The sequence below is a fragment of the Sceloporus undulatus genome, chromosome 3 (assembly GCF_019175285.1).
Source record: "Sceloporus undulatus isolate JIND9_A2432 ecotype Alabama chromosome 3, SceUnd_v1.1, whole genome shotgun sequence".
NCBI lineage: Eukaryota > Metazoa > Chordata > Lepidosauria > Squamata > Phrynosomatidae > Sceloporus > Sceloporus undulatus.
Genome location: NC_056524.1, coordinates 160,747,726 through 160,891,904, shown reverse-complemented (window position 1 = coordinate 160,891,904; position 144,179 = coordinate 160,747,726). Strand labels below are relative to the sequence as shown.

Sequence of the window (144,179 nt, the reverse complement as noted above, 5' to 3'; positions counted from 1 at the left end):
TGTTGGAGAGATGGAGACACGTACAAACTTTTAGGGAACAGCATATGACCCCAGGGCCATACCTTGCTGTTTTATATCAACCTTTGAGAGGGTAGCAGAATCCTTCCATTTTATGGCTACTTCCAGCCAGGTGGTCATTGATAAAAAGACAATTAAGCCATTGTAATGAATACTTTTATCTGACTCTGTGAAAACCACACATAGGGTTCTCTTTTATTCCAGGGATATAGGAAGAAAAAAGTTACAATGTTGGTCTACAATTCACAGATTTCTTTGGACATTCTGGGAATTGTAGTCCAACATAGTACAGTGGTGCCTCGGGTTACGAAATTAATTCGTTCCGCCGCCGCTTTCGTAACCCGAAAAGCATTCGCAAGCCAAAATGCCATAGGCGCTAATGGGGAAAAGCCGCGATTTCGTGCGAAAAAGCCGAAAAAAGCACCAAAAATTTTTTCGTAACCCGAAAAAACATTCGTAACCCGGAACAATTATTTCCTATGGGATTTTTTCGTATCCCGGAAATTTCGTAACCTGGGTATTTCGTATCCCGGGGTACCACTGTATTTTCTTTTCCAGGCTCTGCTTGTAGATCAGCTAATGACTACTATTTGTATTTGAGTTGACTGCCAGAATTGATACACCAAAGGGGGAAAATACTGCATGTGAATAAAAAGGAATAGGAAGAAAGTCTGCAGTGTGCTCTATGGTTGTCTAAATCAGTATTCCCTAAACTATCTGGGTGTGGTGGATCAGAAGTCCCCCCCTTTTCCCGGTGTACCAGAGATTTGTGCTATATTTGTGACCATTGGCTACAACTGGTTCTTTCTTTCTCTAAAAGTCTGCAGGAACTGGCAGCTAGTGGTTCTTGGACTGGCAGTTTGAGTAGCCCTGTTCTAAATCAAGCCACTTATTCTCATTATGAACAAGTGAGCAGAAACATAGGGAATTGTACATCCAGGGGTAGTCGTGTTGGCCATATAGCAAAGTACAGTAATCCAAAATCAATAAAACAGTGATAGCTTTATTGGGCCAACCAAAATGCACATGACACATGTTGCAAGCTTCCAAAGCGCCACTGACTTCTTTATCAGGCAAAGGTGTTAAAAATCATACAGGAAGGGAAAAATTGATAATTTTAGTCATAGTCCTGCATTTGGTTAAGACGATGTGGCTGTTGCCCTCAGTTCGGGTCGTATGGAAGGGTATTCATGCAGGTGGGCCCCTCTTCCTTCTGGCCATGTGGGTACTGGGAGATTCAGTCCAGGAAATAAAATTTAAGTTCCATTAGCAAAACAAAAAAAGCTACTGCTTTTGGGATCGAGTTTGCCACAAGCCCCTTTGTTAGGAAAAGAACACTGAATTTCTCAGGAAGCCTCCATGGTTTTGCATCAGGAAAACCTTTAGGTGTTAAGGTAAACCATGCCAATACAGTTAGGGTTGCCATAACCCAGTTGCAACTGGGTTTTTCCCAGTTTTGGCTGCACCTGCCCGATCACGGCACGGGTGCAGCCAAAAACCAGGAAAAGCCCGGTTGCAGCGGACCTTGCTGCCCTCCTCCTCCTCCCCCGCGCATGGCCGCGCGGAGGAAAAGGATGGCAGCGAGGCCTGAGGCGGAGGAGGCTGCAGGGAGGCGGCGCCTCTTGGGTGCAGCCGCGCCAACCTCCCCGCCTCCCTGCAGACTAATCCAAGCAGATGTAGAAGCGAGGAGAAAGAAGGAGGAGCAGGACAAAGGAGATAAGTCAGCCAGCGAATAACGACCAAGAAGGTAAGGGACACAGAGGGGCAAGGATAGAGGAGGAGGCAAAGGCCCCGAGCGGACGCCAGGACGAAGAACGAAGGCCCCCCCCCCCAAGGGTCACACAGCGAGGCTCAAGAAGGAGGGTGAGGACCGAGATCGCCGGGCAGGCCATCCTCCCCACAGCAGCCTGGCAGGGGGCAGCAGGCCAACGAGGAGAGGACAGGCGATGGCAGGAGCCCTCCCTCTTCCGGTCCCGAGGGGGCCAGGAACGAGGAGAGGCACGCCGGCGCAGCCGTAGCCTCCTCCTCTTCCTGGTCCCAGCGAGGGCCAGGAAGGAGGAGAGGCCCCGGCGATCTGCCGCAGGCCTCCTCCCCTCCTTCCTGGTCCCAGCGGGGGCCAGGAAGGAGGGGAGGCCCCGGCGATTGCCACAGGCCCCCTCCGTCCTTCCTGGTCCCCGCGGGGGCGGGGACGAGGAGAGGCCCCGGCGATCGCCGCAGGCCTCCCCTCCCTCCTTCCTGGTCCATCGGGGGCCAGGGAACGAGGAGAGGCCCGATCCTGGCCTCCGATCGTGGTGAGCCGGGGCCAGGCGGGGAAGGAAAGCCTCCTAAGTGGAGGCTTCCCGCCGCTTGGCCTCCCTCCCCGCCGCGATCGCCAGGGAAAATGTAGGACATAATTTTCCATGTAGGACAACATTTTTGTGTGTCCTATTTGAAAATTTTGTCCTACATTTTCCGGTTTTGAGGTCGGCGCTATGGCAACCCTAAATACAGTCCATTTTTTAAAAAAAGTTTTATCTTTGTCAAGGTAGAAGAAACTCAAATAGTAAAAGTCCCAGTTCGTTGACTTTCTCTTTAGGATGGCTCAAATGTGGTATCTTCACATCCAAGAAACAACTATGTAGAGGCAGCATGTTGCCATACAGTGCGGCCCGCACCATATGTGGCTTTCAGATTATGCTGAAGCTGCACTGTAACTAAAAGAGTGGTGCATATGCCCCTGGTGTGCACGCTGTGCCACACCACGAGCCCAAGCCCCATTATATTCAATTGGCTCAAATATACACGTTTTTTGCCTTACACCAGGAGGAGGGAAAACCGATCAGCTACATAAGGTAAGGACTCACTATATACACAAGTACAGTATCATCTAAAATCCACAAAACAGTGATACCTTTATTGGGCCAACTCGTGGAAGAATTACCGCCAGTCATGTTCTTGATGACTTTCTGAGTAATTGCAAACAAATTTATTATATATTAATAGAAGAGAAAACTTTCTCCCCTGTTTCCCTTCTCTAAAACAGTAAAAAACAACCATTCAAACTTAATCTTGTCCTCTTGATAGTGCTTGAAATCTATATATTCTGCCTCTTTTCTGGTCAGTGTTGTGGACTATTAAACCTCAGTTTTCCCAATTTGCTTGATTTCCAAAGCATTCCCCACCTGTGGTGTTCCCCATCTTTATTTAGAACATGTATTTCTCCCTTCCTTTTCTCTTTTTTTGTTGCTTTTTGATTAGGGAGAAACATCCAAAGGCATCAATTACAATTATTTGTTTTGTATACATTTGCCCTTCAGTTTTCCACAGAGGATCCATTCCGGACACCCACCACCCCCGTTAAAATGGAAAATCACTAATATCAAGCCCCCATTGGCTTAAATGCGACAAAACATCCATGGGTGTGCACCCCATTTTGCCTCCTCCATTTGCCTCGCGTGAACGGACGAGGAACACAGACTCCAAGTCCATGAACATTTGTTTGTGTTGCAAAATACATGTGTACAACTAAATTTTGTCTCTTTGTGTCCTCAGCTATTTTCTTCTGTTATGTAGCACAGGTACCATCCCACGATGCATACATCTATCTCTGCCAAAGATTTGGTACCGCCATGACATTCACTGCTGTTAGGAAACCTGACATATCCCGTGTTGTATATGGGGCTCCATATTTTCCTAGTTCCTTTTGGAGGCAGGCATGTCCTAAGAGGTCATGTGACCTTTGGACACCAGGAAGCTTCACCATGGAAGGACATATAGACCCAAGACATGTCAAGGGCTAGGTAATACCAAGATAAGAGCTAAATGGGTTTGGTGATATCTCCATCCTCCCCCTCAGGCTTTCTGCAATATCTTCTTTATATAACAAAACGCAAACGAGGAAAGCTAACACTCCCTTCTTACTCACTGCTGTGCTCCCAGCCAACTTCCCTATCCATCTATAATGGTGGAATAAGGGCAGGGACCTCACTTTCTTTGTTTTGCATCCATTTCCTCCCTACAATTATCTCTTGAATATGCATCAAACTATTACTCATTTCCTGCTTTCAGCATCCCGGACTTAGGTTTCTTGGGGCACCAAGAACAACAAGGTTAGGTAGGTGTTATTTTGAAAAGCCAAATTCACATACATTTTAGGGAGACATGGAACAACTTTCTTTAATGTCTCCTCACTGGGGTGAAGGCAGCAGTGCTGGATTGACAATCAACTTATGGCTTTAAAAGGTTACTATTACTTTTTTTATCCCTTTGCATGCAACGGAGGCCAGCACATGCAGGAGCTTCATCATTCTTGTGATACGATATCCAGTCTTTGCACACGTCATTTCATGGTTTTACCCCATCTTTTCTTTTAAAATAATTGGCTTTTATTTGCTTGTGAAAGGAGGCAGCCTGACATTGTTTTTAACATTCTCATTCCTGCCTACTACTACAGACACATACAGGCACACAGACACATACACAGATATGTTTTAATATCATCATCAATCTCATCATCTCATCATCACATCATCATTCATCTCTCATCATCGGGGCAGGGACAACCACACATCAAGAGTGGGACATTTATTTTCCCTTCCTGATGAACTGCCATTTCCTCAGATCGCTCATCACTTCATTCACAGCTTGGCATATCGTAAAATGCCAAAAGGACCCGTGACAACGTAGGCATCTTGAAAATCACCATCTCATCAAAGCATCTCTGACACTGTTCTTCCCCCTCTCTCTATTGGGCTAACATAAGGAAAGAGGTACAACTGTATTACACCATCCAGAAGTTGTCACCCTTCTGCTATCAAGGATTTCTTGCCACTTCTCAACGACTACTGAGGATTCCCTATTGTCATGGCCCTCTGTGTGGTGCAGAAAACTCCTGGGTCCAATATTCAGAAGTGGTTCAGTGAGGCAAGCCATGAGACCGGGTTTGAAGGCCTCATTTTTGCCTTCTCTTCAATACAAACGAGGGGGCGTCGAGGGTGGACAGGCCCACGAGGACCAGAGCAAGAACAAGCAAGGATGATGGTACGTCTGGAATGCAAGTCCACAAATATCTGGAGACCCAAGATCAGAACCCAGCCTGGCGTGGAACTAAATACACAAAGGCAAGCAAGGGGCCTACTGTAGGGGGCGCAGTGGGGGATCTTCGAGTAGGTTGCCAGGATCCTAAGCTCCATAACACAGTTTGAACATCATGGACACGCACATAGAATTATTTGGGATTCTTTCTAATAATTGTAAATCAAGAGGGGTCTGGGATGCCACCCACTCCCCCACTTTTACCTTATCTTCTGCATGCGTAGGGATGGGAACCATCAAATGGGGAGGGATTTCTGGCAGGGCAGAGGGAGGGGCAGAGGGTGAACATGCCTCCTTGTTGCAGGCAGCTCTCTCTCTCTCTTCTCTCTCTTTGTAATTTTTTTGCACCAGATTATGCGATGCTTGTTCTACAAGTTGATACCTATTGAGATCTGTCTGCTTGGGCTATATTCCCTTTCATTTGCTTGCTGCTGGCATGGCACATCACTTGCCATGGCCTTTTAACTTTTGTGTGTGTGTGTGTGTGTGGGTGTGTGTGTGTGTGGACAACGAATATGCGATGCTTGTGGTTTCCTTTAAATTGGCAAATTGATAAATGCATGAAAGGCTTTTGTCACTTATGTTTGTGTCTGTATGTAAGGCATTCTGGGGTGGCAATCGCCGAGAAGAAAGCAAAGAAGAGGTGCAGAGATGCATTCTGAGGTGAGGGATTATTATTTTGTGACAGAATTATGTGCGCTTGGGCTGGAGGGAAGGGGGGAAGAGGCTGGCCTGGGGGAGAGAGGCAAGGGCTTCGGAGGTGGGGTGATGGGCTTGAAGGGAGAGGGTTCCCAAGAGGAGGAAATGCTGGGCTGGAGTGAAGGAAAGAGTAGAGGCTGGCTCAGGGACGTGCCAGGGGGGGGGGTGTTCTTTGGGGTCCAGACCCCCCCTTCCATTAGAAAAATGAATGGTGTGTGCGCGGCGCCGCCACACCCAAGCCCAGTAGAATGGGTGGCATTAGCCCCCTTCCTAAAATCCTAGCTACATCCCTGCTGGCATTCAGAGGGAAGGCTGTGGAAACCCATGACTTTGGGGGAGTTACACTCTCTCAGCCTCAGGGGAAAGACAATGACAAATCTCCTCGGAACCAATCTTGCCAAGAAAACCCCAGGATGGCGTCGTTTTAGGGTTGCCATAATTTGTAATCACCCAAATACACACAACACACACACGCACCTGGAGGTTTTTAAATTTGACAAGTTGATAGAATATGCACACAATACCACCAGTTTTTTTTAAAAAGGAGGGGGGAGAGCACCCATTCGGTTGGCCAGTGGTTGTAGGATATATCACCTATGACGAAAGCAGAAGTGAATTTGATTGACAACAAAGGAGGCTCCATTTTAAAGCCGTACTGCAAATGTGAACTTCAGAGGGGCAAATTGCATTGATCGAGGTAAAGGGTAGTCGGAACTTCTTTCCGATCAGATTTGGTATGGGGGCAACCGGATCTGCCCAGTTCTATCCAGAGCAAATGAGCGAGTGGGAATGAGGCCTCAAAATGCATTTCTCACCCATCTGGCATGGAATTTTCCAGTCACCACTGACTGCAATAGTAATGAAACTTTGTGGGGGTGCAGGTAGGTGGGATCCATTATCACACAATTTGAAAGTGGTCCCCAGCAAAACAACCAAGTGACATTGGCTTTGCTATTCCTGGGTTTCAAATGTTTCTTGCTGTTCTCTTGGAAAAGTTTCCTTTTGGACAACAGTGCCCAAAACCACCTGGCCAACATGGCTAGGGATTCCAGGAGTTGTAGTAAAAAAGAGGTAGCTTTTCTAGACTCTGGTTGCTTATGTACTAATATAGCCAAAAATCTCTGGCGGGTCTTCACATTAAAGTTTAGAAATGTGCATAAAGGAGAAAGCACAGTCTCAATATTACTCATTCAGTAGTATAAAATAAATGGGTCACAATTCCCATGAAAGTTGCAAGTGGGTGAAAACTGAATCTACCAAATGCAGTTGTAGGTTGGCATAGTATTAGTGACTTACATCCATGTAAATGCAGCTTATGCTCATATACATCTGCACAGGGTGCAAAGGGCTATTTGCTCACTCTTATGCTCCAACCAAAAGCCTCCCAGTGCTCAACACCTGCCAGTTTCTAGGAGAGGCTCCTGCTGCGCTCACGTAAGGAAGGGAGGGAGGTTATTCACACTATGAATATCCAGTTGCTTTGAGCTCCTGGAGAAAGAAAAAGGCACTGGAGAGTGCGCTCTCATTTCCCTCCCCCACTGATCCAAGACCAGCTACTTCGTCATGGACTAAATTGCCCTCCCACTCCCTCTCTTCCCCAATAAGTGACAGCAGCAGGAGGTGTGCTTGTGGCTTCTGGACAGTTTCTGGACAGTGGGACAACACAGATCTGCATGTGTGGAGCTAGACATGTATGTAGGATTTACCGTATATACTCGTGTATAAGTCAACCTCTTGTATAAGTTGAGGGAAGGTTGCAGGGTCAAAATTCTGGATTTTGATATGATCCATGGATAAGTCGAGGGTAAAACTTAGGGGGGCATAAGGAAGGGTGGAAAGGGGGAAATACCACTTCTGTCCCTCGGTCTCCTTCTCTAGCCCACTAGAAAGCAAGTGGATTTAAATGAAGAGTTGTTTCCATAGGAAGCAAGGTCTTGCAAAAGGGACTGGAGAGATGGTTTTAAATGGAGAGTTTCCCCCATAGGAAGCAAAGACTTGCAAAACAAACCAAGCAAGTGCTTTTCAATGGGGACTTTTTCCCCATAGGAAGCAAAGGCTTGCAAAACAAACCAAGCAAGTGCTTTTCAATGGGGACATTTTCCCCATAGGAAGCAAAGGCTTGCAAACGGACTAGGCAAGTGCTTTTCAATGGGGAGTTTTCCCCATAGGAAGTAAAGGCTTGCAAACAGACCAGGGAAGCAAAGGCTTGCAAATGAACTAGGCAAGTGCTTTTTAATGGGGAGTTTTCCCCATTGGAAGCAAAGGCTTACAAAACAGACCAGAGAAGCAAGGGCTTGCAAATGGACCAGGCAAGAGCTTTTCAATGGGGAGTTTTCCCCATAGGAAGCAAAGGCTTGCAAACGGACCAGGCAAGTGCTTTTCAATGGGGAGTTTTCCCCATAGGAAGTAAAGGCTTGCAAATGGACCAGGGAAGCAAAGGCTTGCAAATGGACTGGGCAAGTGCTTTTCAATGGGGAGTTTTCCCCATTGGAAGCAAAGGCTTGCAAAGGGACCAGGGAAGCAAAGGCTTGCAAACGGACCAGGCAAGTGATTTTCGAAGGGGAGTTTTCTCATAGGATATGAAACAAAGGCTTGCAAATGGACTGAAAGGGGAAGAAATTCAGTGGAGATTGGGCATTGGGCGTGCTTGCTATAGGACCTTTCTAAACACTACTGGTGCTTTGACCCTTCTATAAGTCTACCCAAGATTTTAGGGGCAATTTTGGGGCATACATTTCTCGACGTATAGTCAAGTATATATGGTAAGCCACAGGCTGCAGCCCCCCAGCCCCCAACTCTACAGACTCAACAGGTGAATGTAGCTTTACACAATTCCAAAATCGGCCGCCAGAGCACTGCTGGAGGATGGGTGATGGTCAGGTGGCAGCACAGCAGCAATTTTGCATATGGTAAAATCAGTTTTGACCCGTTCCAGCCCAATCCCGTCCCATGCTCAGATCGGTGTGAAAATTACAATCGATAAACTCCTATGATTCTATGATACTATTGCTTGCACTGCATAGGCACTCGCTTTTCCCTCTCTCACTCTCAGACATAATAATAGACACTTCACTAGCCATCATTCATAAAGTCTGCCAGGATGTATTTTTATAGAACAGAAAAGCAGCTTCAGCTGAAACCACCCTTAGTTAACTCTCATTCTACTGCATTGGGCTACACTGACACCTAATGGGAAACAGAGAGCATAGCAGTCATTTTGGGAAAATGTTGGGACACTTAACTCACATCACTGTCCTTTGGTTCATTAACAAAGAGATTGTGGTAATTCAAGGTGAAAATCATGTTAGACGCCTGAATTATAGTTAAGGCAAAGCCGCAAACTTATTATTCAAAAGAGGATTTGGGTTGTACCTTGAGAGCATTTTTATCATGGTCTTCAAAAGGAGCACATTTAAATTATAAATCAGGAAGCAGGTCTTTGGCAGATGTAAATGCGCAGAACCAAAGACCGCGTTAAAAATTGGAGTTAAATGAAATGAAATGAAATTGTAATTGAATCAGAAATTAAACTACAGTAGGTGCAAGCAATAAAAAGCTGAGTACACATAGTTATGATTTTGCCCATGTGTGGTCCACCACAAACAATAATAATTGATTTAATTTCTTCAAAGAAGTTATTCTTTGGGATTATTAAGAAAATATCAACACTGTAAAGCATTTTGTAAAAGAAAAAAACCTAAAACAAAATACCAAGACTAGGAAAGGCCGAAAAGGCCTTGGGTGCTTCCTCTTTAATGGGTACATGGCATGGCTTCTGAACACATCTGATGTAGTTATATCACTAAATCTAAACAGGTATAGATATGGTTAGTGGCCAAATTGATTGCTTTTGTTTTCCTTTCTCATACCCTTTACCATGGGCTCTTCTGAGTGGGAATGATGAGATCTGTGGTCCTCATTGCTTTAGGCTTGCTTGGGAATATTCCCACAAGCTCAGTAATAGAAGAAAGATATAGTATATTCATATCAAATATATAGCTTGATTACTGTGAAGAACCATAAGACCACTATTTTTTGTTGTCCTTCAACTGGTCCAGATTACAACTATTCTACACTGTCATAGTGTTCATAATTACATGTGTCTGATTCATCACTTGAGGCCCAGCCACACTGCAAAATTACAGTGTGATTATTCTGCTTTAACTACTATGGTTGCATCATATGGAATCTGGGGATCGGCACTTTAGGAAAAGGGGCATTTAAAATTCTCAGCTAAAGTGATCTAGAGTATCACCCGACTACAAAGTCCCATGAATCCATGGAATGGAAGGATCACAATAAAAGTGGAATAACAGTATTATAATTGTGTATGGTGAATGGGCCCTTGGTGCCCACCGTTTGGCGATTAACCTCTTTCAGCACTACAGATCTTATTATTATTCTAAATTAGAGAGGGCTACAGACATGTGGTGGCTTTTGTAATATCTGTTTATATATAAATAGATTTTATTAGGTCGAGGAAGGAAAGACACACATACAGAAAATCCAGGGTGCTTCCTGACAGCTTCATTAGACAGGCATTGTACACCTATTATATTTTTCTTTCCTTAATATAGTGTGGCAGGGGGGAAGGAGAGAGAGGAAAAAAGGTAGAAAAAGCAGTAAGGAAGAACAGTCTCATGACAAAGAGAAGGCAGTGCCATCTGGCCATTATAAAATTCTATGTTTGAAACAGGGTGACTTCAAAATAAAAATTTTAAAAATCTGGAAGAAAATTTGAAAAGCTTTTTTAATTACAAATTTCAGAATCGCTCAGACAACATGGAGATTCTAGTCCAAAAAGTCTCGTTCCAAGCTCTTATCAGGAAACATCCCTGGTCACTAAGGCAGCACCAGTTTTTCCCAAGCATGGCCTGGACTGGTCAAACCATTCCCATTTCGCATGCTGCCATTGCCCCTGCCAACTGATTTTCTCTCCCCTCTTCTCCCCATTAACACATGTTTGGAATGCTTAATCTCAGACTGCTCCCTTACAGGTAGATTGCCCAGTAAGGAAACATCTCTTTGCTGATTAAGCAATCCTTAACCAACAAAAGACTAAGTAATGTCTTTTATAGATGTTGGGAGAGCAGGGAGGAGTTTAGCTCATCTGATATGATCAGAATCCAGTCTTACAGTCCACCAGGTTCACGGGATACTGTGTCAGGATCTGATCGGTTAAGGTCCTGCCATGAAATGTTAGGGTTGATTTTCCCTTACAATGGTATGTTAGGTCTTGTTATGCTATATATTGGATTTAAGATTATTGTAGTTTTTGACTATAGTTATGTTCAAGTAGTATAATGATATTCATGCAATGCAATACCACAAATAGTCTCTGTCAAAAGACACTTTCTCGTGATTACTGGTGGGGATTGCCTTACATTGATAACTTGGCATCTCCTGCCAATGTGAAGTGTCTCAGTTTCTGTGCCAGAGTGAGGAAAGGACGAGGGTCTCTTGGGGATGCTTTTCTACTAAGATCGTCCAGCTATCTGGTGTTTTTATTTTCTCTCATTCATTACTCTTAAAAGTGGTAGTCAAAATCACCAGAGACAGATCCAATGCCATTCTGATTGCACCTTATTGGGCCAGACAACCATGGTTCACCCTGTGTCAGGACCTGATCTGTTACGGTCCTGCCATGAAATGTTATTGTTCACTTCCCCTTTCAATGTTATGTTAGGTTTTATTAAGCTAGATATTGGGTTTACGATTATTGGGTTTAAAATTATTGCTGTTTTTGAGTATGGTTATGTTCAAGTAGTATTATAGTGATATTCATACATAATAAAGGGATATGTATTAGTGTATGATGGGATATGTTGTACTTGTAGACGGTGGGGAGAGAAAAAATGCTTGGCTGGTTAAAGCACAGACGTATGTGGGCTAGTGCCAATGTCAGTCTCACAGGAAGGAATGGCAGGAATCTGAGAAAAGGGGGCATGAATGGGCAAGAGTGGATGTGTGAATGTTTTGAGGGATGGGCCAATAGGAGGAAGGCCCACAAAAATCTTGAGGGGCATATCACTTTCTATATGCTTTTAACAGGAGTTTGTGGTAGTCCTGTCTGCAGAAATCAAGCTGTTAACTTTGTTTTGGTTGCTGAATAAAAGTATTTCATGGAAGATTGGTTTACTGAATTGAAGGAAGTGGGCAGCACCTGACACACTCACTGTAAGATGCTTCACTGATGTGGGCCATCTGGAGGGCTCCACACCCACCAAGAACTCCCATACCTGCAGTGATGCCAAGAAAGAAGAGGAAGGATATAGAGGTGTGGAGAGTTGCCTATGGATCCATACAAGATGAGAAGATACTTTCTCAAGCATTGGCGGTTGGTGGGCTTCCATGATGATGGAAACAACTCTGCTCTGGGTTTAAGTGCAAACTTTAAAGGCGCTCTCCATGGTATTGGGTATCGGAGTCAGCAGCTGTAGTGGCAGCTTTAAATTTGGACTAAAATCTGGAGTAGCCACTAACATGGACCCACTACTGCTTGAGCAGTTGGGGAAACAAATTGTTTTCTCTTATCGCAACTCCCTTACTTACCACTCTAAAGGAAACCCAGTATTGGAAGCATGCTGAAGTTTAAGTTGGCCTCTTTCCCTGTACTATAATGGACTTCTCCAAAATGCACAGCACTTGTGAGACCACTTTCCCATACAATTTTTCTTTGTTTAATTTCTAATCTCCTGGAACCATATGGCAATACCAGCATCTGGCAATGCCAGGAGAAAACAGCCACTTTCAAATGCTGCAAAATTCAGTCTTCTACTTGTGATCCTCCCTGCCAGTAACATAACAAGAACCTACATGTTTTGAGAGGTCATATGCAGTACAATCCCACACCTGTTTATACTGAAGTGTGATTCTGACTGCGTTTTACAGAACCTACTCTAACTGAAATTTTCAAATATGTTTTAGGAGCACCAGTCAGAAGAAAACAGCAGCATGATGTTCTGTTTCATTACAGCTTTCTCCACAACAATCCCAACATCCTGTTACCTTTAGCAGCAAGTTATTCTAACCATTAAACTATCCGATTCTGCACACAGGCATCCCGTGTTATGTTGTTTCATGGAAGAAGAAATCAAAAAGAAGTAAAAGTGAATGGGAGGCCTTTAAATATCTGCAGCTAAACGTCTGCAGACATCAAATCTTTTGTACATAATGGCAAGAATGGAAACTCTGGCTGTGATGGCAATGGTACAGGGCTTAGTTCTAATAAAACTGCAGGCACCGGCATACTGTTCCAAGATGTGTTTTCTTGCTTGTTTGCTTTGTTTAATATCTTGCCAACATGGTACCCAAGGCAGCTTACAAGGGTAAAATAAGACAGAGTTAAAACCCTGATGATTAAAAGGTAAAAACAAAATTACAGCTATCATATTAAATGCCTTGTATTTTAAAAAGTATGAAATAATTTAGGAACATAATAAAACAGATAAATAAACAGCATGTACACTCCATAAGACAAGACTCTTCCATAACCAATTAATGATGCCTGTTTAAGTAAAAAAGTCTTTACCTACTAGGAAAAGAAGAGTAGTGAGATAGCCATCTTAGCCTCCTGTAGAAGAGATTTCCAAAACCTGGGAACAACCATGAAGAAAACCTTCTCCTACATCCTCACTGGTGAAGTCTGGAATGGTGCTGGGATTAAGAGAAAGTCCTCTGAGAATTTAAGACTTTGGTAGATTTATTTAGGGAGATATGGTCTTTCAGATAGTCTAGATCTCACTTGTAATACAGTGTGCCCACTGCTGCCTTTTACGTGACTTTCAGCTTATGCTGAAAGCTGCACAATGGAAACCAAATGGTGTGCGCCCATGGTGCGCACACTGCGCTGCACCATATGCACAAGCCCCATTATTGTCAATGGGGCTCGAGCATATGTGCTATTTGCTTTATGCAGGGGGATCCGGAACAGATCCCCGTGTAAAGCAAGGGCGTACTGTACTAATGTTTATTGTTATTGTTCCTGACAGTTCCTGATAATTCAAGGTGGCTGCCAATAATAGCATCATGCCTGTCTTAAGATATGCTGTGGCTCTTAACCAGGGCAATTATACCACTTGCTAGGTGTTACTGGACTGTAACTACCAACATTCATCCCATTTGGATATGCCAGCTAGGGCTACATGATTGCTACTCCTGCCCCACACTACGCTAAGGTTTAAAAGTCCGCAAGACATTGCTGTCCCAAATATCTTTTAAACTTAGAGGCTCCTCATAATATGAAAGTCTAAACTCTACCTTGCTTAACTTGTGCGTAAATCTAGTACTATACAGAATTTGTTGTTGTGTGCCTTCGAGTCATTTCTGACTTATGGCAACCATAAGGTGAGCCCATCATGGGATTTTATTTACAAGATTTGATCAGAAGCGGTTTGTGTTGAACTATGACTCTGGCGATCAGAGTTCAAATCTCTGCTGGGCCATGGAAATACCTTGGGCAAGTCACCCTCAGCCTCAGAAGAAGGACTCTGAAGAATATAAACTCTTGACAATTAAAGAAAAGACTATTAACTCAAAACTATGAAAATTGCTAAAAAAAAGGATGGATCTCAAGTAAATCACTCCTGGGTGCTGTCTGCTTTTCCTATCCGTTCAAAGGGGAGTCCAGCATGGCCCCAAAACCTCACATCTTGTACAAGCAGTCTGGACTATATCCAGTCCATTCAGTGCCAAACCAGGGGTACAAATCTCTCGAAATGCATTTTAAAATCTCCCTGTTTATGCCAGATCTTCCCAGAAGATCTGGAGCCCTCTGTTCTGATTCTGGGTGGCTGTTTGAAAAGTATCCACCTGGCACAGCCACCGAGGCAGTGGGTCACTCACTCTGAAGCCAGAATGAGATGCCCAGCCATGTGATTAAGGCTGGGTTCTAACCACAAGGATGAGTGACTTGCCACCACCGCCATGGATATGTGCAAAAAAGAATTGTGCTATTCTTTGGGTTTTATGTTTCCTAATTACATGAAAGTGTGAGTGTGCAAAATTATTGAGCACTATAGCGTTACTGTTGCTTTTTGTTTTCATTACCACGATTATTGCTGAATTGGCTCTAGTGTGATAATTTCATTTGTTACAGAGGGCAGTTTTCTGCTTGACAAGCTGCCCAGTCCCAGTCTAATTTAAAGATTTTAAAAAATTAGAAGGGGAGAACAGAAGCCCTGGAGTTACTCACCAATACTGCCCTCATCCTCACAACAACACTGTTAAGTAGATTAGCTAAGAGATGGCCAAGATCATTTGGGGAATTTAACAGCTAAGCAAGGTCTTGAACTCAGTTCTTCCCTCTAGTTCAGCATACCAACCACTATGTCACATTGGTTTGCCCTCTTGTGTAATTCACTGTATACCTACATTTTAAAAACTCTCCCTTCCAAGAGGTCTATGTTCAAGTCTATTATTTAAAAAAGTAAAAATAAAACAGAAAGCAGCTGGAACGGCACACTGAAGACAATTACAACACAATAATGTAATTTATAACACAAAAGCCGTCAGCACATGAATTAGTACTTTGCTTAATTAGCCATAATAGGGAATCTCAAGATTTTCTGTTGGCCCTGTCAGTTAATATTAACTACCGACTTCAGAAAACAATATAATAATGGAATAGAAGCTGAATCCTGCGGAGACAACAGCAGTACTTGACAAAGAATGTAAATATGCCTCCGCTTCTGGGCAAGGTTTGAGCGCCATCTCTAGCTCATATCTCTGCAGGGCTGGTGAATACTCTAAAGCAGTGGTTCCCAAACCCAGTTCCTCATGTTGTGGTGACCCAAACCCATGAAATTATTTTTGTTGGTACTTCATAACTGTAATTAAATAGGTGTTTTCCAATGGTCTTAGGCGACCCCCATAAAAGGGTCATTCAACCCCCAAAGGGGTCCCGACCCACAGGTTGCGAACCACTGCTCTAAAGTGAGTAGGAGAAATGGCATACAACACTCCTTATTTTCATGACCACCTTGATGATAGGAGCTAAAGCGGCAGGAAGGTGGAGGTTATAAAAAAAATGCACAAGCACTGATCCGGACCAGCCCTACCATTAGGTGGAGTGGAGTGACTGCCATTAGGTGGAACAGGAGATACCTGGTGGAGGAATGGTGTGGGGAGCAGGACCAGCAAAAGCAACTCCTTGCAGATTGCTCCCCTCTTTTGGAGGAGTCCTTTCCTATCCCTGCTACAACCTGCATTTCTTTAGGAGAAAGACAGTGGAAATCAGTGACACTGGGCCTCTGAGTCCCATCAGAAATAGCCAACATGACCAGTAGTCAGGCATGAAAGGAGCTGCAGTCCAACCACATAACTTGGACTGCATCCCCCCCTCCCCCAGCTTGATTTAAGATTAAATCAGAGCTCAGGAATGCTACCTTTTCAATAATCATTCCAAGTCAGCAACTAAGCTAGCTAGGGGATTCTGGGACTTTTCACAGAAAAAAAGTAAGTTTCCTAAGCTCTGTGTTAAATGATAAGGGCTGAATCTAGGACCTTTGCTTGTAGAGCTTGTTCTTCTCTACTTAGTTACAAGATCTTTTATACTTTGCCTAAGGTAGTTCCTTCTTCTCAGGGGGAAGGCAGGATTCAAATGGACAACTTCGTGTGCACAAGCTTGCTGTGAGTGATTACCTATCCCGAGCCCTGCTCTAGATTCCAGAGGCCACACTGCCACTGGCTTTACACAACATCCCTTACGTGGTGGGGAATACTGTACTGTATATTGAACCTTTGATCAGGAGGAAAGGATATCACACAAAGGACACTGATTAGACAAATGACCACCTTCACAACATGAATAAAACATATGTGCCATGGCTCTCTAACGGAGATTCATTTTAAATGTCTCTGTTGAACATTTGTCATTTATATGAGGTGGTGATCCTGCTCATTAGGATTCAGGAATAGGTACTGGAGGGAAAATGCTTCAAAGCAGACAATGTGAAAGGAAGCAGCAGTTGCTGACTTTTCCCGACAGCAAAGAGCAGCAAGTTATGATGTTCCTCTTCAAAACAGTCCCTTGCCTATTTGTGCAAACCCACAAGACTAAGATATGTCTAATATTGGCCTGTTTTGACCTTTGCACTGTAAATGTTTTCTAGCCTCTTATTCAAGAAATTATAGTTAAAAAGAAGAAAGAAAAGAAACCCAGTGGATGAGGCTTATCCAGTACAACATCCTGTTTTACAAAGGCCACCCAGATACCAACATGGAGTCTGTAAGAAGGATATGGGAGCCACAGCCTTTTTCTGTTGTGCTTCACATGCAGCTGGTACTGAGAGGCATCATGGCTGCAGCTTGGAAAGGTTCCTGTTTTTTGGCGTCCAATTCCACAAAGAGTTTGGATTACGAAATGCCAAAGTATAAGAGACAACTACCACAAAATGGAGCATAGATGGCATCTTACTCTGGTAAAACTTGCAAAAATTGACAAGCAACAGTCATCAATATGCTGGAAATGTCAAAAAAGAAACATAGGATCCTGGTTCCATATGTGGTGGACATGCCCACAACTAGATCTTTCTGGAATAAGCTTCATAAAGTCATTTGTAAAATGTTTAACATATCATTTAATTCCTGAGTTATATCTACTTAATATGGTCAATAAGATTAAAACATATGATAAAAACAAACATTGGAAAAACATCCTGTATATGATTTCACTGGCGAGAATCCTTATAGGCCAGAAATGGAAGTTCACAGAAACCCCAACCATTGAAGATTGGCTGATTAAGATGTCTGAAGCTAAGGAAATGGACCAACTGACATTAGCACTAGATGGAATCTACAATGATGGGAAAGAGTGGAACTATCTTTTGAAATATTGCAAAGAAAATGGAGTCGTTTAAGAAAGAAAGAAAACTGGAACAAATTTCAACTAACTGCCTAAATAGGCGAAACTTAGATAAAATAAAGGAAAACACTGAAGTAATGTAAATACTATAATTATATGAAGTATCAAGAATCAAAAGAAAATCACACTGAATGATCATTCCAAAGGAAGGTAAATTAGATCTTCATTATGAGAAACTATTAACGTAGGTGGTGGGGTAGGTGATAAGGGTTGGGAAAGGGTGAATGAAAGTTAAAATAAGCTTTAATATTTTACTGTATATATATTACTGTCAATCTATTTCTTTTTAATAAAAAATGCTTCTAAGATACTCTTAGAAATAACTTTAAAAGCATTTACTTATTAAACCACAGTGGGCCTTTGTTATCTGCTGGGGTTTGATTCCAGGAACCCCCGTGAATAACGAAATCTGTGGATACTCAACTCCCTTTACATACAATGTCATAACAAAATGGTGTCCCTTATATAAAATGGCAAAATCAAGGTTTGATACTTGGAATATATACTTTTTTTGAATGTTTTCAACCCATGGATGCTTGAATCCATGGATAAAAAATCTGTGGATAAGGAGGGCCAACTTTAGTAAGGGAACATTGCTCCCACTCATTATGTTTTTCTAAATGTAATTGCATTATGTCACGATTATGAAAAACCAACAACTCATTATAGGCTGCTTTGTTACCTGTAATCCATTACTTCCAGCTTTGCATGACTGGAAGCCACCAGTTACAGGTCCCTCCATCTAGGTAGGGCTTGACTTCAGTTAGTTAGTCCCAAACAGAGTAGCTTCATTGGATCAATTACTGATTGGTAAGTGAACTCATAGGGAAACCTACCAGTTCAATGGGTGTCTTATAACTGGCACTAATAATAGTATTCTGGCCCCAAACCCAGCTAACATAATGTGATTGGGGGTATCCATTGGTCCTAACCTTTTCTTTATACTTTAGCTTGCTTTTGGCATTTTAAAATTGCGATATTTGTGTTTATCCATTCCTGTCCCACTAGTGTGTAAAAGCCAAAATATACCTCCCCAACTGCCCTGATTTTGTAGGGGCAGTCCTAATTAATCCTCAGTTACCCCACTTTTTCACCTGTTTTTAAAATGTCCTAGTTTCTCTTTCTCTCCCTCCTCCCTACATTTTTCCTCTTTGTCCCTGGCTTACTTCAATTGGTGCAATTGAATTTTCAGCACTGTTCAGCACTTAAGGTTTGTAGTAGGTTGTTGTGTGCCACACATTGCTCCATCCTTCAACAAAAATTAATGGCCCGAGGATTCAAGGGAAATAATCTGTCGGGGATACTTTGATTGAGAGTTCCAGCATGGCAGGGGGTTGGACTGGATGGCCCTTGTGGTCTCTTCCAACTCTATAATTCTAATCAGGTACTTTCTGCTAACATCTTCCAGCATTAGCTACCTCACTCAGCTTAACAGTAGGGTGAGTTCTGTAAATCAAATGTTCCAACACCATCCGCATCTCCACTTCCAAACCAAGAAAGGCTAGAAGGCAGGCTAGGGCAGCCATCAGACAGTCCCATCTTTCTGCATAGCTGACAAAACTTTCCAAACACACACAGTCATTTCTGTGTCTTGTGTCTCTGTGCTATATTCTGTATGCATAGCTGTGAATTCTTTTTTTTGATGAACCGACTCCAGGGATTAGAAGTATGCCTCATAGTGCTTTTTGCAGTGAGAGCTCTTCAACGGCTCATATATACACCCCTCACGATTTCCTTGGTTTTGCATTCTATGGCCTGGAAAATGTCCAAGCCGGCTCAATGTGATAAACCATAACTGCTCCAAATGTCAGCAGAAATTGCATCCCCTTTAATAGACTACAGTGGCTCCATTCATGGCCCCAGTGTGCCTAAGAATAATTCTTAAAATTGGCCTTGACAGTGACATGCTAGACTAGAGCATCTTAGTATATTATTGTGATAAATGTCTGCATTCCTCCAAAGTTTTTAGCAACACTGCATTACCTACACACTGGTGAGTAGAGGCATCCATAAGGAATGTTTGGAATGAATTTAAATCATTTCTTCTTCCATGGCACGAAAAGGGAAATATTTCTCAACATAATGGCACCGCTCAGTGACTTCTTGATAAAACAACAGTATTGACTACCGTACCTGAGCCACAGAAGTACTACTGTCCAGCTGAAGATCTGTCACTGGAGAGCAAGAGAGAGTAGTCCCCACTGAGGAAACATTTTAAACCATTGACCCCATTCCTAAATTCCAAATGCTATAGTTCATATTATTTGAAACTGCTGGTTGTATGTCTGAGAGCAAGAATGGGAATTATGCAACTGAACAGCATTTTTTCCCTGTTGGCTATACTAGCTGGGAAGCCAGCATGGTGTAGTGGTTTCAGCATTGGACTATGGCTCTGGAGACCAGAGTTCAAATCTGAGCTTAACCGTGTAAATACACTGGGCAAGTCACACTCTCTCACCTTCAGGGGACAGCAATGGCAAACCCCTCTCTGAATAAACTTGCCAAGAAAACCCCATAATAGGTTTGTCTTAGGGTCATCATAAGTTGGAAATGACTTGAAAGCACACAGCAACAATACATACTGGCTGGGAGTCTATATTACATGAAACAGCTATATTACATGAAACCATGGTCTGAGATCATGGATGTGAATTATGCAGCTGAAAAGTATTTTTAACTGTTGGCCATACTATCTGGGAGTTATGTATGCATGTATGTCTGTATGTATATGCTATACAATTAAAACAATATGAACAATAATAACAGAAAAAATTGAAAAAATTGAAATAGGATGAAAGCATATTAAACAGATATGTTTGTTTAGCTTTGGTGAATTTAAAAATGCAGCCTAGCTAAATCAGGTGGGCCATACAATTCCCAGTTAGAGCAAGGGTAGGTAATTTTTTGTTGTTGTTTTTTCGAGCTATGTGGCCGTGGTCTGGAAGGGTGGGTAACCTTGGAAGACTGGAAGGATTTTCTGCCCCCAGGATAGACCTTGGGCTGCACCAGTTTGTAAAAATGAACAAACATCACAATAATGTGCAAAAAACAAAACACCAAACCAGAAATAGAAATGACTTGATGTCAATTTCCAGTTCTGATCTTGGGATTTGGGAAGACTTTTGAGGTGCTGATGGGGATTTGTTATGTTAACCACTGCTTCAGAAGGCTGCTTCTAAGAGTAGAAAAATAATGTTTACAGTGGAAGAATAACTAGAGGTGGGGAAAATGGTGGACCATTAGCACACTGTGGAGTTGGCCCATGGCACAGAATTTATTCAGTGCACTAAATAAGTCTGAACTGGAGACAGCTGGGTTGAAAAGCCTGCTGATCCTCAAAGCTGACTGGATTGTTCTAGATTGTCACAATATATCAGACTTCCCTACCCTCCAGGTTTGTTGTGAGGACAAATTGCCTTGCGTGATGGACCCCTTTTTCAGGTTGGCCCTCAGTTCCAACCCTTGGGGTACTATCACTTACTTTGCCCTTTTACCCTCAAGACCCCATCCTGGCTCTAGGAAGCAGGTTTTAAGGTGACTGCTATTCTGGAGAAGGGTCTGGGTTGATCACTATGGTAAAGCATGGCCAGTTCTCACTTTCACATCTTAAACAAAAAAAGTCAGGCGTGTTTGTAGAAAATAAAAGCACTAAAAATTTGTTATGTAACAAAAAAAATAAAATCTAGTCATTTGCCCATTCCACACAGTGCACAATAACCCTTCTATTTCAAATCACAAGTAACACTTCCTCCTGAACTGTCACTACATTCTCAGTAGCCCCAAACCCAGTTCAGGTCTTCTCCATTCTATTTCTCCTAACTAGACCTCACTCTGTTGCTGACTCCCTAACTCTCTTTCATCCTTCCCCTATCTGACCTTTACAGACAACCCTCTCATTTTATATTTGTCCACCCACAGCCCCCTCCGCCACAGCATATTTGAGGCTGTGAATGGCTGTCTGTAACCAAAGTTGCCCATTTTTTCACTTCATGTCTGGCTTTTATTATAAATTTGGGTTGCACCATTACTGTGCATGGGGAAAACACTAGAGATGCTGTTTTGAAGGAAGACAATATAAATATGTGTTGGGGAAAATAAGTATTAATCAGACAATGAGGGAATGCTGGGGCTGAAATATAGAAGCATCAAGACCAATTAAATGCTTTGGCACAAACACTTCTTCAAGCCATCTTGCTCAGACTCAGCATTTCTATTGTTAATATACAATACTCTTTGGAAATGCAGCAGCTTCCATGGTCATGAAGGTAAATTTGCAAGTAAATTGGAAGCTATTCTTTCTTTGAAGAGCCTGCATTACAAAAGTGACTGCATGATGAAGCAATGATCATCTATCTGAAGTTGTAGACACTTTCAGAATGTCATTACCAAACAAGCAAGCAAGCAAGCAAATAAACACCAACCAAAGCTCGGCTAGAATGGAGTAAAATCTCTGGAAGTATCAAGAGTTTCTAGTCCTTGTTTTGATTTTACCTGCATAGTCCCAAGATTGCATCCAAAGCCTTTCTTGAAATATCACAGTTTTCCTTGCACATCCCCCCCCCCATAACATCACACCTAGCCTCATGCAACATATCAGAAACTGATTTTCACCAATATCCACTGAGGCTCCTTTACTGATATTTGGTAGTTACCATAATAATCAAAGTATGAGAGCCAGTGTGGTGCAATGGTATGAGTGTTGGACGACAATTCTGGAGACCAGGGTTCTTCTATTCCCTGCTCAGCCATGGAAACGTACAGGATGACCTTGCTGAGCCATACACTCCCAATGCCAGAAAACCCTGTGATAGGGTCACCTTAGAACTGTCATAAGGCAAAAATGACTTGAAGGCATACAACAGCAACATAGACCTGAAACAGATAGGCCATTGCCTTTTGACCAATCTGGGGTTGTGGCATTCAGATGATGCACACCCCCAGATCTGGCTGAAGCTGCACCCCGGCAGCCTAAGGCAACCCAAACCCAGCCAGAAATGGAGCACAAGAAAGTGCTCCTTGCCAGTCGTCTGTTGCAGGCTGCGGTGGTGAATGGCCTTGGGACCGTGGTGTCTAGTCACCACAGTCCCATGCTGAACAGGGAGCAATCGGTGATGGAGGGGCTGGAGGCTACTCCAAGCTGCCGGTCTGCTTGACCTCTCAGTCAAAATACTGAAAGGATTTAGCAATATTACGTACATTAACTAATCATGAGGATTTTTTTTTAATGCTAGCGTTCCTCTTTCCCTTGATTGAATTCTGTTTAATATGTATCCTGGAAACAATAGCTGTGTTTACTGGCAGCAGCCATCTTAGCTAGTTCTGGGATAACAGAAATCCAAGCAATAGCATTCCTGTGGTTGCTGTCAAGGAAGTAGCTGCTCCAACCCCAAACGAAAGGCACCTCCCAGCGTTGTGGCCTCCTCATGGTCATTTGGGATCAGACCCCAAAGAAAAGCCATCCCCCAGCAGTGCCTGCTGCTGGGGACGGGGTGTTGCTTTCTCCAGAGGACCATTTGGGATCCAGCACAGCTGCTTGGAGAAGCAGCCATGACACACCACCCCAGCAGTGTCTGCTTTATGGGGAGGCAGTACTTCAGCCTCCAGTCAGCTATTTGGAGTCTTGTGTGGGTGCTCAGCAAGTGAGAGAGAGATGTGATACCCTTACTCACTAACCCAGCAGTTGTACCAGTCCTACTGGGTGTAGACCCTCGCTCTGGAGTATCACTTGGTGCGGTCTGTACTTCTATACCCTCCTAATGATACCACTGCAGCCAAGTAGAGTTGCAGTTCATTTCTAGAGGGGCTTAAATGCCCTAAAGGGACCAAATCCCATCTGATCTTGGAAGCTAAGCCTGATCAACCCTGGCTGGTACTTGGATTGCCAATAAATATTTGGTGTTGTAGGTATATTTGAGAGGAAAGAACTGGCAAAACCACCTCTGAGTATTCCTTGTCTAATCAGAAAATAGTTTGGGATAAAGAAAACATAATGCTGAGCTCCAAAATAAAACCTGTTTGTACAGTAATAAAACCCGAAGCTTTCAGAGACATTTTTTCTCACCTGAAGGGGCTCAACAACAAGATCCCTGCCAAAAAAGGGGAAGAAGAGAAGTGTGCTCCGTTCAGTAGAAAGTGAGTCCATACAAAAGTACAGTTTAAAGCTGAGCATACAGTGGACAAATCACTTTAATCAGCTGTGAAGCCTACTAGATCCCACTTATTACCTTAGCATTCCAGCACTGCCCCTCTTTGAAGCCCGTGAGAGCCTGAAAAACAGTTATGTTTTTAGTCTACAACTCCTGGAAATCATAATCTAAAAAGTAACTTTTCCAAGCTCTGGATAATGGCATCATAAACTAGAGACATGCTGGTTGCTCAAACAATGTGATTACTCCCAACAAACATCACCAAGGTGATAGGTGATCTAAATACATAGCTATGAACATGATCCTCTCCGCCAGCACACAGATACTCCAAACCCTTTAGTGGATATTGTTGTGAATGAATTTTGTTATCATGAGTCACTTGACAGATAACTTGTGCTATGGAGGCATACTTCAGTGATTTGTCGATTAATGAAAAGTCACTAGCAAGCAAATTGTTGTTAATATTTGCCACTGAGCTGGCTTCAACTTATGGACACCCTATGAATGAGAGACCTCCAAATGCCCCAGAACCACAACCACCCTCATAACTCATTCAAACTCAGCACCATGGCTTCCTTTGTTGAATCAATCCACATGTAAGAAGGTCTTCCTCTTTTCTAACTACCTTCTACTTTGCCAAACATTATTGTCTTCCCCATGGCAAAATAATAATCCCACTCCTGTTCCCAGTTGAATATATTCTCAGTATTCACAACTTTGGGGCAGCAGTACTGTTCAAAAATTCTCCTCTGTATGCAACCAGCAAGGATTTCACAAGTTATCCTGTGAAAGCACCCAACAGCTTTATAATGTTGCTGTAAACTGAAATCTGGCAGAGTCATTCGTGTGATGGAAATGTGCTTTATACAGCTCAAGTTCATGAAGATCCTATGGATTTTATGTGGTTCTACCAATGATGATGATGATGATGATGATGATGATGATGATGATGTTTCTATTGGTGATGGTGGTGAATAATAACACCACATGATGGGGAGATTGGTCATTATCTGTTTATAGGATGCAACTTTGATTTCCCACTTTACCTCCAATGAGCTCAAGATGGTAAACATGTCTCTCTCATTCTGACTTTATCCTCACAGTAACATCTGTAGTAAGTCAGGTTGGAAGAGAGTGACTGGCCCAAGAACATCCAGTAAGTTTCATGGCTTGGTGCAGATCTAAATCCACATCTCCCAAGCTGCAGGCCAACATGACATAACATTGATTAAAATGCTCTTACTGATTATGATTCTAATTGTCTCCAGTGGTATTCTTCAGTCAATGGACTGGACATTGCTGGTGGATTAACATACTTCTCTTTGCAGGGGCTTCCCATAAACTCATCAAATCTGTGTTGGGAACCTTCTCGATAGATTTGTGAGCCATGTGGGGTGAGGTGAGGAGAGAAGAGAAGAGGAAGGTAATTCATGCCACAAACAGAGGTCTGCTCACATAAAATTGGATTTTGCCCACTTGGCAATTCTATGAGTTTCCAAGAGTCCTACATTTCCTTTTTTCATCATTCCTTGATAATGTTCAAAGTGGAAATTCTACATCAATTGCATTTTGCTCATTCCTGAAGACACATCAGGGGCTTTATTTTTTCACACTACATAAATCACTATGACTCTACTTTAATACTCATGGTTCCATCACATGGGATGCTGGGGTTGGCTGTTTAGGAAGGAATATTTTAAATTTCTAGCCAGCGATCTCCTTTAGTGCCTCTGATCAAACTGCAAACTCCAGGATACCATAAGATGCAGCCATGACAGTTAAAGTGGAATCAGTGTGATACAACTGTGTAGTGTGAAAAGGCTCCAGAATAAAAGTGGACTCAGAAAGGAAACATATTTAAGTTGTAGGCCCACTAATTAAAACTTGCCTTCACAAACTAATACTTTTCCTTCCCTGTCCCTAGTTATCAACTAAAGTGTGCTTTTGGGGGAAGAAAAAGCCACCTTTGGCACTCATGTTCGCCTTGAGCCTAAACATTGGCTGCTGTTCCTTTTAGGGTGGCTAGAACAGCATTTGTGAGACAAAGGGGAGTGAAATTAGCATCTCTGTGAACTTCTTTCAGTCCCATAAATTTTAGGTTGACCTCAGGGCTAAACTAAATTGCATTTGGGAGCTGACAAGTGTACGAATCTGAGAGAGAATGTTTTACAAAAACTCAGTATTAAGGAGCGAGAGTTATGTGAAAGGGATCATAAATAACTTTATTGTAACGAACTGGGAAGCAGAAAAACAGGGCAAATAGTTCCAAAGATAACTAGCCAAAGAGTACCACTTTGATTGTACAATTCATTCTCTTTAGCTGCAAGTTAAGGAAGGCAAGAAGCCTTTCACAGTGGCTGTAATTTCACTGCAGGCAAATAGTGTATTTATAATGTCAAAAGGGATGTGTTTGGGGGACTTTTTACACAAGTGTCCCTCCAGATGTTGGATACCATGATGCACCAACCCTCATTTTGAGTTTAGCATCTAGAAGCCACATGCTCCTGTGCCCTGCGTGAAGGGATTTGCCATTGCCATGTGGAGTACCTATTTGTTCAGGGGGAGATTGCGATTGTTTTCCTCTGAGTATGACTTGCCCAAGATCCTTGGGTTCAGAGGAGCCCTGGTGGTGCAGTGGTTAAATGCCTGTACATTCACTCACAAACCACAAGGTTGAGTTCAATACCAGCCAGGGGCTTAGGGTCGACTCAGCCTGGCATCTTTCTGAGGTCCCTAAAACGAGTATCCAACTTGTTGGAGGCAATTTGCTTACACATTGTAAACAGCTTAGGGCAGTGGTTCTCAACCTTCCTAATGCCACGATCCTTTAATACAATTCCTCTTGTTGTGGTGACCCCCAACCATAAAATTATTTTCATTGGTACCGTCAGAAATATGTGTTTTCCGATGGTCTTAGGTGACACCTGTGAAAGGGTTGTTTGACACACACCCAAAAGAGTCACAACCCAGAGGCTGAGAATCATTGGCTTAGGGAGTGCTTAAGTGCACTGATAAGTAGTACAGAAATGTACTTGCTATTGTTTTTGCTATTGCTTTTGCTATTGCATTTTCATAGCTAAGAGAGGAATCAAACCCTGCTCTCCTAGAATCCTGCTCCAATACTCAAACCATTACACCCTTCTGGCTTCTTCAAGAGAACTAGGAAATGATTATGTCTGGAAATTTCCTATGACTATCTAACAGGTATTGCTAATATGTTTCCTGGCCATCCATGCAATCCTTGCTTACTTCTCCCCCCAGCTTATTTATGTTTTGCACAGCAAGGAGAGAAAAATCTTCTTTTGCCAACTTACCCTACTTCTGTTACAAACCATTTTGTGTTTGGAAATTGGCAGAAACCTCAACATGTCTGTCCATTTTGGTACCTGTTAAATTTCAAATTATGGAGGACAAAAGGAAAGTTGGAACCCAGTTTATCCATCTGCAGGAACAGTTGTATGGCCCTGAATGGAACAAAAGATCCATTTAGGAATATAATTTATTTTTCTGAAAGTACTTTGACAACACTGCCATGACAGTGGAAACTGTTAAAGACAGCATTTTTTTCCTCATTTTGAGGTAAAGGTAATATGACATCACCCATCAGATACTGAAATAATTGTTTTACAGAGATCTTGGTGATTGCTACATTTATCAATAATTAATGATTAATCGAGAGCCAGAATGGTGCAGTGGTTTGAGCGCTGGACTGTGACTCTGGAGGCCAGGGTTCAAATCCCCACGCAGACACAGAAACCGTCTGGTTGACCTTTGGCAAGTCACACTCCCTTGGCCTCAGAGGAAAACAAAGGCAAACAAACTGGAACAAACCTTGATAAGAAAACCCCATGGTTGGTTCACCTTAGCTTAGAAATGATTGCAAGACCCAGAACGACAGCAAAGCATCATTTACTATTTATGTTATCTGGCTTTTTAAAAAAAGTATATTGTGCACGATATGCAAAGCTATAATTAAGACTAACCACTAGAATGCATAAACACATTGTGCTTATATAAATATATACTGATTAGGGGGGAATGGGTGCTGCTGCCACTTGGTAGCCCCTTCTGGGTCTGGCAAAGCTGCTGCCTGGCTGAGAAAGGGAGGCAGTGGTGGCAGGGAAAGGAAAGGGGTCCATGGCCACTGTTGCACCCCATTAGTGAACTTTGTGGATTGCCTTGCCTTTATGCCTATTCACTGCCCTGCTCTGTGCTCCATGCTCCAGAAGGAAGTACAGGGCAGATAGAAGGAGACAAAGTAGGCAGCAGCGCCACATATCTTGGAAAAGTGTTACTGCTGCCCAGCAGCTACTTCTAGGCCTGGCAGAACTGCGGGCTGGTAAGGAGCAATGGAGGCAGGAAGAGGAGGAATCCATAGCTGCTCTTGTCACCAACATCACCTCCCTTTCCCAGCCTGGCCAACAGCTCCCCACCTTCACCAGCAATTGCAATTGCAGTGGGTGGAGGGCAAAGACTCCCTGCCTGGTGGAAGGGGTTGGTTGGTGGGTGTGCCAGGCAGCTTGGCCAGAAAAGAGAAGGTGGCGTGGCAGTCACAAGGGGAGAGAAGATGGCAAGTGCCCCTCCCTGCCCACTGCTCCTTCTTCCTCAGCCCCCTCCTCTCCCACTCTTTCCCTATGTGGTCTTTCTTGGCATGGCTGCCTGCCTGGGGGTGACAACATGAGTTACTGCACTGGGGTGACACCAACCCTAGTAAAGCCACTGTCATAGGGTCTCCATAAATCAAAGCTATCTTGATGGAAGATACCAACAACAAAAGGAGCATTTGCTTGTATTTTTTCACTGGCAGAAGAATTGCAGTAGGAGTAAATGGTTAGTAATGAGTAACAGATAACAATACCAAAATAGCACTTAACGGCTATGCAGAGTATTGAGTCAAGTGATAAGTGCCTTTTAAAAAGTAACATTCCAAGAACGGATTCCTCCCGATTGCTGGGAGTCTGACTCATCTCTTTCTTGCTACAAATCACTTAATTTTTTTTCTTTTTAATGTATTGGGGCCATTTTATTTTATTTTAAACAATATTTTTTACAATTCTATTCAAGCTGATGGAAGTGATCTTAACTGGGTTGGTCTTAGTAGCTGCCTTTCCCTCTCCCTTTTGAAAAATTGTGCTGCTTTTTAGTGTTTTCCTTATTTTTATTTGTCTCTGTATTGATGCTTTAATGCTATTACTGTTAGCAGCTGAGAAAAGGTAAGGTAGAAATGTTTTGAACAAACATAGACTGCCCCGTCCTGAAAAAAATAGGACAATTGTTCTATGAAGCCCAAAGACTGAAGACTTGATCAAAATATATTTTTTATCTCCCTGTATCCAGTTGTTACAAAAAATAAGCATATTCAATATTCTTTCTAAGGATGTTGTTTTCATTAGGAAGAGTGAACTGGCAGCAGATTTGGGATGCCACAGAGAAAGTTATTAGTTATTTGACTTACCATTATTAAATTTTTATTGCAGGATGCACTGTGGGATGTACCAAATAATATGGCTAGTTGGGGGGTATTATGTACCTTGATATGGATGGGAAAGCACCATGTGCTGCTATGCTTATGGACTCATGTCCATTTTTTTCCATCTTTGATATACAGTACTAACAGCACCAGCTTGTTGTTGTTGTTGTTGTTGTGTGCCTTCTAGTTGTTTCTGTTGATGCAAATGTGAGCGCGCAGAGTAAACTTGGAAGCCTTTGTGTGAAGATAATCAACCAGCAAGCTCTGGAGCATGCCAGGAAAACAGCTGCCAGATAAAAGGCACACCAATGCCTGGTTTATCTCCGAAGAGGCACTTTGTTTATTTGTTGCAAAGACACATGCGAAAACAATTACCAACACCATCCACCAACTACAAACACCACAAACTGTACAAACGGACATCTGGGTTTATATACACATTTACCATGCGTCCCCCTTGTCCAGCCTCTTCCTGTACAAGTTCCTGTGCATCTTGGAATATCTTCCTCCTTGCAAAGATGACACAGTATATTTACACAATACTACGTGCTTCTGGCACACATTATGACCTTGGACATCACTTGCTGGTTTGAGTCTCAGCTGCAGCCAATTCCAGGCTTCTGCAAAGTGAATAACCATTTCCATTATGTTACATCTGAACATTTTTCATACACTCTATACTTTCACAGTTTCCAGCTTATGGCAACTTTACGGAAAACCTACCATGGGGATTTCTTGGTAAGATTTATTCAGAGGAGGTTTGCCATTGCCTTCCCCTCAGGCTGCAAGAGTGTGATTTGTCCAGGGTCACCCAGTGGGTTTCATGGCTGAGCTGGGAATCGAACTCTGGTCTCCAGAGTTGTAGTCCAGTACTCAAACCAGTACACCATACTGGATCTTTAACAGCACCAGTACTATATCAGATTCCAACAGGATTTACTCTTGGTGTCTGAATACAGGACTGATCTTGAGGTGATGATCCCTGCTACTACATCCATTTTCCTCCCTGCCCTGGATGCAGTTCTAAAGGTAAGCTGAACTCGAGCCACTACCCCACTATCAGCTGCCCTACTTATGAAGTTGCAGGAGGGCTGAGTGAACACCTAATGATGTATCTATGTCGAATCGGAGGGCTCTTTCATGCTGCACAATTTTAGTACTATGATTCCACATTAAGTGTCATGGCAACATCATACCTTCCAGCATTTCATAGATGAAAACCAGGACAAGTGTGGCATGCGCTTAAGTTATTAATGAAGAAAAACAGACAAGCCATGAGAAGCTGCAATAGTTTGTTTTTGCTCTTCTTCCCCCTCCTAAGTGAGTACAAAACATTCTGAAATCAGTTTGCAGTAACTGAAGCAAGCAAGGACAAAGAGGGAAAGTGTTTGTTTGTTACCCACTTTGATCCTCAATTGGAAGAGGCGGGATAATAATAATAATAATAATAATAATAATAATAATAATAATAGTTATTATTATTATTATTATTATTATTATTATTATTATTATTATTATTATTATTAATTATTACTAAAGTGGGAGGTGGAAAATAGAGAAACCAAACATTTCAAAAGCAGCTGAGGGGGGAAAATTGAGATAACAGAGGAGTAATCTGGGACTGTCCCTGCAAATCCCAGACAGTTGGAGAGTATGCAACATGCTATACAATTATGAGTTTTGTAGTTTGGTGAGACACTAGAAGAGCTCTCTGAAAGAGAATTCTGCATACTGCATTCTAGGGAAAGCTCAGATTTCCATACAATGTTGCCACAGCAGTTAAAATGGAATTATAACACTATACTGTGTAGTGTGAAAGATCCTGACAGAGTGAGCAATATAATTTGAATGCCTGCCCATAGCATGTTTGAAATTATGCCCAAATGGATTAGATATTATGCCTTGGTGGGGAAGGAGAGGTGTGTGACAAATAGGAGGGCAGCTTCAGCTATATAAGCAGAGCAGAGCAGGTAGAGTACCAGTGAGCACAACTGCCTCAAGGCTTGTTGCTGTCTGAGGCAAAGGTGCTAATGACACCCACATATGCACCCAGTTCAAGGCACACAGCACAGCATACTACCACTTTACAAAACCAGCCCAGAAGGTATCAGTGCTAGCAGGTTTCAGTCTTGAATGGCTTACATAATCATCTCCAGAAGGACTAGAAAAATCTTGGACTTATATATATGTACTAGCAACCAAGGAAGATGTTATATTTCTTTGAAGTTAGATGTTGTTCTATGTTGCACATGATATTGCTCTGTATTCTTGAGACCCTAAAGCTATTACCTGAGGAGTTGATGTCAGTCTGATTAATGGCAGAGCCAACAATGAAGAAGGAAGAAGACTGAGGCCCAAGATTACTAGTAAAAAAGAAGGATGCTCAGATTGTTTAGTTGTTTTTCAGGAGGGAAGCAGGAACAGCCTACAGACCTCTGCTACTGTGAGCTTGGCCTTTTAGGTCCAAGAACTGGGACCTGCACTGGTTCTATGACACCTTGACCTCTGGTGTAACAGGAGTCAGAAGATGCTTAGGCTCAGAGTTTGGAAATATTCTTGCCTTTTTATTTCACTCATTGCAATAATTTGCTGTTGATTTTGCAGCAACATGAAAGCATCATGTTCCTCAATGTGTTACACACAGAAATCACTGAACAATAGCGACAACATTATTCTTCTCTGACTTAACAGGATTCTGAACAGCAAACAACAAAAGTAAAGAAAACTAAAAAATTAACCCCAGTGAAACCAGCAAGTTTGACACTGTGAGGATTTACCTCTACACACTCTAAAACCCAAGTCAATTGCTGCCATTCAAAAGTCTGTTTGCTGCTGCATCCTAGGAATTGAGTGTAATTGGCTCCCTGGCATTTACTATGTTGCAGAAATCACCATCAGTTTAATCCCGGAAGCAACAGTGGAGAAAAAGATAGGGCTTAATTTGTGCTTGGAATGAATTCTGGAATCTGTTCTGAAGGGCAATGTGCTCCTGCCTGAGCATATAGACAAATATCAGAGATGTAAAAGGTACCTCTGAATGCCTTTCTCTTATCGCTAGGTAAACATCAGAGCCAATAATGTGAATGAGCTGATAATAACTGGGGTGTCCCAGTTAGAGGATGTGTTCTCCTGGCATATTTTTATTTATTTATATACCATACATACATACATATCTGCCTGCCTGCCTGCCCATCTGTGTATCTGAAGTTTCTAGCAGAATCTTTTACCAGATGCTTATGCTAAAATTTAAATCTGATCAGAATAGTCAGATCTTTTCTGGGTCAACAGAATGATTGAAAAATACTTTGAAGCCAATAAAAAGTCATCTTTAAAACCAATTATGAAAACTAACAAAAAGGAAACTGTTCAACAGATCGGAATCGATTTAAATGTGCCCTTCAACTGGTTGGAGTGGGTCCATTTTGAATCAATTCATTTGTGAATGTGAACCACAAGTGGGTTATTGTAGAGGGAAAAATGCAGTCGGGGCAAATGTAGTGGGAACCATGCCCCACTGTCGAATCGATCCATCAGTTCGGATTGCAAACCAATTTATTTGTAAGAGGGAATGAAGTCACAGAAGAAAGGGACTATTACCCCTGCCTCCTGAGAAGAACATCTTGGCAAGGGAGAGGTCAGCCTCATCTTGACTATCAGCTGGAGGAGAAGTGGCTGCAGGAAGCTCTTTGCTGCTTGAGAGAGATCTTTTAAGAGCTTTAGAAATTTTTAACTCAGATCTAGTGTCCTCCTACCCATCCCTTTTCCTTTTATATCATGTATTTTAGATTGCATGCCTGGGGGGCAGGGAGTATCATTTTATAAATCATTATAAGCTGTTCAGTGAGCCCCCTTTTTGGCTGGAAAGCAAGATAAAAACCTTGAAATAAAAAAATGTATTTCAAGCATGTAGATCACACACACACACACACACACACACACCGTTCAGTCAGAAAGTTAGAAAAATGGAAAGTTGGAAAATCCAGGCAACAGTTCTTAATGTAACACAAATTTTATGCTAGGCAATGCATTGAAAATGAGATGCTTTCACAGTTCAGAAATAGTCCCTGGCAAGTATTAAAAAAACAACCTGCTGACCAAACCTTCCTGAAATGGCTGTAACACAGTTACATAATGTTGGTCTAGTAGTATAGGGGGAACATTGAGAAGCTTCTGGGGCCTACTAAGAATCTTCCAGCTTCTTGTCACTTCTGCAATGGGGGGGGGGTAAGGCTGAAAGGGCCAAGAAGATACAGTCCTTGCAAGCATTTAGTCTGCCTCCTAGATCTCTCAGGCTATTTGGTTCCAGTAACATGGAGTAGGGTGAGGTGAAGAGGCAATGGTCAAAGTAGAGATGGCAGGGATTTTTGGTGCCCACTGCTTCTTCTGTGTGCTAAATTTTCTTTACCAAAAGGTAGTGGCACCTGTGGCCCTCTAGACATCCTTGAGTTCCCAGCATGCATCACTATAGGCCAGGCTGGCTGGGGCTCATAGAAACCTGAGTCCAGCCAAGCAGGGAGGGCCACAGATTCAGCAGCTTAACTTTATTATGACCAAACAAAATGCCATATTGGTATAAGTGCTTTGATTTTTGCCACTAAAAAGTTCTGAGGCCGAAATACACTAAAGGCACCAGATCCAGTCTGATCTTGGAAGCTAAGTAGCATCAGTTTTGGTATATAGTTCTCTCCCTGTGTGTGTGCGCGCATGCATGCGCACATGCCTCTTCAAGTCACCTGTTGACTTATGGTGACCCCATCAATTTCATACGGTTTTCTTAGGCAAGGAACACTCAGTGATGGTTTTGCCAGTTCCTTCTTCTGAAATATAGCCTACAGCACCTGTTTTATATGTATTGGTGGTCTCCCATCTAAGTAATATCCAGAGCTGGGCCTGACAGGATCAGGTGCCTTTAGGGTATTTAGACCCATCAGTAATTGGATGGAAGACTGCCAATAAACACCAGTTACCGTAGGCTGTACTTCAGAGGAAGGAACTGACAAAACCATATCTGAGTATTCCTTGCCTAGGAACATCCTATGAAATTCATGGGGTCACCATAGGTTGACAGGTGATTTGAAGGAAGAGAAAGAGAGAGTTCTGGAGAATTTGACTGCTCAAACCTTTTTGTGGCATTTGGACTGTTATTTTGTGACATTTTGCATTATTGGCCAGCTATGACAATAGAATTTTGGATTCCTTCCTTCATGGACCAGCATGTATCTTTTTGCTAGCTGTTAGCTTTTGTACCAATATACTCACGTATTTAATTTTTTCCTGCTGGGGCTCTGTCTGTATCTGACTTACATAATCTTTGAGCACAGTGGATCACATGCAGCAAAACGCATTTCTTGAAATGTTCTGCACTCGTAATTAACACTGCAACATGTTCCGTGAGCATCTATTAAATAAATTATATCAAGAACTGGATAAAATGCATTTGAATTGATCCTGAGAGAGAAAAGAGAAAAAGCAAACAGTGCTTGGTCTTGTGAGGCAGAGGAACTCTATCAGGAGAAAAAGCTAGTAGGAAATAAAAGCAAATAGAAAAGAATTGATCTATTGTGTGACTCATAGGTTATCGAGCTGTGGTATAATAAAAAGATTCAGAGCCTGCCAAGTGAGTAATAATTTGTTCTATTAAATCATTTTAAGCAACCTTTCACAGATCATTTTTAAAAAATAGTACATTGAGGCACAAAATTTGCTCGGCTTCCACATGGAATTCATATTGTCTTGATTTTTATCCTTTTAGCAGCCTCTTAAAGCCTACGTATTTTTGGTAAATAAATACTAATTAACTTTAGAGTTTAAAAAAAATCACATTTTGGAGTACAAAATTCTGTTCATTATCCATTATTGTTTAAAGCAACATCCCCATCAATTCTCTTGTTAGGAAATGTGAGAGGTATAGTTTGAGCTTTCAAGCAGAATAATCAGTTGGAAAGACAGAAGCTGAACAACAACCCCTCCTATGCCTATAGAGTATCACACCACCAATTCGCTTGCAGGATAGAGATGGGATTTAAGAGTCATAAGCCGGATTTTATCGCACTGCTCCATAGCCAGGCAGTATGCAACCCATATGCAATCCATGCTTCTCTAGGCTTCTTGCACAGGTTTTCTAACATAGGATTTCCCCGTGTTTGAAAAACTGCACAAGAAGCTCAGAGAAGCATGGATTGCATACAGGCTGCATACAGCTCAGCTATGGGACAATGGGATAAAGTCCATCTTTGACTTTTAAATCACGCATCTATCCCACAGGCGAATTGCAGTACCATAATCTCCACAGAAAGACAATAAATTAACTTAGGGAGCGGTTGGGGTCAAAATATATAAAAGTAGCTTTACTTACGAATTACTTGTGCATAATCAAATATATAGTCTAATAGAAGAAAGAGAGGGATGACAAAATGGCTGCAGGTTAGGCTGATGCAGAAAGAAAGAGGGTGTGGAAAAGCAAGGAAACACAAAGTCTCCATAGATATATCCTGTGTTAAAACTCTTCAAGATTAACGTGGAAGTTATCATTTAGTGAGTACAGGCATGTAATGGTTACAGACTATACCATCTCCAGCACCACTTTCATTTATATACCCATTTGTAGAACTGCAGGAGAACCCAGAGAGTGTACTTTGCATGTATTATCCCACTGATGCTTAAGGTGATCAAAACAGTACGAAGAATGCAAGGAAGCATGACACAATAGAAACAGCAATTGACCTTCATGACTGATAGGATTGTCTGCAAGAAAGCAAATGTTTTGTAGGCCAGTCTGTCATTGCTGCAAGCTCTTGATCAAAGGGCATTTGCCAATGCAGGGGTGTGCAGCAATAGTGCAGATGCAAGAGAAGGAAAATGCTAGGATGAATTGCTCTATTTTTCCTGTTAAAGAGAAACACTTCTTCACCCTTCCCTAATGTTTGACTACAGAAAAGCATTGCTATAGTAATATTTTAGGACTGAGGTGGAGCCACTGTTTCAAATTAAGAGGTTAAGAGGTGATATGATCGCCCTGTTTAAATATTTGAAGGGATGTCATATTGAAGAGGGAGCAAGCTTGTTTTCTGCTGCTCCAGAGAACAGGACCCGGAACAATGGATGCAAGCTGCAGGAAAAGAGATTCCACCTGAACATTAGGAGGAACTTCTTGACAGTAAGGGCTGTTCGACAGTGGAATGCACTCCCTCGGAGGGTGATAGAGTCTCCTTCCTTGGAGGTCTTTAAACAGAGGCTGGATGGCCATCTGTCAGGGATGCTTTGATTTGGATTTCCTGCATGGCATGGGGTTGGACTGGATGGCTCTAGTGGTCTCTTCCAACTCTATGATTCTATGATTCTATGAAATTGTAGTTGATGGGATTTGTGTGTGCAATCTATTAATATTTCCCTTTGTTTGAATAAGTATCTTTAAAACTTCAGCCCCCCTGAATAGACATGAGAACCATTGAATTTAAAGTGACCGCTCTCTGAAAAGACACATTTCTTTAAAATTGCCTTTTAAAACTCTTTGGATGTTGAATTATTATTAATTTTATGGTTTTATTCGTTAGTGATGTTGTTGGGCCTCATAGAGTACTATCTTTCCCCTGTAAAGGCATGATAAAAATGCAATTAATAGCTAAATGAATATATGAGATACACTATAGATGGTATAACAAAGGTCTCTTCCTTTGTAGTCATTCATAATTGTGGAAAGTGTCTAGTGTGTGCAGAATGAGCTGGAATAGCAGATACAGTCAGCACCTAAGGCAGGAGCCTTAAATTTACTAGTGTAGCTCAGTTGAACAAAGCATACCTTATTTGTGAGTAAACATGCATTGCATTGCACCAGGAAAATCTATGGTAAGAGCTAAAAAGAGGAAAGAATTGGCATATGATTCAGGTGCAGAGCAATATCAGTGCTAAATGCACACAACAACAACAACAACAATAACAATTCCAGAGAGATAATGTCAAAAAGAACTTTACCTTTTCACTCTGTGCTAGATTTATTAAAGCAAATGATAGATGCTATCAACCTACATGTGAGATTAATTAAATGCTCCCTTTACAAATAATTGCAATAGAATTGCAATGCTTAAGTTAGCTTTCCTCTTCAGTTTGGGTCAGTGTACAATATTATTCAAAGGAGGTGGAGCTTGTTTTCTACTACTCCAGAGAACAGGACCTGGAACAATGGATGCAAGCTACAGGAAAAGAGATTCCACCTTAACATTAGGAGGAATTTCCTGACAGTAAGGGCTGTTCGACAGTGGAACATATTTCCTCAGAGTGTAGTGGAGTCTCCTTCTTTGGAGGTTTTTATATAGAGGCTGGATGGCCATTTGCCAGCGATGCTTTGATTTTGAGTTCCTGCATGGCAGGGGGTTGGACTAGATGGCCCTTGTGGTCTCTTACAACTCTACAATTCTATGATTCTAGGAGGTGTTTAAATCCTTCCTTCTAGTTGCACTGTGGTGTTGCAAACAAGGCTTCTTTTACAAGGCTTCTTCCAAGAATAGAAGGAAAAAGGGAACAGGACTGGCTTCAATGATCCTGAACCTGCTGTGCCTTTTTAGCTGGAGGAGCTCTGTTGTTCATGCACACTCCATTTCTTACAATGTTTCCCTTGTTCATTTCTATGGATAACCAACTCTAAGGCGGCAGTAAATCAGCTCCCTGTGGGCCAGATGGGGAATATCCATGGGCTAAAATATGTTCATAGGCTGGAGGTATGTCTCTCATTCTGTAAAGTCCAGAACTCAACTTCGGATGGGCAGCATATTCTAAAAGGAGCTCTGAGCCAGATCTCAGTTCTCTTTGATCAGCACCTCATCATGGGTCACACAATCCTCTGAAGTCCTGAACCTTTTAAGGATGGCAGTTGCTGATGGGCAATGTTGGACCTTCTGAAGTCTAGTTGCGCCTTCAGTAGCCGGATGTTCATTGCTGAGACAACAGATTCTTTCTAGTAGATCTGCTCCAGCTTCATAGTGTCTGCTGAGTGCTGTCCAGGGTCCTAAATGGTCATTTTGCTGTGCTCTTGCAAGCCCAAGGAAGGATTGACTTCACCTGTTCAGTTGTCCACTGTCCTTACCTTGCAGAAATGAACTTCTCATCTCACCCAGACATTGCACAGCTCTGCCTGAGCTCTAGTGTATGTCCATGAACTGGCTGTTTCTCACGATTCTGTCCTCCCTAACAACCAGGGCAGAGATGGATGATGTGGTTGTAAAAGCCTATTGGGTGGTTGGATTTCAAAGGAGGCAGATGCAGAATCAAGACTTGGTCAAAGATGTCAGATTCCGGAGGAGGTTTTTTGGATAAGATGAGAGCAAGACACAACACTCTGTGTGTCTACTCAATGCAATGAGCAAACTAGAGCGAGGCTCTCAGTTTTTAAAAGCTGTACCCAAGTGTGTCATGACTGATCTGTGAGGTCAACTGAAATTACAGTACTGAGGATAGAACATTGGTTCTTTCTCTGTGATTGGGAAATGCATCCTTAAAGCACACAGATCTTGTACACAGATCTACACGTTTTGTTTTGTTTTTAATTTTCCCTAACTAGAAGGCTATGGTTATATGGCTGCCTCATGCAGGACTTTTGACTAGCTTTTTATTAGCTATCACAAGGCTCATTATTCATGTGACTGAGCCCCAAGTACAGAAAGAAATAAAATTGGATACAATCTATTATTTACCTATGGTAAATTTGCTGGAACTGGGTGACTGACTATTTTATAGCATAAGAACTGGCAAGATGCAACATTTAACAGGCTTTCCCCCTCTTACTTTGCTGGAGACATTTATGTCAAAAACACATCCATAATTTAACTGAGATAAACTCTCTCATCTGAATATTCTGACAGTCCTGGGAAAGGTAAGAAAAATAAAATAGGGCATGGAGGTGGAGACAATTCTTTCCATCTGTCTCTTCAAAGCTATGAAAGTGTTCCTGTTTCCTTTGATTTAATACATTTCATTTGTCCAGTCAGTTCTGTTTATTTTACAGAAATGAAATTTAATGGCGTTCCAGAAAGTATATTATTATCCTGGCTTGATGAGAAATTGTGCCACTATTTAGTCTGTCTTTTTCTGAATTTGTATTTTCTCTCTTTCTGTCTCTGTGGACTTGTTTTTCCAACAAAAGGGACAGGGCCTTTCTCCTTCATAGACAACATTCAGTTGAAATGTTTAGTTGTGGGGAAAGAAGAGATTGACATTATAAATGAGGCACAATGTTCATTTCCCCCTCCCTCCTTCTCTCCTTTTTTTTTTGTTGGTATAAAGACCAGACTTTGAAGAAAACCTTTTATTTATCTGTGCCTGGGGTTTTGGCGATAACAACTGATGGATGTTACCAAAAAAGCTAAAGAACTGTACAGATCCCCTGTAAAACATGAGAAGCAAGGTAAACAAAATATTTGTAAAATAATCACTAATCCAATCCAAAGGTAAATCCACTCTGCTTCTGTAACTGTTAATTTCCAAGCAAGTACGCAAAGTGTGTAAGCTGGGAAGGAGCAACACACCTACTTTTAAAACAAAAGAGAATATGGGTTTTTGTTTTCCACAAAGTGCACAAAATGTTTGAAAAGGCTGAGCAAAGAAAAATAGAATAGTTCTACAATAAACAAGAGAATTAGTTTTCTCGATTATTATGCTCATCACATTCCAGAATTACAGTTTCTTCTTCGGGGGTTTTCTGTTCCCACAGATCTGCAACAATGTGCTTTTTCATTTCTTGCTCTGCGATATCACACATATAATAAATAATTTAGACACTTTGAGAACTGTTTCTCCATTTTTCTTTTTCTCTTTCCTCATGGCTACCAAGTGCCTTCCCTTTCTAAAGAACCAGGCAAAATTTCTAGGAATAAGCCTGGTTGGATACTAGTAAGAAGACAGCTGAACCTTGGGAAATTGAGATGAATCTATATTCACATCTTAGCCAAAGGGGTTTTCCCCTTAAAAACCATCACATGCCTCTTTCCTCCACAAGATCTGCCAGCTCCTCGGTTTGTTCATGTTTTCACTAAGGCTGTCAATTAAAAAAGTCTGGAAAATACTTAAAACCAGTGTTTCTTAAATTATCTGATATGGCGGTCCTGGTAGGCTCCTTCTCCCAAGGTGCCTTAGCACCATTTTTGTGTCTATCAGTTATAACAGTTTCTTTATTCCCTGGAAACTTTCTGCTCATGAGTTGCAGGTGGGTACCAGTCCAGTAAATGTCATGAAATTTTGTTCAATATTGGTGCTTTGCTTTCTTGCTTGGCTGCCCCCTGAAAGGTGGCAGGGCTAGCCAGATAACGGTTACACACATTAGAATCCATGTCTCTTGCTTCATCAGTATGGCAACTTATGAAAAGGAAGAAACTGAGATTTCCCCCTTGACTGGGCTTCAGTGAGATCACTGCAGACAGTCAAAGGGTGGTGCAACATTTCTGTAGAGATCAAGGGTTCTATCTGGTCCTGTCAAGACACTAACAGATGTAGTTAGTCTAAGTCTATGGTCCCTAAACTGTGCTCTTTATGGGATTTTGGATTTCAGTTCTCAGAAGCCTCAGCCATGTTGGTCAATAGTCTGGGATACTGGGAGCTGAAGTCCAAAATCCCAAAGAGCACAGTTTGGGGACCACTGGTCTAGGTGATCCCTACTGAGATGCAGAATGAATTGCTTTTGGATGCTCTGTCCATTAATTTGATTCCTGATCACTCTCAACTCCTTGTGCATTGGGCAGAGCAAACCCTCGTAAACCTACATGGAGGTCAGATTGGAAAGATGGCTGTTCTTGCTTATGGCGATGATGGATAATTTTTATGAAAACAGCATTTTTGCACCTTCTGTGATTTTTAAAGAAAAAAGCTCAGTAAAATACAAAGTCCTATGGCTTGATATGAAACAAAAACACACAAAAAAGAGGAAAGCATAGATGTGAGCAAGACAATCTCAACAGAACTAAGGGCCAAAACACACTGTAGAAATAATCCAGTTTTAGAATGTTTTAACTGTCCTGGCTCAGTGCTGGGGAATTCTGGGAACTGTAGTTTGTTTTGGCACTAGAGCTCTCTGGCAGAGAAGGCTAAATGTCTCATAAAACTACAATTTTCAGAATTCCCTAGTATTGAGCCAGAGCAGTTAAAGTGGCCTCAGACTGGATTATTTCTGCAGTATGTTTTGGCCCTAAGGCAGAGAGATCTGTACATCCTTATTTTAGGTTTAGGATTTTCCCCTGAGCCTTAAAAAAATATTTTCTAAATCCTGGGACTTCGCCAAGCCTCCCTTTTGTGCATGGATGGTGCCACATTGCTATATAGCAATGTCTGGCATTTGGAGCATTGATTTATTAGTACTACTGCTAGTGGTACTACTAGCAGTATGTCTGTATGGCTTCCTTAGTTGTCAAATGGCATTCATTAATTATTTGCTGGTGGCTTTATTGCAAAGATATTGCTGTTCTTGTTCTAAAAACACAGATCAAAGTAACCAGGATTCTGCCTAAGCAACATTTCATTTGTGAGATAACAGTGCTCTGAATGAAATAAATGGCTCTCTTGAGAATGATAATTATAGAAGAGATAATGTGCTACCAACTGTTCTTAACAAGACTGTGACCTCTCTTAGGAACCCTACAGATGCAAACCTCAAAACACAATTCCAGCCATTCCTATATTTCCTTAGAACTGGCCAGGGGGTCTCTCAATTTACATGCATTTGGGAACTACAGAAATGGGCAGTTTCTACCATGTATAGAATATTTAGCTGAATGTAGAAGAAATGTTATGTGTATTTATTTCCAAACAATTCAGGGACCCAAGAGATTTTCTGTTGCCCTTCACTTTTTTCCCTGTGACATCAAAGAAAGCCCTTTTCTGAAGCATCTTTCTTTATCCACTGTCCAGCTTTTCCTCTTTGCTACTTTGCACAGATGCTGTTTTGTTAATTAGTATCATAAAAAGATCATTTATCTCTTCTTCTGTTCTCTTCTATCAGGGGTATGGAAGGGGCTCTAATGCAGATCAGTAAGCTCCCAGGCAGCTGGGGGCTTCTATGGCAGCAATGCAGTGAGTCCACTCTTTGTTTTACACCAGATGTCAAAGGAGCTATTCAAGGAAGGAAACTTTATCCCTGTAAATAGGTTCAGCACTTTGGATAGTTCCCTCAAGGTCTAGGCTAAAACTCTAAGTAGATTCACTGCACCCATAATGTGGAAGCCACTAGTTGTCCTGAAGAAGCTCCTCTTTAGAGTTAGAGAGTGGTTTTCACAGTCTGTTAATGTGGTTTCAGAAGCAGATGCTTTTATTGTTCAGTCACAGAAATACAGGGCAGTAAGGGGGCGGCGGCATAGCAGTTTGAGTATTGGACTACAACTCTGGAGACCAGGGTTCGATTCCCAGCTTGGCCATGAAACCCACTGGGTGACCTTAGGCAAGTCGCATGCTTCCAGCCTCAAGAGGAGGCAATGGCATACCTCCTATAAACAAATCTTGCCAAGAAAACTCCATGATAGGTTCACCTTATTTTCACCATAAGTCATAATGGATTTGAATGAGACCTTTTTTTTTTACCCAAAGCAGGGTGTTGCTGATACCTATTCAAAACACACTACCTCACATGAACATATTTTGCTGGCACTGAGTATTTAGGTATTGTGGAAAACCCTCTGTTCTGCACCAACAAACATTCCTGTGGACATGAAGCCATTTTTATATTGCCACAATACACCCAAATTGTCATGGCAACCCAAAAATATCCCAGATTAAAGTACTTAATGAAATGTCCTTGGTTGTTTCTAAAAAATATATCTGCATGAAACTTAAGTACTTTAAAAAAGCTCTCAGTGTAAAATGTGGCATCTTTGGGAAGGTTTTGTTCCCTCTCTAGGTGAATCGGAGCTTCAGTATTTTGGGAATTCTTATGATGCTAAAAATGGTTTTATAAGTCTCTTTGGTTCCCTCTTATGCATTAAGACATGTTTGAAGTTGCTTTGTTGAAACCTGGTGTGTTTTTGCATTATATTTTAACTACTGCAACCTGATTCAAAGAGCAAGTGAATGAACTATTGTGACAAGAAAATGAATCTGAGAAGCAACGGAGGTGGAATAAGCTATTAAATGCCATTACGGCTCACAGATAGAATATAAAAAGTTAGCAATTTCTACGGATGGGAAGGGGACACAAAACATCAAATATTACATTCTGTGTTTAGTCCCTGTGATTAGCTGGAACCTCGGATCAGACAGGTTCACATTTTAGTTTGCAGAAAAGTACTACTTTAAAGAGCAATCCTCTGTTAACATTTCTGCACAAGGACAGGGGTGGTGGGATCGGCCATAGAGATTTGTGCTGTATCTAAACCATTCACAGCTGAGGAGGAAATGGCAAAAATGGCAGAAGAATTGTAGGAAGGAGGGGAGAGCCATCTTCTTTTCTTCTTTCTTCTCCTATTGGCTTCAATAGGAAGGGAACTGCTTACACCTATCAGGCAAATGAATTCTAGAGTCTGTCAGCATTATGGCCAAACATTAACAGCTGTCTATTGACATAAAGGGAACCACTCTGCTCTATTTAACCCAGCCTATATAACCTTCAGGATCCATCTTGACCCTGAACGGTGTCCACCCCAACTCAGGGAACCAATACTCCAGTTACAGGACACTGTGTTTGCCTCTGGACTAGCCAGGACATGAGCCATTGCTTGGAAGCCCACTCTGCCAAACTGCTGTGAGATGATGCTGGTACCCCATTAGCTAAAAGGGTTGTAATATGTAGACCATGTGCTGCATTGTCAAGAAGGCTTATTTTATATTAGTAATTTACATCAATTTTACATCCAACTGAAGCTCTAAAGGGTTTTGAAGCTGCATCCTGCTCCAGCTCAAGACACCAGGTCTTGTCGCGATGTAAATTTCTACTATATTTGTGAATGAATACATAGTCTAGAAAGGATTAGAATTCAGCATCGTTCTGCTCTTTCCCCATGCTACCCTTGCTCCATCCCAAACTTGTCCCCAACTTCAGAGTTCACAACAAATGTCATCGCACAAGCTGCACCCATCACTCCAGAAGTTGCCTTTTTGGTTTGACCTTGTCTGTGTCTACTCTGGAGAAAGTTCCACTGGATGTTGTTTCTAGAAAGGCAGATCTTGGCACTAGGTAATAACTACCCTTCCACCCTAAACTACCAATACAATTGCAGTTGTCTTTCCACCCTTTGGGAAATACATTCCTTTTTGTGTGTATGCATGTGTACACTCCAGCCACATGGATAAGGCCTGTAAAAGGTATCTTGGCAGCTTTTTTTAAAGGCAGGGGATCGATTTTTTTAAAGTCATTCAATTTGCACGAACGTGCTTATTTGTTTAAGTGCAATTGCCACTCTATTTTAATAGCTTACTAAATATGCTCTAGTGTTTTAGTGCATATCTCAAAATTGGAAGCAGATTTAAAATACTGGTGCATAACAAGCACATACCATAGTAATAAATGTAACTGCAAAGGTATGCTGAAGTAGCAATAAGTTCACCACCTTGTTATAAAACTGTATATGTCACAAGGCATGCCTGGGAGGACTGGTGGCTTCCATGTCAATGGTGAAGTGAATCCACTCTGTGTTTTAGTCTGAACTTTAAAGGAGAAACTCAAGGGACTGAAAGTAAGCTCAGCACCATGGATAGCTCCTAAAAATTGGATTGAAACCCAGTGTGGAATCATTAGCCCATTCACATGGAAGCTACCAGCCACTGCTGCCCATGAAAAATAAAACCGAAGTATTAAAGCAATCTATGTCTGTGAAGTTAGTGTTGGGTTGTTCCAGTTCTCAGCATCGCTGAACAATAGCAATGCTGGCTGAGGCTTGATCCAAGTTTGAGAACCACAGGTTAAAGCCATTTTGCTTACATCTCAGCTTAGGAACATAAGATGCTCCTTTCCAAGGAAGGCCTCACTATCAACCTTCTGTTGATGGGCAGAGATCATGGGCTTTCAGCAACTAAGAGGGGATTTTATTGGACTGATGCTACAGTATTATTTAAACTGCTTTTAAAATGATGCTTGTGATTAGAGGGAAATCCATAAATGGTTTCTTGAGAGAATGGGTATTATTTATAGAATATGTACAACAGAGGGAGGGGTACACAATGGTAATAGTTTTCAATAGTTAATGTTAACATAGACAAAGGTAAGAATTGTGTGTTAGTTGTAAGCTAAGATCACAGTTAATGGATTAGATAAATTAAGATAGATTTTATTTGATTGCTTAGCCTTATATGATAAGACACAATGTGGAAGATTCAGTTAACAATAATAGCAGAAGAAAGTTGGAAGTCCTTTACTGTGTTTATTACCAGTATGTTTATTACGTGCATGTTAGTTCATGTTTATTAATGTTTGCAGGTATAACTAGTAATTGAATGTTTGCTTGTTCTTTCTTTTTCCCTTTTCTGTATTGGTATGTATCTATCATTGCTTTTAACAATAAAGTTTCAATATTTTTTTTAATATAATACTATTTAAATCTTCTGTTTCGATTAATTGTGTTGTAGCATACTAACTTTTTCTTTGCTTTTCCCTGTAGCTATTTTTAATCTTCTTCTTGGTGGATCTGAGCCTGTTTTTGAAGAGAAAGTGGGATATAAGGCAAAGAGTCAAACAAACAAAATTATAACAGGAGAGATCATTTGACCATTTAGACCAGTACTATCTTTTCCAACCTTCCCTACATGGTGCCCTCTAAATGTTTTCATCTACGGCTGCCAGGGCCATGATGACAGATGATGATGGGAATTGTAATCTAGCACAGTTTGAGGGCATTAGATGCCAGAAGTCTTTCCTTTCGCTTACTACATGGCTGCTTTATCTGCAGATATCAGGACTGATCTTAGGTTTTCTGCATGTAAGGCATGCCCTCTGCTACTCACCTACTGTTCCTCTCATACATGTGACACTACTTAATCTACATAATTGGGAAGATGATCAGTATAACTAAAGGCCAGACAGAAATCTCACAAGAGGCTGGAGTGAATCTCTGGGCTGTTCACTTTTGAAGATAAAGTACATATACTTTTTTGTTTTCAGTGCATGAGATGGGAAGAATAACAGTAAGGATAATATGGCAAGGCTATCAATTCACAAGGGAAAGAAATACTTCGGTCTCCCAAGCAAGGTTAACTGTAGCCAGGACAGTAATGCAAGAGCTATAATCTCCAAGTAGGTCCCCCGAGGCCCAATTTTTCTCAGTTACAGTAAGATTTCCTTCTGCTCACAAAAGGTTTTTCAGTAATAGCTCATGCCATCTATTTTTACAACTAAATTTAATGGTGGTAATTAAGGTCAATCAGGGCACAACTCGGGTGGCTGTGAGGCTCGGGAACCATGACAGGAGCAATTAAGCATGGATGTAATATTTGAGTAGCTGATAATTGGCCAGATGTTATCCAGTCTCTTGATCTTCACTTCATGCTTAGAGCTCACAGGTCTATGACTTTGCAAAGGAGTGTTCATCTTTGAAGACACAGAGCTGCCTTCTTACTTGGCCTGTGACACTCCATGTATTCCATCAACATGTTGCCTGGGGATGATGGGTATTGTAACCCAGCGCATCCAGAGAATGCTGCTCTAGTGGCTAGTATTTTCTTAGTGATTACATGTTGAACTGAGAGTATATGCATGAATCTAATCTCAGCTTGAGCTATCACAGAACAACATGCAAAATACCCATCAGTAAAAGATTTGAATCTTCCTATCGTCATCAGTCAGCATCAGGCCTGATGTAGGCTAGAAAGCTATAATTCAGGACTAATGGAAACAACAAGATCAAAGGACAAACCAGGAAGCATCAAAGCTCCAAAGTGGGATTCCTCTGGTTCAGAGGAGGAGGCCCTTGACTCAGAGGACTTTATCACACAGAAGGCAAGTGTCCTTCTCCCATAATTAAATCGCCATTAAATCCTGTTCCCAATATTCTTCACTACTGATTACGTTAGCTGTTGCTAATGAGAGTTGCACTCCAAAACATCTGGCACTCTGATCTTGTTGGGGAAACCTAGTCTAACCCATGTATAAGAGCATATATCACCTTTGTACACTGCACTTTGGGAGCTATACAAAAGATGGTATTAATTATTTGTCAGGGCATTAGGCCCAGCTGCTAAGTTACATTTGATTTAGCTGGCCAAAGGTTTTCCAGGCCTACCTTAGTATAAATCCAAACTGGGTTCTAGATGTATCCTCTAAATAAAACTTAAGTAACATTTAATCTTTATTTTAAAAATATGTTTTGAGCACTAGTAGGGACACAGAGTCCTCTAGATGCTGTGAGACTGCCATTCGCAACATTCCTCATCCTTGATTATACTAGTTAGGATTGATGGGATCTGTAGTTCATGAGCAATTTTGGAATTGTAAGTTTCCCACCCCTCTTTCACAGAGTCATTTGCAGGATTTTTTTTATTTTGAAGGGGTTTTAGTTTTTTAAAAGGTGTTGCTTATACATTGATACCCCTACCCAAATGTGACACTGAGAACTTTATTGCACCCGTTTTTTCCTCATTACGGGTACGGAAAGAGGATGCTCTTGTGCGCACTTGACCGGCCAAAAACGGATTTTATCTCATGCCAAAGTGTCTTCCAAAAGGTCCCGTTCCATCCCCCGTGCCAAGCCGTTCCCGTTCAATGCTGAGGCCCGTGAAATGTTCTGGTCGGAAGTCTTCCAGTTGAGCAAAATGGTGCCCATCAGCACTGAATGGGGACAGCTTGGTGATAAAAACGGGTGCGATAAAGTTCTAATACATTAACCATATTCACTGATGTTTCTCTGAGGACATTTAAAAAATAAATACATATCTTACTGATCCAATAAGTTTGTTTGGTACACACAGTCATTCCATGTCTGCAACCCTTTGCTCAGGAGACAGGGAAAGGACCTGGGTGGCTTATGGTCCAAGCAAGAAGTGTGTCTTCTAGTCCCATCTGAGGATGAAATGCACTTCCTTTTCTTGAAGCACAGAATGAGGCTGGGAAAATGAAGTGAGACCAGAAGCCTCTTCAGTCTCAGTTTTTCCTTAAAAGTCTAATTTTTGCCTGTATGTTAAATCAAGAATCAAAATGGAATACCTGCCACGGAGAGACAACATAGAGTTTTCTTTGTTACAATATTTAAGTATTTCAAAAAATTTAAAATACTGATGGAATGATTAATTTTGACCTAGATTTTAAGCAACCCATTAAGATATACACAAACAGATGTGTAACTGAATTCATTCATTGCTTTGGGTCCAATCCAGACAGAGCTAAATCTTCTTAAGTTGAGATATTTAAATGCATGATCCTTCCATTAAATAACAATGAAATTTCTTTTTTAAAAACCTCACACAATTATATTCTGATTGAATCACACTTTTTTCTGTTTCTCTGTCCAGAGTAGATGTTGTTTTCATGTACGGACAAACTAATGTCACAGGGCTGCAAAATGGCCATTACATGCATGCTTACATAGTTCAGAACTGACAAAAGTTTAGCTGGCTTGTAATAAGTTCAACCCACGCTTCTCTTGCATTTCTCCTGCTGTTACAGTGACCACATTTCAGTTTTGTCTGAGGAGTAATAGAAGGGATACCTTGTTGAAACCTCTGTGGGTCTGATGGAAGAGTTAAGCTGCTGCCTTGAATTTGCATGGGACAAATCAGAATCTCAGTGGGCATGTGCAAAATCTGCAGGCTCTTATATTTAAATGGAAAGCTGTTTCTATTGCTGCTGTCTATTCCTGAGCTTAGGCACGGAGGGAAGGATGCTGAGGCTTTATGGAGGGGGAAAAATCCCTATTGGATTATGCACAGATTCAGAAAAAAGAGAGACAGTCTTTTTTGAGAAGTTTAAAAAGGAAGAAACTGTGCTGATTAAAAAGGTCCACTGAAAGGGGATTTTGATTTTGGTTTGGTGGCACTGTAAGGGTGGGGATAATTCTTTTGCTTTTACCCATATGAATACACAGTCCCTCCGAAGAGGCATCTCTTGCCTGTCCACGGACTTCAATTGCAGCCAAATCCCAGATGCCCTGAATGATTCAGAAGTGAATGCCTACAGTCTGGTGGACATGGCTCCATTGACCCCAACCGTAAGTGTGGCACATAAATTGCTTGTATGTGATTTTTAAGCCTTTAGCAAATATTTTTCATTGCTAACGCATCACAAAATTTAACAGAGCTGTACAGGAACTGTTGGGTCTAGTGATGGTGTATGTATTTTTTTATCTTTGTAAAACTAGCAATTTACAAAGAAAGGAAATCTGGAGTGTGTGTGTGTAATTTGTTTAAAGACAAGTAAAGAAACTCCAAATACATCTCTTTAGTCAGGATGTGTGTGACCTGCCTGGATTAATGCTGGAAATGATTTCACAGCAACTATCGGGGGGAAATATGCAGGCATTTTGCATCTCATGAAGTCAAATAAAAAAAGTTTAGAATATGGTGAGAACCACATGAACAGAACAGAAAAACAGACTGCAGAATGCAAACTTGCTTTCCTTGTTATGAATACTTGATAGGTTCCATTAAGAACATGAGTGGCTGATTAGTTTGTGTTAGATGTGATTCTGTGTTAGAATTACTTTTGGGTGCAATTGTCGTAAAAGTTGTGCTGCCTTTATTCACTTGTTGAGTGAGCTTCCTCAAAGGCCTTTTATAACTGAAAGAAATTAAAATATAGACAATATCGTGGTTTGAGTATTGGATTAATCCGGGAGATTATGGTTCAAATTTCTGCACAGCTATGGAAAGCCATAGATCTCCTTGGCCAAGTCACACTCTCTCAGTCTAAAAGGAAGGCTATGACAAACCTCATCTGAAAATATCTTGCCAAGAAAAGCCTGTGATAGGGTTGTCAAGAGTCAGAATTGACTTGAAGGGACGTAACAATGATGGCAAAAGCTGAAGTAATGAAAAATCAACACTTGCACAAATTCTGAGTTACAGCTATTAGAGCCTCTTACCCATATGAACAGCAAAACAACAGTTTGGTGGTACATCAAAACTGTGTGTTTATTATAGCACACACTTCCATAGAAAGTAGCAGTTGTCTCATTTTCTTCATCTCAAAATAATTTATTGATTGTTTTACAGACTAGGAAGATTCTTCAACTGAAGTGTGAGGTACAGAGTTGTAAGCAAGCTGAGATTTCATTGATATGATTAAATGTCCATAACTACACAAAACCTTGGCCTGTTCTGTTACACTTCTCAAGTTATGAGGATATCTGTATTTTTCTTCTTCTACAAAGAGTTTAATCCCATTTTAAAAACCACCTTTAGGATTTATTTAAAATGCCTTCTTTAAGATCTACATTTTGCAAATGAAGTTTGGCACAGCTCCATGTGAAATTAGTAGTCAGAGAGTTTGTTCAACTGTCTCTTCAGGTGGCATTCTTACTCATAAAAGTGTTCAGAGGAGGGAATGCAGAAAACTTCGTGACAGCATCTATGAGCAGCTTAAAATGTAACCTACTGCAATTTTTTCTTCTACTAGTATGCAATTGTGCAAAATGACCATTTGCTCAAGCAGCAAAATGTACCAGAGAGTCACCACTGACTTAGGTGAATGGAATCCTGTACATAAATTGCCTGATTCAAAGATATAGCTGAGCTAGTCTGTAAAATCAGTATGGAAAGAGACCTTGTAGCACCTTTGAGACTACTGAAAGAAAGAAGTTGGTACCTTGAGCTTTTGTAGACTTGAGCCAACTTCCACATGAAAAAGTAGGCTCTAGTTTACAAAAGCTCATGCTGCCAACTTCTTTCTTTTAGCTAAATTAGGCCGTAATCCTAGGCAGACCAATTTGAAAGTGAGCCCCAATAAAAGAAAAGGTAAAGTTTTATGTAACTTTTGTATATGCACGCATGTGTATTAGTGCTCATGTTTGCTGTTATAGTCACTCCTCCATTTCTATAGATTCTGCAGCCATAGAATCAACCATCCATGGTTTGGCAATATACAGTGGACCCTTGTTATACGCTGGGGTTTGGTTCCAAGATCCCCATGGATAACAAAATCTGTGTATGCTCAAGTCTCATTAAATATAATGACATAGCAAAATGGTGTCCCTTATAAAAAATGGAAAATCAAGGTTTGATATTTGAAATTTATACTTTTTTTGAACATTTTCAAACTGTGGATGCTTGAATCCATGTATAAAAAAATCTGTGTATAAGAAGGGCCGACTATATATCCAAAAATCAAACCTTAATTTTGCGATTTTATTACCATTTTACTATCCCATTGTATACAACGGGACTTGAGCTTCCACAGATTTTGGTATCCTTGGAGCTCCTGGAACCAAATCACAGCTGATTCCAAGGGCCCACTTATTATGTAACTTTAGATCAACTCCAACCCAATCTTAGGCTTTTCTTGGCAAGATTTGTTCATGGAAACGTTGTCATTGCCTTCCTCTAAGACTGAGAGGTGTGACATTTCCAAGGTTACCCAGCAAGTTTCCATGGCTGAGTGGCAATTCAAATTTTGATCGTCCAGTTTCTTAGTCCCACACTCAAGTTACTATACTCTGTTGCGTATTGTACTGCATGTGTATCCACACAATATCATGAAATAAGAATAATTTTTAACTATATGAAGGGAAGGGCTTGGAGCAATGCCGAGTTGAACTTTATACAGAAGCAGTGATATATATGAAGTTTTACAGCATGTCTTGGGAATCAAGTGGCCCTCCAGATATTGTTAGACAGCTTTCCTTGCCATTGTTCCTTTCCACGGGAGCTATATTACAGTATCTGGAGGGGTGCCTGATTTTCACCCTTGCTTTACAGAAACATAAGAAAAAAAGAACAAGGGAAAAAAATTGCACCAGAGACTTTATAATCTAACTCTTAAAAGATCAGGAGCAAAAGAGAGAGAATAAAGAAACAAGTTAAAATAGAAAAAGAGTATATAAAATGGTTCTAAAGTGTACTTTGGTTTCTGTAAGGAATAACCTTTAAATATATTGTTGTGGTTGGGTGCCTCTACGTCATTTTTGATTTATGGCAACCCCAAGTGAGATCCTGTCATAGGGTTTTCTTGACAGGTTTCTTCAGAGTGAGATTTGCCATTGCCATCTTCTGAGGCATGTGGCCCAAGGTCATCTAGTGAGTTTTTATGCTTGTGCAGGGAGTTGAACTCTGGTCTCTGGAGTTGATGTCACCACTCAAACCACTGCACTATGCTGTCTGTCCTAAATATATACAGTATACACTATATACACTACAGTCTGCCCTCTCCTTATGCAAGGATCCATTCCGGACCCCTCCGCGTAAGGTGAATTCCGTCTATGCTCAAGCCCCATTGGAAACAATGGGGCTCGTGTGCGGTGGTGTGGCAGTGCGGCGGCGCGCGGGGCGCAACAGGCGTCATGCGCCCATTCAATTGAATGGGATGCGCCGCCCCTTCTGCCCTGCGTGTGCCCCGTGGCTTGAGCGCGTAAGCTCAAGTCCGCATAAAGCGTGCCCGTGTATGACGCGGGCGTGCTGTACTTATATTGTGGCACTTTAAATAATTGCATCTTAGAGACAAATAAGCAAGTTGTGCAGCCTAAACTAGATTAGTATTATCATGCAAATGGATAGCAGATTATGCACTGATGCAAAGTGGGGGACAGGAGGAGACAAAGGATTAGTGGAAAGTGGTCCAGTGAGGATCTCATTTACAAATGGGAAAAAGGCCACATCCTTTGGGAAAACACATCTGCTGATTTTGGCATAATTTCTTCATTAACTGCTTACATGCCAAATACTTAGCTTTAAATTTCTAGCAAAGTGTTGTTGTAATTCTATAGAAGGATTACACTGAGTGAAGGGTGACTGATCATACCTGGTTTAGATTAAAATCTTAAAAAGACAGTGACGCTGTTATTTTTGCTCAACTGGGAACTTTTTATGGAACAGAAGGTCCCATAGTGCCTAATAGAAACTGGGTATTATCGGTGGCGTCACCATGCTGAAACCATAATTCCAATAGCTTCTGGGATTAGTTTTTCCTTTGCTCTCACTGCCCAGAGAGGAAAATTTGAAAGGTGACATGTCCAGGGCAGGCCTCAAATATCTTGTTGTCTGACAAAAAGGGACAAAATGGCACCTCTGTCTGCCCCCTATCCCAATTCCATGTGTAAAACCTGAGTGGAATTTAACTTAAATTGTAGACTGTCTGCTCCACTACACCTGAGAACAACAGGGCAGTTGTGAGTAGAGCAAGTCATGAGGCACATACTGCTCTATCCATGCCCCACCTCTCAGTATTTGTTACCTGAAGCAGCTGCCAAACTCTGCTTATGGCAGGGCCACTGTGGACATGGGTTAAGAAATGATAAAGCAGAAGACATGCTAGCTATGAGATGGAGGCTGCATCTGCACTGCAGAAATAGTGCACGTTGATACCCCTTTAACTGTCATGTCTCATTGCTATGGAATCCTGGGATTTGTAGTTTGTTGTGGCACCAAAGCTCTCTGAGAGAGAAGGATAATTTTTTCACATCCCATATGTAAGGTGGTGTCCCCATCTATGCGCAATACTGGAGATGATAATTATGATTTAATTTACAAAGTGGTTGTACAAGGCTAGCTCAATACATCTGGTTGTCTAAAATGCAAGAACAGCTCTACCATTAGGGAGAATAAGCCTTCCATTAGGCTCAAAGATGCATAGAGATGGAAAGTGGTGAGAGGTGATGGAGGACAGAGGAATATATACCTCGAGTATCTGTGAGAATCTCCTATTTTCAGTGGATAACATCGTCTCATCACCAGTGTAAAAGTAGGAGCCAGTTTATTTAGCCTGACTGGCTTCTGTCCCTCACTTTAAACAACAAAACGATGTGAGCTGCATGTGCTGAGTTGAAGGACAACTATGGTAACCATAGTCTTTTACAAACCAGTCCGCCTCCCACCCTGAAGAAACTGTCTAGAATATCAACTGAAAGCTTACTTCAATACCATTTAACAGGACAATATCCTAGTCTACAGCAGGGGCTAGAGGGCAACCAATTAGTTTGTCAACATCTAATTGCTATATTCTCCTGTTGCCCCACATCTGCAGGAGCCCTGGTGGCACAGTGGTTAAATGCCACAATGTTGTGAGTTCGATCTCAAGGCTTGTGTGTTGACTCAGCCTTCCATCCTTTCATAGGTCAGTAAAATACCCAGCTTGCTGTGAGCAATTGGTTTACAGATTGTAAAATGCTTAAAGAGTGCTGGGTTTGCTATTAAACAGTATAGAAATGTAAATGCTATTGGTACATGAGGTGGTTGCCTCACTATGGGTAATTCAGTGATATAAATGGTACATTCCCCTTAACTACAATCACAAGGAGGATCAAAGCATTCAGGAGGTTGTGTTGGTCCATATCAACATAATAGCTGTAAAAGTTTTCATTCCTAACAAGAAGAGGTATTTTGGAAAGCTAATGAGTTTTAATTGCCTATTTCAGAAGTTTTAACCACCTGCAAATGCTTGGCAATATAACAGGGATCTCTAAGTAACGATTTTTTTTTCTGGGGAAATTAATTTCTTTCCAGCTATTGTCAGGTTTGCAGCTAAAATTAGAGGTTGATAGATGATGTAATTGTCCCTGCCAATCTAGAATTCCCAGGGTTTTGACTCTGTGAGCCCTAGCTATACCTCATCTCAGATGTAATGTAGGAACGGCCCTGTTGTAAGAAGTATAGCTGGCCTAATGAACGATAAGCACTTTGAAAGTTCTATACCAGTGTGAAGTATAATTATTAGGAGCTGTTTGGGGGAAAGCATGCTCTTTTGTCAGAGCAGTTGCAAAGGGATCATTCAGACATTTGTTTGAAAAAATCATGGTATGTTGGCGAAGGCAGAAGCTGGACAAATATGCTGATATTGGGAAAAACATTCATTTCCCCTGTCTATGGCCTTAATAGCTCAATGCATTCTGCTTTGTCCTCTTGCTTGTTAAATCTAATTTAATTTAATTTAGTTAAATGAAATTCCCCAGCCTGGCTCCTCCCAGGTTTTCTGTACCACTCCCCCACCATCCCCAGCCACTTTGGTTGGGGATGATGGGTATATAGCCAAACACTTTTGGAGAGGCTAGAGAGTGAGGAAGGCTAATTTTAAATACTGTTTGTGTTGCTTTTGAAAAGGAGTACATACTTTCAGGGGTCACAATAAACCTCAACAAATTCTTCAAATATGCCATTCTTTGTGTGTGTGTGGGGGGGGGGGGGAGGAGATAACTAATATGTTTCAAACCACTATCTGCCAAGAGACTATTGACCATTCAGTAAACATAACACTAGATTCAATATCACAATGAAATATTCAAAGTTTAACATCTAACAATTGCCAAGCAAAAAAGTATTAGCAGATTTTTATGTATTTTTTTTTTTAAAGAGGAGCTCACCCAGTCCACACTATTAGGGCTGGGCTGTACTTGCATTTCAAGGACTCACAGCACTTTGGCTTAAATATAGTTAAGAAAGTTTGGGAGGGAATGTAAAAGAGACAGAGTTCATCCTAGGTTCACACCTGGTTCTCTTATCACTCGGGTTTAGCAGTAGGAGACGGGCAAAAGCTGAGAAGTAGCAATGATGGTCCGTCCTTTCCCCCCGTCTCCCAGATTGCCATGGGATGCCCAGACTTTCTCCTTTTCGCAGACATGCCCTACATTTCAGCCTTCTGTTCAAGAAGAATTCCCAAATGTCCTCCATTTGGATTCTGACTAAGAAGCATGAATTTGTCTTTATATGAGTGTTTTTAGCTTTTATTTTTATTTTGTAATGCCCTCCATTTTGCAGTGTCTGGTCCTCCTTTGTGGTTAGAACATCTGGTCACCCTGCATTACCAGTGTTAGCCTTACTGGACAGCCTACTTCCTCAGTCTTCACTGTTCAGCAACAGTGTCCAACCAACACTCCCAAGCATTGGTGCAGCCATTTTAAATACACTTTGGAAGCTTCTTTTCCCTCCTAATGCTGCCATTGTAACTATGCCATTCAGGCGCGCAAGTACATCAGTGCAAAATATGCTTGTCTATGCTTGGAACCCCTCCATGCAGTTAAAGTTAGGTTGGTAAAGTATGGCCACTTCCACCAAAACCAGAAATAAATGTCCAGCCACTTTTTTTTGGAGGGGGGGTGGATTGGTTGACTTGTGAGTACAGCTCTCTGGAGAGCCCCAGAGCCAGAAAAGTAGCTCCCAAACAAAAATTGTCCACCTCAAGATTAAAAAAATGTTGGGAGGAGGGTCATAGGGCTATTTGCTCTTGCGACCTTTAACTCCAAGAGTCATCTCCTTCCACTATGACCTTGCTTGTTAAAGATGCTGGGAGTCCAAAAGAGTTGCATTTTGCAGCTTAGTATGTGACAGCCGAGTGGCAATGCCCCCTGTGACAATGTCAGAAGGGCTCAATGTGCATACCATGGTATCTCTGTAAAATTCCTCCACATAAGGTGGAGTCCTTGCTTAAACATCCTTCACTGTGCGGTGAAGCTCTTAGATACAACTGTCCCTGTACCTGCTGCTTTTAAAATGTTGCAATTTCTATTTCCTCCTCCCAGTATCACCTTTTATTTTCATCATGCTTCTGTTGCTATGAACTAAGTTCAAAGTGCAAAAATAGTTTTCAGTCAACTAAATGGAGGTGCTGCGAAGAGAGGAGAGGATGACTCTTGTCCTTCCTAGTAGGCTCAGACAAAAGCAAACTGTGGCACTTTTCTCAGCTTGACCACAATAATGTGGCTTAGTTATATGTGTCCCATTTTTCATCTGTGAATGTTGCAGGGTATGTATACACCCAAACATCAGTGCCAAACATGAAAACGATGGTGGTGGTGCTAGTTTTGGCCATTCCACAACCTTCCGATTCAAAGGCATGAGGATAAGTTGTCTCAGCTTCCCTGTAATGACTGGTCCCAAATTGCCACTGTAGACTTCATAGGAGGGCCTTGGAGACCCAAAGCTGTTTCTCCTAGGGATGTAGATCCCTTATTTCATTCTTACATGCAAGAAAGAAAACTTTCAAAAGTTTTCTTCCTACTGGGCAAGGTGGTTTTTTGTTGTTTTTGCACATTTTCCAACTATTTTCTGCCTTTCAGGACTTCCTTGAGAATTTTGTGTGTTTGTTCTGTTGCTGCTGCTCATAAGCAGTGCTGGTCTGTTAAACCTCAGATGGACTGACCATCCTTGACTCCACAAGTCTGGACATCCTTTCTCACTGAGAATGGGGGACATTGTGAATATGACTGATGTCTTTAATATCTCCTCGGTCATTTAAGTTTATCATATGGGCCCTGGGGAACTGTTCAGAACTGTTCTAAAAAATCAGCTGCTGTGGCATGGATGCAGAATGGATTGGGGATGCCCAGCAGCATCTGGGGTGTTCTCCCATGTGATAATATGTGTAATTTGCCTATTCCATCCCATTTCCGCTCCCTTCTGTTCCGCCCCATCTCCAATCCCCAGGGCCCATGCGATAAACTTAATTGTGCTGTGTGTTGTGTGCCTTCAGGTCATTTCTGACTTATGGCAATCCTAAAACAAAGCTATCACAGGGTTTTCTATGCAAGATTTCTTCAAAGGAGGTTTGCCATTTCCATCCCCTGAGGCAGAGAGAGTGTGACTTGCCCAAGGTCACCCAGTTGGTTTCTATGTCTGAGCAGGGAATCAAACCTGGTCTCCTAGTCCAACAACAAGTAGACAGCAGGATCAGAAGACAGAAATAGCATGGGAAAGCTATCTAGGAGGAGAATGGACAATAGTTTTAGAGTCCTGAAGACAGTACTTTGAAAAGTCATCTTTTTAGTAGTATAGCTCTCCAATTTCCAGGGATTCTAGAAATTGTAGTCCAAAAAAGGAACTTTCTCTAGCTCTGAATTCAGCCACATGTTGTTACACAACTTGTGACCTACCAATTCATTCTGTTATTGTAAATATATTCTGAGGCAGTGGCATGGCTTAATGTTGGGGGTGGGGTTCTAGAGGCAGTTAGCATTGATGCAGCCCCTCTTTACTTCACAGACTATCTCTTGGGATTAAAGCAGGGAGATGGTTAGGCTGCCAGAGAAACAAAAAGGAGGAATTGAGGGATTCAACTAGTGCTGCTGGAACATGGGAGCTGGGGGGTTGAGAACATCACAAACAGAGGTGCATGCAGGCAGAAGGATAGCCAAACTAAGATTGTGGTGTGGAAGGCAGCTCCAGCAAACCGGATTAGCTCCTAGCATGTCTATGTACCCATTCTGAGGTTAAAATGGTCTTGATGCAGCAAGTACAGACCTTGGAACAGATCCCTGTACATGTACAACCATGTCATTACACTTTATGACTGGCAGTTGAATGCATAAACTCTGATCAAACACAGCCATAAGGAAATTCCTTCTGAATAACTTGTGTTCGCCAGCCATTGCAGACTAATTGCCATAGAAAGAGTGCTCCTATTCCCTACTGGCAGCTCAAATATGCCATCTTTCAAGGCAGTATCAGAATGCCCTGCACAATGTGCTTGGAAGATTCTGGGAGCTGTACACCAAAAATAACTTTTCTGAGCTGTGATCATACAATGCCCTAGAATGATGCTATATGGAGGCATTTGTGGAAAATCAAAATGGTGGTTCCCAGGTTGTCCAGTGGTAATTTAAAGCATTGCCGTTAAAGATTGCCAAGTAAACCCACAAAATAAGGAGGTAAGAAGGTACTCTTAGTCACATTTTTTTTCAGCCTCAGAGGAAGGGAAAAACCCCTCTGAACAAATATTGCCAAGAAAACCCTATCATCACCATATGTTGGAAATGAGTTGAAGGTACTAAACAACAACAACAACAGAAGATGCTTGAATTTATTCATTTTTCCATAACTAAGGCATAACCAACAACTAGCATAACAAGAGCTCAGAAATGGCACCTATTCACTACAGATTGCCAACATAGCCAATAACATCATAAAGAATAATGGTGGGTTACAGACCGCCGAGTCTGCCGCCGCCGCCGGTTGCAGCATCCAGGAACCGCGGCAGCCAAACGGCGTGGTTCCCGGATGCTGCACAGAAGGAGCGCAAAAATCGCACTCCTTTCTGGCCCCCGGAAGAGACGCCGCGAGGCACTAGTCGCGCACTCGCGGCATCACTTCTGGGGCATGACGTGCAGACGTAGAGCGTCCGTTACGTCAAGATGGCGGTGGCCATGTGGATAGGCCGCCGCCATTTGTTACGGACTCAGTCTGTGGTAGGGTTAGGGGCGTCTGGAAGAGACACCCTTTTCTAACCCTAGCACGGACTGAGTCCGTCCTAAGGTGCCCATTTGTAACGGGCCAATGCCACTCTTTTTGTGATATCACTGTAGCTACTTTAGTTACTTTTGCAGTTATAAAGTGCGGGCTCACTACTTATGCATGTTTTGTACTAAAGGCCACTAGCTTTCAAGTGGTGGTGTGGTAAATTTTAATTACAGGCTTTCAGCATGACATTTCCGATACTGTCACCTTGAAGAAGAGTCCAAAAATGCAGGCGGCTATGTTGATCTGTGTTTATTTATTTTTTTTGAAAAAAATCTAGCTGTTTTCATCAATCATAGAAGCAGGTCTTTAGTCAGTTTACTGGTCCATCTTATCCATCAAGATCAAATTATCATTACTGCCCCAAACACATTACATTAAAGCAGAGACAGCTGACCAAACGACATTGTTGCTGGTAATATTGTTTTCCCTTCCAGTTGTCTTGGGTATTGCCCAAAGGGAACAAAGGGGATACTGCAGACAATGGCAGTATCCCTGTCCATTAAAACATCTCAGGGATGGACTTATCAGCCCTGGCTCAACTACACTATAGATCTCATGGCATGCTGATATTCCCAGCCAAACCACTCTTTTTTTTTTTTAATAATGAGAAAAAAATATCTTTCACAATAGGTATGGGGAGGCTAGTGACTCAAGTGGTTAAGACACTGGAGATGATCACACAAAGGAGGCAAGCATCCTCTTCCTATCATTAAATCATCACTAGTCCCATCACTAGTCCCATCACTAGTCCCAGCTTCTGCCAACCTAGCAGTTCAAAAGCATGCAAATGCAAGTAGATAAATAGGTACCACTTTGGTGGGAAGGTAAAAAGCGTTCTGTGCAGTCATGATGGCTATGTGTTCACAGAGTAGTCTCTGACAACTCTGGCTCTTCATTTAGTAATGAGATGAGCACCACCCCCTACGGTTGCACTTAACAACCTTGTCAACGGGGAATATCTTTATCTTTACTGGCGGGGGGATGATAACTGGAACTGGAACTATAAATAATTGCTTTTAAAAGATAACCTCCCAAGCTCTAGATGGGGATACACTGAAGTAGATCCCCACCACAGCATTTCTCTGAGGGCCTCCCTAAGGCTAGAACTAATCTTGTTCCTTTATCATAAATGTGCAGATCCTGCTGTGAGCATGAGTTTAAACCACATGGACTTAACTGTAGCTTCCACAGTTTGGAAATGTTACTTTTGGGGGGACTACAGTTCCCAAAGTCTCCCAGCCAGTTGGTATGTACCTATGCTGCTTGGTGGGTTCTCAGAGCTCTAGCTCAAACGTTCTGCCCAGCTCTACTTCCAGCTCTGCAATCTGCTGATAATTTGTTTCTCATTGGATCAATTTCCCTCCCCCACTAGCATTTGTCATGAATGTTATGCAAGGCATGATTTTTATTTATTTTTTATAGAGAATCATAGACTCTTTGGGAAACAGTTCAGGAGACTTAAAAGTGCATCATCTGCTTCCTGCTGCCCCACACATTCAGCTTAATTGATTTTGTGCAAATGGCGTATTATTTTTAGTATTATGGGTAAATCTTTAGCAATAGAACGATGTTCCATGAAAAATGACCTGATTTGCTCCATAATATTTTGAGTGGATTATATGCAGATACTGAGAAACAGAAGAATGTTCAGTGATGTAAACATAGCAAGGTCAGGATATTTTGTAAGCGTTTCCCTTCTAGGCACTGGATGAATCTGACATTTCATTTTGTGTGCATTAAACAAATGAAGAAAAAAAAAATGAAAGAAAACAGAAGGGAAGAAATATATGCCCAGGAGAGATAAACAAAGATTTTCTTGCCCATCCGATTTAAGCTGCTTTAAAATATGGAGTTTGTTAGTTCAAAGAATGGGCTTTAATATCTTAGGGTGATGAGTCTTTTAGTAACAAATACATCAGTTCTGGATATTAAAGCTCAGGTATTAATGTACTTTACCATTAGAGAGAGTGAGGAAGCTGACTCAAGCAGTAGATTCTATAGACCAGGGAATTGCAAGAAGGTATTGGGAAGACCATACTGTGTGTGCCATGAAACCTGGCCTGTGCCCTCAAGGCTAGCCTGGTGTCTTCTGATGGGATGAATAATGCCATTCCATTGCCAGCATTAAAGTAAGATTCAAGTGCCATCTTCTTGTAGATGCACTTGGAGGAATGCCATATTTGCCCCATACAGTAAAATGTGTAGAGCTGGCTGTGGGACAACAACATTATTAGGCAGAGTGAGTAAACTACTCCAGACAGTGGAGGCTGGGCAGGGTGTCAAAACAGAAGTGAGTTGCTGGAAGAAAGAACTGTGTAAACCACATTGTTGACTTCTGGATATGGGATGTGGGAATTAGGGGCAGGCTTCTTGTCCTTCATCTGAGGTAACCAAATTTTTGCCCTGTTTTAGCCTATATAAGTCCAACATCAGATTTTCATAATGATTGTTTTATCCATTACTTTTGAAAACAATGACACATTATGGTCAACTCTGATTTACGGTGGCCCTATCATTGTATTTGTTTTGACAAGATTTATTCAGAGAACATTTACCACTGCCTTCCTCTTCAACTGAGAGAGTGTCACCAGTGGATATCCATGCTGAGCAGGGATCTGAACCTTGGTCTCCCAGAGTCCTAGTCTACTACTCAATTCACTATACCACACTGGTTCTCAAAAATTTTATAACTCATTATTAAGAATCTATGTGTGAAATTTATATTATTTAATTTCTTGCTTGTAGTTGCTTTTATGTTTAGAATGTTGTTGCTTTACTGAGTAAAACTGCTCAAAAGTAAGCTCGATTAAACCCATCAAGACTTAGTCCCAGGAAAGAGTGTATAGGAATGAAACTGTAATGTTTTGCCTAGACATGATTTTAATGATCATTTTAATAAATATCTTTCCTAATATGGTGCATGTCATGTATCGGACTATAGCTATCATAATCTTACAGCTGTATAGTCCAACCTATTTTGCTCTCCTCTGCTCATTATTTTAAAAATTCTTCTCCATGGTTCCCTACCCCACCATCAATGTTTTCTGCACCAGATGTGGGGACCATATATGGTTGGGCTCCAGCTCTTATGATCACATATCATTAGCTATGCTCAGTAGGGCTGATGGAGTTGTAGTCCAACAATATATGGAAGGTACACATTCACCCTCTCAATCTAAACTGCTCTTCTTCAAAATGTCACACTTCAGGCATGCTTGACTAATTTCTCTATCATTCCCAGAAATAATTCTTGTAGTCCATCAGACCTGGAGGGAACAACAACATTGGTTAAGGCTACTTGGAAACTTAGAGTCGGTACAGACTGGTGCTTTGCACCGGTCTCGGCCTGAACTAGGGGTGTGCAGTGGTTGATCATTTACATGCTCAACAGCCATACTGACACCCTGGGGCCATCCTGGTATGCCCCTGAACAGACGAGGCATCCCATGATGACATCTGCGTGTTGCAGTACCCAAACAGCGCCACACCACACGGATGTCATCATCATGTGCAAGCATGCCAATGGTGCCCAGCATGCCCTAAAAAGAACCTCCCAGGAGTGGGTTCTTTTTAGGCCTCCCAGAGGCCGCACAGTTTGGTTGGCGTGGTCACCATCTGGGGCAGAAAGGGCCAGCATCTCGCCACCCCTTTCTGCCAGTCTGTATCCCTCCCATAGTTTGAACTGGTTCTGGGACTTCTGACAGTATTGAGACCCTGCCTGCCTGTCTGCCAGCACTTGGAGCAAATAGTGTTGCTGTCTTGCTGGGAAAAACCTTTTTATCCAAAAGGCTTGATGAAATAAAGCCTATTTTAAAAGAGAGAGAACATTTTTTTCCATTTTTCTTCACTGCTGTTAAGCAGATCTGAAATGTGTTGCTGTTCAACAGGAAGCTCCCTTCTTCCCCAGTACCACCATGGCAGCATAAGGCAAGTTCAGATTCTTAGCTGGATGGTGCTATAGTGTGAATGTTGCCCTAAACTTCTGTCAATATAGTGAAGGTATACTGGCACCAAGTGGCCTGAAGCCTCAGATGCAGGATTGTTATTTCTTTGCACCTTATCCTTATATTTTTTTTCAGCTTCTGGAAGGAATTGTTTATCAATGACATTTATCCAAAGAACTCCCACTCACCTCTTCCAGCTGACCAGTTTTATCCTCTCTGGACTAGATGCATTTGATAGCATTCACCTTAGAGACTTACTATTTTAAAAATAAATTGAGTGGCTGTGTTTTTGTAGGTGTAACTCTTCCTTCTTTTTTCTTTTTTTGGTTTCTTCCTCTGTGAAAGAAGATGACTTGAAGAATAATTCTACCAGGTACTGTGCTGTACGTAGCACTAGCAACAAACCCATTTGTCATGTAACCAAAGAACTCATTCCTCATTTTTAATTTCTTATTAGCGATAGTCAGGTGATTAATAAATTGGTCATGGTCAGCAAAATGGCAGTGAACTAAACGGCACAATTAGAAATTGACTGAGAAGTGAATAAGCTCTTCCAGGGTCAAATTAAGCATGTGTCACAATCACTTAGAAAAATGAAAAACTGTCAGTTTTGTTTTCTTTGCATTTCACAGTATCCAACTGGCATTCTCATCTCGTCCTAGTTTTAGACTTCCCCACTGCCCCACTTTCTACACGGAAATTCAAATTTACATTTTTCTAATGTATGTGATGCTGTAAATGCAATTTACCTATTGACTAATGCATTTTTCAAATGCAGACAATTTTATTTGCATGTGTATTTTTCCCCATAGGGTTTTTTTATATATGATTTTCCTTCAGGAAAATTCATCACAAGCCTTGGCAATGTATAGTTTTTCTGCACTTTTCCCTCTTGGGAGGTGTGTAACGTATGTTTTCAGTAAAAAATGTGAATTCAATGAATTTCTCCTCTACCTCTAGTGGCAACTTATTTTTATCCTATCTGCTTACACATTGCAATTAGTAAGCATCCTTGATCTTGCAAAAAAGGCAGAGTATAAAAATGGTGGTGGTGGTGGTGATGGTGGCGATATAAGTGATATAAGGAGAAGGTTCTGTTCTTTACTCAGAAAGGAGCATGCTGGAGAAAGAACCCTTTCCACCCTCTGCTTCTTTTAAGTACTTCTTGCCATCTGTTTTAATACTGACAGTGAACAGGAAGAAAAATGCTTGAAACTACAGACACGTGGAGAGAGTTAGCATGGTGTAGTAGTTTGAATGTTGGATTAGAAGTCGGGGAGGCCAGGGATTTAATTTTTGCTTAGCCGTGGACTCCTACTGCATGGCTTTGAGCAGATAACAACTCACAGCAAGGCAATGGCAAAGTCCCTCTGAACAAATCTTGCCCCCAAACCCTAAAATAGAGTTGCCATAGGTTGGCGTCAACTTGAAGACACATAGCAACAACAATAGGTGCAGAGAAGGCTCAGTACGTAGGGACCAGGCTTATTCCAACCTGATCATTATTTGCACCAATTAGCAGAGACTGTTCAGCATTTCACAAAGGAGGCCTTATTGGCTTTCCCAGGATGTCCATGGAACAAATCATGGGACTTTTCCCATTCAATACATGTCCTCTGCAACAGACCTATAGGCATTCCCTAAGAATATGGAACTGAATGCAAGCCTCATTTCTCTGAAGATCTCAGGGTTGTTTGAATTATAAAAGTAAGTTTCTCACCTGCGGCTAGATGTGCTTTTTGGCTGTGCTGTGGCTGTGATGCATGTGCTTTTTAAAAACTGAGTGCGTAATATTTACTGAAGTCTCAGAAACCAGAGAGGTAGTTAAGTAAGATATCTGGCAGAAGGATCAGTGTTTCCATGCATTGCATCACTCATTTCCTGGCCCCTTTGATTTACGGTAGTAAAATAAATTATGTAAACCAAGAAAGTGTATTCAGATTGGTCTCATCAGCCTAAAATATTTAGGTTCTAGCATCCACTTTTGCTTGGCATAGGCCTTGGACTACCTTGGGGCAAATTCTGATAACGATAATCATACTGATAATGATGATGATGGTTAACATCAAATAAATACAATCATGAGCACATTAGATGTTAATTAGTGCCTTCCTTAAGGCTTATCTGTTCTTGGAGCTTAAAATGTGTTTCACTTATTCTTTCCCCTCAGAGGATGCTCTTCAAATCTTTGGAAGGTGGGCAGGGGACCAACTGACCAAAAATGTTCTTGCCAAAATGAAATTCTCTTAATTTTGGAGGTAGTGAAGCCCTGACATTCAAACTGATATACATCCTTTGTAGTTCAAAGGTTGATGAACCTGTGGCCCATGGACTCCTAGAGCCTCCATGGTTTGGTTTTAGGGGGGCTATGAAATGAGCACAAAATGATTTCTTCTATTTGTTTCCTATTACTCTGAAAATTGTTTGCTTTTTCTTAAAATATGCGGTTTGGGGGCACAAGGAGTCTGTAGATTTCATCAGATTTCCAAAGAGATCATGACTTCTCCCCAAAATGGCTTAGAATCACTGTCTTATATTCTTTTTTTACATAAGACCCAGGCTGTCATTAAACTGAAAATGAAAACCAAAATGTTCCTTTGACCTGAGTGTTTTGACCATAGCTATAGTGTTTGTGTTCAGAAGCTGAGCAAAAATAAATAGAATTCTGAAAGGGATTGAGCTATATGAAATATTGTTTAGCCCCAATTTTGATATTATTCTTTTTGTCTAAGAAGTGTTAGCATATCTGTCCTTAGGTGGAAGATAACTTTCTGTTTGTGAACTTATGCCATTTTCTTTTTCTTGTAGGATCAGACAATGTTGAACCTCCCATATCCATTCCCGACAGCGGATGTGCCGGCTCATGCTCACTATACCATTGGGGCTGTTATTCTTGTAGTGGGAATTACAGGAACCCTTGGTAACCTCCTGGTCATCTATGCTTTCTGCAGGTATTCACTTATTTTGATGTTCCTAGGATTGCCACATGTCCAATTTCACAGAGGACAAACCTCTGTTTGAAAGGATGTCCTATCCAAATCCAGTTAAAGATAAATAATTATAGAGAAGGAGAACTCAGACCTTCACATTGCTTCTCAAATACCAGCTGCGTGAGTTATCTGGTTATAATCTTTCCCACTATAGTGAGATGTATCCTATTTCTTTTCGAATTAGATATGCATTGGTACATGTCCATTAGTACTTTCAAATCTGTACTCTGTTTTGTCCTCTCTTTTTCGGTGATGCTTCTCCTCTAGATTGATGCTCTTGTTAGCTGTACCAGATAGCGTCATACATCTTGGGGGCTCTGTAAAGCATTCCTGCTTTGGAGGAATCAAGGTTAATTTGCATGGAGTAACTCTGTAGTTTCTTTTCTATTTTGTTAAACTGCTATGCATCGTGAGTTCTTAGGAAGCTCTTGAAATAGCTAACTATGTAAACAAAGTGCATTTGTTTAAAGGAAAATAATTATGAAATTGCCCACCCAGATCAATGTTTCCATTCCAGAAATATCATTATTTGAAATGAAATACTCTCAGCAGCAAGGGAAAAAGAGTATTTGTGTAGTGTTTTCTTTGGCAATGAATACTCAGAAATGGTTTTTCCAGTTTCTTCCTTGGAAATATAGCTTACAGCACCTGGTATTCACTGGTGATCTCCCAAGTACTAACCAGAGCTGAGCCTGCTTAGCTTCCAAGATCAGACAGGATCTGCTGACTTTAGGGTATTTAGTCTGAACTCCAAACTTGTTGTACATACAGGACCTCAAAGCTGAAAGAACCTTCTAGCTCCACTTTATTGCTAGGCAATACCACCAAATGTTTGCAGCCAGGGTTGTTAATTTCCTTGGTACCCTGAATGATGTTTGCGAACACTTGAGCTAATGCCTGCTAAATCCTAACAACACACTCAACCTTATATTCACCTTTTTCTGGAGTAATCTATAGCTATTGTCATTCCAGCACAAACATTGTCATGTTAGCTTCCGATTGCAGTATGAAACGGTGCTGCCCAGACTGACTGAAAGACTCAGTGAGAATGAGGCCAGCAAGAATATGGGGTACAAAGGATATCGAAGTCCCAGTCTGTATACAATAGGCATGGAAAATCATCATGACCCCATGGTATTAGTTAGGAATATGCAATTGAACATTGCCCTGCGCTGGCCTGAGACATTTGTGCCATCTAAGGTGAAGGAACAGATCTCATCACTTCTCCTTCCTGTACAAAAACTGACTGGCCTGGCCCTTGCCTCTTTCTTCAGCATCATAAAAAGGACAGCAACCTCCCCAGCATATAAAGAAACTGACTAATTTAGAGGTTGCAGGACAGGTTGTCTACCACATTGCTTTTCCCCCCAACACTTTGCTTGGCAGCTCCTGGTATGTAACAGGGCCACCATCTTCTACTGCCTAATACTAGGGCTGCCCCTCAGTGTTGTCATTAGGGTTGGCATCACTTGGCTGGTGTGGTAACTCATGGTGCCACCCCCCAATTGACCCCATACCACACCATACAGAATCCCTAGTAATGTGTTTTTTTTTTACTAATGTTATTATCAGTCATGATTCCCGCATATCATTGAACGTTATGCTAACAGTTGCAACAAGAACAACTAGCAAAATTAAAATTATACTTTTAAAATTACAGTACCGTATGTACAACCTAAATGTATTTACGTGTGCATGGTCTCATGTGGTTCAAGCAAAAATTTGGTAAGATGTGCTTTTAAAAAAATAAAGAATAATTCATTTCTTAATATAAAATATATTTTTAAAAAATACCAGGGGCTTCTCCTTTCTCTTTCCACCGAGCTTCATCCCATGAACACCATCTCTTTCACATTTTAAAGGAACACACATGAACACCACAACCCATTTCTGGCCAAAGGCAGATGTTTGGAGAGGCAGTGATATCATCTTCACTTTGCGTGTCACCTGATGCAGTCCGCACCCCTCACCCTCCTAGTGATGCCCTTGCTGTCTCTGCCATGGTCTAATTATACTCATGGAACTGGTCTCACTGTTGTTTGACCATTTGTACCACCTGGATACCTTGATCACATGCAGGTCAATGTAACATACATTTCTCCTCCAGCCACTTGGAATGCATCATTGCTGTTCTTTGTTTTTGTTACAAATATAAAATGAGACATCCTTCATATTTTGAAGCTGGTCGAGATTCTATGTTTTATTCCACAAACCACACTGAATTCATGGCTACACAAAGTATTAGTTCCACCTCCTTTTCCCCGCACTCAAAATAATGTACATTGGCAGGGGAATAAAGGAAAGGATGAGACTTCCTGTGGTTTTCTTCATGGTCTGGACGACCAATGTAAAATAAAATGTTGTAGGCATTGTAAAATCACTGGGCTTAATCCCTATATTTGGAAGCTGTTGCTAATCTGACCAACAGTGAAAAATGCTCTCCCAGTTCAGTATGACCCAGATGCAGAAAATCCATAGTCCATCTACTTTAATTTCCTGTTAATCGCTAGCATTGGTGAACAGGAGAGTGGAGCAAGGAGAGGAACGTGTTCTATCTGTGTCACTGGGCTATTAATCAGAGCCACTCCAATAAACTCCACTGTATTGCAAGGGCATATTTATTTATTAGTTCATTCATTTTTAAAATGTAGCTTTTCAGCAGGAAAAGTGATAATGACAGTCCTTACCTTCGGGCCTACCATTTAAGAGACCCAACACAAAAGGAAAAGGGATGGAGGAAGCTAACTCAGGCACTATTTCTGAGGTCTAATCTGCACTGCAGAAACGATGTAGTTTATCACCACTTTAACTGCCACAGCTCAATGTTATTGGATCCTGGGATTTGTAGTTTGTATCCATTCCTCATCTCTCAGAATTTGTCACTTGAGGCAGCTGCTTCATTCTGCTTACGAAAGGGCCACTGTGCACATAGGTTAAGAAATAATAAAGAAAGAGGTAGACTAGATAAGAGACTGAGGCTGTGTCTGCACTGCAGGAATAATGCAGTTTGACACTGCTTTAACCGCCATGGCTCATTTCTATGGGATCCCAGGATTTGTAGTTTGTGGTGGCATCAGAGGTCTCTGACAGTGAAGGCTAAATAGCTCACAAAATTACAAATCCCAGAACTCCATAGCATTGAGGCATGGCAGTTAAAGTGTTGTCAAACTGCATTATTTCTGCAGAGCAGATAGACACCAGACAACATGTTCAGCAGGTCATGGAGTTGGATCTAAACACAGTGGAGGAGCTCCTGCCACTTCTCCTTCAGATGTGTCCAGCAATGTCTATTAATAACAGGAAGGAGGAAGGCTCACTACTGGACACTGTTATCTAGGCATGGTGGCTACTTGTGAAGGTTGTGAAACATAAACTTAAAAGGCCATTGTGAAGGTGACTGAGAGAATATACATGTGCAATGTGCTGAATACTGAAAGGTGCAGTGTTCCTCAAGATGTTGATGGACCCCTGTCATCCTCACCACTGTTTCACCCAGTACTGTCTAGAAGGCTACGCATTCCCCCAGCCCTTTTCTAAAGCATTACGTCAATGCCAAGTATTCCTATCGTAGGCCTGGTACACATGGGCCAAAAGCTGCATGGCGCCACCAATACTAGGGTTCAGGAGCACACAGCAATTGCACGCTCCCAAACCCTAGTATGTAAGGACATCAGCATCATGGCGGCTTCCCATCCATACAGGGGCTGCCCTGATGCTGCCGCCGTTCAGCGACCAGACATCGCTAGCAGGAAGTGGCATCATGGCGGCGCCCCTTCCTGCTTCCGGCATCACAAAAAACAAACCTCTCTTTTTTTGCGGCACATCTGTGCTGCCACATAGGGATGCTGCAGCACAGACACAGGGCAAAGATGGACAGCTCTGTGCTGAACTGCCCCTTAGTTAGATACTGTGGATTAGCAACAGGGAATAATATCCCCAACAAGTCCTATTTGTGTTTCTCTGAGTCAACTCTCTGGACACTCTCTACAGACCAGATGGGTAATTATTGCAGCCCAGCATGCCAACCCAGTACATTGTGGGTCATGCCATTAATACTCCCTTTAAAGAGAAAGCCAGCATCAATACTTTCTGTCAGCATGTTGCTTTGCTTTGAGTAGCAACCCATCTGAAGCTTTGGGGCAATGTCAAACTGAAGCCTCTGGTGTTACCTGTCTCCATTCTTTTCGCTTTACTCATAGGAGCAGAGGCCTTCGGACTCCCGCCAACATGTTCATTATCAATCTGGCTGTTAGTGATTTTCTAATGTCCATCACTCAGTGTCCGATTTTCTTCACCAACAGCCTCAACAAACGGTGGATATTTGGTGCAAAAGGTGCGTATCAAATACATTCTGAGAAACTGTGAGCCTGAACAGACAGGCCAAAATAAAGCTGCTTCGGGTCACTTTGGAGGTATGCTGCTTAAATGACACACACATCTTAAGATGCCAGAAGCTGCGCCAAAACTGCACTCCAGTCCTTAGGACACATGCATCATTTAAACAGCGTACCTCCAAAGTGGCCCGAAGCAGCTTTATTTTGGCCTGTTTTTTTCAAGTCCTATATTTGCTTTGGATGGTTTGAAATCTATAGCCTTCAACAAGATTATGATTTTTTAAATAAAAAAATTAACAGTTACTGAAGATTTTACAATTTATTGCAAAACTGTTTGTTGAAGGTTTAGTGTGTGTTTGTGTTTTACACAATGAACAGCTACAAGCAAGCAGAAAACATGCTCCCATCTTTTCTCTTCTAACTCATTTCCCATTTTTTCCCTTTGGTCACCAAAACCACTTATGGGGTCAAACGGATGTAGTACAGTGTGATCATAATCCTAAACATATTTCAACTTTCTCCTGCTGCAGACTTCCAGAAATTGTTGTCCTCAAGACGTTGGAACACACACACACACCACTGTGTGCACACACATACATACACACTATAGACTTAATCCAATGCCTCCTTTAAGTACCATAAATATCTGCATGTAGACATACACTATGGGAACACTATACAAGCACCATGAAGAACAGCAACATTGGGAAGCACATGTCAATGACTTGGTGCCATTAAACAATGCTCAGTACACAATGTACAGCCACAATGGAAAGTACGGCATGCACAACAACTGCCTTGGGTGCCACTCTAAGTGAAAGGCAGCATATAAACAAACAAACCACAATGGAAAGTATAAAATGCACAACCGCAATGCATAACCACAATGCAAAGTATAGGATACACAACCACAATACACAATATGCAACTTGAAAAGATAAGGTGAGCATGCTGTTTGTGCAACTCTGCTTCTGCTGCTATAAGCAGAATACATCTGTTGCACAAGGGTGGCTTTTTGGCCCCTCATATATAGTGTGGCTTATGAGTGCATATGTTCCTAACTGAATTCTGTCCATTGTCTCCAGTCAACAAAGCCAGTGACCATTCTATGTGGGAGTTCTAGTCCAACAAATCTGAAGGGCCCTGGGTTCAAAAAGGGTACCTTGTAGTGCAGTATAGATCAGCAAACTCTTCCTCCCTGATCTCCCTAACCCAGAGAAAAGGAAGCAGAAAGGGAAAAAAGAAGGGTCAGACCAGGGAGTTGTATTCCTATAGTTTATTACTACATGGGTTAGGTACCTTAATTCCACTTAAACTTTCATAGCTGCATCCTAAGGAATCTTGTCATGTGTAGTTTGGTCTGAGGCACTAGAGGAATTGTCTGGCTTCCCTAACTGCATATCTCAGGATTCCACAGAATATAACCACGACAGTTAAAGTGGGATCATAATGCCTAACTATGTAGTGTGAAAGCATCTGAGGATGTTTGCTGATACAGGATTTGCAAGAGTAAAAACTGGAGACTGCTCCCTTGCTTATTACCTGGTTGTGTGACAATCAACATTGCTAAAATTCCCTCTTTTACTGAACTGACATACCCTTTGGTGCTCTGCCCTCCAGCTGAGGAGGAGACCTTTAGGAGCTCAACAGGAACAGTTTAGGGGACTGTAACCTCTACTCTTGCCTGTATTTTCAATTTGAGGCAGTTGCTTCACTCACTCAAATGACAGGACTGGTGTTGACAAGGAGAGCCACTTCATCCCTTGTGTAATGGTATGTTATCACCAAGGAAAATCTAGCTGTATCTCCAAGAGCCTCTGAGCTTAGGGTTGCCATCCCTGAGGATGTCCAAACCGGGGAAAATGTAGGACACGGTTTAAAATGTAGGACCTTTTTTTAAAATTTCCTGGCCAGGAAATTTAAAAAAAAGGTCCTACATTTTAAAACCTTGTCCTCCTTCCCGGCTTGGGAGGAAGCCTCAGCCTCCTCTCAGGCCGGGAAGGGGCGCGGGGGCCACCCATCATCCTGGCCATCGCCGCGGTGGCAAGCAGCTTCCTCCTCCTCCCAGGCCCCAGCGAGGCCTCGGAGGACTCCGCAATCGCGGAGCCACCCCCAGGGCCTCGCTGGGGCCTGGGAGGGAGCGTCTCCTAGGCCCCGGCGAGGCCTTGGAGGACTCCGCAATCACAGAGCCGCCTCCAGGGCCTCGCTGGGGGGGGGAATCCCAGGTGCTGGGCCAAACCGGGGCGGGACCGTGCGGACCCACCCCAAACTGGGAAAGTCCCGCCCCCAGGCGGGATATGGCAGCCCTATCTGAGCTTAACTGATTTTTTGCATTTCAGTTATGACTGAGGGTGCATTTACACTGTAAAAATAATGTAGTTTGACACCACTTTAACTGCCAAGGCTTCATCCTACAGAATCCTGGGATTTGTAGTTTTGTGAGGCACCAGTGCTCTTTGGCAGGGAAGACTAAGGCCTTGTAAAACTACAAATCCCAGGATTCCATAGGCTGGAGCTGCAGCACTTAAAATAGCATCAAATGGCATTATTTCTACAGTGGAGATGCACCTTGAGTGTATGTTTTTTATGTTGCTCTATTTTATTATTTCCCGGTATTCTTCCTATTATTTTATCACATTTTCAAATGCTTACTGTAAGCTGTCTTGGGTATTCCTCTGCAATGGAAATGTTTTTAAACAATTAATTAATAAATCAAAAATAGGAATTATTATTAAAAAGTATGTTTTTCAGCCTGCTAACTCTGCTGTGCTTTTTCTGAAAAGGCTGTGAGCTGTATGCATTCTGTGGAGCCCTCTTTGGCATTGCTTCCATGATCACCTTAACAGTGATAGCCCTGGACAGGTATTTTGTGATTACGCGGCCCCTCGCCTCCATTGGAGTAATGTCTAAGAAGAAGGCTTTGCTAATCCTATTAGGAGTCTGGCTGTATTCCCTAGCTTGGAGTCTCCCCCCTTTCTTTGGATGGAGTAAGTAAGACGGTATAAAAATCCAGATACTTGATAACTGAGAAGTGATGTGTGACTTTATATAATGGCCTTTCATAGTTGGTGATTGATAAAAAGGATTTACATATTTAACATGAAGCAATTCTCTGTGAAGGACTCCGCTTCACAGCAAACGAATCTCTAAGACTTTTTCACTGAGGGAAAAGCTCTGTAGAGGTTAGATCACATTAAATTACATTGCAGCAATGCTTTTGCTCTAAAACTCATTAGTGCATTACACAGGAACAATGAGATAAAAATCAGGGATGAAAATAATGGGGGAAAGCATCTTGCATAACATTTGTATAACCTTCTATAGTCAAGTTGTAGGGAACTATATAAATAACATGCACGAATAAGTGCAAGGTTGTTGTGGTGTGTTTGTGCTATATTCAGACTGATTGTTATTGCTCACAAAAGGGGTATAATGAAAGGCTAAATCACATGTAAGCACCTTTTCATATAGGCAGCTTGCAACATTCTACTTTTTTTTACTATGCTGTAAATTCTCACAGCAAGCCAAGAGAATAGGACACAGAGCATCCCTTTGTGGGAAAAGGAGAGGAGGATAATGCACTGAAAAATATTTTTCTCTCTTCTAAATCTGACAATGGAAAAGGAAAAAGACATACTCCCACACCATTCAACTCAGGAGTTGGCTTTAAAGTAATAAAATGGGCAAGACCGTAAATCAGGATACTTTTAATTAAAAGTGTAGAAGCCCTTAAAAGCTGCAATAGCACTTTTACCTAGCTATATTGAGCAACTGCATTATTATTATTATTATTGTTATTATTATTATTACCCACATTCATCCCAGATGACATCAGGTATTTCACTGGGGTTCTAAGCAAAGGCACCTAAACTCTCAAAGATGTCAGATTATTTAGAGAGTCAATGGAGATCTGTAGATGCAATGCCCAACTACAGAAATGCTTGCCCTTGAATTCTGTTTATGACAACTAGAAATGGTTCAGCTCATCCTCAGCAGGATCCCAACTTCAATTCAGCTTCCCTTCTGCAGCTACATTTCCAACCATACTTTTGACTGAAGTGATAGAGGAGATGTCTCCATTGGTTTGCACAGGGATGATCTGAAGGGTTTCTCCTGGCAAGTCACTGCACTCTCAGCCCCTTTCTCATGCAACAGTGTGATAATGTTGAGTTAACCTACCTTATCCGTAAGACGGATAAAGATAATGTTCACCAAGTTCTTCAAAGTTCTGATTGTTCAAAGCACTCAATGTAAATGCTCCCAGAACCCACCAACAGTAAGCTAAAGCCTAGCACATTTATTGTGGCACGTGTTTCCATAAAGTGGAGCACATTTCACCAGATGTGTAAAGTGCATAAGAGGTAGACACATATTGTTTTACACTCCTCACAGCTCTGATCAGTGAGACATTCCAGAATATAATTTTGTATGGCTTTCTTTGAGAAGAATGGACAGTCACAGAGTTTTGCAAAGTATGTTTATTCACAAATATGCAAGTGGAGCATAGCATGCAAACGTCTAGCATTCAAGAAAGGTTTCTCTCCATTATCAGATTTTCAGAAATTCTAACACTTAGCATCACAATAGGCTTTCTTCCTCCCTGTCTCTTTTGTGCTGCATATGCACTGTAGGAATAATCCAGTTTGGCATTGCTTTAACTGCCATGGCTTAATGACATGAAACTCTTGGAACTGTAGTTAATTGTGGCACCAGAGCTCTCTGACAGACAAGCCTAAATATCTCACAAAAGTACTGTTCCCAGAATTCCATAGCATTGAGTCACAGAAATTAAAGAGGAACTAAAACTTAAGGAGAAAATGGCAGAACATCTGCACAAAGCCTTTTGATTGGAAATGGTAGGTGACTGGAGTTCCTTTCAAACTACACAGTTATAGCACTGTGATTTTACTTTAGCTATTACAGCTGCATCTTATGGAATTTCAGAATTTGCAGTTGAGGGAGGAATGATTAGAATTCTCAATCAGAATTACATAGGATGTTGCCATGTTAATTAAAGCAGAACGATAGTGCTATAATTGTGTAGTATGAAAGAGCTCCTGGAAGGCACCTCCCAATATTTTCTCCCTACCAGATTGCTTTGGTTGCTTGTATTCCCTCATGTATCCACATCCACATGTACCTGTATTAGTTATCTCCTAGACATTTGTTCCACTTCAGAAAACATAAATCATCCATCTTGGGCTATTGAGCCAGTATTCTGTTTAACCAATAAAGACTGCTCTGTAACAACAGAGAGAGAGAGAGAGAGAGAGAGAGAGAGAGCAAAGACTGGTTTTTAATACCATTAGGGTCAAAAAGCCATGTAGTACAAAGATCAACAACAGTAGATGTTCTATTGTTGCTGTGTACCTAACACGTTTCCAATTTATGGTGACCCTATCATGGGGTTTTCTTGGCAAGATTTGTTCAGAGGAGATTTGTCTTTGCCTTACTCTGAGGCGGAAAGTGTGACTTAGCCAAACTCACCCAGTGAGTTTCCATAGCCAAGCGAGGATTTGAACCCTGGTCTCCAGGGTCCTAGTCCAACACCCAAATCACTACATCATGCTGTTCTACTCCATGTTTATACAGAGGTCAAATGAATATGATACAGACTTGTTCACAGTCTCAATATGATTAGTCTTGCTATGCTGGTTTAACCCCTAAAGGAAAAAAGGAGGAGGAGGAATAGACAGAGAGAGGACAAAGACACAGAGAGAAGTATATTTCAGCTTTACATCTTGAGGCCTTGTAAAAACCAGTTCATATTCTGTGAGTAGAACAGATGTTATGAGACATACAAATGTCTCTAGGCACTGTATATCTGGATGAAAATATTATGTGGCAATGAATTCTGTGAGTTTACAATGGACTTTTTGATACTGAAGCCCCAAGGTACTCATCTGTAGTTTGTTCACTGTCTGTCCTTACTCTAAAGTCAAACAATTTCTTTAGACAAAGCCACGTTCTTGAGAGAGTAGAATATTTTGTCTCTGTTGGTTTTCTCCACAAAGTTGAGCTCTTGGAAATACCAAACACACTTTTACCGAGCTCTGGTTTCATATAACTTAGTAACATCTAATTACCAATTAAAATCAACACCTTATGGCACATGGACAGCATTATTAGTTGGGTCTGGCAAGATTGGATTGTGTGCATTTAATTTAATTTAATGTTTTAAAATAAAAATATTTTTCTTTTCTCTTTTTCCTCCTTTCTTTCCTGTTAAAACAAACATTTTTTTGTCTTTCCGTTAAGGTGCTTATGTTCCAGAGGGGCTCTTGACTTCTTGTTCCTGGGATTATATTACCTTCACCCCATCAGTCCGTGCCTACACGATGCTCCTCTTTTGCTTTGTATTCTTCATTCCTTTAATAGCCATCATATACAGTTATGTATTCATTTTCAGAGCCATCAAGAATGCAAACAGGTGAGTCACCCACCAGCTGGGTTCCTACTGTATGCTTCAGTGGAAGTCTAAATTATTTTTTGTTCTAAGGTTGCAGCCTCCAGCCGGCAGGAAACCAAACAGAAATATGTAGTACAGGCAGAAGGCCAAACTGGTTTCAACTAAGATAGATTTTGGTACTATGTGCAGGAAAAGGTCTCTGACTTTGCTTGCTTTTGCCAGCTCCCCCTGCTTTGCTGAGGTCAAATATGGCCTTATAGCTATTTATACAAGAGGAAAGAAAGCAAGCATGTTATGCATAGAAATGGATCCAATGATCCATGCACATGAGTTCAGGGACTTCCATGCACAGATTGCTGGAGTACTGATTACTCTGAAGAAGCAGCACCCACCATTACAATGTGTTTTGGTCTTCAGACCAGAAAGTTGGGGGTGAGTCCATGAGCTCAGTGGAAGTGCACATGCTTTGCCCTTGGGAAATTCCAGGTTCAAAATCAAGCATCTCCCTTTCAAACAAATTGAATAAAGATGATGGGAAAGATCTCTTCTTCAGAATGGCCACCACTAGTCTGAGAAGAAATTACTAAACCAGATGGATATATAATGTGATCTCATATCAGAGCTTTGAAAAGTTATGAACTCCCAGAGCCCCAGCCTGGGTGGCTACCAACCAAGGTAGCTGGGGCAGATTATAGAATATGAAATGAAAAACAACTTTTCTAAGCTCTGTCTGGCAATTTTCTTTTCTCCTGTATAAAAATGCAGTCGCCCCGATCGCGGGGCAGACTGCTTTGCCGCTGCAGCGCGGCAAAACTACAAGCCCCAGAATGGTCTGGGGCTTGCCTCGGCTCCCGATTGGCTGGTGGGGCCGGAAGGGGCGGCCCTTCCGGCCCAGGGACGCTCTGGGAGCCGGGCTTGCTGGTGCGGGGCTTCCGGTCCTCCAAGGCTGCCCATTGGTGGGCTCGGCCTTGGGGGCGGGGCCCCGCAAAGGACGCAGAGGGGAGGGGCCGAGCAGTATATATTGCTGCTCGGAGGCCTCTCCGCCTCAGTCGGCGCTTGGCTCCGAGGAGAGCGGAGCCAAGCTGGGAAGGGAGCTAGCCTTGAGCTTCTCCCGCCCACCGCTGTTTCAGGTGGTTTTTTGTCACAACTGTTCGGCAGCATAGGCCAGGATCTGAACGTTGGTGGTACCAGAGCTATGGAGTTCTGGTTTGGGAGTCACAAGGTACCCGGGGGCGATGAGCGAAGGCGTCTGGCCATTGCGGGGGCCAGAACGCAGGTGCGCCTCCCGGTGACTAGGGGCTTTGTGAATTGGGGAACGCAAGGCATGGTTTGCGCTCAAGCGGTGTTCCTTAGCCCCTAGGTCATCCCAAGCACCGGGTAGGGACCCGGCTTTGGATAATCAAACAACAGAGTGGTTGTTTGATTGCACAGATCCTGACCTTATGCTTTGTGCCAACCCTACCAATGGTTTAATAAAGTTGTGGCCTTTCTCCCATATCGGTGTTTTGTGGTTATTTTGACAAGCACATACAAGGCAAAATCCCTAGTTCCTTTAGAGTGGCTTTTTGTTGTTGTTGCATCGTGAGTAGCTGTAGAAGAGAGGGGGTATTAGTAAGACAGAGTGTCATTGATCAAAATGAGTCTTTGAATTCAAAATACCAATTAAACTCATTGGAGTAGGGCAGCGGCATCACTAGGGTTGGTGCCATCTGGTGCGGTAACTTATGGTGTCATCCCCACATCGATCTCTTCCCATACTACACCCATACAGAATTGTTACTAATGGTTTTTGTACTCATTTACTCATAAACTGTATATCCCATATATCACTGAATGTAATGGTAATAGTTGTGACATAAACAACTACCAACATTAAAATTATACCTTTAAATTACAATATCATATCCACAGAATAAACGTGTTTACGTATACATAGTTACATGTGGCTAAAGTGAAAATTTGGTAAAATGTGATGGTTTTTTTAATTAAAATGTTAAAATTTTAATTTATTTAAAAAATTAAAAATTAAAAATTTTAATTTATTTAAAAAAATTTAAAATTTAAAATTTAAAATTTATTTTAAAAAAAATCTGGGACCTTTCCATATTCATCCATATTTAAGACATGATGTGTTAACTAAGCCCACTTTTACCTATGAAGACATTTCTTTAAATGTTTGCTTTTTTCCTCAGGGCTGTTCAAAGAATCAATTCTGACAATAGTAAAGAATCTCAAAAACTCTACCAGAGGATGAAGAACGAGTGGAAAATGGCCAAAGTAGCCTTGATTGTGATCTTGCTTTATGTCATCTCCTGGTCTCCATATTCTGTGGTAGCTTTGGTGGCTTTTGCAGGGTAATCATCAACATCATTGTGACTGGAAAGGAGATATTAAATGGGAACAGAAATAATAAAAGAAATATGGGATAAATAGCCTTGCAAATATGAATCCTAAGGTCTAATTCAGGATGTTCCCTCTTTGCTGTTGGTTGTTAACTGCCCTAGTTGACTCTAGCTCATAATGACCCTGTAGATAAGACATTTGCAAGTCCCCTATCCTCTACTGCTCTGCTTCGTTCCTTCAAATTCATGCCCATGATCTCCCCGATTAAGTCCGTCCATCTGGCATGCTGTCTTCCTCTCTTTCTACTACCCTCTACTTTTTCTAGCATTATTGTCTTTTCTAGTGATCCATGCCTTCTTATTATGTGGCCAGCCTCAAGTTGATCCTCTTGGCTTCCAAGGAGATTTCAGGCTAGAGCTGTTCAAAGACCCATTTGTTTGCTTTTTTTGGCTGTCCATGGTATCCTCAACACTCTTTTCCAATACCACACCTCAAATGTGTTGGCTTTCTTTCTTTCTGCTTTATTTACTGTCCATCTCTCACATCAGTAGATGATGATAGAGAATGCAATGGCTTGGATGATTCTAACTTTAGTGGTCAGATGTATATCTTTATACTTAAGGATCTTTTCTAGTTCCTTCCCAGCTGCTCTTCCCATTTCTCGTTTCTTCTTATTTCTTGACTGCAGTCACCATTCTGATTAGTGTTTGATCCTAGGTACAGGAACTCTTTAACTGTTTCAATTTCCTCATTGTCTTGGTTGAATTTATGTATTTCTTTTGTGATCATTATTTTTGTTCAACTTTAAGCCTGCCTTTGTACTTTCATCTTTGACTTTCCTTAGTAATTGTTCCAAGTCTGTGATGTTTTCTGGTAGTATTATGGTATCATCTGTGTATCTTAGATGGTTGGTGTTTCTTCCTCCTATCTTCACTCATTCTCCTTTTGAGTCTAACAATGCTTTTCTTATGATATTTTCTGCATACAAGTTAAACAAATAGAATGATAGAATGCAGGCTTGCCTGATTCCTTTGCAAACTGAGAACCATTCTGTTTCTCTCAATTCTATTCTGACAGTAGCTTCTTGTCCAGCAGGAATTCACTGGTGTGGGAAATGATAAAGGGGGCATGTCTTGGATATTATTTTACTACATTTCATTTCACAACTGCATGTTTCCAAATTTATCTGGGATCAAATCCATGGGCCTCTACAAACATGCAAAAAATTTTTTTTGTCCTCATGAGATGCAGTCCATATAACTAATTCAAGGGTTTGGTTTGGGTTTGGCAAATGTGAACATGTGACTTCAGGGTCATGCAGACAGGACAAAAGGAGGGACCAAAGGCCTCTCCAGCCCTGATTGGTATGGGACCGCAGTGACATCGTGGGTCTGGGCCCAATTGGGCCACCACCACAGTCCCAAAAGAGATGTCAGTAAAAAACGGACTTTCCATGCTCCTTTTGCAGCTGGCTTTTCCCGGCTGGGCATGCTCTCCACACAATTTCTAGCTGCATTCAGGGTATGCGTTGTCTAAACTGCACATCCTCAACATGGCCCGATGCAAGCACTTTTGGCCTGTCTGCTTTAGAAGCAGCTATAGCTGGAACTCATGAGAAGAAATTTTCATATTCTTAATTGTTAGGAAAGATACTACTATGACTGCAGGAATCGCCTCCATAAAAGTCATATCTACACTGAGGGCTTTTCAAAAATGGCCTGGAAGCTTTACCTAGTGCAAAACTCTAACGCTCATTTCCTGACTGAGTGAAGGCAGGCAAACACACAAGGATGGAAGCTGAAGTCCAAGAAGTAAACATCCCAAGCTCTGGCCAGTTGTATTGGCTCTCTGATTGTGTATAAGCTTTTCATCTTAGCACTCATCTTTTTAATGTTCTCCCTAGGGATCGGAAAACATTTCTTGATGCTGAGATCACATTCCTTCAGGAGAAATGTCAGGGGCCACAGGACTAAAGTCAGCACTGAGGAGGGCCAAAATCAAAACATAGCCAAGCCTACCCCTCCACCTTCCTTCCTTCCTTCCTTCCTTCCCTCCCTCCCTCCCTCCCTCCCTCCCTCCCTCCTGTTGCTCAGAAAGGGACATGTTTTGTTGCAGAAGCTTGAAGGGATCTGTTGCAGAAGGCTTTGGGAGCTAGGTCAAGGGCCATGCAATATGAGGCTAAGTGCCAAATGCAGGTCTAGGGCCATAGGTTGCTGCCCACCCTACTCTAAACAGCTAATCTCTAGTGAACTTTGGAGTGTGTGTGATTCTATATGCTTCTCCCTATTCCTTCACAATAAGATCAGAGTGAGAAGGTCTCACCCAAATTATCACAGACCAATAGGAGGGTGTACTGCTCAAGTGTTTTGTTTGTGTAGCTTACTGGTTCTGTACTTTTTCCTCTTATGGCCCATTGCTTTATTGAAACCAGCATCTGCTTTTAATATATATGTTATACTGTTACTGATCTGCCATTTATGGACCAAGTGTTTTCCATATTGTGTAGTGCCTTTGGATAGACAGCAGACTAATCAGTCTATTCTCTATAGGAATATCTCCCAAAGTTCAGTTGAGGTGCAGTCAAGAGAAAATTCTGCATGTCTGTCTTAGCCCTGTGTGCTTAACTGCTAGCATGCAGGGAAAGTTTGTGGGGGGGGGGGGGGGGGAATTCAGATGTGCCAGATATTGTGTAGAAAGCAGCAACATGTGTAAACAAGCATCTGGCAGAAATAAGCCTAAAAGTGTGTTTGCCTTATCACTGTAGATACTCTCATCTCCTCACGCCTTACATGAACTCAGTCCCTGCGGTGATTGCCAAGGCTTCTGCCATCCACAACCCAATAATTTATGCCATTGCTCACCCCAAATACAGGTAAGTTTCATCTTTTGTGAAGAAGAGAAACCTTTTTTAAAAAAAATGATGTGCCTTCATTAGGGCAGGGAATTCTGTGCAGAATTGAATTTAGGAAGCAATGGCCAGGTATGTTTGGGCAGGGCTGAAACCTCAGGAGGGTCATAGGTTCTCTGTCCCCACTTTGGGATGACCAAGGACCCATTCACTATACACAGTTATAACACTATGATTCCACTTTAACTGCCAAGGCTGCATCCTCTGGAATCCTCTGGTTGAGAAATGCCTCTCCCTAGCCTTCCAGCCCCAGGATTCCATAGGGCAGAACCATGGCAGTTAAAGTGGAATAATAGTGCTCTAATTGTGTAATATGAATAGGCCTTGGAAATGATTTTAGATGGAGGCTAACAATAAAAAACATGGACCAACTATACTGTTATGCAGTGCAAAAACCAAGGAGGGTAAAAATAGAAGATGATCCTCCATCCCTGAAACCATTCTGTGAATGATACCGATTGATTGCGCTATAAAAGTCTTGTTTGAAATCTGAAAACACCCCAAAAGTTGTAGAGGAGACAATTTTTGCACTCTTCATAAAGCTCACTGCTAGCTTTGTCTTTAAAGTATCGCCTGATATGCCCCTGAATGAATATGTATTTTAAGCTTGTGTGGAATCAAATTAGCATTCATAGTGTGTTTAAAGGCTTTATTTGTTTATACTCACAGTTCTGTTTAGTTAGGGAACAACGGATTCATTCAATTTCTTATCTGTTAGAATGGCGATTGCAAAGTTACTACCATGCCTTGGATCTCTGCTAAGAGTTTCCCGTAAGGACTCCAGATCTTGCAGTTACCCCTCCACCAGACGTCCCACTGTCACCAGCCAGTCCTCTGATATAAATGGGATGCCAAGAGGACACCGAAGGTTATCTTCTGTCTCAGACAGTGAATCTGTAAGGAAATACTTTATCTTCTTTGTCTTAAAATGTAGCAAAAGGGTCAGGCAGCGAGATGGGTCAGGCTATACAACAATTACTAGAGAGTTTCTCTCCCAAGGTACCATACCAGACTAACTACGAATTGTAAAGGAATAATGAATAAAACAGTATTAGAAAGCCAGATCAATATTGGCTGTATTCAGACATTCCTTCACTATTCTGACATTAATACAAGGAGAGTGTAAACGCTTGCTTCAATTTTTAGTTAACCTCACCCAAGAATTATGTCCGAACCCTACAGTATGGTTAATCTTAACTGTGGGTTTTTTCTTTTTTCTTTTTTTAATAGGTAAGACAACTTTATAAACCATGATTGTAAGGTGGTTTGTTTCAGTAAACCATTGTTAAAACTACCTACACTTTGTCTGTGTGTGGATGTAATGGCATCACTAGGCGGTGCGGGTCACACCAGGTGACACCCTAAAAGTAGAGTGATTCCACTGCTTCTCAAACACCTACTTTTTGGCAGAAATGGGCTGTGGCATTCATTTGCTTCTCTTTAAGATGCTTTAAGGGATGGTGGGAGTGGGGTGAAGCTCGATGGGAGGAGAATGGCGAGGCCCCAGAATTTTTTTAAATTAAAATTTCAAATGTTGACATTTTCAATTTTAATTTGTTTTTTTTTAAAATATTCTTTTTAAATGTTATTTAAAAGCATCACATTTTAACCAAATTTTCACTATGTATATGTAATCACATTTAGGTATGATTTTAATTTTGCTAGTTGTTTCTGTCACAACTATTAGCATTACATTCAGTGGTATAGGGGAAAGCATTACTAAGGATTCTGTATGGTGTCAAATGGGAAGAGGTCAATAGGGGTGTGTGACATCATGAGTTACCGCATCTGAGGAAGTAGACTTGAGTCTACGAAAGCTCATGCTGACAATTTCTTTCTTTCAATTAATCTCAAAGGTGCTACAGGATCTTACTGATTCTACAGACTAATATGGCTATACAGTGGACCCTTGTTATATGCTGGGGTTTGGTCCCAAGATCCCCCGTGTATAACAAAATCCATGTATGCTCAAGTGCAATTAAATATAATGACATAGCAAAATGGTGTCCCTTGTGAAAAATGGAAAATCAAGGTTTGATATTTGAAATTTATCCTTTTTTTGGAACATTTTCAAACCATGTATGCCTGAATCCGTGTATAAGAAATCTGTGTATAAGAAGGGCCGACTGTATATTTAAACTGCAGACTGTCACTCTTTACAAACATTTACGTCCATAGTGTGGTCAAGACTGTGCCTGCTCCCTGAGATGCCCACACATTCAGCATGAGAGCTAAAAAGAGAAATCTATGCACATATAACTGTCCCTGAAGTAGCCATATTATGTGGCATAGTGAAACAAGAGCCTCAAGCAGACGATGTTGGTAGCTAGCAGTTGCAGCCCTCTCCACCTGGGCCCTATAGTCCATTCACCTTCAGGAAGCAGTGGAGGAGAACACTGTTCCATTGCCAGTATTGGAGAAAGATTCCACTGTGAGTCCAGTTTGCTTTTGTTTGTGCAGTGGAGCTGGATGGCCATCTTGCCCATTCATTCAGGCTGTAAAATAACTGGGACTTGCTCTGCCTATTCTACTTTTTTGACATTATGCCAAATGTGCACTGTTGGGAATGGAGATATCAGGATATGAGCAATGCAGGAGGAGTGAGGCAAACAGATGGAGTCATCTTTCTACTCTCCATAAACAAATATGTGCAAAAGAGTATTGCCTTTTGCAGATATATCATGATAGTTCTTCAATTCACAGTTTGAATGCTGTATTACTGAGACATGTTTTTTGTTCATCCCCTATGAACACTGAATTGCTGTAGGAAACCTCAAGAATAAAGAGATTTGTGAAACCTTATAGACCAACAATTTTAATTTGGCATGATATTTCATGGACACCAGCCCTCTTCATTAGGTGCCATTCTTGAAAACTGTGAAAGCCTGTGCCAAATAGAACATGTTATATCTTTAAGGTGTGACAAGACTATGGCCTGTTACTGACTACCAAAATAAAGCTGTTTCGGGTCTCTTTGGAGGTATGCTATTTAAATGATGCATGGGTCCTAAGAGTCTGGAGGTCATGTCAAAGCCACACTCCATTCCTAAGCACTGGAGTGCAGCTTTGGTGCAGCTTCCGGATTCTTAGGGTGCATGCATCATTTAAACAGCATACCTCCAAAGAGACCTGAAGCAGCTTTTATTTTGGCAGTCTGTAACAGGCCCATGTTAGTTTTTTTTCTTGGATATACTAACATGACTATCTCCCACCCCAACATCATTACTGTTCTCAGTCACACTTGCATCTGTTTGAACAGAACATGTGAAAATAGCCAAAATGGGGGCTAAGCTACTAGGGTTGTACAGGTCTTTTTGGGTAGCAGCTCCAAAAATTGCTCACCATGCTGGCTAGAGCTGATGGCAATTGTGGGCTGAAATATCTGGGGAGCTACAGTTGTTCACCACTGGAATGGAACATCCAGCTGGGACCAAAAGAGAGCTAGAAAACTCTGGCATCTCTCTGAAAGGTACAAACCATTATTATTAAGCTCTGACTTAGGAAACATGAAAAGAGACTCTGAATTTTTAGAAGGCTCTTGCTGATTGCAACCATTACTGGATCTCATAAATGCTTCAAAATCAGCTGCCAGAGCACTGCTGGAGGACAGGTGATGGTTGGGCGGCAATGCAGCAGCAATTTTGCTTGTGGTAAAATCAGTTTTAACCTGTTTCATCCTGATCCCATCCCATGTCCAGGTCAGCGTTAAAATTGCATGCAATACAACACAGTACAGAAAGACTGGAGGTTTGGAGTGGAACTTTAGCACCTACCAGCAACAGCAACTGTTACAAAAAGTTGGAGGCTTCTGGTCACTTAGAGGCTCTTTCTTATGTGATCAGAGCCTAAAGTTTGTGTTTCTAGTTCATAAGATAATTCCTTGCACCCATTAAGAGAGTCCTGATTTGAAGGCAATTTATTATCACTACAATAATAGCATCCCTGGAAATGTTTACATGATGAAAGACACATGTTTATTAATGGAAGGTGAATACTTTTGTAAAGCGTTCTACATTTAAGAAATTCCCTGGCAAATCTAGTCAAACTGACAAATCCATCAAAGGATCATTTCTCCCCTCCAGAAGCTCTTCACAGCTTGCTGCTTCACTGCTAAGTACCACCAAATTTTACTCCTTGTGCAGAGGCTGGAAACAATTCTGAATTTTGGCACCTTTTTCTATGCTATTATAGGCATGATAGTATAGAGGGGTTTTGCCAGTCAGTTATGTGTGTATGTGTATGTTTTTAAGACAAGCTCGAAAAACACAAAAATGCTGTTATGTCCTCTAAGCTGTTTAAAAAAAAGATAATGTTTTTTTAGGAGAGGCTAAAATGCCCTGAATTCTTGCAGGGGCTTTTAACTGTGATGATTCTGAATGCCATATATTTTAAATCCCTGATTAAAATCTAACAAAGCAGATCTAGTTAACAGAAACCAAACTAAAGGTCTGTTTCCATGTAACATACCCATGTGGAAGTGAGACAACTATTTCAGCACATCCATAAATATTTTTCCATGCTCCTTGTTTTGTTTCTTTCTAATATCTTTCAGTCCTTCCTTATTCATGAGAATGGGGAGTTAAGAGTAATGCAGTCATGCAAACAGAAGCCAGTTCCTGGGTTCTGTCTGTTTTTCATGCTCTAATGTAGTAGGAGCATTAGTCTCGTGGATTTTGCATAGGACAGTGTAAGTGACCTGAAACCAACAAAAGTTTTGTTTCCTTTTCTCTCCTCATTCTTAAAAGGGTTCAACAGGGGCTGAAAGTAGTGTTCAATGGATTCTCTCAGTACATTACCAATGTGCCATTATATGGCTATATTACTGCCTTATAGTTGTCATTCACACCTATGGAAGAAGGAGAAAAAGCATTTACTGTCAGAAATAAAACTTGTGAATTTCTGGGAGGTCGAGAAGCAACTCCTTTTGAAATTCATAACCATGAAGAGCCAGTGTGGTATAATGGTTTGAGACTATTCCTCTGGAAACCATTGGATGACCTAGTGCAAGTCACTCTCTCAGCCTCAGAGGAAGGCAAAGGCAAACCTGCTTAGAACAAATCTTGGCAAGAAGACCTCATGACAAGTTAAGAGGAAAATGATTTGAAGGCACACAACAACAACCACACAACCATTAAAGGTGCAGGAGCCCTTTCTGGTTTTCATCCTCACAACACTAAGCAAATAGTCTGTTAGGAAGCCGCATAGAGGCTTGGCAGCTAATAGGCCAAGAAATCTTGAAACTCAGGCTTAAGTATTAGTTCCAAGTAGAGTAGATCCATTGAATTAATGGGATTTATCTACATATTGACTCATAAATGAATAAGTTATTCAACAGCTGATTGAACAGAGTCTAGCAATAGCAGCTTCATTTATATACCGCTTCATATTGCACTCAGCAGTCACTAAGCAGTTTACAACTGTAAGTTAATTGCCCCCATCAACCTGGGTACTCATTTTAGCAACCTCAGAGGGATGGAAGGCTGAGTCAACCCTGAGCCCCTGGCTGGAATTGAACTCACAGCCTTGTGGTTTGTGAGTGAGTGGCTGCAGCACAGGCACTTAACCATGGTGCCACCAGGACTCCTGGAGTCTATTGTTGTTAAGACTACTCAATATGACTTACATTGTGTACAGGACTCATGTGGCCCTCCAGATGTTGCTGGAGTGTAACTCCCAGCATTCCTCGCTGGCTGTGCTGGCAAACTTTCTGGAACTTGTGATACAACATTTTGATGGCCATAGGATGCCCACTTCTAATTTAAGTTGCAGTCACCCAAACCAGAACCTCCACCCAGAAACTGCGAGCGGTGAGACTGACCCACCAAAGGACCACCACCCCCAAGGGCCTCATGCTCCAGAGAGCCACCTTGTTGATCAAGGCAACTCACCTAGTGCAAATGAGTGCAAGACAAAGAGCTGCTAGGGTCCAAGCCAAACTGCCCCCATTAAGACTCTTTACTGTCTTTACACAAGACCTTGTCCCTTTTCAGATATAGATATATCTGTTGAAAGTGATCTTATGAGCTGGAAGCAGAGCTGATCCAGCTAGTTACCATGTCGTATTGCCAGCTCAAAAAGAATCTCCCAGCACTAGTGCATTGCTATACAACTGATTGAAACCAGCATTGAAGAGGGCTCATCGAAAATAACAAGCAGAAATTGGAAAAGGACTATAGTTCACAGAATCCCCAACCAACATGGCTAGTATGGATTCTGGGAGTTGTAGTTCAAATAGTAACTTTTCCACGTTCTGAGAGCAAATGATCTTTCTGTGGTTCTGCCACTCCAGCTTAACCCACCACAGTGATTGCATGTGGCTGGGCCAACCCCACTCCCTACCCTGGAGCCTCCCCTTGTCCCCTGAATTCCTGATGACAGTCAGGACATGTACATCAGGTGAGGAGAATGTGTGGCCCTCCAGAACTTATTGGACTGGAGTTTCCATAATTATTCACCATTAACTATGGTAGGCAAGGTTGATGGAAGTTGCAGTCTAATAACAACTGGTGGGCCATGTGCTCCCTGTTGCTGATATAGAGGAATTGTGCAAATTATTAGTGGTAGTAAGTAATGCCAAGGATTGAAGATTAACCAGTATGCAGATGAGCACACCAGTTGAAGGTTTAAGTCTAATGTTCTCCCTAATACCATTCTTTGAGTTCTATTTTCCCTGAAGGAGCACTTATATATTCATCATACATACAAAGCCCATTAGCAGCCTCAACGGGCACAATCCAGAAACTGCCTTTCTGCTTGAATCTGCTGATCCTATAAACTGGTCCTGTGACAGACTTTCTTGATAACCTTTTCCTATTTCTGTTTTTTTTTTTATTAGCCTCATTTGGTGTCTATCTTAAGTGCTTGTTAGACAGTAATTAAACTTTCTAAAGCTTTCTTGTTGGCATACCACTGCAGGACTGGACTGACACAGAAGCTGACATCGGTAGCATGAATTCCAGAGGCACTAGTGGGACAGTTTCCTACAAAATGGGTGAAGACACAGCTGAAACCAATGACATCAAAGTCAAATCTAAACTGAAAAGCCACGATTCGGGGATTTTTGAAAGGGTAACTAAATTTTGTATTTTCAGATCATACAGGTTCAACGATCTCTGCATTATTCCATATCATATTCCACTTTGGAACATTTTTGCCTGTTCTTCTTTCCTTGCCCTGTAAATGAAAGACAAATAGAGCTAAATAAAGTGCTTTATCTGTGAATGACCTCCCATTCATGAGAAATATCCAATGTACATACCAGTTTTCCTCTATAGAAAGTACAGCAAATCTGTGTATTATGCAGACACGAGTGCCTTTGTGACATTACTCCAACCTTATCCTGCTTCTCTTGCCTATTGGCCCAATTGCAACAATCTCTAGCATTAACTGACAAGGGATTGCTGTGTATTTTATCTTGCTAATTTAAAAAGAGAAGTGACTCTCACCTCTGATTATGTTTCTCTCCTACATTTGCTGTGGCCTTTGGCCATCTCTGCTACACCGGAAAGCTGGATGTCTTTTACTACTAATATTAGGAGGAGTGGGATTGCTACATTGGAAAACAAATGCATTTTAATTGAAAACCAACTTGTCTCAAAATGTAAGGGATGACGACACACAGATGAAAACAGGCTTTTCAGAAGCTGTCACTGTTTGACAAGTAAAAAGGAAAGTGTGCTCATGGCAGATAGATCAGGCTTTGTTAAAAAAAGAAAGAAAAGAAAGCACTGTGTTGTTTATGCATGTGTCACACTTCCATCAACAGTCACTCTCAGGTCTTGACAATTTCTCACATCTCACAACTAGCGATGTAAAGAATCCTTGCAATTTTTAAAAAATCCTTGACAAGAAAAGAAGCCTTGAGATGTAAAGATAATGTGGTGAGAAAATGGATAGCTACTGCAAGATTTTTCATAATTTGGGACCTCATAAAGCGTACATTTTTAAGGACAAAGCCAACATTTTTGTGTAGAAACCAACATTACGTTGCACAAAATACACTGGCTTCTGGGCAAAACTTCTTTAAAAAAAATGTACAAACTAGTATTACACACACAGTCCCAGAGTGTGAAAAATGAACAGCGAGTAGAAAGCCTTTGAAATTATTTGCTTTTGCATACCAGAAAGAAAGATTTGCATACCTACTCAGAACATGATGTTTTTTATAATATAGCACTCAGCCTAAAAGAACAATGGTAGTACAACACACACACACACACACACACACACACAAAATCTAGACTCTTCTGGAGTTGTTTATAACTGCAATTCAGAGTGACATCTGTTTATTGGGCCCTCATCCTGAATTTTGGATAGCAGCTTGATGTGCACAAGTTTAACAGGTAAAGCTTTCTTACCACTGGTGTCCTTGCTGGGGAAAAGACTCTTGAGCACTTCAACCAAAGTGAGAGCAAAAAGGTGGCAACACAGGTAGAATTAAACACAGAAACAATAACTTCCAGCATTCTATTCCTAGCTTTCCAATATCCTCTGTTATTCTTGTGCTCATACCAAGTTTCAGCTTCAATGGACTATTTTTTGCCTTGCTTTATTTATATTTTTATTATATTTTCCCCCTATTGCTTGTCTTCATATGGTGACTTTTGTTTTGGAAAAATGGAAATGGCTATTTTGCTTCCCTGTAACCGCAGCCATGTCCATAAATGATGCATTCCTATAAATAGTGGCTAGAAGGGAACAAAGCAACTGTGTGCAGCCAGGGCTGTTGCTAGCTTCTCCCCTCTTCTCTTCATCTCCGCCAGTGCACTTCATTCAGCCTATAACCTTTCTCTCCTGTCGGGCACTTTTGTTTGTGAAAGTGCTTCCTTTTGTGCTCAGTACTTTGTTGCTCTTTCACCAACACCCCCTTCTCATCCTTTCTCCTGCTTTCTGCTCTGTGTGCTCACAGTTTGGACTTGTTGGAGTTGGGGCATGAGCTGCATTTGCCTACTATGGCTTTTATGTATGTATGTATGTATGTATGTATGTATGTATGTATGTATGTATTTCAGTGCATAGACCTCAGTTTCACTGCACCCAACACAACTTATTATTAGTGAGGGGAATGCTATACATGGCTGTAGCTATGGGAGGGATGAGTGCATTGGCCATCTGAGTTAGAATGCTGCTCCCCAATAAAATTTCCTTCAGTCTCCAAATTTCTAACATCACCAAGAGTAAGACACTAAAAACCATTCTCATCTAGAACTTTTTTATTTGCTGTGTTCACATTCCCTTCGCCACTTTGCCGGCCCCTTCTGTTTGGAAGCCTAAACTGCATTTCTAAATAACTCAACTGAATTTCTAAGTTACTACAAGGAAGAAGGAAAATTTCATGGAGGGTGAAGAATTCTTTTGGAGGGGGGCAATGATTCATTTTAAAGTAGCCTGCTTCTGCTGCAGTCAGAGATGGGTAGAATATGTTGTGACAAGTGCAAAAATAATCTAGGCTACAATTTGACACTGCTGCTACTGTATTTCCCTCCCTCTTCTTTTGTAGACTTCCGTGGATGCAGATGACATTTCTATGGTGGAGGTGAATATCACGGATTTCTATTTTCCTCTAGTAGTAAGCTGAAAAAGTAGCATAATGTTTTCAGGAATTAGACATACCAGAAAAAGAAATACCATCTTACCATACACTAACCTCTTGCTAATAGAGGTACTCCATATAGTTCAAATACCTGTCTCTTTCTGTGCTGAAATGCAGCAGTCATGGTAGTAATCATGTTAGTAGCATTACACATTATTACATTCCATAACTGAGTATTTACTTCCTGATGTAAATGTAAACAGTGCAATGCTGGAAGCATTGTCCATTTCGGGAGGTTGGTCTATTTACTCTGGCATTTTTCTTGGTTAAAAGAGGCAAAACTATTTTTAAAAATCTGTCTTGTTCTGTTCAAGGAGGTCTCCCCTCACTCTGTGGTCTCCTTTCACTAGAGGACAGACCCATTTCCCTTAAGAGGGAGGCTGTGGTTACCCCTCATGTCCCTTTGGATTAGTGACAGCTGGTGTTTTCCATGTCAATTGTGTGGTGAATCCACTCTTGGAGCAAAAACAAAAACAAACCGTATCATGTTGGTCATACTTCAAAGTGCAATAACATCCAAAATCCACAAAACAGTGATGCCTTTATTTGGTCAACTGACCTGTATTTTATGTATATTATGCATTTTGGTTGGCCCAATAAAGATATCACTGTTTTGTGGATTTTGGATGTTATTGTGAAGTTGAAGGCTTTCACTGCCGGAATCCATAGTTTTTGGGGGGATTTTGGGTTATGTGGCTGTTTTCTGGAAGAGTTTATTCCTAACGTTTTGTCAGCATCTGTGGCTGGCATCTTCAGAGAATGGTGGCATGGGAGTGAGTGGGTATATATACACACACACACACACACACACACACACACACACACTGTGTGACCCTTGGTTGAGAGGAAGTGATTTACATGTTAATCTCTGTTACTGTTCTTTACTATTGAGTAAGTGATTCATTTTGATTGATGGCTTGCTAGTAGGAAAGGGCAATTCACTCTCTCTCAGGCTCTGTTCCCAATTCTCGGGTTTGTTGCCAAAATCAACTTTCAGTCCAATCACACATGCATGCAAATAAAGCTGCTGGTCTGTACATGCTAAAATATTCAGCCACATTTATATCTCCATATGTATGTGTAGGATTAAGCTACAAATTTTAGATTCCTCTGCTGTGCAACTTATTTGGGACTTCGGTGAGATTTACCTCTTAGTTAAGATGTACTGGAACAGGCTAGTTATTTAAGATATATGTATAGATCAAAGACGACTATTCCAGTTAACCTATTCAACAACAAAATAGAACTTATTCCCATGAGTGGATAATTTTGTACAATTATTAATTGTGTTTGTGTAGGACTTACCCTTTGGAGCCTATAACTATGAAGATAGTCTGGTAAGTTACGTTCCAATTTTGTGTGTTTGTTTTAACAGTCTGTGGCATAAGTTGTTTGCGTCCCCATTGGGATGGACTGAGGAGGTGTATTTAGAGTGCACACAAAAGGGATGGCCTGTGCTAATGAATCTTGGGCAAAGATTGTGGTGTGAATGTTCAGTAAAACCAGGAACCAAAACAATCAGAGGAGGAAGTAATAAAGACTGGCAAGCTAGCAAACATGGCTTGATCTACTGTATGCAGTACACTGACTAGAGACAGCTACTTTGTTTCTACGTTGGTGGCGGGATGGGCAACCCACTCTGAATTTTAGTCCAAATGTTAAAGGAGCAATCCAAGATACTACCCAAAGTGCTATCCTCAAAACAGGCTCAGCATCTTGGACAAGCCCTTTAAATTTCAGAGTAAAACTTAGAATGGAGTCACTGCTCCAGTGAGATGCAAGCCACCAACACAATCCCTTTTTTAAACCTCTGGGCATGTGCAATAATGAACAGTCCCAAGTGGATATATAAAGGTACCAAAAGATACCTTCATCTAATATAATTAGGTTTGGATGAATGGTGTGATGCAAATGTGCACTCCTATCGGCTACAGTTGTACATGGATTTTCATCAGTGGATTGGGTTGACTGGCCAAAAATGTCCTGCTCTGAATAAAAGACCTATGGGGCCTTAGCTGTATGCTCAGATAATTCGATTCCACAACAGTTTGACACAATAATGATAGTTAATGTAAGCTGACTATCTCTAATTTTTCCCCCAGTCCTTAGTTTCAAACTGGGTCTGGCCTGTATGTGGCAGAATGAAAAGATTAGGCTGTATTCTTTATCCGTGGTACACTTGTTTTCTTCTTGCAGGCAGGAGAATTCAAAAATAGTATATACTCCCATCTGCAGTCTAGTGCTTCAGTCCATTCTACCATCATCTGTAGTGAAACTTGGAATCATTACATAGCCTAGCTAGCCACGTTAGTGTTTGTTTTTGCTTTACAATTTTCATTTGTTGTTGATAACGTATGCCTTCAAGTCATTTCTGACTTATGGTGACCCTAAAGCGAACCCTATCATGGGGTTTTCTTGGCATGATTTGTTCAGAGGAGGTTTGCCATGCCTTCCCCTGAGGCTGAGAAAGTGATTTGCCAAAGATCAGATTCGAATCCTGGTCTCCAGTGGCATGGTCCAGCACTCAAGCCACTATACCAGGCTGGCTCTCTAGTCTCCAGTATTTCAAAGATGAAATAGGACATCCCAGCAACATCAAAGTGTGGTCAAGATAGCAAAGGTTATTAATAAGGAAGAATACAAAAGCTAGGAGAGTCTGCAGCAGTTTACCTTTGCCTGAGCCTACAGGAAAGGGCAAGACTCTGCCCCTTCCTCTCCTCTCCTCTCCTCTCCTCTCCTCTCCTCTCCTCTCCTCTCCTCTCCTCTCCTCTCCTCTCCTCTCCTCTCCTCTCCTCTCCTCTCGCCCCTGCTGTGTCAATGGATTGCATACAATTTTTGCACTTTGAACTCATTTTGCAGCAATTGAATTAAGCAGAGCACAAAGGGGGGAAATGGGAGAAGGAGACAAATTGAGACATTTTTAAAGCAGCTGGAAAAATGGGAGAACAGATTAATCAGGACTATCCATGCTAGGTAGATACAGTTGGATGGTGTGCATTTATAAAATATGCCACTGTTAACTTTAGTACTGTAGCACATTATTAAAACATACATTTTATAATTATTTTACTTTTTAAAAACATTTAAAGCATAGGAAAGTGGCCCAAAATTGCTTCCCACCCATGGAATTAAAAATGTTTAGGGAATATTGAGGAAACATTATTCATAATCCCCAGCAGATAATGGCTGCAGCCCAACATATTCTCAGCATAGTGTAAATGCCTAAATGTGGAGAGATGCTGCACCAGCATTACGCAGCTCTCTTGCAGACTAGCAACATTGCACAGCACATGGCAATGACTGGGTGCCATTGTGCAATGTGAAATTGACAACTGCAGTGAACAATGTGTCATGTGCAACAGCATTGTGAAATGTTCTGTACATAAACATAATGCACAATGTCCATGTATGTGCAGCTCTGCTTCTGCCACTATCAGCAGAATAAATACGTTGTGCTATGGCAAATACTTTAGCTTTCATACATAGTGCCACTTATGCATGCATGCATCACCACTGCCATAAATAAAATTGCCTCTCTTTCTTCTTTGTAGCTTATTTTGTTTTGTTTTTTCTCTCTTAGCTTACTTCACTCTTCTTGTGTATATTAATCTGAAACATGTTTTGACTTGGCAAGATAACTCCTCAGAGTGCCGTCTCAAAAATAATGTGTTGTTTTCTCTTTTCATGGGCTGCTGCCAACTGAAGCACATCATGTGTTTAAATTTTCTCTTTGATACTTAAGACAGGTGAAGATCTGAATGTTTTTGGATGGCGAAGGGAAAATTCTTATTACAAGCCATCTGCTTCAAGCCAGATACCCAGCATCATTGTGACCTTCAGCAATGTCCAGAGAACAGACCTGCCTTTGGAGACCAGCTCTGGTGCCTTGTGCTCCAGGATCAGTGGCTATAGCTGGGAAAAAGACACCAATAACCCACTTGAGTGGCTGTGCCAGGGTAGTGCCTTAGCTCCTACTTCTGAAAGAAACATGTGCCAGCTCAGTGTGGAAAACCTTGCAAGACATCTTTGAAATGGGCAGTTCCATGATTGGATTGGAGAAGGACAATCCCTTTTCCTCTAAAGATATGAAACCTGTTCTCTAAAGCTAGAAGAAGTAAAAGAAGCTAACACTTCAGCTTCTTATGGTAGTTTGTTTGCTACGTCAGTGTTGATTCCACTCTTACCTTCAGTAAAACAATATTATTTTTTGGATTTGTATGGTTTCAGGCTCTGATCAGAGGCTTGTGGAGATATAGGTAACTAGAAACCCCATGGCCTCTGGATGCATCACCCTCCATGCATCCATTGCTTTCTCCTGAACCTCAAGTCCCACCTTGCAGTATGATCAGCAACAGACTTCTGTCAGACTCTACTCCTTACACACCTTATGGATATCAGCTACAAGGCCAGTGCAAGAAATCCTGTTTCTTGGAGTAAAGGACAAAATGGTAGTTACATTTCAACACACATAGAGATAAAAAAAAAAAACCACCACACACACAATATAGAAACTGATAAGTGGCAGCATAAGCTTGATTCAACATGAGGTGTTGGGAGTTGATGGAAAAAAGCTAAGACAGGGTAGAAGACAGGACACATTTTTATACACTACCACCTGCTGCCTGAGGAGGCTGCCTTAGTCTACCTAATGGTAGGGCCAGCACTGCCAGCTGTTCACTCCTTTGTGTGGCTCAGGAGTGGATCAAAAATGGGATAGAAGAGCTAATGTTTTTACAAGTGGAGGATGGCTACTGAAAAACTCCTGTTGCTTTTCACACAGGGAAAGAGGAAGTTTAAAGCATCCCTTCGTGTTTGTCCCTTCCATCTTTTCTCAGTTGAAAAATATGGTCCCATTTTTTTAAAAAAATTGCTGAGAAAGGGGCCCATGTGTATGTTTGTCTTCATATATGTATGCTCTTGCATTGACTCTGCAGTCAAGTGATGGTGTGCTTCTTCCTGATGTTTTTATAAGGCACCCACTGTATCTTTTCAATAGGAAAAAAATAGCAGAAAAGAAGTAATGAGAAAGAAGTTTCCCTACCTAGTTGTTTTAAAGTAGGCCATGTCTATGGGAGCAGTGCTCCTTTGCCCCATGTATATCACATCCCCACAGTTTTCCTGCCAAGAGTACTACAAGCAGAGGTATGAGATAATCTGCCTGAATGTGGGTTCACATATGACCATTGTGTGGATAGTCTATGCCTCTGGATCACATTTACTCATGCACAGATTACACCTGTCAGGCACCAGGTCCCTAGCCATCTCCATGGTAGAGACAGCAGCCTTCCCCATTTGGATGCCCTCCTGGGTTCCCTATGGACTCTCATAATCTCCCATAATCTACAAAGCTAGCCTAAATGCTCAGATGCTCAGATACTGTTCCTATAGCCAGAGCAGCTGCCCTGGAAGTTCAGAAGGATCACGTAGTGATTAGTCAATGTCCTGAGTGGTTTTCCACAACCATAAGATACACAGACATAGATGGACCTTGTAGCTCTATAGGAAGCAATGACATAGGATAGAATTCATGATGCACTATAGCTCAGTGGTAGAGCTAGAGAGACTATGTTGTGTCATGCTTTACAGAGGATGGTGTTCTATTTGAAGGTCAATCCAGACTATTATAAGCATGGTTTAAAGAAAGGTTAGCAGAGATCTTGAAATTCTCCATCAGTGGCTAGCTTCTGTACAGCAAACTGAGTAGGCTCCTGGTCATAGTTTTCCCACTACAGTGATATGACTGTGTGCATTTATTTAAACTATGGGAATCTTTTCCAAATTTGCATCTCTACATGTGAATTAGCATACTCTTTTTGTCCCCTTTTGTGCACATACTGACAGCCTCGAACCCATGCTTTGATTGCTGAAGGTCCTTGCTTCAATCTCGCATCCTCCACTAGGGCTAAGAAGATCTCTGTTTTAAACACTAGAGAGAGACTCTCTATCAGTGCAGAACAGCTTTTCCCTAGCCTGGTGCCCTCCACATATATTGAGTATAGATCCCATCAGCTTGTGGATGCCAAGTGTAGTCAACAGTAAGCTGAATGGACAAATGATCTGACTCAGTATGAGCTATATTTCTAGTCCTGATTCCCAAAATCAGAAGAATATGTGGTATCTGTATCCTACCTTGAACTTTTCTCCTTCAGCCATCAGCCTTGCATGGAAGTGGTGCTGTATATTGCAAGCCTTCTTTCAGCCCTATAGTAATCGTTGCCAATTCAAGGGTAAGGCCCAGATGGATAGTACTGTGTCTGTAGTTAGTAGCATAAGTGGCAGTGGACTTAGTTCTTTCTGAATGGAAGCATGGATAACTATTCTGCCATTATCAGAGAAAGACTATAAAGTGCTTGTCTGGTTTCCTAGTGGTGAGATACTTTTTTTTAATGGCCCATATACATATCAATCCACTCGTACATCAGTTCCACAGGGATGGATTTCATTGGTAGTGCTTATTGGCATCCATCTACAGTCTCTTCATGACACAATGTACTCTAGCCATAGTGTGGGGAATCCAAACCCAAGGCCTAAAATAGGTCAGCCGCCTCAATTGCATTAGCTGCTTCGAATGCATTTTGTAGAGAGGCGGGATATAAATAAATTTTATTATGTATTATTATTATTTTATTATTATTGTCTATCATAGTGACCAATGACAATAGTGGGAATAGATCCATCATGTGAAGGCTATTTCAAAAGGTCTCAGTATTATAACTCCAATATGTATTCTGGGCTTCTCTCACAAATAGGTCAAGACATGAAACTGTGTTGTGCTGGGAACTTGAAGCCTAAGGGATGAATGGGGCTGTTCAGTCTTTGGGTGACTACCACTCATGTCTGGGCTGTGAGGGAACTAAAAAAACCCAGTGAAATCAAACACAAAAAATACCTTGACAAAACAAGGATAAAACTAGTGATGTTGTATTTCCTGCCCCATAAAAAAGCTTCCAGGTCAAGCTTTCTCATGGGCCTGAACAACCAAGGGGTTTTACAGCTCCATTCTCTGTGATGGGGTCTACCCTCCTTCCTCCTCTACTCTTGAAAGTTACAGAGGTTCTATCTGATAGAAGGCAGGGTCAGGAAAGCAAAAGGCCCTGTACATTTTTGTAATTGGGACTGAGTTATTCATCATGTACCTGAGATGTATTTTGTGGTATCGTATGATTTTGAATATCTAGATGTTCTTCTCTTTTTGAAAAATAAAAATATATTATATATAAACATTTACAATCTCTTTACGGGTTGCCAAATATCTGTGTTTCTTTGCGTTGATATCTTTCCTTCTCATTATTACTTTGAGACCAAAAACAAGATTATGAGGTCAATGAGGAACAGCAAAAATATTTTTCAGAAACAAAGATGATTGCTTGCGAGCAAAATAAAAAAGATGAAAGAGATCTATTATAATTCCTCCATGTTTCTGTCAATGCAGGATATTGGTCTCAGAAAGAAGGCACACTGATATTAACTGATTGAAGAGAGATTCAACTGTAGCAAGTGAGAAACCAAATTAGAAAAACAGATGTGACTTGACTCAGCTGAGATCTCTAACCCATTTCCTCCCCATCCCAAAGTAAATTTGGTTCCCTACACCTTTACACCAACACACACACATATCCTGCCCTTTCCTTCACACAATTAACAGGGGAAAGAAGCAGTGAATGAATACAATGTCAACATACTGAAACCATTCACAGCTAATAATGACAGGATGATGATCTAAGTACTACACTTTTGGTGAAATGAGGGACATAAAGATGCAAAATTGTGTCACTGGCCATCAGCCTTTTAATGGTTAAATGTGTCATTCATTCTCATTCATCACCTTCCCTCTTTCCTTTTGGTATATAAACAGACTAACAGTGCTCTCTTTGAAAACCTTTTATTCATCATTATATTTCATGATGCTGTGGTTCTATGCCTTTAAGTCATTTACAGCTTATGCTGACCTCAAAGAGTTTATCACACAGGACGGATCCTGTGCAGAAACTGAATTTAAATCGGACAAACCTGAAAAGGTGAGTGGATTTTCAGATGATGTCAGGGTTAACCTGAACAGAAAGTGGACAAAACCTGCTAAAGTGGGTTGATCTTCACATGACGTAAGGATTAATGAGCATTAATGTGACATTAATTGGAACAGTAAGTAAACAAAACCTGCTCCTTTTTACTTTCTGGAAATCCCCAAAGTAAAAAGGAGCAGGCTTTGTCAACTTTCCATTCAGTTAATGTTGCGTTATTGCTTATTAACCTCAATGTGTCTGAAAATCAACCCGCTTTTGTGGTTTTTTTCTGGATTTTTAAATCCCGTTTCTGCACAGGATCTGTCCTGTGTGATAAACTCCCAAGACAAAGGTACCACAGGGGTTTCTTGGCAAGATATGTTCAGAGGTGGTTTTTCCATTTTCTTCTTCTGAGGCTGAGAGGGTGTGACTTGCCTAAGTCACCCAGGGTTTTTTATAATGAAGTCTTCAAAGACTTAGAGTCAGGAGACAGGCGGCTAAACACCACCCCTGTATGTTCTGGGTTGGTGCTGCAGCAGCACTGACCTGCTCCCTAAAAGAAGCTGCTCTGAGCAGCTTCTTTGAAAGGGCATCACAGGTGTGCTTGTGTGCCATGATGATTCCCCTTCCAGCCTACACCGTTTGGGCACTGCATCACATGTGTGTCATCATGGCGTAACCCATATGGATGGGCATGCACCAAAATGGCACCCGGATGCCGGCAGAAGGGCTTTGAGTGTGTGCACGCTCAGCCCTATTTCAATCCTAGTTTGGGCCCAGGCCGGCATAAAGTGCCAGTCTGTATCGGCCCGTAGTCCAAAGCCCAAACCACAGCACCATGGTAGCTCTCTATGTTTCATACACTGAACTGAATTATACTGCAATTATATTATTATATTAATTTAATGGCAATTAATTCTGAAGCCCTTAATGGTTTAGAATTTGTCTTCCTAAGAAAGCCAGTTGAAATCCTGTGGACATGGCACTATCCTTTATAATCCTGATATATGCCGTTTTTGAAAGGTTCAGAATTTCCAGTCAGAGAGCTCTAAGGCTTCTCCATACTGTGAATCACTGGATTTTGTAGGATGGAGCCATGGCAATTAACATGACCTCAAAGTGTTATAATTGTGTAGTGTGACAGAGACCTGAATTCAATGACATTTACCTCTAGATAAATGTGTATCAGACTACCACCCTAGTTTAGGTGTACTGCACATCATCTCAGTTGCTCTGGAAAGGCACCGAAACAAACTTAAATGAACACTGAGCCCCAGCAGCTGAAGAACCTGTGAGGTTTGAAAGACCTCAAGAAACTGTATGCTAATGTAGTGTATGTTTTGTATTTACAATGGAGAGGAAAGAGACATTGCTGCAGTGCGGTAGAGAATCTGCTAAATGCTTCCGGCTTCTCATGAAATGTATTTCTGTTCAACAACATTGGTACTTTCAATATTCTTCATTGCTGTGCAACAACTTTACTTGCGGTGGGTACTAAGGGAATGCTTCCCTGGCAAGTAATGCCTTCTGTATCTAGAGTGCAATGTTCAGTTTGTACCAGAGAAGATTCTGTAGCTATAAAAAGAACTACAGCTGTTAGAGTGTGTCTGCTTACAAGAAGATTGAAATGTGGGTATTAATTAGTGAATAACTTGCTCCTTGTGTAACTTGTGTGTATAGACTATAGTTCTCTATCCATTCTTAACATTTCAGGACGGTAGTTTTAGAAATCTATACTTGAACAGGAGATCAAGTACTTTAGACCAAGGAAAGCGTAAGGGATTTGTTCTGCCAAGTTTTTTTTTAATGAATACATCCAATTTGCATCTTATGGAAACAAGTATACACCTGGAATCACTTTGCAGTCAAAATACATACATTTCTTGGCTTGAAAATCCTCTTGAATTATTTGTTGCTTGAAACAAACATAGCACTCTGTACTGTCAGTGCCAAAGACTGGGACAAGGAGACTGCTGAGTACCCTCTAGAAAGTGTGCTTAGCAGTCCCTAGCCATCTCCTAGCATTTCTGACTTACGGCAGTCCTAAAGTGAACCTATCACATAGTTTCCTTGGCAAGATTTGTTGCATATCTCCCACTGTATGGGACTTATTTCAGCGTAAACTTGCCTTCAGTTTTTGTGAGCGTCTACGGTCTTATTGAAGCTAGGCTTCTCAGATCTCAGGGCCTGACCCTACTGTTATTGTTGTGACCTTTAAGTCATTTCTTCCTTATGACAACCCTAAAGTGAACCTATCACAGATTTTTCTTGGCAAGATTTGTTTAGAAGAAGGTTTGAAGTTGAGAGAATGTTACTTGCCTAAGGACATCCATTGGGTTTCTGTGGCTGAGTGGGAATTCGCACCCTGGCTTCTAGAGTTGTAGTCCAACACTCAAACCACGATACCACACTGGCTCTAAGCCTCTCCCTGAGTTTCCATGGGTCAACTCCAGGTGGGAGACAAGGGTGCAGATTCCTCAGTTTTGGCAAGCTCATCTCTAGGCAAAAGAAAAGGCAAACCGTCTAACTAAAAGATTGTATGTACAGCGCTGTGTAAATTTACAGTGCTTTATAAATAAAGGTTAATAATAATAATAATAAATCTCCAACTCAATTGGCAAAACAGGAGTTTGCTACAATTTTGTAAGGCTAAGTGACTTTTTGCTGCAACTTGCAAAGACTTTCTTTTTTTTTCCTGTGTAAATATTTTTTATTAACTCATACACATCCAGAACATATACATACTACAACATATAAAAACAAAAACAAAAAACACTAAAACACTAATATATACAAATGATTTCCTCTCCTCATCCTTCTAGTTTTTGTTTATATCTTACATTTCCCCCCCCCGTTGTTTTAGCTTATATTTGTATTGTCTTTTGCCTGTCCAATTAATCCAGTTATTCAATAATTTGCTTATCCAAACCATACCCATATTCTCATTTATTATTCTTCCACAGAAATTAATTCTCCAAAAATAAAACTTCAGTTCTTCCCCAGTAATCCTTCCTAAACTGTACTATTTCTATCCAATTTTCTTCTTATTTAGGTATTTTACCATCTTTAATCATTACTATTCATTTATCCAAACTTAACATGTCATATAATTTTACAAGCCAATCATCCACAGTCATGATACCTTGATTTTTCCAACTACCTGTATAAACTAATCTAGCAGCTGTCACCATATACACTGGTGCCTCGGGATACGAAATGATCGGGTTACGAAATTTCCGGGATACGAAAAAGTTGGATTGGCAAAAACTGTTTCGGGTTACGAAATATTTTTCGGGTTACGAAATTTATTTCGGCGCGAAATTCAAATGCTGCAAAGTGCAGCTATAGGCTTTCCAGTGCTAACGGAAAAAGTGTTTCGGGTTACGAAATTTTCGGGTTACGAAAGGAATGGCGGAATGAATTAATTTCGTAACCCGAGGCACCAGTGTATAATAATAAAAAATGAATATTTGTTCTATTTTTTTCTTCAAACAATGTAGCATATTTAACAGAAACACTTCAGGACATAATAGTGTTTTTACTTTCATAATTTTTGAAATTTAATTATGAATTGACACCCAGATTTTTATATTATTATTATTATTATTATTATTATTATTATTATTATTAGTTGCTTTAGGGCATAGCCACCACATATGGTAAAAAGTGTCAGGCATTTCTTCACATTTCCAGTATTTTGGATCAGTACCAACTTGCAAAGACTTTCCAGGGATCTATGTAGTTACTTATTTAGGCCCTGCACACACTAGCCATTAAGGCCAGCATGGGGGCAGAGTTGGGGCATAGCATCCTCACGACACATAGCTGACTCCGCTCCCCCAGGGCGCACTGATGCTGTGTGCTACTCCACACAGTGCACAGTGTCCATATGATGCAGCACCGAAGGAGCACCATATAGCCACGGCAACAATGTTCCTTAAATGTTCCTTATCCCATCTCCCTAAACAAATAAGAATGAATAATCACCTCATTTCATTTTAATCTGGAAACAGTATCTTTAGTTAAAATTTCCGTCTTACTTTCCAAACTGGAAAATATGTTCTTGCCTTCTCCCTCTCCCTCTCTCTCTGTATTGAGTTTGAATGACAAGTTGTGAACAACTATTCCTGGTACTTAATAACAATACTTAAAGACATCACTAGGGTATCTCCCAAGTCGTAGGTCTCAGGCTTTGATCTGGAAATCCCTGTGCACAGGATGATCTAGGGCTCCAGTCACACTCACCGTTTTGTGCCAGGTAGATCTGGGGAGATTTGATGATGCAATACCAAATCTGAACTCAATGAAAGTTTCCATTATGTTTACCCTAGTCAAATCTCTCCATGGCAGTTTAACCCTGTTTAGAGTTCACATTGCCATTTGTACCGGTTTAAAATGGAGCCACCATTGTGACCATTTTTTAAAACTGCCAATCAAATTATGCACACATACGTCACACTATTTGGGGGAATCCCCCCTCCCAACTGTCAGCCTCGGAGGATGGCAAGCCCCTATGGGCTCATTCACACAAGTGGGCAAGGAGAGACCAGGCAGGGCAGGGCAAGACAAGGTGAGGCAACATAGGCATCGGGGCATGCAAGTAGTTCCCATCACCCAGTGGGGTTTCATGGCCGAGTTGGGAATCCAGCCCTGATCCCCAAAATTCCAATACTCAAACCATTTCCCCTTCTCCTTCTCCTTACTCTTCCCCTTCTCCTCCACCCTTTTCTCCTTCTTCGCTCCAGGCCATGGGTCTCTCCTCCTCTCTCAACTTGAGCTGGTGGTCTGGCTGATGTCGATCTGGGCCAGGCCCCTTCCAAGGGGCTAGAAGTGGATGCCAGGCAGTTCTGCCAGGACCTCCAGGAAGGTGGGCTGAGCATAGAAGCCTGGCAGGCTCTCAGTGGTACTGAGCAAGCCCATGCCCACACTGCCCACTGTGGTGGGGAGATCCACAACAGAGTAGGTGTCTGGCTGGCAAGCACTGGCTGCAGCCAAAGGGTAAGGGTAAGTGGATGAGAAAAGGGTGGTGGCAAGGGTGGTGGCGGTGGCTCTTTGTTGAGTCCTGGGATCTCCTGGATGCCGAAGCTCGTGCGGGCGAGAAGAGGCCAGGCAGGGCAAGGCAAGGCAAGATGAGGCAAAGTGGGCACCAGGGTGAGAAAGCAGTTCCCATCCGTCTGCCCGAGCCCCAGTCCATTGACAGAGGGAGGGAAGGGATGCCTGCCCCCCCCCCCCCCGGCACACACCATTGGGGCAGAGGAAGACTGGGCCAGAAGGTCTGGCTCAGGATCTGCCTGCCTGGACTTTGAATGACAGGGAGAAAGCAAAGGGGTGGGCATGATCCACCCCTTGTGCATTAACCCATCCCTTCCTCTGCTCCGAATTTAATCGATAACAAGTTCCCATTTGTGGTGGCAGAAAGGACCAGTTCTTTTCAAAAGAACCACTGAAATCCTCGTTTCTGAAAAACCCGAGTTAAGGGAGATTTCCCCTGTTTCCTTCCCAAATCGGGTCACAAAAGCCCAGTGGAAGTGTGAACAACCCAAATTTAAACTGGTTTGCAAACTGGTGCAAAATTTAGTGTGAATGACTCCCTGAACTGGCAATCCTAGTTGTACTAGGTTTTTGGTTGTTTGTTTGTTAGTTAGTTTTTACTGAAGCTGGTGACAGTTGCTCTCCATAACAGCAGTGTCCTGGGTCTTTCAAAACAATAGCAGCCCCAGTTATGAGACTATTGCATCCAATGGAAAGGAGGAATGATAGTTCTGAATTTCCTTTTTGGAGCTACAAAGGATTCTTTTTAAATAGCCTGCAGTGTCTATTTATCTGTAAGTGAATGGTATCATTAGGCCATCTTCCACAGTAATTATATTTAGGACTGTGTTAAAGACTGAACTATTAAAGTCACCTCCATAAAGCTTATATTTGGATCCCAGTTGTGGACTCATCACACATGCCGTATAAAAAAACTGGGTATGCTATTTAACTAAAATATGCATTCACTGTGTCAGATGGAGTGAACCGAGGCGTTTCACTTTTGCACTAGACCAGCTGTTCTTGGGAGATACCATCTATAAGAGAATCTGTGGGTGGTACGATACGTTAAGATGTCAGCTTTTCACCTCTGGAGACAGCGAGTTCAAATTTCAGCTTTGGTTGCTCAAGTGAAAATGTGTTTGATGGTCTTGTTTCCCCAAGTACAAGAAATCACTTGGCAGTCTATCATAGCCCTGCAAATTGGCAGGTGTTCCCCTTAGACTGGAATGGCAGAAGGTTGTCATGGGTCAGGACTGAAGTGGGTATGTAGAATCATAAATGAGGCATCAGTATGTTGCCAGTCCATGTGGGATTCAAGATAGCCAGGCTTCTAGAGCTTGTTTTTTGGTATGTCATAATGCTCATTTCAAAAGGAAATATAATCTCTTTTACTGTGCCTATTGATCAATTAAACAGTTCAGATTTGATTAATCAAATAATTAATTATTAGTTGATTTTAAACAGGTCTTAAAGTAAATCAATCTTGATCTCTCACTAGAATGCCTTCGCTATAATCTGTACTTTGGACATATCATGAGAAAACAAGATACAGTACATTGGAAAAGACCGGTACAGTAGTAGGAAAAGAGAAAAATGTATTATAGATGGATGGACTCAATAAAAGAAGCGATGGCCCTGGGTTTGCAAAGCCTGAGAAGGGCTATTAATAAAAAGATATCTTGGAAGTCTTTCATTCATTGGGCCATCATATTTTGAAGCCAATTTGATGGCATATAACAACACCCAAATAAGACTTTTAAACAAATATCTTTTATTAAGAATTTTTCAAATACAATACAAATAACATTTTTAAAAGGAAAATAGAAAAAATAAATAAAGAGAAAGTTAGAAAAAGAGCATGTAAAGAAAAACATAAAGGAATAGAAAAATGGCTTCCAACTTTCTTTTCAGCAGTTATAAATACATCTAATATAATCATATATCTCCTTCTTCATACCTCTCCTAAAACTACATCATACTCTTCTTCCAATAACCTACTCCTACTAATTCTCAAATCCTACAACTCTCAAGTCATTTTCTTTTATTGCAAAAAGTCAGTCAGGGGCCTCCAATCTTTGGAAAATACCACTAATGATTTTCCTAATCAATTTCATTAACCATTCCTCTTTCGTAGGTAGTACTGAATACTTCCATTTTTGCACATATAGTAGTCTTGCTGCTGTGATTATACACTCTAGTAATTTTTTATGATTTCCCCCCAAATGTTTATACATCAATCCTCAAAAGAAGAATTCTGGTTTTAATGGAATAGTGACCTTTAAAATCCTTTGCATCAAAGTATGCGGTTGGACCCACAATCTTTTAGTTTTCTCACATGTCCACCACATATAACAAAATGTCCCTTTCTGTTGTTCAAATTTCCAGTATATATTTGAAACAGCCTTATACATTCTAGATTATTTCTCTGACATCAACTGATTTATTATATTTAAATATGCACAATAACAATACCTCAGTATTGGGACCTGTGTGTGGCATGAGAGTCAGGATCCCCTTGTATCCCAAGGTGTGGATGCATGTTGATATCAACGAGGCAGGGAGTCTCCAGCTATACATAGGGTGAAGTAAATGCCATTTTCTTTTATGATTAATTTGTAGTAAAGCATTACATATGAATGTCTACATTTTATGCTGTTAAAAATATTTATGTAGAGATCTTGGCACAAATAAAATAGAAATACTAGGCAACAAGCAAACTGTACAAGGTCTGTATGTGTGCCTTCACGTCACCTGTTGACTTATGGTGACCCCATGAATTTCATAAGGTTTTCTTTGGCAAGGAATACTCAGAAGTTACTTTTGTGGTGGTTTTGCCGCTTCTTTCCTCTGAAATATAGCCAACAGTACCTGGTATTTGTTGGTAGTCCCCATGCAAGCACTACACTGGTAATATTCTGTTTACTTTGCAAGAATCTTGTCAACCACATACTGCTGTTACAAATAAAGTAATCTAGGACAACCTGAAATGCTAGTCATAAATATGCAATAGCAAACTCAGACATTGAATATTTGACAGCGTGCAGTGAAAACAAAGCAGTTTGGGAATTTTAAAATTGCATCTGTATGTGATGTATTTAAAATCCCTATATACATCTATCCAAGAACAGAAATTTTCTGGAGAGGCCCTCCTCTGTTCCCCAGGAGTAGTAGCAACACCTTGCAAGTGGACATGGGAGAAGGATTCCTCTGCTGTTGCACCCTCTTTGGGGAATGCTTTCTCCTTCATGGTCCAGTTCACACCAATGTTAATTTCATTTCGGTACCATATTAAAACATGACTTTTTATTAAAGCCTTTGGGATTTAACTGACTGTTTTTTTGTTGCTGCATTTTAAACTGTTTTAAATTGTTTGAATTTTAAACATGGTTTTAGCCTGATTCAATTATTACTGCTTTAAATTCTGTATTGTTTTAAATGGTCTGAATTGATTTGGCTTGTAAGCTGTCCAAATAGCCCATGATATAGAGTGGCATATAAATATTTAATAACTTTATAATATCTAAATTCTGCCAGTGGCCAACCATGTATTTGCACACTTAAGGTTAGTATGTCAACTGCACCTGTCTCTGGCCTTGTCTTTGTAGTGCATCCTTTGGGTTCATACATTATTGTAATCCCATTTGGATCAGTGTAATATGTAATACAATCAGGATTCGAGCTTGACCATGGAAACTCACGGGGTTGATCTTGATGAATAACAATCTCACCGCCCAAAAACTCAGTGATAGGTTTATTTTAAGTCAACATAAATCAGAAATGACTTGAAGGACATAACAATGCTACTACTATTGTACTAGTGATTCTCTTGCGTGGCTTTTGCGTCGTGAACTAGATTCAGGAAGGACTCATCCCGAGCGCTTTGTACAATGTGTTGGGTGACTAAAATGGCAATCCAGGATAAAAAGGTCCGGTTTCAGAAAGCACAGCGAAGTCTCCTTGGGTGATGTGTCTGGTTTCGGTTTTTCTGCATTGGTCATTTCTATTCAGATTCGGTTCTAACTATTACTACTAGTACTAGAATATGAGGCATAGTTGAATAGTATAGCTATCTTCGGTGTGGGCTAACTTAAACAGTGTTGGAAATACCATCTATTCAAACTGCTATGGCCATATGGTGGGCTGAGGCTAGGAGAAATATCCAGCTGACCCAAATGCTCAGCCCAGACTGCTGCCCGAGTCCTTATAGGAGCACATGACTCCCTTGTTAACCTGTTCGTTTTCAAATAGTTTGGTATGACCTGTAAAGCTCTATGCGACTTTGGATCTAATTACTGAAACATTATTTCCCTCATGAGTATGTCTGGGTTATGATCTTCAGTGGGGTCCCTTTCTCATGGCTGTTTGCCCCTGGAGTCATATTAGTGGCAGGTTTGCAGGGTGAAAACTGGAGATAACTCTGACACCTTTATGGTTGTGTGGAAGAGGGGATCAGCGGTCATTACTTGTCCCAGTGGTATTACACAGTAATACCTGCTGAAATTCACTCTTCCACACAACCATTAAAAGTGTAGAAGCTGTCTCCAGTTTTTTATTCTGGCAATAAAACAAAACAAAACATGAGGGGAGATCCATCTCACATGGAATTCAGTGCTGAGGTGGTTGCATCTCCTCTGTTGTCCTTCAACAAGAGCAAAGACCGTTAATCAGTCAGGCCTGGAGCAACTAAACTATATTATTGCTAGAGGGGATTTAATTTTTAAAAATGCCTTTTATTTTATTTTTATTCTATTAGGCTATCATTTTGTAATTGTTTCATGTAGTTTTAATTTTTTTTACTATTATTCACCCTGAGTGACATTTGTTGCGAAAAGATGGAATGCAGTCTTTCTCCTTATTAGTGGACTTAGCATTCATAGATGGCAAGCCCATTTTAGTTAATGACACGACTGAGCTATTGGGGCGCATGCCAGCCACATTACTTTCAATGGGACTTTTGAGCATACTGGATTTTTTCACATGCATGCTGGGGGGGGAGTCTGGGGATCAGAACGGATCCCACACGATAACGGAAGTCTGACTATAAAATAAAAATTAAGTATTTGATAAATTGTTCAAAAGTGATTGTATTTCTGATATGATGACTCATTTGTATATGTGTTTGTTTTCTTTTGTCTGATTATAAATCGGTTGCTCTTTGTTGCACCCAAATTAGAGTCCAGCGATAGTAAAATCCAAACCGATCGGAGGGCTGTGAAAGAAATAAAAGTAAGGAATCTTGAATAGGAATGACTAAAATAGTTGGCTTCGTTAATTCCATTGTTTTTCATAATGAAAACCCTTTGTTTGTTTAATTCAAAGATATAGCCTGTTAGTCTGTGGAATCAGTATGTAGAAGAGATCTGTAGCCCTTTGGACTAAACTGCTATTAATCGTTTTAGAGTAGAATGGGACGGTGACAGCCCCTCTCTTTCGTTGGGTTTGTATAAAGAAGTTGTGGTTTTGTTGTTAGTGGCACCAGAGGTTTCTTGACAGAGAAACTGGAATGCTCCCAAAATACAGTGTCCAGAATTCCAGGGCACTGAATCATGGCAAGTTTGAAGTGGTTCCAGCTGGATTATTTCTTCAGTGTGAATGCCCTTTGTGAACAGGTTCCTATTTCCAACCTTCACATCAGAATCCAGGATACTAGCAACTACAAAAAAGAAAGAAAGAAAGAAAGAAAGAGAAAGCAAAGTGAAGAAAGCAGACATTGTTACCTTGAGCTGTTTGATAAAAGTATTTGTGAGAAAGGTAGAAAGGCAGGGTGAAGCAACAATAAAATGATCCATCCAGTGGTCCATAATGGGAATGTTTCATACTAAAGAAATGTGCAAAAAGTGTGCAGGGCTGAGTTTATGCGCCTGCAGCCTTTGCTGGTGGTGGTCCTTGTTTATTGTTCAGCCAAAGATGCGGCGTGGGCCCTGCTCTTTCACGTGGTAATGAAAGAAACAACAGGACAGTAGTGCCCTTGTTCAGTGGCTGCTGCTTCCTTGGGAGCTGGACAGAGGTCCTTGTTCGTCCCCAGAGACCCTCTTGACTCATTCTGCTTCTCTCTTGCTCCAGATCAGCTGTTTCGTTATACTGATGTGCTTCCAGTTTCCCTTTGCACCTCCTCGCCCTTCCTCTTTGGAAACCTTCTTATAAATGGAAATCTCAACTCATGATAGAGGATAGATAATAGATAGATAGATAGAGAGATAGATAGAGAGATAGATAGATAGTAAGGTAGGAGGTAGGTAGGTAGGTTAGGTAATAGATAGATAGATGGCTAATCAATAGATCAGAGAGAGAGAGGGCTAATCAATAGATAGAAAGATAGAGAAGAGAGATGGCTAATAGTAGATAGATGATAGATTAGATCATAGACAATAATAGGTAGATAGATAGATGGCGAATCAATAGATAGAGAGATAGATAGATAGATAGATAGATAGATAGATAGATAGATAGATAGAGCCAATAAGATAGACAGACAGACAGAAAAGATAGTTGGTGTTGTTTTAATAAAAAGCAATAGGCAAGCCTAAGGCAGGCTACTTTGCCATTGCCATCCTCTGAGCTGAGAGAGTGTTATTTGCCCAAGACCTACGTTTCCAGGCTGAGCAGGTTCGAACCCTATCACGCCAACTACTACACTCTCTGCTGCTGTTGTTGTTTGCTGGGTCCTTCAATGGTATTTCCGACTTCGGGTTGCGCTCTCAGGTGAACCTATATGGGTTTTTCTTTTTTGCAGGATTTTGTTTCAGATAGGTGTGCCATTGGGGGGGGGCCATCCCCGGAGGAGGCGAGAGAGTGTGGGGACTCCTCAGTGTTTTTCCGGAGAACCGAACCCTGGTCTCTGGAAGGGGAGCCCAACACTACTCGCCATGCCGGCTCTCATTTAAAGATGCCAAGAGGTGCTCTTTTTGTTTATAAGATAAGATGAAATGAAATGAAAATAAATAAAGAATAAAATGAAATAGAAAAGAATAAAATATATAAGTCAAATAATAAAAGAAATAAATAAAGAATAAAATAATAAATGAAGTGAAATGAATGAAATATAAAATAAATAAAATGCATAATAAAATATAAATAAATAAAATAAGAAATGAAATGAAAGAAATAAAGATAAATAAAATAAAATAAGAAAATAGATAAATGAAAAATAAAAAATGAATGAAATGATAAAATAATAAAATAGGTAATAAAATAAAATAAATAAATTAAACAAGAAAATAAAATAACATAAAAAGAAACTTTTTCCTGGCTAGAGGGTGTCATTGATGCCCGGGTGATCAGTGATGCCATAGCAGAGGAACCAAGCGGCAGCTCAGAAGAAAGGTCTATTGGGGAATGGGGGGAACCCCTCCTCTCGGTTGCCAAGGGGCAGCGGGGCGCTTTAAGGGAGCCACCTTAAGGCAAGGCAAGTGGGCAGCAGCAGCCTGGCTGTGGGGATGGGGGCCAGCAGGGATCAGGGAGATGATGCCCCTCGGATGATCTTCAGCCTGCTCCAAGGAGAGGGGGGGCGGATGGGATGGATGGTTTCTAGGTACCAACCCTGGTCCTCCGTCTTTTCTCCAGCTCTTGCTCCACTCCTCCTGGACGTCTTTCCTCCTGGCTTCCCTTCTCCAGCTCCTGCTCCGGGGCCCCCCGCCTGCTGTCGCCCACTGCAGCAATCGGTCTGGCTCAAGGCTATGGGACTCTGTCCAGCAACCGGAGGCTTCATAGATGTTAGTCGGGGCTCGAACCCGATATTCGCTGCAAGTGCGGCGCAGCCCTCTTAGGGGGAAGGCTGGCTGCTCTTCGTTCCTCTCCTTTCAGGCTTGGCAGGATGGGAATTGGCTTCAGGCATTCATTCACTCATCAGCTCAGAGCAAGCGTGTGGTTTTCTTATTCCTCCTCTTCTTTTTCTTTCTCTTCTTCCTTCTCTCCTTTCTCTTCCTCTTCCTCTTTCTTCTTTTTCTTCGCCTCCTCCTTCCTATTCTTCTTCTTTCCTCCGCCTTTCCTCCTCCTGCCTTTCTTCTTCTTGCGTCCTCCTCCTCCTCTCCTTTTCTCTTCTTTTTCCTTTCCGCTTCTTCTCTCCCTCTTTCCAGCCTCTTCTTTCTCTTCTCTTCTTTCTACTTTCTTCTCTTCCTGCTTCGTTGTCTTTTCTCTTACCTTTCTTTCTTCTCTCTTTCTTCGTTTCTCTATTTTTTTTACTACTTTTCTTCCCTCCTTCTTCTTCTGTCTTGCTTCCTCTTCTTCTTCTTCTTCTTCTTCTTCTTCCTTGCTCTTCTTCCTGTTCCTTCCGCTTCTTTTCTTCCTTCTTTCCTCTTCCTTTTTCCTCCTCCGCCTCCTCGTTATCTTCTCCTCCATCCTGGCCACCATTTTCCTTTTTTTCTCCTCCGTCAAGCTATTCACGAGAGCACAGTTCACTTATTCCTTGGACTGTGCATTGCTCCCCAGAGCTAACTCTAAAGCCCAGCTAGATTTATCTATCCCCACCTCTCCTCGTGCCACCCTGTCTTTCTTCATAATCTGGGAGTCAGGGCATAAGAGTTTGGTGTTGCCAGACCACATTGCTATGTGTGTTGTGGTGTGTGTAGGAAATCCAATGTATCTGCAAGCAACAACTCTTTCTCATTTGTTGCTTGCAGACTAACCATTGATTCATAACACACACACACCACACACACACACACACCACACACACGACACATATAATGGGTTCTCAAGCCTGCGAGCTATCCACTTTAAAAAAAGTTTTAAATATCCTTAGGCGAAAGCATTCTGAAGCGATGTGGCTCGGCCTTACCATTTGTAAGAGATGTAGACTAGCATGGCATAGTGATTTGAGGGTTGGCTGTACGACCCTGAGACAGGGGTTTAATTCCCAGCGCTGCCACAACAAACCCCTTTGGGTAAGTCGCAACTCTCCAGCTCAGACTGAAAAAATCTTGCAAGAAAAACTGGGCAACACCTCCAGTTGCCGGAGGTCAGACGTGGACCTCAAGAGCAAGCAACAAGATAGTGGCCCAGTCTGTCAATGATTTACTTGGAAGCTTGGTAAAATACAACTGTGCTGCCTGAAGGGGCAAAAAAAAAAAAAAAAAAAAGTGCCTCTTTTGATTGTCCCCAAGTGCAAATGCCCAATGCCAAGCAAAGGCTGGATGCCAGTCTGTTGGAAATGACTTTTGATGGTGTAATTCTGCAGCAGGGGTTTGCACTGGATGGCCCTTGGAGGGTCTCTTCCAACTCTAGTAGTTATATGATTCAAATTGTTTTTTGAATAACAGGGGGGTAAATGAAACAAACCCCCTTCCCGTATCACGGGAATAATATACAATATGACAGCAACAAAAGCTATCCGTTTCTTGGACCTTTCTGGCACCCTAAAGCTGCTAACTGCTGAGGAAATGCCTCACGCTGCCTAATGGTAGGACAGCTCGAGAAAAACTCGTTAATTGGCTTACTCGTCATGAAGGGTTGGTACAATTAAGCTAGCTAAAAAACCGTGGGTTTTTTTGTATGTCATGTTCTTTCAGTTTCTTTTGATATTTAAAGCTTCCCCTTTTCAGCATCTGAGTGGCTCCCTCTGCTTTTTCATTTTGCAAGTTGCAAGTTCAAGTTCAGAGATGCTCTAAGGGATGCCCGAACACAAAACGAAACCACGTATGAAAAGTCTGGATCCAAACTGATCAGTCTTAGTTTCTTTAAGTCTCAGTTTAAAGCAGGGACGGGCCAAGGGGCACTTTGATCCTCAAAGAACAGCCTTTTGACCGCTTGGGGGGAAAGAAAAAAGCGAAAAGGTGTTGCTCGCACTTGGAGGCATAGGGGAAAAGATTAATAATACAAAGGTTGCAATGTTGTTTGGAAATACGTACTAATGGCTAATTAAATAAATCCCGTCCCTGAAAGTTTTTGGAACGCCAAACATAAAGTGATGCTTTTAAAGCATAGGAGTCAGTAAAAAATGTGAGGCCTGATCCTGGTGCTACCCAAGTTGTTTTTAACTAGGAGACTGCATACTTGTGAGAGCCTTGGTTTATAAGGCAAACAGCCTTCTCCAGCAGTGCCTGGAAAATTACTTTTCAAAAGTAATAGGTTGCTGTTGGCTTCATTAACATGGTTCAGAATACTAAGTCCCAGGACGTGCAGAGATCCAGAAAAGTACATTAACATTACTGTGTGAAGTTTAAGGGTTTCAATGGCCGCATCCATAGTTGTTTTTGGGTGGAGTTTTTTCGGGCTATGTGGCCATGTTTCTAGAAGATTGTTTCGGATGCTTTGGTAGCATCTGTGGGCTGAAGTGCCAGCCACAGATGCGGGCAAAATCAGAAAAACTCTTCTAGAAATGGTCCACATAGCCGAAAAACACACAAAAACTAACATTACTGTAGCTCTTGAAGTTTTCTATTGCTTTTTTTGTTGTTTTTAGGATTGGATAGAAGAAAATGGCAACAAAATCTCACCACTTTAGTAAAATATTATATCTAAAGCTGGTTTCAAGGGAGCTCAAGTAATAATCAAACTCCCCCCAAAAAACCCTCAAATCCACTAAAAATTGCATTTAAAAAACACTCTTGGAAAATAACTGGAAGTAACATGGTTTTTACACATTCCTCTTTTTGGAAACAGAACGTGTTTAAACTCTTGTTACACATTGGTTGTTTTTGTTGGGTGCTTTTATAGTCATTTCCAACTTTGGCTACCCGGTGTTAACCTATTCTGGGGTTTCTTGGCAATGATCGGGCAAAGAAAGGGTTTGACATTGCCATTCTCTGAGACTGAAAAACTGTTTCAAAGCCATTCCAGATGGGTTCTTTAGTACGGTAATGTGTACTACTAGGGTTTGTGCCAGGGGTGTTTGTTCAGATTTTCAGACGCCCCAACCCGAGTACATACACAGTACATACAAAGATGGGGGCGCCCCATTCTACATGGGCCCAAGTCTAATGGGCACTGCCATAGGAACGTCATGAGGTGCCGCCTCGCAAACAGAGTGGCACGTAAGGTGACGTCCTGGCAAGTGAAGGGTGCCAAAATGGAGGCCGTTCCTGGGTTTGTGGCACTAGCGCGCCTTTGCAACACTGCGCCAAAAGCGGACACAAAGGAGAAAGGGGCCCAGTGGCCCCTTTCTCTTTCCCTGCCACTGTTGGGTGTCCGTGGTGCATGAAGCCCAAGGACACCCCGTGTCCAGGCCACGGGGAAGCGGCTTTTTGTGTTTGCCGCTTCCTTCAGCCTGGAAAAGTGCAGATTGGGGGCCTCAGGGCTGCGGCTGTGGCAAGCTGAGGCCGATCCATTGTGGGAAAAGGGCGGGTACAAGCTGCCCCAAAGGGGCTGGTCTGTAAACCACCGTAAGATCCTCATGGAAATGTGGTTTTTCATAACTAACAGGATTTTGAACTCTTGTCTTCCCAGACCCGAGTACAATATACAGTACAAAACTACACTGGTTCTGGCATTTTGTTGTTACATACCCCAATAATAATAATGGGCAGTATATTACTTTAGTTTTTCATAACTTCCGAGCTCCACTGTAGCCGAACCACACAACTGGTCACACCCTTCGTTAAAGATTGTAAAGTGATTTGAAGGGAGGTTAATGACATGGGTACATAACATAAATATTTTTCATCTGGTTGTATGACTTTGAGCTGGCTCATATCAATTCACAAAAATTGAGAGATCAGAGCCAACAAACCTTGTCTGCTTAGTTGCTTACACTAACTAAGTACTCACTGGATCATGTAGAATTGCGTTTTCAAGGATTGTAAAAAAACACCAACAAGTCCGAAGTTTAGCAGCTTCAAAGTACTGGCCCGTTACATTTACCCGGCTGCTGGAGATTTATTCTATGTAAAATATTAATTTTCAAAAAGGGCAATTTTGTCTGAAACCCAGAAATTCAACAGGGGAAAAAAAAGAGGAAGGGAGATATGAACAGTTTTTTTAGGTGACGCAATGCTCATATTACACTTTATTCTACTTAGAATACACTATGACACCTTGGATCCCATTCGGGGAGAAAAGGGGGGTATAAATGCTATAAATACAGTAAATGAAATGAAGCAAAAGATCTTGAGTCAATGGTCCCAGTCACCTGACTTGGTGACCTTGGGCAAGTACATACTCTCAGCCGCATGGAGGAACCTCTCTAACAAATTTGCAAGAAAACATATGATAATTCACTTTAGGATTGCCATAAAACGTGGAAATGACTGGAAGGCACAACAACTAGAGATAGGACTAAATGGGGATTTAGCCTTTAAATTGTTTTCTTATTCAAGATGAGAAGGGTATTTCTTCATGCATTCCTACAGGATTATTATCCATAATAGAGGGCCGGCGCACAACCAAACTGTAATTTCTGTTGTAGTTTCTTGGAAGGAAATCAAAACAATTAAAGCCTATAAAAGTGGTTTGGGAGTATGGCCGGTGGAGTAGGGGCAAATCAAGATTTTTTCTGCAGTGCAGATGCAAACCACGGTCAGGGTTGAGATTGAACGTGGTCAGCGGGTTTTCAAAATTGGAGGCGTATGTAAGGGAGAGTCACTACAGAAAGTTTCAAACCCCCCGACTATTTTGTCTGTTATAAACAACTGCCATGAAGAGGAGGGGCAGAACTTTTTACTTTCCCAGGGTGTGTTCTCTCTCTCCTCATACACAACAATCACACACTTTTAATTTTTCAAAAAGAGAAATTAGATAACTAGCTCTTTGCTGCTTGCTGCAGGAAAATACAGCAATTTATTTCATTCATAGAAGACATGGTGGAAGTTGCATGAATTGCTCTTCGATTAGAAGGGTCCGGTCCAGTCCTTCCAGCTCCAAAGAAATCTGGAATGATTCTTCTGGTGGAATATAGCAATTCAGTGGTAGACAGGTTGGGTAACAGGGCTTCTGGCCTTGATGAGAAGAGACACCTCTATGGTCTGGCATTGCACATGGTAATATATAGTGTCCCAGCCATGCCAGGCCTTTCCTAACAGTTCGAAAAGTGTACAAGGTGTTGGTCCAAGCCTTCCTATGGTAGGCCAGAGACTACAACTCAGAACTGTAGAAGTATCTTTCTTTGGATTGCTAATTTGTTTCGTAAAGGAAGAAACAATTTTTAAAAGGTTATAGAATAAAATCAGGCAATGTTTTAACAAATCTGGGTAGGGGTATTCACTTTTATTGGCAGGTGGTAAACTAATTCTGAATTATAAAGAGGGGGTATTAATGATGTGAGAATCCTTTGCAAGATTGGAAAAAAGGGAGAGTACTTCATTTGGGCAAGCACTGAAGCCTCATTGCACTGAGAGGCCAGGATGGGTCAAGATTATATTCTCTGATCTATATGAAGGCTCCAGAATCAGGTCTACCAGATAAACGGAGTGGATCATACATGTGTCATTCCCAGGTTTTTGTGGCTGTCCCACTCAAACCCCCTACTTTTCATGCCTGAGTCTGTCTGTCCAAAGACGGAGTCCCTACACAGATGGAGCATTACTGTCTCAAGGGCTCCTTTTACTAATATCTGCAATCTGTGTGGACTTTCAATACACGGGCAACCTCTGAGACATAAAAAGTGCCTTAGTTTGGTACACAACGCCGAATCCCCCAGTCAGCATGGCCATTGCACTGGGAGTATTTGGGAAATGATACATCCAAGAATCATTTCACAAGTTTCTGGGGCTAACCACCATTTGGATTCCAAGTGTCAGTATCAACACAAGGCCCCTTTTCCGGCATCATTAATATAGGGTCATTGTGTAATGTGTGTATGATGAGAATGATTTCATGACTGTTTTTGACTGACAGTTTCTAATCGCTCAGAGATCTAATCTTGTGTTATTTGGTTTCTTTTCTCAGTTTCTTGTAAAACCGTCTCACTGGAAAAAAAGAACTAGGTTGCAGGAGCACATGAAGAAATAAGGGCAGTTTTAATGCTGCTTTTTACTGCCATGTCCGAGTGCTATGAATGCTGGGGAATTGTAGTTTATTGTGGCAATAAGCGCTCTGACAGAGAGAGGCTTAAATATCTTCTACAAAATGACAAATCCCAGAATTCATAGGATTGAGCGTGCAGTTAACATGGTGTCAAACTGGGCATTATTTCTGCAGTGGCAGATGCAGCCCTAGTCACACGTCCAGAATTCCACTGTCAGTGTGCAAAAATGGAAAGGTGAATGTAGTGGTAAAACTGGGTTTCGAGTTTTATTTTGTTTTAAAATAAAATTTTGCTTGAGACTTTTAAATAAAACTTGCTTGTGTTTTAACTCTTGGTATGTAAGTTCTGTAAGGTTGAATCTATAATGAGGTTGTCCTCAAAATACCTTTAGATCTGCCCTCCTCCCAAAAAAATAACTGGCTCCATCTGGTTTGGAAGTTTGCATTTCCTTGTTGGAGCAGGGGGTTAGTGCTAACAGTCTAACGTGCGCAAAGAGCAAAGAGGAACAGACAGAGGAAAAGGTCGTTTAATCTGGTCGGAATATCCACCTTGTTTCATTTAAGTTAAAGGGCATTAATGATTCATGGCCTCCCGCTCCTGACGTCTAGATACACATGACTGGATTGTAAACCACTTCTTGAGTTGCTGCTAGCTTCCATCCGAAATCAAATTTAGTGAAGTCCTAGTATGGACTTCATGTCAGTGATTTAATAGGACATTTGTCGCAGTATTTAAGGACCACAAACTGTGCACCATTGTCAAGTGCAATTAAATCTTTAAGATGGGATCTTGGCTGAAAAGGCACTCTACTTTTAATGATACCTGGCAAGCTTTTTGCTCGTATGATGCCACAATAACAATGTCCGTCTTTGTACCTGTCAAACTCATTAAAGGCAAAGTACATGAAAGGGCACAGAAAGAATGGTGAGGTTGCCTTTGTTTATAGAACTCTATTGTCCATATGATTTAATTTTCCATTTGAAATAATGGTGACCAAAGTATTGCGACCAAAGTATCTGTAGCAGTTACAAGTGTTATTGCATACGATAAAAGCTGTGACTTCGGAAGAAAGGAGACCAATAAACCTCCCAAGAAAACCTTTGTTTCTTTTTAAAATCCCCTAAAGGAACAGAGAAACAGAAATGTTATAATTTGGGGCAATGGCAAGCTATTTTTGGGCAATGGGAAATCAGGTTCGAACGCAATTCAATTCACGTAATGCGAATTCACATGAATGCGTTCTGGCCCCACTTTCTTTTCATGTGAAATTAAGAGAAATTCCTCCATAGTGAGAAACTCTTCAGTAGGCGCAAGGGATCATCAACCTAGCACTCGCTGGTTGCAGATATAGAACAGTATGGCACAAAAGTAGATGAGAGGGAAGCAGGACAAGGGGTACTTCACCTTCTCTTTCAATATCCAAACCCGGACGAATGCAGCAGCAATGCAGAAATGAAGGTGCAATATCACCTTCAGTACAACACATACTACTGTAGTGTGACCCGGTGCAAAGCCAAAGAGCTACGTAAGACACTAACACCTGGTTTACTGGTGATTCTTTCAATGACTCAGAGCAACCCGAGTTGGCATCCTCAATTTTCACCATTGACCCTTTCAGACTATATAATTATAGGCCTATGATGTCCACGTTTAGATATGATAACATCCTATGGAATCCCGGCATTTGTAATAGAGTAGGACTAGAAGCTCTAGGATTGAGAAGGTCGAAGCACTCCTCTCTAAAAAAAAAACCGCAATTCCAGAATCACACAGGTTGGAGTTATACAAGTAACATTGAATCTTAATCTAATAACTGTGCAGTGTGATAGGACCTGCCGGTTTGTCTTAACCTTATCTTCATAATCATACTCTAAAAAATTAACAAGCACCTTATTTGTGATGGTGGAATCACCCTTGGTGTTTGTGTCTATCTGCTGTCAAGGAACTAGATGGTTTTGGATACAGTGAAGCCCATCAATCAGCTCATACTTGAAAGCAGATACACACACCACCACCTTGGGCTGGTAGAACTTAGCAAAAATGTGGTTGCACTGGCACAGACTTCAACAACCAAGATTGACTCCACAGTATCAGATTATAAGTAGCAATTAGAACAACATAATGACAATGCAGAATGGGTTGAAATCTGCAGGGTTGAGATAGGCACCTTTCCTTTTGTCTTGGTGGGGGCAGGGACCACCTTTAGCATGAAATCCTAAGTCTGCAAGGTATTCAAAGTCCCTGTGGTTGCAATTTGTTACTTGTGTGGAGGGCGAAGCTGAGGATAGGGCTTCGTTACTTGTATAATCCTCCCAGTACTAATGATTGCTGACAAGCGTCCGAACTGTGTATGTCGACTGCAAGGTCCATATAAGGCAGGGTGGAAAACTGCAATAGTTAGGGGCATTTTTTACCCCTATTTTGGGCCACCCCACTCAGGGACTGCCCTTTGTATCACCAACATGTATGCCCAATCTTGCCTTTGCAGGGCAAAAAAGGAGTTGTAAAAAGTGGCTTTGTTTTTGCCTGCAAAGGACGTGATAGCTGTGCAACTGTGGCGTTACAGCACTCCTATCGATGCTGCATCATGCATGCAGTACCAGAGGAGCCCCAATGATCCATGCAACCATGTGATCAGCACGCGCAATCATGCAGGCCTGGGAGTGGATCCGGGGCATGCATCTTAAGACGCTATCTCCACTCTGTCCCAAACCTGGCAAAAGATGCCAGTATGGAACAGCCCGTTAAATTTTCAAGGAACACTTTGCCAAGTACCATTGAAAGGGACTTCCAGTTGTAATTTTCAAGAAATTGAATGGGTTCTAGAGTATGGGGGGGTGGGGGGAAGAATTGCAATGTTTGAATCCAATTCTCTCCTCCATAGGTACCAAAGGTTCCTCTAGTGCACAATTGAATTTCAAAGTTTTTTTTAACCTGAAAATTCTAGGCAGGTGTAATTTGAGATGGATTTAGGGAGCTGCAAAAATTAGATTGAGGGGGGGGAACACGTATACAGTTGCCTTTTGTCCCACCGATTCTTTATCCAAGATTCAGACCATCTAACGGCTAGAAAATATATTTTTTATTAACAAATCCAGAAAGCAAACCTTGAGTTTGTGCCATTTTAACACAAGCGACACTATTTGACTATTCCATTGTAGTTTAATGGAAAGAGCACCACTGGATTTTGGTATCCATGGAGAGGGGGCTGAGCCAAACCCCACGTATAACCAAGGGTCACTATTACTTTCCTCAACGCCTATTAATATGCTTGTCATAACTGTTTCCTGATTAATATAATTACAGAGCCCCTTTAAACGTTAAAAGAAGGTATAAAGAGTTTGCTGATCACATCAGTAGTGGTTTAGGCAAAGGTTTATATGCAACCGCAGATCCCTACTCCAAGTTTAAAGCCCTATGCTGAGGCACAGGAATTGACTTCATTCTGCATTTTCTCACACACCTCTGGTGTTTGGCATTCACTTTTGCTATAGGCTCTTCTTCTGACAGTGGAGTAATGCAGCAAAACATTTCTAGGAAAAAGCTATGCCTAATGTCAGCCAAGGCACATACAACCAGTCACATTATAATTGTTTCCAGCATGGCAGTGAATCTGACATTAGCTGTCAGTGGAAATGCTCAGAGATGATGGGGTTTCCTAGTCTGATCCCCTACCTGAGGTGTTCATTTCCCTGCTGCATGCCCAGCATAGAATTGAACAGTACTGCTGTTAGCATTCCTGCAACATCGCCCTTCATATGAACTGGTTTTTAAGCAATCACCGAAAGGGCAGTATTACTGGGGCTTTGGTGAACTTTGGTCATTGTGGTATCTGTCTTGAAAGAGAGACTTCATCCTGTTCCATAAAGGAGTTCAGCAAATACGGCTTTCCAAAGCCGTTGACTTTTTTTTTCTGCTCGATGTGTTGCTATTTGAAGGGAGAGTATCTGTTCTTTTGTTTAGGGAATCTGAGCCTGACGTCCTCTAGATAGAAGGTCTTGGTGAAAGGGCTATGACTTGTAGTGTGGGACAAGAGAAATCGTCCGATAACTCCCATACTTGCTATAAGTGACTGTAGGAATTCCTTCCCTAAACCCCATGTGGAATAGTGTAAACGTTACAAAACAGCAGCAAACTGGAATTACACATACTGGTTACTTATAAGTTAATTTTGGCTTCTTCCAGAACGAACGACAACTACTTAAGTAATATTCCAGTCTTTTTGCAGCACTGGAAATAACGTTTTAGTTACTGTTTAACTGACTAAATGGTGGGAGGAAGGAGGATCATATAGGCATTGCTTTCTCGTGCTGCATATTTTCAAACGGCTGAAGAAAGGAGATATTCGATATTTAATAGTAGTGACTCTTTAGTTAACATTTAGAAATAGGAAAGCAAAGGTTACTTTTATTTTCTTTTTTCTTTTTAAAAATGTAACTACAGAATGTATAACTACCAGAGATTTGTAGGTCATGGAAGTAAACATTAACTGATTTTAAAAATAGCTTTCAAACTCTGTAGTAACCATTATAAAGGATCATAAGTAAAAACAAATTTAAAAGGAGGCCGCTTGCTTCTACCAAGATTAAAATGTAGAGTAGTGAACATGGGTCAGGGACATGTGAATGTCCAACAAGAAAAAAAAGATACAATAGTCACTTAACTCCCATAGCCGTGTAACAAGTTGTGTCCCTTGACTAATGTATCCTATTAGGGGATTAAATCACCAGCTACAGTTGGTTGTACTTTGGTAGATGTAGTAGCAGAATAAATGTATTGAGTTACATTTGATCTCTTTGGGTGACCTCTATTTGTGTTTTTCACCCTTGTGCTGTGGGGATTGGGTCTATATGGCGCAAAGAAGAATGGGACAGAGCTTGCAGCAGCAGTTGGTAGTGGAAAGTCTAGAGCATAGTTGGGCCACTGTAGTCATCTAACTGACTTTGAACTGCCAGGACCCAAATCCTTCTCCACTGACTATCCTGGTGAGGACTGTTGGAAGGCATATGCCACAAATATCTAAAGGACCACAGTTGCCCATCTTTATGCTTTGTTGGTGATTAGAAGATGTTGTCTGAAGATTTTGGGTATTCTTTGTTATCCATAAACTGATGCTCTCACATCCATCTCAAACTAGGAAAATTCTAGAAATTCTCAATTGATATCTGGAGACCATAATAGGTTAGATATAGAAAAGACAGAAGTTCACTGGTAGGTAAACAGCTATGACTATAATAGAACAGGGTATACTTCATCTTGAAAAATCAGATTCTCAGACATAGGATCTTCCTGGATTTGATATTATTTCTAAGGATTACTGCACTAGTGTCCTGGAGTGTTTTGTCTAGCTAAGGCCAATTAGAAAAAGGTGGATGTGGCTATGCTTAAACACTCATTAGTTATGTTGGAACTCAATCACTGCAGTATGTTCTACATGGGAATGTATCCAGAGGGTGTCTGGAAGCTCTGGTAAATTCAAAAGGCATCTAGGAGGCTTTGAACTAGAGCCCATTTAATAAAGTTTTTTTTCTCTTTCTTTTTTAAAGTCAGCTTCACTGGCTTTTCAATCCCAAGTGCTTTTTAATTACCTTTAAGACCCTAGGGACCAGAGTATTTTATTGAATGACTGTGGTCCTGTCTGTCCTTTGTGATCAAGTCTGAAGAAGGACTAACAATTAGGGTTTCTATAGTTGCTGGGAGTGAGGGAAATGCCCATCTTTGTTCCTGTATCTAGAATATAGAAACCTCTACTTTAAGGGATAGTGTTCATTAACTCTTTAACTTTCCATTTCCAATTAACGGCCTTTTTAGTGAACACAATCATTTGGCTGGCCTGCTACTTGTTTTTTCTTCTTTTAGAGCAGTGGTTCCCAAACTTTGATCTTCCAGGTGTTTTGGACTTCATCTACTAGAATTCTTGACTGCTGACCAAGCTGACTAGGGCTTTTAGGAGATGAAGTCCAAAACACCTGGAAGATCAAAGTTTGAGAAACACTGTTCTAGAGTTTGGAAAAGTAAAAGAAGAGAGGGATTCTGGGAATTGTAGTAAAATAATTTTTCCTAAACTCGTTGTTGTTTAAATGTTCTCTTCTATGTTAGCACAGCTCTACTTTTCTTTTTCTAAATTTTGTTATTTGGTGTTGTGTGCCTTGAAGTCGTTTCCAAGTTATGTGGCCCTAAGATGAACCCAAGGCAGGGTTTCCTTGGCAAGGTTTGTTCAGAAGATGGATTGCTTTTGCTTTTCTCTGAGACTGAGTTTGACTTGCTTAAGGTCACACAGTGGGTTTTCATAGCTCAGCAAGGTTTCAAACCCTGTTCTCCAGAGTTGTACGCCAATGCTCATACCACTATAGCACACCAATTCTGCCTTTCTGAATTACTTTTATTGTGATTTTGTATCTCAAAGGTAAATAGAAAATAGCTCGATCATGGGAATGTGGCAATATTGGAACAGTGACTCATATACTGCTACAATATTTTGTTCATTTGGTGAACATTTGGGGGGAAGTTAATTATTTTCCTGTTATTTGCCTAGGGCACTTGGGTTTATTTGTGTCCCATTTCTCTTTAGATCAGGATAATCTGGTGATAACAAATGTTTAGCAGCTTCTATTAGGCTACATCCTTCTATGCTGTTCTATGCCTTTATTCTAATTTTTCAAGTGGTCATTTTAGCTGTTTAGTTGAATATGTTGCACATATCAGTAGGAAGGGCTGATGCAAATAGGTTTCAATCTATTTTTAAACATTGTAAGTCATCTTGGTGTTCCCTGTGCTATGGAACAGGAGAGTACAGGCCAGAGCTTAGAATATTATTTTGAGATGTATCACATTAGCATTGCTTTTTTTAATTAAAAGGATGTGATGCATTAGTTGCTGCATGTTAGTTCTGAATGTATAATTTCTTCATTTAAAAAGAAAAAAATCCCAACCTTAAATTAGAAAAATGTCCCCAAATCTCCTAAAATGACCCCAGAAAAAAACAGTGTTTGGGGGTATGAATATTACTCATGGCATCCATAAAAATAGTAATGTTAAATGTCATTATATCATTTCTCAGAAATAATGCCCACATTACCCCCACATGCAAAACATTACATTCATTTTTAATGCATTACGTTTAGACTCTGGATTTTAAAATAAATAAAACACAGAAGGGGACTTGCACACTCACAGGCTCCCTCCTGAATTGTGCCTTAATGAACCAGTAAATCTTGAAACCAGTTGGTTTGTGAATCATAGCTGTTTGGTTTATAATTCTCATACATACATCAAGTCCTGACTTTAGTCCATTGAACATTAACATTTTCATACTTCAAACCACAGTGATTATAAATCTGTTTTCTGTATTTAAAAACACCCTCAGAATGTTCCAATTAATTCTCTGTTTTCCCACTTTCTCAGGTGCTTTTAAAATGTCCAGTTTCTCTGTTTGTCTCTCACTTTCCCCCATCTCCACAGTTTATTTAAATTATTGCAAACTGAGTTCAGTCTTCAAAAGTAGCTTGCACTCACTTAACTCAGCAGAGGGGAAAGGAGAGGAGGGGGCAGAATCTTGCCCTTCCCTGTGGACTTAGGCAAAAGCAAAATGCTGCAGCCTCTAGCTTGCCTGTTCTTCCTCATTGCCACCTTGACCATACTCTGATGTTGCATAGCCATGCGTATTTCCATGTGTGAAATGTTGGCAGGTATGAGAGCAATCTCATGCAAAGGGAATTTAGGCAGAACTGGTTGAATATAAGACTATTTCTTTGGTCTTCCATACAACAACCTGGCTTCCAGTACATGGAAAAGTTATTTTTTGGATGACACTTTCCAGGATCCCCTAGGAATTGTAGCCCCAAAAGGTCCAGCGGGTCCTTGGTATCCTCTGAGGTTTGGTTCCAGGACCTCCTGTGGATGACCAAAATCTATGGATGCTCAAGCCCCATTAAATACAGTAGCATGGTGGTGTTCCTTATATAAAATGGCAAAATCAAGGTTTGGTTTTTGGAATTTCTCTTTAAATAAATATTTTCAAGCCATGGATAGAAAATCAGTGGATATGGAAGGCTGACTGTAATGCATAGGCTCTGCCCAATACAACCCTACACCTGTGTAGGGCAGAAAGAAGAAGACAATCTAAAGCTGAATTTACATGTGCAGTGGGAGCAAGAGGCTTGCAACTCTGAATGATAAGATAGCACTCGCTGCTTATGTTTCTTCCTCACTAATAAGTTTTCCCCATTTTGACCACACTCTGATTTTGCTTGACCACATGTGTCCCAGTTTTCACCAGCCAAAGTGTATACTTTTGGACCTGAAAGCATGTAGCCACTGCCCAAGAAACTAATGCCTACTAGGATGGTAAGGCTGTAACATAAAGCATTAGAAGATGCTGGATGAGACCAGAGGGTAATCTAAACTAGTATTCTGCTTGCACAGTGGCCAGTCCCACAGACATAATGTAAGTACAACAGTGTCCTGCCACTTGGCATTCCCCTGCTTCTGGTTCTGTAGGTGATAAACAGCCATCCGGATTAATAATCACTGTTGGCCCTATCCTTCATGACCCTCTTTGAAAGCTATCCAAGTTGGCAACCAGCTGTACACCCTGGGGCTGTGAATCCCCCAATGTAAGCAAAGGACGGGTGATCAGAGCCAGTCAGGGAATGATGCCCTGCAAAGCATTTCATGACATGTGGGTTGGAAAACAATGCCAAATTATGTGTGTGGCATGACTAGAATGTGGAAGTAATTAATGACAAGACTGATTTTTACCTGCAATGAATCAATGTTTGTGGGTATGTGAAACTTTGTTTTTTGTTTTTGTGAAAACAAATGTCATTGCTTTTTGAGCCTCTCAGGTAAGATATTTTATGCTTTGATGGAGATTGGGGTGGTAACAGTTGCCAGAAGAAGAGATCTTTCTGTTTTTTAACTTTAAGCTGAGGACAGAGGAGGAATATGGGAGGAGAAATGAGAAACAGAGTCATTTCAAGAGCAGCTGAGAAAATGAGATGGCAGAGGATTGATAAAGACTGGCTCTGCCAAACCAAGACAGTTGGAGGATATGCCACAATATGATAACTATACATGTAACTGCTTTTGGAAGATCAGATGTAGTGTTAAGTTGGTAGAGGAAAAGGGCTGTTAAGGAAGTCAGGATATGTCTCCTTTTCTGACATATTCCTACTTTTGCTTATGGAATGAGCAAATAAGAAAGTTATACACTTACTGTACATTATTAAAGCATCCCTTTGGTTTCTGGCATGCATGAAGATTATTTTTGTGGCTCAATATATGATTACTGCTGTTCTTTTACTTTGGCTGTTCTCTTTTAGTGTTTTGATGTCACTTTTGAGTGATTGCTATATGCTTTGATCTAAATGTTTCCCGGTAAATTTTGGCTACTGCATGGCTGATCAACAAAATAAATTTGTAAATAATAGTGCAAAAACCAGTGTATTGGGAAATATTGTTCCAGTTATATAATGTTTCATTATGTACTTGTTTTCAATTTTAAAAGTACAAAGTCTTATGTAGCATTCTGCCAAAGTAAGCCTCACTGAGTTCAATCCAGCAGGTTAGGACAATTGAGGAGGGGAAAGGCACATGCAACCACATTGATATGATCCCAGGGGAAAAAACTGAACATGAATGCAATTAATTTGTGCATCTATTTTTTTGTGGGTTTTTCAGGCTATGTGGCCATGTTCTAGAAGATTTTCTTCCTGACGTTTTGCCAGCATCTATGGCTGGCACCTTCACAGATGCTGGTGAAAAGTCAGGAAGAAAATCCTCTAGAACATGGCCACATAGCCCGAAAAACCAACAAAAACCATGGATGCCGGCCATGAAAGCCTTCGACTTCAAATTTGTGCATCTTTTTGAACATAAGCCGCTGTAACCTGGGCAGCATCAGGGCAATATAGGACACGTGTGGGTGGGTCACTTCTTCTCCACTATAGTTTTGGGGAAAGTATTTGCACTGTGAACTTGACATTTGTATTGTGGAGAAGTCTGCTTCTGCTGCACAGGTGGGACTGTTTTCTGAAGAACCAGAGTGAGGCCAGGGATTTTGGACACAATTTAACTCCCATTCTGCTTTAAAAAGCCCATGGTTTACTTCCATAAATGAGTTCTTTAAATTGGGCTTCTTCATCTCATGACTCCCTGGCCAAGCCATAAATCGTGGCACAGTGCACAAGAGATGCCCAGTGGCACAGTTCACAAACCATGACTGCTAGCTGCTTGGTCCTCCTTCCAACATCTACTGCTGTTTCATACATATAGCAAAACCAGGAGGTTTACTGAGCCCCTGGTGACATGGTTGGAGTTGAATTTGAATTGAACATAAAATTAAGCTGAGAAATGTTTCTTTTTTGTGGACTACAACTTTGATAAAATTACTTTTCCAAGTTGGCACTGGAACAGAGCAAAGTACAATCTAGTCCAGCATCCTGTTTCCCATAGTTGTTCACCAGATGCCTATGGGAATTCCTCAAGCAGCAGAGTATGAATCCAATAGCCATTCTTTGCTTTTGGTCTCTCTAACTAGTCATTGGACACATGGTGCCTATGATTCTGGAAGACAGCAGATAATAGTAACAAATACTGTAATAGCTATTCATGGGCTTATTCTCTATGAATTTATCCAGTCCTTTTGTAAAGTCATCTAAGTTGGTGGCCATTACCACATCTTGTAAATTTCACAGATTCTAAGCAAAGAAGTACTATTTTGCATGTGCGTCTTGCATCAGCCACCATGCAGCAAAATTGTTACTACAGTTAAGCATGATAGGTTGTCAATTCTAGGCCAGGAGGCTTTGTGAGTGAAGAGTGTCTCTATTTTCTTTTCTGACAAAGAAACCTGTGCATGCATAGTCCTCTTGAATCTGCAAAAGCTACCTCTTTACTGAACCAAATGAACCAAATGAAGCCTTTTGTGCTGGTATGAAAACTAGACAAATGACAGGTTTAGGGTATATTAATGAAAGAGACAGTTTCTGCAGTCATAGGCTACCAGTTTCAGAATCTAAGTTTTAAGTGGAGTTTCCCTCTCTTCCTATTTTATATCTTTTCCTTCTTCCCCACTCCTTCTCAATATGGGAGTTAGGAATAATAATAATAATAATAATAATAATAATAATAAGAAAAATATTGATGTGAAATATAAGAATGTACTGGATGTCAGAATGCACAAAGGCACTTGCATATTTTATATATGCAAGAACTGCACAGTAGTGCAACCTCAGAGATCAATGCTATTGACAAGTGAGCACAGTGCAATGAAAGGCCAGCGGCCTCTCATTTGTGTTTATTCCCCCCCCCCCAAATGCGAGTCTTGCATTTAAAGCCAAATCTTCTTGCTTTTAGAAAAGTGAGTTGAACAGGAGAGACCCGAGGAGTCTAGAAAGGTCTGTTAACCTGGGAGAGGGGGCCTATATTAGACCTCTGAGTCACAGAAGGTTTTGCATAGCTGGTGTTTGGTTACAAGCCTTTTATGGACTCCCTCATCAGGGATATCAGTATCTGCAATATAACTCCTATCTATTCTTAGGTGACACTTCAGCAGGACTGACCAAGGCAAGAGACAAAAACGATCATTCTTTTTTTGTGCTTTAGTTTGAAAGAAAGAAAGGGAAAAGAACCTCTCCTTTTTCTTCTTCTTCTTTTTTTTAAAACAGAAATACCCACCTGTGTGGCCCCCTTCCCTCTCCTCCCTCCATTCCACAGAGCCTTTGGGGTGCCTGGCGTGAAAGAAAGATAAAATGTCTTACAGTGTGACACTCAACGGACCTGGACCATGGGGATTCCGACTGCAAGGGGGCAAGGACTTCAATATGCCTCTGACCATCTCCAGAGTAAGTGCTGGCAATTCGCAACAACCCCTTCTCAGGGATTTTATTGAAGCAGCCCTCTTTGTAATGGTGTGAACAACTGGTCTATGCAAGCAGAGGGAATGGGCATTTCCCCCCTTTGGTTTATTAAAAATGCTATTATTTTAGGGGGGGGGGGATTGGCAGAGTGATACAGTGGTGAAAAGTACCCAGTGCTGCAAGAAGAAAAATGTCAATGCACTGCTCCTCTGCCTTCTCTGGTTCACAGAAAACATAAACAACCCACATCCGTATGTTATATTGATGGTGTGGTTGTCTTCTTTGAACATCACACCATCCCTCTTGCTCTCCCTCAGAAGATTTCTGCCCCCGATGTCAATGTGAGAAAGGAACTTGGCTTTGAAAAATGCCCAACTTAGTATGCTGATCAGATTCCATGTCAATATGAATTTGAGTGGAATGGGAAGAAAGGGAAGAAGTGCTACAGACAGGGTGATGTCTCCAGTGTGGGGGGAAAGGCATGCCAACTTATCTGTCATTTGTTGTTTCCCTACATCTGATCTATGGGATTGACATTCAAACCTGAAAACCCTTTTCTTCCCTGGGTTCAATCAAAGTGGTTAATTGCCCATGTGGTTTACAAGTGTTGGCACCAAAGACATCCAGACTTTTGACTTGCCAACAAAATATAGTGTGGCTTTTTTTTAAAGGAATGATTTTTATAGTAAGCTTAAATTCAACCGGGCAGAGTAAAGTGGAAAATAATGTCTTGCATTATCTAGGTACTTGCCATTTTCAGAGCCAAGTAATGCATTACTGAATAATTAATTAATCAATGTAATTAGCAAAGACCACTCAGATTATTGCATTTCCAGTCTTCCACTTTCCCTGAGAATTGTTGTGAGGCTGCCCAGAGGAGGGCTGTTCTTAGCATGTTGTCTATTTCAAAAAATTTCTAAACAGTGACTACACTACAGTAAAATAACAAAAACAAAATACCTCCCACTTGAATTGTAACTGTGCTTACATTCAAAGGTATGCTGGATGTTACCTTTATCTGGATAATTCAGCACAAAAGAATTAGGCAAAGCATAGAAACAAATACTTGGATTTATTTTGCATTGCTGCCTCAGACTTTGTTTCCACTAGTTAAGATGAAAAATATACTTGCTGTTGTGTTTTAATGATCAAATCTGAAAATAAATTCCAGAAATTTTGGTGGCTAGGGCTGCAATTCATATCCCATATTCTTGGGAGTTAAGTCCCACTGACGTTGATGGGACTTATTTTGGAATAGACATGTGTGGGGTTGTGTTGATGGGCTCAACCCATAGAATTGTCCTACCTAACACTTTAATACTTTTTAGCTATGGGACAGGGTACAGGTCTCTCCTTTGGTCTCAGACCTTTCCTATTCACCAGCTCTGAGGTACAATGAGTGTTACTGGTGCATATTATAGGGAGGGGGTGGAATCTAGTGAAGGAGAAGCAAGGTGGGAGAGGCCTTAGATTGAATCTTAATCTGGCATCATTGGGCTGTTAGAGACAAGCCAGTTCCCCTGACTGAGATCTGGGGTCCTTCTAGGTGAGACTTTAATCTTGGAATCACATTGCTCCATACATATAGAGGGAGGAATCCAGGTGTTGTCAGCGTTCCAATAATAACCCTCTCATATTTTCCTACCACTATTTCCATCTTTTTTTCTTCCAATTAAAAAATTCTACTAAAGAATGATAGATACCTATTGAGTGGATGTGGCCCTCCAGATGGTGTTGGGCCATAATTTCCATGATGACTCACTACTGGTTATAATAGCTTGGTCTGATGAGAACTGCAGTCCAACAATATCTGGAGGGCAAAATGTTCTCTGCCCCAAGCCATACCGTGCCATTTAAAAGTTAACTGTCAAAATATCTGGAAGTATCCCCTGAAATCCTACTAACAGTTCCTGGATAGTTCAGCTGTTATTGTGTGATTCACCTCTGTGTAGTGATTTCTCTCTTTTTAATTGCAAATTAAGTATCTGGGATAATACACACTCCAATTGTGGGAACAGGGAAGGAAGAAAGGTATGAGCTCAGGATTAAATACCATGCATGGAAGTGAACTGGGCAAGGCTAAGATAAATGATGAAGTTGCTTAGTCTGAAAGCTTTAGCTGTAGCAACAGATTGAATCTCAAAATGCCGCTACAAATGGGGCCCTGTCACAAATTGTTGCAATGTGAAATTATGATGGTCTAGATTCCTGATATTCCTTTTTATTTCCTGCTCCCCTCATGATCAGTCACTGATCATCCTTAGTCCTTGTTTGTGTTTTAGATTCCCTGTTCCTTAATGATTTGTCTCCCACCCACCCCAAAGTTGTTTTATATATCCTCCCCACAAGCCTTAATATTGGTTCTTGGAAAAGTTGACTTTGTGAGTACTACACCCAGAATTGCTCAGCCAGCATGGCCACAAACTAGAGGATTGTTGGAGCTGTAGTCCAAAATAACTTTTCCTAGCTCTGATTCCTGCCTCTTGCATGCAGGTAGTACTATATTAGCTACATAATCAAAAGAATGCACAAATTGAATTTGGGAAGCAGAGTAAAGAATGGGACTTAGGAACAAAATGTTGTAATGCTGGGTGCCTCTGCTTCATCTGTCCTCTTCCCACTTGGATTCTCCTCTCACCAGCAGTCAGCCAAAAATCTATACCCTCTGACGATGCTCAGTTCTTATTAGCCTGTTTTTAGTTTTATTTTGCTCCATTTACATTTTTAAAGGGGACCAGGAGGGAATGTACCAAAAATTCAGTTGCAATCAACCATTCAGTTTCTCCATTTATGTCTCTGGACAGCTCTTACTTGCAGCTTTGCAGACATTTCAGACATTCTCATTGTGAATCAGGAAACTGTCTATATAGACAATGAAGTTATTTTATTATGTGTGTCCTAATTTAAATATAAGGTGATACAAAAACATCTTAATATGAATACATGTTGTCTATCTTTTTTTGTAGTTCTCTTTGTGCTCTCCAGCCTTTATCAGCCACTTTGTTCTATTACCCTTCCATGGATTCTCAGTTCCTCTCTCAGACTCATTCAGCATCCCCTAAAATGAAGTTCTGATTAATTAATCCATTAATATAATCAGTTAATTGATAATTAATATAATTAATAAGTAATATAATGAATGACCTGCCTGTTTCCCAGTATGGGACCCTTACTGTTCCCTACCTCTCCAATGGGTTTCTTTTCCTAAGGTTTGCTCACATATCACTATTAAAGTTGCATTGAATCCGTAAATGCTTCTCTCTTGTGTGAGGATGGAACAGTTTTGGTTTCAACTTCACAAACACAAGAAGACTTGAATTGGTGGAAGTAAAGGAGGGAGTGTGTATCTGAAAAGACACATGTTTAACCTTACTTTCACCGAACTCTTTGTGAAAACAGCATGGGGTCTTTTAAAAATGGTTTTGACCAAAGGGGTCAAGCCTGAAGCCTCTGATAATTTACCTATATAAACGTCTTCTGATCTCTTCTCCTTTATGTGTCCTTAGAACCTTTCCTGTCCTCCAGTCTTGGCTTGCTGCACCACCTTCTGCCCTTGTTTTAATTCTGAATGCTTCAGATGCATATGCTTTTATGAAGGTCAACGTGGTGAAATGCACTTGAAAAATGCCACACTGGAATTCAAAACCTTTGAGGATTTTTCAGACAAGATCTGTAGGTAGGAGAGAGGGGCCCTTTCACACGACACAATTATAGCATTATGAGTTCACTTTAACAGCTGCATTCTGTGTAATCCTTGGGTTGTAGTTTAGGGAAGCACTAGAGCTCTCTGGCTGAGAATTCTGTATGCTGTTGGTAGTGATGTGTAACTCCTAGTAAATTTTGATTTATTCATACTCTAAGGCAAACCTGCCATAGGTTTTTCTTGTTGCATTTCTTCAGGGGGAGGGAGTTGCCATTGCCATCTTCTGGGGCTGAGAGTGTGTGACTTACCCAAGGTTACCCAATGTGTTTTTATGCTCGAGCAGGGCTTTGAGCCCTGGTCTCCAGAGTTATAGTCCAACACTCAAACTACTACATCATGTTAGCTCAACATGGTGGCCTTCAAATCAAGTGCTTGAGGTGGAAGTAAAACAGAGGGCATTGATCTGTTGAACAAGAAAGGGTAGAAGGCCATGTGTAAGGTTTCATATTAGAGTATACCTATTATTTAAATATAAGGATGTATGTAAGAGTGAGATCGAAAGGAAGAGAAAAGGTAATAAAATAGTCTTGGCCTGCCATTATCTGAATTGCCACTTGCTACAATTTTGCAATTAACAACTTTGATGGGGGCTCAGATTTGAGCATCCCTAATTAAGATATTGTGTTAGTATCTGTATAAAAACATGGAAATTAGAAGTAAGAGTCACAGTAAGGGGCCAATAGAGATAAATCGTGCCACATTGTGATGTATGTTAACGTATGCCTATCCTTCAGCTGTCTTGATCTGGTAGGGACAGCCCTGATGAATCCTCTGTGGTCCCACTTTTTAAGCAGCTTTTAGAATGTCCATGTTTCGCTCTCCTTCTCCACCTTTGTTCTCATACTTCATTTGCTGCAAACTAAGTCTGAAGGGCAAAAAGTTGGCAATCAACTGAGCAGGGTAGAGAGGAGTGGAAGAATCTTGCCCTTCCTGGTAGGCTCAGGCAAAAGCGAACTGCTGCAGCATCTCCTAGCTTTCTGTGTTCTTCCTCATTAATAACTTTTGCTATGTAATCACCTTTGGATGCGTATGTCCCAGTTTGCATCTGTGAAATGTTGGAGGGTGTGCATATGGAGGGTGCAGAGTAAAGGAATAAACTCCACCAATTGTTGTTTTTTGCAACAACAACAACAAATTGTCAGCTAATCCAGTGGTTCCTAAATGGTAGGGCAGGATCCTCAGGGGGGCATAAGAGTTGCTCAAATGGGGCACAAGAGTTAGAGGCCCTAATCCCTCCTCTTCCTCATTTTTTAATGTGTAAAATTTATTGCGTTAAATACTGAATTTACCTTAAAAAAACTGTTCTAATTTGACCAATGTTATTTCCTTATAAAATGTTAAAATATGAATATACATGAATGTGTGAATGAAATTACACACACTAAATAACCAAAATATTTTTATTCATATCATACATCGAGTAGGGGGGAGGGAGTGCAATGTCTGAATGTAGACGTAAATGGGGGGTCCATCCAGAGTAAAATGTTTGAGTATCTCTGAGCTAATCTATTAAAAATACACCCAAATGCTAGCTTTAGTACTCATGCAGAAATGCACATGAAGCCAGAGTCCTAACAACATGACCAAAATGGAATTTGTTATTAATGAGATATAGTGAATCCATTCTTGCATTCATGCTTGCAATCAGATTCATTTTTATTATCTTTTTGTAAATACACATGTGTTCATAAACACATGAATAAGGAAATTGTATATTAACTTCTCCATATATATATTTTTAAAAATGGAACATGTTTGGGTAGCCTTTTTCTGTTTTCTTTTTCTTTTTTGTGAAAGTGCACTCACTGTTTGCTCAGGAGAAATAAGAGGTGCCTAAAAGCTCCTGACTGAAAAAAAACAACCAGCTATGAATTTAGGTGATGATATCAGAGAAAGGTATCTATTTTAATAGTATCCTATCTCACTTTTATGATCTCCTCCTATAAAAATGTCCTAAAACAGACAATATGCCTTTGTTTGGCCAAGAATGAAGTTTTTTATGGGCTGTCTGCTACTACATATGTTTACTACAAATAAAAACAGTACTTATATTGTGTGTGTGGAACAGCTCCTGCACCTAAATGTCATCAGATACAGATAGATTTGCTTTAGGTCTCTGGGGCCATGTGCTTAAGCATCTTTATAAAACATTCACTTTCTTACTACCCAAGAGCCAGCATGGTGTAGTGGTAGACTACAGCTCTGAAGACCAGGGTTTGAATATCTGCTTGGCTATGGAAATCCTTGGGCACGTCACACTCGCTTATCTTCAGAGGAAGGCAATGGCAAACCTCCTCTGAACAAATTCTGCCAAGAAGATCCCATGGTAGGTTTACCTTAGAGTAGTCATAAATTGGGAATTACTTGAAGGCACACAACAAGAACAACCTGCTACTCAGAGTAGAAGTCTATCCCTATACAGGGATGGTCTCACTGGGCTTGTTTGGACAAAATGTCAAACTGTGTTTGAGCATTATGTGCCTTGGGTTCAGGTGCTTTATTCCCCCAATGTGGCCACACTTTATAGTTATGTCTGTGGTACTGTGTTTCCATGGTTAATCTTAAAGACAGTTTCTAGGTACAAAGCAGTTTAATAAACCATAGTTTAAAGTTACATTTTCCTATAAACCATAGTGTTGTAAACACAATTTGTGTGGGATTTCTCCTTAGATGTGATAGCAAATGGTGCTCAGTAAAAAATAGAAGTGAAAGTTCTCTGTTTCTTCCTCATAATCACACTGAAGGTAAGGAGGAATGAGGAGCACATGATCACATATGTGACCCTAGCATGTATGTATCCTGTCAGGAGCCTACAGCAAAAGTATTCTGCACCCATATTATTTATTCATTTAGACATTCATCCTCCACCTTATTTCTTTTTTTCCAAAAAAGCAAAGAGGGCCTAGGGATTCAGATGGAGATTGAAGGCAGGCAAACTATGCCACAGTTCTACCAGATAAACTCTGCTAGGGCATCCTTCGACTTTACCTTTGACTTTACTCTGCTAGGGCATATTTCCCACTCAAGCTTCACCACATTAAAAACTTCTTTTGAATCAGTTTTGGAAAAACTGTCCTTGGGAACAGAAGCACATGTATTTACAAAACAAAAAAAATAATCTTTGCCATCCTCACTGTAATACCTTTGTACATTGCTTGGAAATGGTACTTTTTTTGGACTACAACCACTAGAATCCTGCAACCAGAATGGGAGACTCTTGAGAGCTATAGTCCAAAAAACGTCACTTCCAATGTCTGTGTCTGTGGTACTCCTAAACAGCATTGATATTGCATGTATTCACATAAGACGTTGCATTTAAAACACTCGGTGCAGATATTTTGCTATGTCTACAGCAATATAACAAAGCAGAAATGTCACACCTGTCTGTAGCTACCTAGGAATTCAGCTAAAATTAATGATTAAAATTTCCAAAAAAGAATCCTTGAAGGAGGCATTGTCAGCCATTCCCTTCTGGGAGGTCCAGGTGATCAGATCTCTGTTTGGTTTTCAAAAGCATGCAGTGCAGAAGTCCCAGTCAATCACGAAGGGTGACAGGTGAAGGCATATCTTTGTGTTCCCATGAAGTGGGGCATTGTGCTTAACGCCTTGTCATTTATCTAAAAATAAATGGCCGAGTGATGGCTGGAAGGAAGGCGTGTGAGATTTTAAGGTCACCCTGCAACTTCCTACGTCTGGAATGCTAGATTTTCTCCTAGCAAGCAGGTGTGAAAAATAGCTTCAATGCTTTCTTTAGTCCAGTGTTGTTGACGCATGGCCACAAATGCAGAACTTGTCTTTGTAGTTCCTGTGGACTCATGGAGATGGCTGCTAAATCCAAAACTGAAGAACCAGATCTTGGAAAAAATTGTTTGGGGGAGGAGAACTTTAACTCCCAGAATCCCCATGCCAACATAGCCAATGGTCAGGAGGCATGGAGGATTTTGGAAACTGCAGGCTGCTGCCACATTGTACAAAGAAAGCAGTTCGATATCACTTTAATTGCCATGACAAAATGCTATGGAATTCTGAGATTGCTAGTTTTGCGAGATATTTAGCCATGTAATTAGTTAAAGTGGTGTCAACCTGCTTTGTTTCTGCAATGTCGCGGCAGCCGTAGTTCACAAAAGTGACCATTGCACATTCTGGAAAGAATAGTGGGTATGAACCTTAAATATTTGTAAAATTTTATCTACATTTAGCACAACAGACTGTTTGTCCACAGAGCCTTGGCTGCTAGGCTCCACTGAAGGGCTTTTGCTGCCTTAGGTGAAGCACACACTCTGCATCCACACTAGAGAAATATCCAGTTTTGACACTGCTTTAACTGCCTTGCTTCAAAGCTATGGAGTTCTGGGAGTTGGAGTTTGTTGTGGGCCCAGAGCTCTGTGCCCCACAACAAACTCCAACTCCCAGAACTCCATAGCCTTGAGCCAGGGCAGTTAAAGCAGTGCCAAACCAGATTATTCCTCTAGTGTGGATGCATCCTCAATTGCATGCCAGCCCTCTCAAATGAAGGTGCAAAGTTTTCAAATCAGCCAGTTTTTGACATCAGAGGCAGAAAGTCCCATCAACACTTCTCACTGGCAGTTAAAATACAATGTCATTTAAAAATACAATGCCATTTTAAATAACTAACAATTTGCTGCCCTTGTTAATTTATTCTTTCTTATTCCTATTTATCATTTATATTATTTTGTTCTGAGAACCAGCTTTCTGAGTAGGACTACTACTCTGTGAAAACAGGGTTTTCTAGTCCCTGCTTAGCCATGCAAACCCATTGGGTGTCTTTGGGCAAAACACTCTCTCTCAGCTTCTGAGGAAGGCAAGGGCAAACCCCTTTTGAACAAATCATGCCGAGAAAACTCTTTATATCTGGCATAAATCAGAGGAGATTATTGCACTGCTGAAAAATGTGTTTTACTGCTGCTGGATTGAAGATTCATTCCGGTTGTATGCTGGAGTTATCACACGGCTTTTCTCCCAAAAACCACCTTCCGGGTACAGCCCGGCTCCAATGTGGGTCCCTGAACTCACTTGAGCAGCCATTTTTCAACTTCAGAAAGCTCCCGATTTTGAAAAATAGCTGCCAAAGCAAGTTCAGGGACCTGCATTGGAGCCAGATTGTACTTACTTTTAATTTCAATTGCCTGCTGTGGGTTGAGTCCAGGGACAGAGCCCGAACCCGGATGAATAGAGCTAGTGACAGAAGATGATCAGCTGGGGTTTTTAAAATAGATTTATTTTGCTGTTAGAACTGTGTGACCACAATGGCCAAACCATTCAACTCAGTAATTTGTATGTTGGCACTTATTGTTGTTGTTTGCCTTCAGGTCATTTCTGAATTATGGTAATCCTGTCACCCTTATCACAGGGTTTTCTTGGCAGAGGTTGTTCAGAGGGGGCTTGTCATTGCCTTCAGTACCTTGAAATAAATATTCCATCTCTCCAATTGATAGGTTGAAAACCCTGTGTGAGGACAGAGATTCTTCCTTTTGCAGACAATCCCTTGTGTTTTCTATATTATCAGAAGGGAGACGGATAGGATACATTTCCCTAGGAGATAGTGCAAGTTGTTCTCTAGCTAGGGCTGTGTCAAAATGAAATGTTGAGACCAGAGCCTAGCTTGGAAGATAAAAAGGAAGGAAGGAAGGAAAGATTTGACAGCACCTTTAAAATTAAGTGGTTTGTATTTTTGCATGAACTTTTGTCGATATAAACCCACTTCTTTAGATCTTAAGAGGTGGGTTTGTATCCATGAAAGTTCATGCAAAAATAAAAACCAGTTAGTCTTAAAGATGCTGCCACGTTTCTCCTTTTTTCCTCCCCCTTCCTTTCTCCTTTTTATGCTGCAAGAGATTAACACAGCTACTTCTTTAAAAACTAGCTTGGAAGAGTGACTGTTTTAGACTAGAGTTTGCAGAATCCCATATATAGATGTGGCCATACTGGCTGGAGGATTCAGGGACTTATAGCTCAAAAAGTATTTTTTACAAGCTTTTGAGAAGAGTTAATATAATACTTAGCATTTATATAGTAGTTTAGAGTGTTCTGGTTCATTCATATGCATTAACTCAATTTATGACTTAATAAATATGCACATTAGACAAACACCCAGAACAATAGTGATAATATTGCTATAAAAAGATGCAAGGTTAGTCAGTATTGTCCACATCTTGGAGATAAGAGCAATGGTATCAGAGAACAGTATCTTGTGTAAAGTTACCAAGTTAAAGGTGGTAGAAGAGGTGAAATTTCAAGCATCTCATAGGCTTAGCCACTTTGACTTCTTATTCTAATGTAGATTCTTTTTTTTTTTTGTCCAGCATGTAAACCTGATGTCTGGGGAATGTCATTCTCATGCAGTTTTACTTAAATTCAACCTACAAGAGTTATTCCCTGGACAGTTTTTCTCCCATTCCTTGAAGCTGAAGGATACTATCATGTGAAAAATGGACTCTTTCCCAGTTTGCTCCTGTTATTGCATTGCTTAGTGCAGAGGAAATAGCTCTCCAAAGAAGAAAGGCAAATGTAACCTTTTTTGGTACAGATTCAGAATATGCTTCTCCTGTCCAGCAATTCCTGTGTAATTTCCATGACATTAGATCATATCAGAGCTATTTTTCCAGTCTCTTTGATCAAAATAATGCAGGGAGGAGTGCCTCCTTTCTTTGTAACTCACATGCTTCATCAACATCCAAAAGCCTTTCAATAAAATCATAATATTAAAGTGAACTGAAAGTATTCGCTCTTCGAATGTCAAACTTTCCCAGTAATCATTGTTTTCATTTGCTACCTGCTTTTTTTTATTGTCATTGATAGCTGGGCCCTTCCAGCTATACTGTAAGAGCTACTGTGTGAGCACAGGGCAGAATTAGGCTGTAGGGTTTTTACACAGGAGAGCAGCTACAGCAAAAACCTAATCTTTACATACTTGTAGCATCATAAAGACTAGTACAACCTATGCTAGCCTCCAATAATAGTAAGGTTAGCAAGAAGAGTGTGCTGTCAGAATCAACTTTGTTGTTATTTCCTGTCAAGTCAACTTTGACTTATGGAAATCGTATGAATAAGAGACCTCCAAGATTCCTAGTCATCAAATACTCAGGTCTTACAAACACAGAGCTATGACTTCCTTGACTGAACCAATCCACATGTAGTGCAGTACAGTGGACCCTTGCTATATGCTGAGGTTTGGTTCTAAGATCTCCCGTGGGTAACAAAAGTCCCATTAAATATAATGGCATAGCAAAATGGTGTCCCTTATATAAATGGAAAATCAAGGTTTGATATTTGAAATTTATACTTTTTTAACATTTTCAAACTGTGGATGCTTAAATCCATGTATAAAAATCCATGTATAAGAAGGGCCGACTGTATCCCTTTTTCCATACTGCCTTTCTGTCTACCAAGCATTGTTATTTTTCCAGTGAGTCTTGTTCTCTCATGATAGATCCAAAGCACAACAACCTCAGTTTAGTCATCTTCACTGCCAATGAGAATTCAAGGTTGATTTGCTGTAAGAGCCCAACATTTATCTTTTCAGAAGTCCATATACATCTCCTCTCCAGCATCACATTTCAAATCAGTTGATTATCTTCCTGCCAATTTTATTCACTGCTCAGCTTTCACAGCCATACATAGAAACTGGAAATACTATGGCTTGGTAAATCTACCTTGGGTAGAATCAAATGGATGGATCTGTATTCCCTGTTCATGGCCAGATAAAGGCAAAATGAATATATTTTTGATTTATTTTACGGCTCCTCTCCTCTCCTTATCCTTCATACCAAAGCAAACTGGACTGGAAGAATTCATACTTGACTATGGGCAAGGCTAGTTTAGGCAGAGAACAGGAGAGGCAGTGTATAGTTCCATCAAGATTAACATATGATTTCACCCAGTATTATGTCACTAAGTTCAGTCTATACAAATGGAAAGTGTATTGGTAGAATGGAGTGGATGGCCATAAGGCAGGCAATTTCTCACACCTACAAAGGTGTCATGTCCATTTACATGCTAAGAACATCTTCCCACTGAAAAACCTTCCTCTTGCAGTAACCTGCTTCTCAGGATTGTTTGTAGTGGTTTGCAGAAACTGGTATAGATTCATGAGCTTTTGCTTCTCAGAGAAAAGGTAGGATGAATGTGATGAATAAGCAAGCAGATACCACTCTGAGGCACTTCTTTGAGCTATAACAGTGATGGTGAACCTTTTAGAGGCTGAGTGCCCAAATTGCAACCCAAGACCCACTTATTTATTGCAAAGTGCCATGTCCCTCTGGCTTTCTGGTAACAAACTCTGGCAAACTCTGTGCTGGGATGATGGCACATGTGCCCACAGAGAAGGCTCTGAGTGCCACCTCTGGCACGCGTGCCATAGGTTTGCCATCACTGAGCTATAATGTTTCCCCTATTGTTTGAAAACCTATAGTTTGTGGATTTTCGTAACAATGACACAACCGCAACTGGCACCAACATTCAAGAAACTGCACCTGCAAAACCAGGCATTCTAGAGAATATGGAATCCAGAGAGCATGGTGGAGGAGTAGCATACATCCAGGGACATAGACAAGAGGGGGGGGGGTCTTGGGGTCCAGACCCCCCTTCCATTAGAAAAATGAATGGTGTGTGTTGCTGTGCCGCCACACCCAAGCCCCATTATAATGGTGGCACTTAGTCTGGACCCCCCCCTTCCTAAAGTCCTAGCTACATCCCTGATACATCTTTATTTCTGAGTGAAGAGTAAATTGTGAATGCATGACGTGTGGCTTCCAGCCTGAGCCTTCAGTTCTTAACTCCCAGGGAGCATGGAAAAGAATTTTGTCAGAGGCTTGCAGAGTGTATCAAAAGAATAAAGTCCACACACACATAAATGCATACATGCGAATGATTAAAAATGCACAGAATTGAAAAAAATATATATTCCACAAACATGCTTTAGTCAATGAAGAAAATGTAGAGATTAAGTAAAATTATCAATTTTGTAAAATTCTGTGTTACGGGGAAATTTTTAATGTGGAAGAAAACACAATGTCTTCTAACTCACATGAAACAAGTATAGGCAATAATGCAGGTGGGACTGAGAGAACCTCAGTGAAATTGAGACCGAGATTTTCCCATTCCTCCCTCCCTGCTTCAGCTCTTCTTCAATGTGAAGAATCCTATTCCTCCTGAAATACTCCTCTCATCACTGCTGCCACCTCAGGTTTGCCAGGATCAGTTTAGGGCCCTGGTTTAGGTAATCTGCTATCAATAGCAAATACATAACGTTCTCTTGTTACTATTAGTATTGCTACAAAGAACTGTATTTAATATTCATATGCTTCAGCTTTAGATCCTCAGGTACAGATGGGAAGATCTGTCATCTGCATTTCCATGGAATTTTGCCTTTTCTTGTGTCCAGTCCCATTCCAGGCCAGTTCCATAGAAAGAAAGAAAGAAATCTGTATATATTTTTGTGTTGAGTTTTCAATGGATGCATTACTGAAATCACTTTAATGGATGCATAACTTTGTTGACTAGAGCATGTTTGTTATAAGCATTTTAGAAACATATACAGTGGTTTTTGTACTTTTAAAATATGTTTTTGTACTTTTGAATATATTTTATTTTATTTCAAGGACCACAT

At 41.1% G+C, this 144,179-nt stretch overlaps 2 protein-coding genes across 14 annotated transcripts in view; both read left to right on the top strand.

The window, feature by feature from the left end:
• The first annotated feature begins 28,574 nt into the window (after window positions 1-28,574).
• Window positions 28,575-99,201, top strand: OPN4 (opsin 4). 2 transcript variants are annotated; one of them, XM_042456000.1, is made up of 14 exons: window positions 28,575-28,629; window positions 30,229-30,298; window positions 49,246-49,368; window positions 66,286-66,428; window positions 70,667-70,800; window positions 73,585-73,788; window positions 77,060-77,231; window positions 79,403-79,564; window positions 82,318-82,425; window positions 83,180-83,357; window positions 89,377-89,529; window positions 91,961-91,996; window positions 93,352-93,390; window positions 95,796-99,201. In XM_042456000.1, exons 2-14 carry the CDS (start codon window positions 30,245-30,247, stop codon window positions 96,081-96,083), a joined length of 1,794 nt encoding a protein of 597 aa, XP_042311934.1. In that variant the 5' UTR covers window positions 28,575-28,629; window positions 30,229-30,244; the 3' UTR covers window positions 96,084-99,201. The 2 variants fall into 2 exon arrangements, with proteins under 2 accessions (XP_042311934.1, XP_042311935.1); XM_042456001.1 differs by lacking the exons at window positions 28,575-28,629; window positions 30,229-30,298; window positions 49,246-49,368 and adding an exon at window positions 65,123-65,184.
• Window positions 99,202-127,617: 28,416 nt separating this feature from the next.
• The window catches only part of LDB3 (LIM domain binding 3), a 163,762-nt gene continuing 147,200 nt past the window's right edge, over window positions 127,618-144,179 (top strand). For 4 of the 12 annotated variants that reach the window (XM_042459171.1, XM_042459172.1, XM_042459170.1 and 1 more), the window contains exons 1-2: window positions 130,393-130,555; window positions 130,657-130,833. In XM_042459171.1, coding sequence (XP_042315105.1) covers window positions 130,741-130,833 — 93 coding nt within the window. In that variant the 5' untranslated portion in view covers window positions 130,393-130,555; window positions 130,657-130,740. The other 8 variants (XM_042459176.1, XM_042459174.1, XM_042459175.1 and 5 more) reach the window with 6 other exon arrangements.

Coding starts and splice junctions, on each gene's coding strand:
- OPN4 (XM_042456000.1), top strand. CDS start 30,245: ATGATCCCTGCTACTACATCCATTTTCCTCCCTGCCCTGGATGCAGTT. Junction 30,299..49,245: donor CCCTGGATGCAGTTCTAAAG/GTAAGCTGAACT, acceptor ATGAATACACAG/TCCCTCCGAAGAGGCATCTC. Junction 77,232..79,402: donor GCCATCAAGAATGCAAACAG/GTGAGTCACCCA, acceptor TTTTTTCCTCAG/GGCTGTTCAAAGAATCAATT.